This window comes from Bos indicus x Bos taurus, chromosome 3, assembly GCF_003369695.1.
Source record: "Bos indicus x Bos taurus breed Angus x Brahman F1 hybrid chromosome 3, Bos_hybrid_MaternalHap_v2.0, whole genome shotgun sequence".
Classification (NCBI taxonomy): Eukaryota; Metazoa; Chordata; class Mammalia; order Artiodactyla; family Bovidae; genus Bos; species Bos indicus x Bos taurus.
In genome coordinates this window covers 85,806,267-85,950,445 of record NC_040078.1, presented here as the reverse complement: position 1 = coordinate 85,950,445, position 144,179 = coordinate 85,806,267, and the positions used below count along the sequence as shown (strand labels likewise).

At 40.4% G+C, this 144,179-nt stretch overlaps 1 protein-coding gene across 3 annotated transcripts; it reads right to left on the bottom strand.

Annotated features, from left to right (window-relative positions):
- Positions 1–35,363: 35,363 nt before the first annotated feature.
- On the bottom strand, positions 35,364–117,149 carry C3H1orf87 (chromosome 3 C1orf87 homolog). Of its 3 annotated transcripts, none has more exons than XM_027537076.1 (12): positions 117,040–117,149; positions 115,710–115,839; positions 94,069–94,303; positions 90,240–90,380; positions 89,414–89,677; positions 85,802–85,917; positions 82,229–82,418; positions 74,378–74,475; positions 58,067–58,131; positions 48,018–48,097; positions 43,550–43,757; positions 35,364–36,280 (listed from the first exon to the last, which is right to left on the bottom strand). In XM_027537076.1, exons 2-12 carry the CDS (start codon positions 115,814–115,816, stop codon positions 36,120–36,122), a joined length of 1,665 nt encoding a protein of 554 aa, XP_027392877.1. In that variant the 5' UTR covers positions 115,817–115,839; positions 117,040–117,149; the 3' UTR covers positions 35,364–36,119. The 3 variants fall into 3 exon arrangements, with proteins under 3 accessions (XP_027392877.1, XP_027392878.1, XP_027392879.1); XM_027537077.1 differs by having other exon boundaries at positions 35,698–36,280; positions 82,229–82,397; XM_027537078.1 differs by having other exon boundaries at positions 35,698–36,280; positions 82,229–82,394; positions 117,040–117,147.
- Between the last annotated feature and the right edge of the window lie 27,030 nt (positions 117,150–144,179).

The window sequence follows — 144,179 nt, the reverse complement described above, 5'->3', positions numbered from 1 at the left end:
TGTTATAATGAAGTGCTATGGGGCTGCTTTTGTATTAGGCAGGAGGATGAGGGCAGGCTGCATCAGAAGAGCTTCCCGTGAACCAATAAGCTGAGCCATCTCGAGTGAAGCATGCTTAACATGGCCATAACGAACCTGGTGTCAGAGGGGCCAACTGGCTGCCAATTCTCTATGCATATGTTGATCTATTTTTGTTGAACTTCCCCGGAGCTCCTTTGCTTATTTAACTTTCCTTAATAACCAGCAGATGGCTTCTGTCTGGGCAATCATCAGCTGGTGCTTAGCAGTGGCAGATTCAAGAGGAGGCATGGGACTTGTTAGGGGTGGGGGAATCCAGATGTCAACATGTAGGATGCCAGGTGAAGTTATCAGGCGTTGTTTAATTGGTGTTGGAGACAGTGAGGCCAGCTGAGAGGGGTATTAGGAAGAACCCTTTCTGGGAGCGGGGAGACTGCTGCTCAGAGAGCCAGGCACAGCCAGAGAGGACAATGGCAATGGAAACCAGGAGCAACTCCAGAAGACGGACTAGTTCTTTTCTGAGTACTCATTATGTAGCAGCATGTGTTATGCATAGAGGTATGCAAGCAATATATAGGGATATACACTGGGACCCACCATTTACTCACATATTCATTCATCCAACAAATAGGTGTTGAGGTCCTAAGGGTCCATTAGGCCCCAGCCAGTGCCCCCAGGCCCTAGAGTTAAAGCAGTGAACCAGATATAGTCCCTCTTGTATCTGTCCTTGGTTTTCGTGAAAATGATTATGTGCATTCAGGTGATACAGTAAGCAAACAAATGGTTCACTTTGCTTTAGAGGAAGAGGTTCAGGCAGACAGAACCATGACAGGGAAAGTGGATTCAGCAACTGGAAGAGACTCAACTTTTGTGTAGTCAGAGAAGTGAGAGGAATAAGCAAGGTCATCACGTTGGAGAAAAATCCTAGGGAAGTCCAGGAAAAGCTCTCCACTGGTTGGTCCTAGATACTCTTCCTGGATGTGAGAGTACAAATGAAGAATAGGTCATACGTGAACAAACCAAATTATTTACAACAGTGGGTGGCTGGCTGTCCTCTGTATCAGAGTCCAGGAGCCTTTGCTACCTGATGCTCACTAAGCACGTCCATCTCTACGTGTGTACTGTCTTTATTCTTATGACTCTTCTTTAGGCTTGAAATTATTTCCAAATAAAAAGCATGCTGCTGCTGCTGCTAGCTAAGTCGCTTCAGTCGTGTCCGACTCTGTGCGACCCCATAGACGGCAGCCCACCAGGCTCCCCCGTCCCTGGGATTCTCCAGGCAAGAACACTGGAGTGGTTGCCATTTTCTTCTCCAATGCATGAAAGTGAAAAGTGAAAGTGAAGTCACTCAGTCGTGTCTGACTCTTAGCGACCCCATGGACTGCGGCCTACTAGGCTCCTCCGTCCCTGGGATTCTCCAGGCAAGAGTACTGGAGTGGGGTGCCATTGGCTTCTCCGAATAAAAAGCATAAAAGGAAATAAAAATAGGAGAAAAACTCCCAAATTCCTGCAGAGTCATTGTATGGGTCAGCACTGGACATGGTCATATGCAATTTTATATTGAACGTCCCACATGAATCTGAAATTATTGTGTGTTACTGAACTCAATAATGCAGGCATGTTTTTCACCTATGTTACATTTGAATTTACACAGATGAGTTTAGTATTTAAAAAAAAGAGTAGGAAACTTTTTTTTTCAATTTTTTGCTTCAAAATTTTGGCTACGCTTTTGTCTTTTTATTTAAACTAATTTTAATAGGTGATAAAATTTTCAAGGAACAACATGCATTTCCTTTGCATTGGTGTGACACTCTGCACAGGTTTTCTAAATGCTAATTAATTCCAATTTCACATTACCTGCTGTTTCAAAGGCTGGCAGCTTGTCGTCACTGTCTGAATGACAGCTGTTTCTGATCTCCTCTTTTTGAAAAGAAATAAGAAAATAAAAACACGTTTCAAAGGAACGTAGCAGTTCTGTGAATTCTCTAATCTTTCTCCATTAAGGGGTTTAGTTCAGTTCAGTCACTCAGTCGTGTCCAACTCTTTGTGACCCTGTGGACTGCAGCATGCCAGGTTTCCCTGTCCATCACCAACACACTACTTTCCCTTATTTTATTTTCTCCCAGTGTTTTTAAGGGCCAAGCATGCTGAAAGCACCCAGGTTAGGGTCTCTCTATTTCCCTTCTTGAATCTGGTAACTGGTGGAACCATAGTGGGAACTAAAGTAGCCCTTGGTGACTTCTGAAGCTGGGTTGTAAGAGGCAATGCAGCTTCTGCTTGGCTCTCAGGACATTTGTCCTTCAGCCCTGAGCCACCAGGTAGGAAGTCCTATCACGTTCAGGCCCCAAAGTGACCCATGTAGGGAGACCAGAGGGAGAAGCCCTAAGACTATTTGTGGAGAGATGCCTGGACTACCCACAGCTGCTCCAGACCCCCATCATTCTTGTTCAAACACTGTTTGACTCATTGCATGAGCAAACCCAAGCCAGAAGACCCTAACTCAGGTGCTTTCAGCGTGCTTGGCCCTTAAAAATGCTGGGAGAAAATAAAATAAGGGAAAATAGTGGGTTAAAACCAAAACAATGATTTAAAATTGTTTCTTAGGGCCAAGCATGCTGAAAGTACCCAGGTTAGGGGCTCTGGCTTTCCAGGTGGTTCAGTGGGTAAAGAATCCTGCCTGCAATGGAGGAGGTGCAGGAGACACGTGTTCATTCCCTGGGTTGGGAAGATCCCCTGGTGGAGGGCATGGCAACCCACTCTAGTATTCTTGCCTGGAGACTCCCATGGACAGAGGAGCCTAGCAGGCTGTAGTCCATAGGGTCACAAAGAGTCGGACATGACTGAAACGACTGAGCACACACACAAGCCACTAAGGGAAAGACGGTGGAGGTATTAGCAGAGAGAAGAGAGCAGAACACCAGGGAAATGACAGCAAAAAGCAAATTCAACTCACATTGCAGAATCTTGGAAAGCTCTAAAAATGGAATGACCAGGAACCAAGAAAGGTGAGGGTGGTGCATGAAGTTAGAAAGAATTTTGTATTCTTTCTATTTGTATATTGTAATAAAATCCTATTATCCATTGCATGTAGGCCTTTATTTACCCCTTCTTTATCCTGGAAAGTTTCAGGATGTTTGCTCTGTGGAGAAACTGAACCAGAACACTTCCAAACTTGATAATATCAGGCATTAACAGACCATGAAGGAGAGGCTCGATACTGAAACTGGAGGATTTGATAGAAGTCTACAGAGAAATCTAGAGTTCCCTTCCCCTCTTGCACACAGATCCTGTAATCAGTTTTCAAAAGCATCCTTCTTAACCATGATGAATAAATAAGGAAAATTCCATTGTGAGAGGGATTACACACACACACACTCGCATGTGTACACACACGAGCGTGCACACGCACGTTTTCCCAGATTATAGGACATTAGTCTCCAGACCAAAGACTTACTGAGTATCCAACACAACACATGGAAAAGAGCCATATGATTGTATGTGATCTTAAAATTTCAGAGCACCAAGTAAGGAATGACCCTACAATATTTCACAGGATGAGAATTAAGTACTACTCAGAGAATCCAACAGAATAATGGCAACTGGACTTCAACCAAATTAAAAACTTTGTGTTTCAAATGATGCTATCAAGAAAGTGATATGACAGTCTACAGAATAGGAGAAAATATTTATCCCTATACTTGATAAAGGATTCCGATTCATAAAGGATTCATTGTTCAATAATAAAAAGGCAAATAATCCAATTAGAAATACATACCTAGGAGTGGAATTGCTGGGTTATGTGACCACTTTGTGTTTAAGACTTTGAGGAACTTTCAGATTGTTTACCAAAATTGCTGCAGCATTATTCATTCCCACCAGCGATGTATGAGGATTTCGCTTTGTCCACATTTTCAGCAATACTTCAATGGTATGTCTTTTTAAAATTACAGCTATTCTTGTAGATGTATAGTAATCTCACTGTGATTTTGATCTGTATTTCCCTAATGACGCTGAAGAGACCCTGATGGTGGGAAAGAATGAGGGAAGGAGAAGAAGGGGACGACAGAGGATGAGATGGTTGGATGGCATCACCGGCTCAATGGACATGAGTGGGCTCCGGGTGGGCTCCAGGAGTTGGTGTTGGACAGGGAGGCCTAGCGTGCTGCAGCTCATGGGGTTGCAAAGAGTCGGACACGGCTGAGCAACTGAACTGAACTGAATGACTTTGAATGGGCTTTCATGTGCTTATCAGCCATTCATGTATCTTCTTTGGAGAAATAACTAAACCATTACATATGGGCTTCCCTGGTGGTCAGATGGTAAAGAATCTGCCTGCAATGCAGGAGACCTGGGTTTGATCCCTGGGCTGGGAAGATCCTCTGGAGAAGGGAATGGCTACCCACTCCAGTATTCTTGCCTGGAGAATCTCATGAACAGAGGAGCCTGGTGGGCTACAGTCCATGGGGTCACACAGAGTTGGACACGACTGGAGTGAATAACACGTTTATCCCTGAGAAATGAAAACATAGGTCTGCACAAAAACCAGTACATGAATGTTTCTAGAGGCATTATTCATAATGATCAAAAAGTAGAAATGAAGTACTGATACAGGCTATAAAATGGATAAATCTCAAAAATGTTACACTTTCTGAAGGAAGCTAGAGAAAAGATCACATAGTGTATGACCATTGTACATGAAATGTCCAGAATACTAAAATTCTTAGAAATTGGGCAGGATGAGGTGGAGAATAGGAAGTGATGCTAACGGGTATGAGGTTTCTTTTTGCAGCACCGTATTCACAAGTTAAAAAGTGAATTTGGTTTCACTTTGGGGTGTTTAAACAGACCAATTATCCCATCAATCTCTGAGAAAAGCCCGTTTCAGCGCTTTACAACTATTCAGTTTTTGAAGACTTTGTTTTTCCCAATGAACTCAAAAGTGGCTCTAATAAGGGAGATCTGATGAGACACTATCTTTTTATTAAAATATTTCAATGATTTAAAGATTGTTCTATTTTATCCAGGACATTTTAAAACAGCTTTGTTGAGATATAATTAACTTACCTATGTATGTATGGGCTTCCCTGGTGGCTTAGATTGTAAACAATTTGCCTGCAATGCAGGAGACCCAAGTTCAATCCCTGGGTCAGGAAGATCCCCTGGAGAAGGGAATGGCTACCCAACTCTAGTATTCTTGCCTGAGAAATTCTATGGATAGATGAAGCTGGTGGGCTGCAGTCCACGGGATTGCAAAGAGTTGGACACAACAGAGCACCACACACACATATATATAATCTCGCATTGAGATATACATCCCCTATTTAAAGCATACAATTCAGTGGTTTTTGTTATTACGTTATCACACTTTTAAAGTTGTAGGTTATATATATATATATATAACACATATGTATATATAACATAAAACTTGCCATTTAACTATTAAGTATACAATTCAGTGGCATTAGCAAACAGAAACTCTGTTGACATGATTTGGCCTACATTTTAAAAGAATAACTCTTTATGCTATATGAAAAAAAGATTTATACCTGGAGAGGGCACAATTGAAATATGGGACCTGTTAAGAGTCTATTGCAACAATCTAGGTGAGAGATGGTGGGAGTTTTGGCCAGAATAATATCTGAAAGCTCACAGGAATATGTCAGACTGAGGATATATTTTGAAATCAGAGATTGTAGGATTTGCTGATAGTATGAGTATGGAGTACATTAAAAATCGAGGCATTAAGAATGATTCTAAGGTTTTGGCTTGATCAATTGAGTTGTCATTTTCTGAAAGAGGACAAAGCAGATTTGGAGTTGTGATGGTGGTGAGGAGGAAGGAATTCATTTTTGGAACTGTTAAATTTGAGATAACTTAGATATCCAAATAAAGATATGTGTAGTAAGTTAGATATCTGTAGTCCAGAGGAGCAGAGAAGGCAATGGCAACCCACTCCAGTATTCTTGCCTGGAAAATCTCATGGACAGAGGAGCCTGGTAGGCTGCAGTCCATGGGGTTACAAAGAGTTGGACATGACTGAGCGACTTCACTTTCACTTCTCACTTTCATGCATTGGAGAAGGAAATGGCAACCCACTCCAGTGTTCTTGCCTGGAGAATCCCAGGGATGGGGGAGCCTGGTGGGCTGCCATCTATGGGGTAGCACAGAGTCGGACAAAACTGAAGCGACTTAGCAGCAGCAGCAGTCCAGAGGAGAGGGTCAAGCTGGAAATATACATTAGAAATATTGAATGTAGATGGTATATTAAACTGTGGGTTGGCTGAAATCAACTAGAGTGTGTTGATAGAGAAGAGCGGAGTTCAGAGGACTGAGGGGGGCTACTCCAATTCTGTGCCTCCAACACAAGAAGTGACTTATTACATTTTCAAGAAAAGACAGAATGTAAGAGAAACTATGAGTGGTGACCCGCTGTCAGAGTGGTCCAGTTCCTTTGTGCACTGTGGTTGTCATGGGATCAGCATCTCAGTGGGATGATGGCAGTGAGCTGTGGTGATCGCGTATTACGGCATTACTCTGGTATTACAGTATTACTCTGATGGTCACAAGGTATTAAGATTTTGTGTTGGTTGGGATAAGCTGTAAAATCATGGGTAATCACCCATGCCTTGGGGGTGTGGTAGGGTTATTTTGGAAGAGCTCTAATGTTCTGATGCTACTTTCTGACATGTATTGTGGATCCTTAGCTGTCTTGTCATTAGTGGCCCAGAAGCAAGATGGTAGCAGATAGAAATAATATTGATTAAGCTTGACTCTCCACCATGTAGTAAGGTAAGCTCAGTCCAGCCTTCTTATGGTGCCTCAACCTTCACGACAGTACTCTTCTTCTTCCTCATCTTTACCTGCGTCTAGAGCCTTCCAGGGCAGTCTTTACTTACAGTCCTTCATGCATACATTTATGGAAGGCATGCTACATCCAGAACACCTTAAAGATATTTATTGTTTCATTTAATTGAATCACAACAGCAGCCCTATGATATGGATTTTTTTTTTTATCCCTTCCATCCCATTACAGATGAGGAAACTGAGGCTCAGGTAGGTCACGTAGATGGTGAGTCGCAAGACAGAGAACCAGACACAGGCCTGCTGGACTCCCAAGGCCATGTTCTTCTTGCTTTACACACTAATGACATATCTAATGCATGAAGCACAAACACAGAACTCCTCATGGTTGCTGGTGAGGACTAAACAGACTTTCCTGGGAAAACATGCAGGTGAGGCTGATAAAAAATAACATAAAAACAACAGCTGAATTTCTTCGGTAGAAACATCTTTGCCAAAGGGTGAGTGGCAACGAAAGCAGACCAAGGCTTCAGTTGTGACTGTCTTCACATACCATTAAGTTGGCTGAATTTATTTTGGAGTAAATTTGGAAGGAAGTAGATATTAGTGTACATGTTCATCCATATCACCAAAGCTAACACCTCTGATTGAATGTTTTACTTTCTGGGTGGTTGTTTACTTGTTGTAAGTCATGGTATTTATGTCTCAGACAGTGTTGGTGGTGGGTGGTGGAAAGGGACAAGGTATTTAGATCAGGGAAATCTAAGTGCTTCAGGCAACACTACTCAACAAACCATCATTTTGCATTTACAATGTATATCTGAGCTTCCCTTTTTTTTTTCCTCCCATCGAAATGTGACCTTGGCCTCTGTCTCTGAACCAGCCAGCCTTTGAGCGGATGTAGTTTTATGGTTTAGGTTGAAAACTCCAGATACAAAAGCTTACATGAATGAGCTGAGATAACTGAGAGAGAAAGCTTTTGCTGGAGGAGCTAACAGAGCCAGGAACAAATCTCCAGGCCATGTAATCACAGGGGTTTATGCAAACCTCTTAAAGGAGGTTTATACAAATATACATCCAATTTCCTCTTTAGAAAGGGCCGTTCCTTTCCAATGAGTCAGTGTTTAACAGAGCTTGGCAAAGCATGAGCCTGTCGGCTGGAAGAAGACGTGGTTTTAAAACTCGACCTATTCTTTAAAGAAGAAAATAACCCTTAAGCTGCATTAACATGGCCTCCCATGAGCAGCAGGCATGGGGATTCTGTTATCACGACATCCTCTGGGCTGGCGTTTCCTTTCCAGGCTTCAGCAGCTCCTGCTTGCCTGCACCTGCCTTGTTATCTGCCTCCTGCAGACGAGACTTGCCTTTGTGTGTGCCATCTCTGAGCATGTATCTGTGAGCAAGCCTCAGCTTTCTGAGCCTTTAATTTTGAATGAGATGGAAAACACACTCAGCATAGCCTCTGCTTCCTATGTCTAAGTCTTGGGGCAAAGTTCATTTCATCTTCCTATTGCATGGGAAGAACCGGACTGCGTTGGGTGCAGACATGGTGGGATTATGCTGTAACGTGCTGTTTCTAAGGACTGACCTACTGGCCCCATTTTGGGTAGTATAATACTGTTTTCCTAGTATTTTTATGAATCTGAAATCAGAATCATTGTGTCTGGATCTCAAGGTCAAAGACCCAACTTTTTAATGCATGGCGAAAGACAAACTGCTGGATAGTCCTCTAGCCTGGCCAGGGCTATGGGTCTCACGTTCTCAGTAAGTCCCCATTTCATGTCTATGCTTAGTTGCTCAGTGTGTCTGACTCTTTGTGACCCCATGGACTATATCACACCAGGCTCCTCTGTCCATGGGAGTCTCCAGGCAAGAATACTGGAGTGGGTTGCCATTCCCTTCTCCAGAGGATCTTCCCAACCCAGGGATCGAACCTGGGTCTCCTGCATTGCAGGCAGATTCTTTACCATCTGAACCACCAAGGAAACCCAAGTCCCCAGTTCACAGAGCTTCTATTACTAGAATAATTCTTCTCTGCTCTCTTTAAGGTGGAGAAGGAAATGGCAACCCACTCTGGTACTCTTTCCTGGAGAATCCCATGGACAGAGGAGCCTTGGTAGGCTGTAGTCCATGGGGTCACGAAGAGTTGGACACGACTGAGCGACTTCACTTTCACTTTTCACTTTCCTGCATTGGAGAAGGAAATGGCAACCCACTCCAGTGTTCTTGCCTGGAGAATCCCAGGGACAGAGGAGACTGTGGGCTGACGTCTATGGGGTTGCACAGAGTGGGACACGACTGAAGCGACTTAGCAGCAGCAGCAGCAGCAGTAGCTCTCTTTAAGGAGTGGAATGTGACCTGAAAGCGATGCAGATAACTCCTTCATTGCTGGGATCTCTATCTGTTGAAGATAATGTTTCAGCTTTGCTAAAGACACAAGAAGAAGGACATGAAGCCACACCTGGGCACAGGCATCTGCAGTGGAGAGACTCTCCCACCCCTCGCCCCCTGCAAATGTATATTTGGAAAAGATCTCCCTTACTAAGCAAGACATGGGATTATTTAAGGGGGGGGGTCAGATGAAAATATTTGGAATTTGTTTTATAACACAGTTTCATTATTCTTCCTCCTTTTCCTTGTTGCTTCTCTCTCTCTCCCTTGTCTTATTTTTTTGGTCTTGCCACCCATACTTTACTCCTTTCCCTCCTTGGTTCCAATTGCTTGCCTCCCCGCCCCCCACCCACAAATAAGTGATAGGACCCTCCTAGGAGAAGGCAATGGCACCCACTCCAGTACTCTTGCCTGGAAAATCCCATGGGTGGAGAAGCCTGGTAGGCTGCAGTCCATGAGATCGCTACGAGTTGGACACAACTGAGCGACTTCACTTTCACTTTTCACTTTCATGCATTGGAGAAGGAAATGGCAACCCATTCCAGTGTTCTTGCCTGGAGGATTCCAGGGACGAGGGAGCCTGGTGGGCTGCCATCTATGGGGTTGCAGAGAGTCGGACACGACTGAAGCAACTTAGCAGCAGTAGCAGCAGCAGAGGATAGCTGCTGGGGTTTTAGGAAAGACCAGAATCCCAGGGAGGAGACATGCGGGAGGGGACCCAGCTAGAACAGGGCAGCTGGTGGCTGGCTCTCACTCCAGAGGTCTTCTCAGGCAGAGGTCATGACCTCCGGCAGAGCCAGAGGGTGCCCTGGTTCTGTTCATTGCCTCTGGCTTCATGGCCAAGGACAGTGTGTGTGATTCCAGGGACAGTGATAACACCAGAGAATGAAGCTGTGGGGCCAGTGGGCACCGGGGGGGACCAGAGCATGCAGATGACTAAAACAGCAGTTCTGAGTCATCTTTCTGATGGGCTTGTGCCTCTCCCAGCTGCTCCGTCCAAAATTGTCACTCAGTGGTTCACACTACGTTCATAAAGGTTTGAAATCACTGAAGAGTTTTAATCAGAAAAAGCTGATGTTCTTTAACATTGTATGAGAGATAAGACAACTGTAATTGCTGTTTGATTTTTGCACATAAGCAATTAAAAAAACCCTAATTTTTTTTTTTTTTTTAATTCTCGGCTTGTTGGAGACTGACCTGTTACTGTGAAGGAAGAAAAAATCATGGCATCAACACTATATCTATTGAGTAGTTTAGATGCTGTACAAAGATTTGATGATAGTTCTTGTTCTTTGGAAATGTGTTCTGTAGAAGCCCAGAAATCTTGGGGCCCAGTTCCTCTGGAGTCTGCTAGTTGGCTGAAATGGATTGGATCTGGGGATGACCCTATGTTCGAGCTCATTGATTATGATGGTGGAAATGTTAGGTAGTTAGAATAGGGAAAAGGAGTCCAAAATGGCGGTGGCTAAAACACAAGGAAGGGAAAAGCCTGCGAAAATAGAACAAAGGAAGGTCAAAGGAAGGTCCGAGGACCGGAGTGAGGACTTCAGGTAGAACAACACTCCTGGCTGAGCCCAATTTGTATAGGGCAGGCCCAGGGGGAAGAAAAAACATATAAAAGGAGGAGCCACGCGCTCTCTCTTGCTCTCTCTCCCGCTGCGTAGCTCTTTCTCTCTCCCTCTCTCTACCTGCCCCCCCCACACAACCTCCCACTCACGCTGGTGCACTCCTCCACGCTCTTCTCTTCTTCGAGGATGGATTCTCCTGCTATCTTCTAAATAAAATAGAGCTGTAACGCTGATTTGTCTAAGAGCTATGACACAGTTTGTTCAAGACCCGAGAGCTGTAACGCGCAGAGGGCTTTAATGTCCATCGCTCCAAATCATTGTTGTGATGAGACAAAGAACCGAGAAGCATACACTCGCCTGACAGAAGGAAGCTCTGACACCACCCTGCCCAGAGGATGAGAGGCGACTTGCCCAACAACCCCCAAGTGAATTTTTGGTAGAGAAAAGAATGGTTGCTTGCTTTACTGGACAAACCCTCCCAGATAATATTTTCCCAGCTGGAAAGTGGGACCAGCAGTGAATATTTCAGCAGCCCTGAGAGCCAACTCAAGGAGCCCTCTGACCTCAGGTTGATCTTGGCGCGGCAGCAGCGAGAGAGGTGGCGTGAAGTGAGATCTTAATTCCCTGCCCAGGAATTGAACCTGGGTAGCCTGGATGAAAACCAGGAATCTGAGTCACTAGATCAGCAAGGGTTAGGGGCTAGCAGCTACTTTTCCCTGGATCTTTGCCCCCAGAGAAATATGCATTTATCACAGAGGCAGAAACTGCAAATGCAGGTACAAAGTTTATTATTAGAGATGTAGCACAACGAATGGGAGAACACACAGAGAAACAGTTTGTTTAGACGAGATGGAAGCAAGGCAGAGGTGCACACCTGGAGAGAGAGGGAGAGAGGGTTGTGGGCAGCTTCCTGGTGAGGAGGAGTGCAGTAAAGAAGTGGTTAAGTCTTTTATATAGCTCAGCTCTTCTGGGTCTTTGTCTACCTTTAGCCAATGATCTGGTTTCTTTTTCCACACCTGACCTATCCTGGGACACTCCCCTGGGTATGTACACACCCTTTAGCCAATATGGATATCAAAATGAAGGCTTCTGGGAGGAACAAACTCATTATGGCCTGGCATTATCCCTTGACTTTTGACCCACAGGAGCCTTTCTGCACATCTATAGTGTCTCCCTTGTCCCCAAAGAGGAGGGAGTGGAGATCTCTTAATCCTTTACTCAAATATGGTTTTGCCCCTCTTCGTCCTTGCCCTGACTCTTATCTTGACTATTGTCATGACTATTACCTTGATGAGTTTCAAGAGATAGACACTAGATATTTACCCTGTTTCTATTGTTACTTCCATTTCAGAGGGCAAACAGGAGGCTGATTGTAAATGCCTGAACTAGAGCCCATCTATCTCTTGCCTCAAGAAATGCTAACAGTTTTAAGTATCCAGCCGGAAGCCCACTTCTTCGTGTTGCATGAAATGTAATCAAGAGGCTAGTTGTAAATGTCTAACCTGGAGCTCACCTATATCCTACATCAAGATATGTCCTAATTATCCTCCAGTTACTGCCTTGGATCTATCCTTTTTTTCCCAGATCCCTTACTCTGTCACCTTCCTGGCCCTCTAGGGCAAAGGTGGGAGGGTCTCTCCACTGCAGATGCTTGTGCCCAGCTGTGGCTTCACGTCCTTCTCCTTGTCTTTAGCAAAGCTGAAAGAACGCTGGGGGTGGGCGCTCAAATGAGATATTACTAAAGGTGAAGGTGTGGGGACACTCTTGCCTCTTTCCTGATAGACTGAAATCATCAGAGGAGTCAGGCTTGCCTGCAGGGTCACCCCCCAACCAAGCCAGTGTGCATGCTCAGTCATGTCTGGCTGTGACCCTATGAACTGTGGCATGCCAGGCTCCTCTATCCATGGGTTTTTTCCATGGGATGTTTTCCTCTATCCATGGAAAGAGTTGCTGTTTCCTCCTCCAGGGGATCTTCCCCACGCAGGGATTGATCTCCTGCATCTGCTGTGTAGTATGCAGATTCTTTACCTCCTGAACCATCAGGGAATACACAGGGTTATCCCCCATCTCACAACACATCGTGGGATACTCAAGCCAGAGATGCAGACTTACAGCAGCTTCAGGTGAGGGCTGGATGGGCTTCATTTCCTTTCTCCTCAGGTGGATCTTCCACTCCGCTCCTGTGTTCGTGTCCTGAAAATTTCTCTTCCTTAACACAAGAGGGCGCTGGAGCCCACGGTTCCGTACTCTAGGTTGGAGAAGATCCAGGGAAAGGCAGAAAACCCGTCTGAGAGTGTTCCAGGCGCTAACACTAAGCACTGCCAGCTGGAGGTTCAGGTACTGTGCATGTACCCCGAGATGCAGTGACTCGCAGCACTGGGAGGGAGGGTGGAAACCTCACCCAGGCATCCAAGAGCAAGGGTTCTGGGCACTCCTCTGAGAGAGGCTTTGGCTGTCTTGGAGGGTATCCTGCAGAAAGTGACTGTATGTAAATCAGGCTTAGGACCTTTTAGTTCAGAGAAAGGAAGATTGGGGGGTGGGGGTGGGGAGTGGGAGCTGGCTCTGCATTCCTAAAAAGCTTATGTTTGGAAGCGAGACCAGGCTTATTTTCTGTGGCTCTAGCCACAGAACTGGGACCTATGTATAATCTTTATCAAGAAACAGATTTCAGCTCAACATCTGTAGAGTTTTGTTCATGTGGAAGGCAGCATGGTTTAAGCAGGGAGAGAGTGGCTGTAGAGGAAGTCTGAGTTCACCTTCTGACCTGCCATGACCAGTTCTCTGACTTGTCACCTAACCTCTCTTAGCCTCAGTCCTCTTGTCTGTAAATTGGGTATCATGTTGTCTACCTTACAGGCTGGTTGTGGTGAGTCAATAATTTGAATAAATTGCACAGCATAGTGCCTAGCTTATTATTATTTTTTTTTTAAAGAGAGGCTTCCCTGGTGAAGAGAGGCTTTTTTGGGGGGTTGGGGCGGGGGTAGAGGCTTGGTGGTAAAGACTCTGCCTGCAATGCAGGAGATGCCGGAGACACTGGTTCGACCCCTGGGTTGGGAACCCCTGGAGGAGGGCATGCAACTCACTCCAGTGTTCTTACTGGAGAATCCCATGGACAGAGGAGCTTGGCAGGCTACAGTCCCTGGGGTTGCAAAGAGTAGGACACGACTGAAGCTTCTGAGCACACAGCACAATTGAAAAAAAAGATCATAGTAGCTAAGGTTGAATTCTTATTCTGTGAAAGTCTCTGTACCATCTCCCAAGCATTGTCTTATAGCCCTCCAACAACCCTATGCTGTAAGTGGTCCTACTTGGATTTTACAAAAGAGGCAGGTGGGTTCAGAGAGGGTAAGAGATTTGCCCAAGGTCTCAAGCCTGTGAACTTGCGTGTTGAAATCCTAAGCTGGGTCTTTCTGCAGCACTGCGCTCCTGCCAGGACACCGCTGCTGGCCTGTGTCAATGTGGGGTCTTCACCCGGAGGGCCCCTGGGTCTGGGAGCTCTTGGCGGGTTTATCTATCACACACAATGATGCAGGGGCACATATGTTGTTCTGGCAAAGGCAAAGCACATTTTCCAGTGTCGGTTGAAGCAGTGGATGAATAATACAGGGAGAGGGATCAACAGAAGGGGCGAGAGCAGGCCAGAGCCGCATCAATTCCCCTGCCTCCAACAGGGGCAGCAGAAGGTGCAGCTGGCGGGGCCTCAGAGCAGAGCCGCCAGCCCAACCATCCCACCGCTGGGTTTTGCACAGCTTTCCTTCTCCATTCTTTCTCGTTTTTGACACTTGTGATTATTACCAATCCTGGTGGCGCTGACGCGCGGGAGTGCAATGGTTACCATGGCATGCTTAATAGCGAGAGCAGATGTTTGGCAGGCTAGCTCCTTGCATTCTAAATACACGAGGCGAAAGTCGGTGGAGGGCGTAATTGATTTGCTGACTGCGATGGGAATCCAGCCCGTGCTCGCGCTGGGCCCGGGTGACTTCCCACCTCCTCTCTTACACAGCACGCGGCCTCATCCTGAGCTGACCTCTCGTGGGCCCCTCTGGCCTCACGTGTTATCAATTCCCACCTGCTCTCCTCGCTTCTGCTCAACACCTGTAGCCTCCCAAACAGGCTCGGGTCTGTCTCCTGCCCGGGTCTCAGCAGCTGTTGCCTCCATATAGACTCTCAAGTCATCGTGTGGGCAATGCCCACCCCTGCCTCAGCGCTCGGCTTGGCCATCACTCTCCAGCACGCCCTTCTGAAGGCTGAGTTGGCATGGTCACCCTGTGCCTACCCTTTCCTAGGACTTACTGCTGTGCTGTATTTGCTTGTTTAATTGTTTATCCTCAATAGAAGGCAAGGTTTTTGACTGAAGGCACCGTGATGTTGACTGGAATAATTTTGACTATATATAAAAATCTCATGAAATAAAATTTCTTTTACCATTAGTATCCCATTTCTTGCAAGACCAGCTCACAATTGGTCATGACAGCAAGTGCCCATGTCCTTTTCCTAAGCAGGATTATTTGTATTATCTGCATATGAGATATACTTTCCTGCCTCTAAACCTGTTTGCAGTGTTGTTTCCATCCAGGAATCTGATTTTTTACTTAGTCATCTTGCCCCTCAGTCAAGACAGCTTTCAACTGCCATGTAATCTTCTCTGATTTACCACTTTCCTAAGAAAATATGATCACTTCTCAACCGTAGACCGCCTTCCCCATCACCCTACTTCCACTGCATTCTTAACCTCACAGCGTTCTGTTTGTGTTTCTTTTGGTAACTTTGACTTTCCAAAATAGACTCAACTGCAGTGGAGAGCCCAGACTTTGGTCTCAGGCCCAAGTTCATGTCCTGAGTCTGTCATTTTCTTGTTATGTATAACTTTGGACATATTAAGTGACCTCCCAGTGGCATGCCACCCCCTTTATTGGAATGGGTATAATCATACCCACTCCACTGGGGAGCCATGAGGATTGAATGGAATACTGAAGAGGAAATGTGTAGCTCAGGGCATGAAAACAGTAAGAGGTCATTGAATGGTTGCTTTTATTAAGCTACTGTTTACATATATGGCTGATGCCCCCAAGGAGACTGGCTCTTATTATGGTCAGGTGCCATGACACCTGCCATCTAAAATGGTTTTATGTAGACTGTTGGCAAAAGTGAACATTAGTGAAGGGTGGGTGAGTGGAGGTACACTTGCCCACCCTGCTGAGCTCCACTTTCTGGGTCTGTAAATTGTGGTTACAAGACAATCAAGAGCATTACATATCTGAGTTGCTTTTAAACTGTACGCTCCAAAAATCCTAGGTCAACTTAGAAGGGCCAGGATGTGAGAAAATGCAGGGAGCAAAGGCACATCTAATTTCTGCTTCACTTGAAGACACTGAGGCTGGGGCTGGTTTGCAGTCAGTTATGGCTCTGGTGACACACATGGTTTCTCTTCACCTCGCCCACAAGTTCTGAACCAGGCAAAGGAAGAGGCAGAGAAGAGAGTGCTTGTGTGTGTGTGCAGGGAAGAGAGTGGTGTATGTGTGTGTGCACGCATGTGTGTGTGTATGTGTGTGTTGGGGAGGGAAATGGAGGACAGAGGATTTTCCTGTGTGTTTGTGTACATGTGTGTGTTGGTAAGGCAGAGAGTGATGTGTGTGTGTGTGTGTGTGTGTTGGGGAGGGACATGAAGGATGGAGAGAGGGTTTTCCAGAGACAGAACCTCAGAGAAATTGCCTGGGGAAGAAAGTGATACTTTGGTTTCATTTTATTTTCCAATCATCACAACTAAGAGTAAAGAAACATGAGGTGATTGTGACCAAGATCTTAAATTTATAAAGAAGAAAAAGAAAGCTTTTACCAAAATGGTTTGATGTAGACTGTTGGCGAAAGTGAACATTAGGGAAGGTCACTGAGCTGAGCTCCAGCTGCGTGGTAGCATTGAGGCGTCTCTGTCATTTCAGTTACACCAATGAGTTCATAGCCTATTCCCCCCATCTTCATGAACATTCTGTGATTTTTTTTAAGACCTTATTTCAAAAGAGCTATAGCTGTGGCTCATCTCTCTCAAATTGTGAAGTGGATTTTTTTATGTATATATCATGTTTTCAACAGTTGCAAATTCCACTTCACTGGGAAAGTTACAGGAAGTGCATAATCTTTCCCCACCAATCCAGTGCTCCCTTGATTCTAATGCTTATGAACTAGAACTCAGGTATTTTCTAGCATGGAGTGGGCTGGAGTTAGCGTGTTCTCACTCTCTTGCTTCAGCTGCGTGTGAGAGCTGAGTCTCTGGCTTATTGCCTCTCTATGCTTCAAAGACTTCTTTGGCCCCCAGCATCGGATGACAAATCCACACAGTTCTCAGGTCTGGAGAGCTAGATTCTAAATCTGGATTTGTCAGTAATTTATGACACTGAGAATGCATTTCCTCCATTCTGGGACTCAAGCTTCTCACCTGGAAAACACCAGGATTAGATGCCATCATTTTCTGTGTCTATTCAGGTGATCATATGGTTTTTCTTCTTTGATCTGTTGATAAGGTGAACTACATTGATTGGTTTTTGATTATTCAACCTTGCATTTTTAAGGAGCATCCTGGTGGCTCAGATGGTAAAGAATCTGCCTGCAGTGCAGGAGACCTGGATTTGATCCCTGGGTCAGGAAGATCCCCGGGAGAACAAAATGCTACCCACTCCAGTATTCTCGCCTGGAGAATTTCACAGAAAAAGGAACCTGGTGAGCTACAGTCCATGGGGTTGCAAAGAGTCAGACACAACTGAGTGATTACCACTTAACACACTTTCACTGGGTACTTAACTTTTCATGTATTGTTGGATTTGACTGGCCAGTATTTTGTTAAGTATTTTTGAGTCCATGCTCAAGAGAGAGATGGATCCACAGATTTCTTTGCTTGCGTCGTCTTTGGTTTTGGTATCCGAGTATCCCAAATGAACTGGATGATGTTCCCTCCTCTTCTGTATTTTGGAAGAGTTTGTGTAGAATTGATATTATTTCTTTCTTAAGTGTTTGGTAGAATTTTCCAGTAGAATCCATCATTTGAAAGGATTTTCATATTCTAGGCAGCTCCAGGATAACTAAGGGTCCTCCCTGAAGAAGGTTTAGAAGGGTATCTCAACTCAGGCCCGTGAGAGGAGTAGGGGAATCCCTTTCTCCAAATTGCACATGGACGGTTCCTTTCCCTGGTCACTTCTGGTGTTATCTTACCAACTTGCAGGCCAGTTTTCCCAAAATTACTTGGAGCCTTTGGGAGACAGTATGAATAGCAGTAGATAAAGCTCAGATCTTTGGCTCTAGTACTGACTGGTCATGCAGTCTTGCAACCACATTCCCGAACCTCTCAGAGCTGTGGGCCTGCATCTATAATTAGGCAAGGTAAAATTTAGCTCCCAAGACTGTTATGAAGATTGAAGGAGATAATACTAAACCTGTCTGGCATAGTAGGCTTCTGTGGGCACTAGCCTTCTTCCTGGGAAATAGGAATACTCTGTCCTATTTCACTCAGGCCGTGGCACCCATCTGGGTATAAAGCCTGTTTGCTCACCTCTGAATCTGGGATACAGTCTTTCTGAAGGGAGTCAGAAATGCAAAGACAGAGCACTTTTTTTTTTTTTTTTGCCATCTGTTCAACAAGACAAATGAGTTTATGTTGAAAACAGTCACATTACAAAGTGATTGCTGGATGGGAACAATTTGTTATAATGCTCCAATTCTGCTGCTTCTTTCCCAGTGGGGAGAGTGCCCTCTTCAGTTACCAAGGCTCCTGAGCATCGCTTCCTAATGGAAACTGGAGAACAGGCAGCTATTCACATTCTAACTAGAGCCTAGAAAGATGGTTCTTTTCGATGGAAAAAAAAATCATGAGTCAGCTGTTTAGGAAAATGCCTCACTGATGATATTAGTATATAGAAGCAATTTCATCAGTCTGGGAAGCGCGTTTTCAAGATTGGCAGGGCAGAGAGGACAGAATATTAACGAAGCTGTTAGAGAGGATAGTGCCGTTTCAGTTCTGGGCAGCAGAGGGAGCTCTTGTCTCCTAGTCCTGAAAGATTTGGCAGGATTTGAACCCCCTTGATGGGCTTCTCTGGTAGCTCAGACGATCAATGATCTGCCTGCAACACAGGAACCTCAGTTCCATCCCTGGGTTGGGAGTTTGGGGAAAGTTTGGCCTCTTCTCGGTGGCCATTGTAGAGTTCCCTGAGTTACTTAGGACTATTGCATGTGGATAGCTCTTAGACTTCACTAGGAGCAACCAGATGGGCAAAGGATGGTCATTTACAATATTAGCTAACACTCTGCATGAAACTTGTTATAAGCCAAACACTGTTCTAAGTACTTGATGTGTATAAACTCAGTAAGTCCTCGCAACAGCAGTATGGGGTAGGTAACAATATTAATATGTGCATTTTGGAGATGAGGAAGCTGAGGCAGTGTGAGGTTAAGTGACTTTTCTAAAGTCACACAGTTGATCTGTCCTCTTAACCATTAATAACATCTTGCATTTGCACTGTTCATGCCACTGAATCTTACAACAACTCTATGTGGTAAGTACATTTTATTATAATACATCATCTTACTAGTGGAGAATGGGGGAGAGAGAAAGAAAGAGGGAGAAGAGAGAGAGAATGAATGAGGGAAGATGAATTTTGAAAACTTGGACCTAAAGTGTTCAAAAGATACTTTAAGTGCTAATAGTCTAGGCTTTATATGGTTGACCAATAACAGAGAAAATGTTGGAGCAGAACTCAGTCTCAAGTCCAAGTCCAGTGCCTTGTACTACTATTCTATTTCCTGCCCATCTCTACCTTCTGGACCAGGGTCTCTTGGGGAGACAGGAATCTAGTCTCTGATCTGGAGAAGGAAATGGCAACCTACTCCAGTGTTCTTGCCTGGAGAATCCCAGGGATGGGGGAGCCTGGTGCGCTGCTGTCTATGGGGTCGCACAGAGTCGGATACTACTGAAGCGACTTAGCAGCAGCAGCAGCAGTCTCTGAGCTACAGGTGCCCTGGGCTGCACTAACCTCTCCCCTACTTGAGCTTCTCAATCACTGGATCTGGAAACATGGGGTGCAATTTTAGCTCTCTTGCTTGGTAGCCTGACAACACTGACCTTGGGTCTCTCTCATCAGTCTGAGGAAGTACGCTTTTAGGAGGCAAGACTGAAGGACAGGATAAACAAAAGTATCATTTTCACCACTAGATGAGAGAGGAAGATGGCAAGTCCTTGCCCCTCTGAGGTTTGCTTTCAATAAAACAGGTAGTTGGACCACACAGTGGTGCATTTTAGGGTCAAAGATCTCTTTTAAGGCTGACATTCCATGAAAGCACATGCTTAGATAAAGCTTCAGCTCTGTTATTAGATCTTTATTGGATAACAGGAGAGCTCAACCCCGAGGAATGTCTCTACTGCAAGAATCTCAGCTTCAGCACTACTGACTTTGTGTGTTGAATGAGTTCTTGTTGTGGGGGGCTGCCCTGTGCACTGTAGGATGTTTAGCAGAATCCCTGGCCTCTGCTCACTGGATGCTGGTGGCATCACAAACTGCCTGAGTTGTAACAACCAAGCTACAACCCATCTAATGTTGGGAACAGTCACATTGTGGTAGACCAGGAGGACAGATGCTTTGGGTTGATGATGATGATGATGATAAATAACATTTTTTTTTTTTTTTTTTTACTATGTCCGAGGTCCTGTTCTACCCAGTCATGTGTATTCTCATCCCATCTTCACAGCTATGCTGAGTTTGGTAGTAACCCCACTTTACAGAAGAGTAAACTGAAGTACAGAAAGATTAAATAAACTGGCCAAGGTAAGCTTGTAAGCAGGGAGCTGAGACTGTATACTTCAATGTTTATACCATCTGCTTCCCTCAGGGTAGTCTAGATAGCAAGACTCAATGTGCAGGCCATGGTCTGATGTCTGTCCATAGTCTGTGATGAAGGAAATCAACTGTGTCACTAAGCACACCATTTTGTTCACCTAATATTTTTTTTTTGTAGACAGAGTTTTTCAATGAAGAAAGCATTGCATAGATTTGTACACTGGCACAAACTCCTCATCTTGTTGCAGGCAAGCATTTTGTTGCAAGCAGACATAGAAATGGAAATGGCATCTAATATTTGCTCAGAACTTTTCAGGATTCTTGCCTGGAGAATTCCAAGGACAGAGGAGCCTGGTGAGCTACAGTCCATGGGGTTGCGAAGAGTCAGACACGATTGAGTGACTAACACTTTCACTTTTCTTTCACTTTCCCATTGACAAATTGTGCTCCCATCTACATTCTTACATGCTCCTTATAGATATGCCTTCCAGATGCTGTGAGGTTACTGAAGAGGCAGCATAAGATAGATTGTCACTTTCCAGTTGAAGAGATCAGGCTCAGGCAATTAAGTGATTTGTTCTTAAGAAAATAGGTTGGGGATCCAAAATAAGTCCAAGGTTTCTAACTTACAGCCTACTGTTCTTTCTAAGACAGTACTAGATTCTGATCATATCAAAAAGTGGCTCTCTCCTTCTGTACAGTTGCATGCCGTTTTAAGGACTTGAAAATGAATTACCTTTACTTCATAGGATGCTCTTCTATTAGAACATGACCTGCTTATTGAAAGAAACAGCAGCACAATTCTTTGATCAACATATACATTTTTTGGTCCGTTCAAAAAGCACAGTGCTCTTTTGAACCTCTGGTATTTTAGAGAAAGCCTGAGTTTTGGAATCAGTTCTAGCTCCCTTAATTACAAATTATGTGATTTTAGGCAAGCTTTTAAGGCCCTTTGATCCTCCATTCCCTCTTCTATCAGACGGACATAATCACATCTACCCACTGGGTTGTTATAATGGTCAAATTACCTATAGATGGTGTGTGTAGTACCTAGAAGAATGTCAAGTATATGATGGGAGCTAAGTCAATGTGACTTTTCTCTCCTTCCTCCTGTCTAGCATATACTTTTTGATCCACTTCCAGATCTCTAAAGCTGTCTTTTAACATAGTAACTAATAACAGTGGAAACTAATCTTTAGCACTAATGCACAATCCATCTGGGAGAAAGACATTTCTTCTTAAATCAGGACTAATCAACGGGGCCTGAAGACCCAGATCCATCCTACTACGAGCTTGTAGAACAGATGGAAAATGGGCTGTGCAGATGGGAAAACTCCATTTTCCAACAGGAATTATTTATTTGTGAAGTTGGAACCACTTGGAATGAATATTTTGAATCAGGATGATGAAATATTGTAAGATTCAAAACAGGGCCATGAAATTAACTAATGCACTGCGACTCACAGCATCACTGTGAGGCAGGGAGTAGGAATAATAATGGGCCTTTTAAAAAATGGTCCACACACATAAATTATTTACTTGTGTGTGCATCAGTGTCAATGACTCCCTGAAGCTGTTCCGCTGATAGCATTATCCCTCATGCCCTTCCCAAGAAAGGCTGTTCTCAGTGCAAGGTCCTTTGTTTTTGCAATCAGGTCATTACAGAACATGAAAGTTATAAATACATAGCTGCCATTTGATGAGACCTGTGTAGTGTTAGGCACTGTATGTCACGTGCTTTTCATACCAGATATCTAGCCCTTTTGATGGTCCTGCAAGGTAGGTACTTAAAAACCTACTTTACAGATGAAAAAACTGAAATTTAATGATGTTAAGTGACATGGCATGACCCAAGTCACTCAATAATATGGAAGAGGTTTTGCCTGCTTCTATTCTAATGTGTCAGAGCTTTCCTCCAAATGACCCCCTGAGGAAGCAAAACACTCACCTGGTCTCATCATACCCCGTACCCTCTGTCTGGAGTCTTAGCTGGGCACCAAGGGTCTTCAGGATCTGATCCTACCTTCTCCAGCTTTGCCTCCTTCACTTTCACTGGGGCATGATGCTTCAAGTGTATGTAACCACAGTTTCCAGTTCCAAGAACAGAGGGTTCATATCTCAAGTGTGTATATGTGTGTGTGTGTGTGTGTGCGTATGCGTGTGCGCTTGCACATGTGCTCAGTCACTCAGTCGTGTCTGACTCTTTTGCAACATTATGGACTATAGCTTCCCAAGCTCCTCTGTCCATAGGACTATCTCGGCAACAATACTGGAGTGGATGGCCATTTCAGGGGCTTTGCTCATTTTGTTTGGCCTACCTGGGAAAACTCATCCTTGCCACCCAAGGGCCTCACTTCTGTCCATATTTTGGCAGTTGCTTCTCCTCTGCCAGGACTTGGCTCACTTACAAATGTTCTCAGAGGCCTTTCCTGATGACAGTGACACTCCTATCACTGGGCTGAGCTGAACGACCCACTTTTGTGGGGAGGGACTCCTGGCTTTCCTTTCACCCAGCACTTAACTCCACTGTACTTACAGTTCTAACGTCTGCACTGACAGATGATGAATCCTGCCTTACTCATCACTGTATGTCTGGTACCCAACACAGCTCAAGTATAGTGGGGTATTTGTTGAACTGATGAGTAAATAAATGAATGGAGGGATGGATAAGAATGAGAAAACTGAAAGTGAAAGTTGCTCAGTGTGTCCTACTCTTTGTAACCCCATGGACTATACAATTCAAAGAATTCTGGCCTGGAGTGGGTAGCCTTTCCCTTCTCCAGGGGATCTTTCCAAACCAGGGATCAAACCCAGGTCTCCCGCATTGCAGGCAGATTCTTTACCAGCTGAGCCACAGGGAGGCCCAAGAATAGTGGAATGGGTAACCTATCCCTTCTCCAGCGGATCTTCCCAACCCAGGAATTGAACCGGGGTCTCCTGCATTGCAGGCGGATTCTTTACCAACTGAGATATGAGGGAGAAAGAAATATCCCTGCTAATTCATCCATATAGTATGTCTGTGGTATTCATAATGGCCTTGGATCAACAAATAACTAAGTTATCCGTAAAGGAGTAAGTCACCAGTGCCTCATTTTCCTTCAGAGGGGGCTGAAGAAAATCATAGTATCACCTAAGTGCTATTCTCTGAATGGGAAGGAGTGAGCTCGGGGACAGGTAGATGAGGGAGGACATGCATTTCCTGACCTGCTAAGCGCCAGGAAGAGAAGCTCCCAACAGACCAATTTCAGACTAGAGTGAGTATTGGAAGGAAGGAAACCCAAGTTAGTCAGTGGTATCTGGGCATCTCTCAGACGCTTCATCACCCAACTGTTCTGTCATTCTAGAATAGGGAGGACCCATTCATCTTTCCCTTTACTGACAGGTTTCTATCCTTCTTGAAAGCTTCTGGAGGACAGAAAAATACCTGCCTTATAGAGCAGTCTGCTTCGCTTCCCACCAGTTCTGATTGTTAGTGTGTCTCTTCTCTCAAGTTGAACCAAAATCTCCTTAATAACTTTCTTAATTTCTCATCCCACTCTTAGAACTGAAAGGAAACAATACTTCTACCTGTCTTTCTGTTTCTTTGCTCTCTCTCCCACAAGCTGACTGTGCGGGTAGGTGGTGCCATGGTTGAGCAGGGAGTAGGAAGTATCCTTAACCAAGGTCAGCCCTGGTAGAAGTATTCTCAGCTTGAGACGGCTTATTTGGGATGGGCTGTATACTCAGAGGTGTACACATATGGAAGTTAAAAGTGGAGGATGTAAGTCAGGATTTGAGTTTTGGAAAGTTTTACACAGTGAGGGACATACGATTTTGATCTTACAGGATAAAAAGGCATTCAGCAATTTAAAGTAGGGACTTCCCTGGTGGTCTAGTAGTTAAGACTGCCTTCCAATGCAGGTGGTGAGGGTTCAATCCCTGGACAGGGAACTAAGATCCCGCATGTCTGGCAGCCAAAGAAAACCAAAACATAAAACAGAGACAATTTTGTAACAAATTCAATGAAGACCTAAAAAAGAATTAAAAGAAAGTTTGAAAAGGATATTGCAGGAGTAGAAAATTGTATATGCAGAGGCAAGAAATCACTAACATGCTTGCTAGTTTTAGGAACGAATTTAGGAATGGTTTTAGGAATGAATGGTTTAGCAGTGAATGGTTCATGTTGCTGAAATAAAAATGGGGAATGAGTGGTAAATGAGACAGGAGAGATAGGCAGTGGTGAGACAGGAATGCAGTGAAATGTTTATTTCTAGCAATATTTTAGCCAAGCTATAGTTGGTCTTATTTGGTAGGTAATCAACAACTGTATGGTTAATATGTGGTTTTGTGACCATTTTTTGTTTATTAATATTTATTTGATAGCCTTTATGGCCAGACCCTATTCAGGGCCCTGAAACATTGGCAGTGCAACGTCTTGGATATAATATGTGGTTTATATGTATTTTCTGAATAAATGTAGCAGCTAGAACTTTACTTTGAACAGAATTTCTTGGTATCTTGCATAGAACACTAGTTTTAAGGAATCTTAAAATATTAATTAAAAATAAAAAGTTCTTTGGTCAAATGAGTTTAGATTAAATAAGGGTGAGATAATTTGTCTTGTTTTGTTTTGCTTCAATTGCCTGTGCAGTAGGCATTTAGATTCACCAAGGGGGAAGAGAGATAGTCTAGGGTACTTCCTGAACTTGAACACAGAATTCCTGTTTGGAGGGGTACTGCTTGGTCTTAGTGTTCCAGGAAGCATAGTCTGAGAAACTAAACACAGACCGATAGGTATCAGAAAGCAAGTACAGAAGAAGAATGTTAATTTTTTTTTTTTTATTGAAGTGTAGTAGATTACATTATCTTGTTAGTTTCAGGTGTACAGCAAAGTGATTCACATACACACACACACATACACACACACACACATATACACACACACACATATTTCAGATTATTTTCCATTATAGGTTTTTATGAAATATTGAATATAGTTCCCTGTGAAACATAGTAAATCCTTGTTGCTTATCTATTATATGGATAGTAGTTTGTATCTGTTTAATCCCGGACTCCTAATTTATCCCTCCCCCCAGTCCTTTCCCTTTTGGTAACCATAAGTTTATTTTCTATGTAAGTCCATTTCTGTTTTGGACATAGATTCATTTGTATTATTTTTTAGGTTTCATATATAAATGATATCGTATAACGTTGTCTTTTTTCTGTCTGCCTTACTTCATTTAGTATGATATCTTTAGGCCCACTCTTGTTGCTGCAAATGGAAATATTTCATTCTTTTTTATGACTGAGTAGTATTCCATCTTTTTTTCCCCACGAAAAAGCCCTCTTATTTATTTGATTAAGCAAAAAAGAAAATAAGCTGCATAGGAACTATTTTAAAGTCATAAAGAGACCAACTTTATTTTAGGCTGCAGGAGCTGATATAGTGTCCCCTTACTGCCTTGCCTAGCCTCCTCTGTGAACCACAGTGATATGTTCAGAAGCCTGTTAGCTACTACAGGGGTTCTTAGATACTTTTCCATTGGTTCTTTACCTGTTCATTGGTTCTTTACCTGTCACACCTGAGGCCTGGAATATCATTTAAAATTTACAAGTAAAAATCCAGAGGTGGGGAGGTCATCTTAAATCAATAGCCTGTTGATGGATGCTTGGGTAGTTTCCATATCTTGACTATTGTAGATAGTGCTGCTATGAACATTGGAGGGCATGTATCTTTTTGAATTAGAATTTTCACCTTTTGGGGGATATGAGCCCAGGAGTGGGGTTGCTGGATCATGTAGTAACTCTATTTTTATTTTTTTAAGGACAGACACCTCCCCGCCATATTATTTTTCTGTAGTGGCTGAATCAATTTACATCCCTACCAACAGTGTAGGAGGGAACCCTTTTCTCCATACCCTCTCCAGCATTTATTATTTGTAGATATTTTGATGATGACCATTCTGACCAGTGTGAAGTGATACCTCATTGTGATTTTGATTAAGAAGTAGAATGGTTTTAATCATTAAGAGCATATGGGTGGAAGGAGAAACTGGAGAAGGCCAGCTGTTTCTTAAAATACTTGGTTGAGAAGGATCACATATGACATCAGTTCACGTTCCATGAGGTCATGCCTCAATGCCAGGCATGCTGGGAAATGTAATCTCTGTTGGACAGCTACTTTTATATATATATATATATACATACCTTCAAATGCCCATTACAGAAGAGGGAGTAAAATTTTGGGTGGACAGTTAGCTATCTCTGCCACAGAGTCTGAGAAAGACTCCATGACTGATTTAAAGAAACCTGAGTCTGAATGTGCAGCTTTACATGCAGAGTTCCAAGAACTACTGATGGGATCATGTCCCCTGTTCTTTGACTGTCAAAGGCATTGTTGTTGTTGTTCAGTCGCTCAGTTGTGTCCGACTCTTTGCAAGCCCATGGACTGCAGCATGCCAGGTTTCTCTGTCCTTCACCATCTCCCAGAGTTTGCTCAAATAAAGGCGTATCAGCAAGCTTACCCAAGTTTTGCCTTAATAACAGACAATCCCAAATTTGTAGTGGGTTAATTCCTTTTCCTCTTCCTCTCTTCTTCCCCTCTTCTCCTCCCTGCTTTCCTTTACCTTCCCGCTCCACTCCCTCTTTTTCCTCTTCTTCTTTTCCTTCCTCTTTCCCCTCCTCTTCCTCCTCCTCTTCCTTTGGCCCCAAGGGAGGGTAGAAAGGGGATTGCAAGGGTAACCAACTTTAGAAGAACAAATTGGAGTTGTCTGGAGAGAAAAAGATGACAAGTAGTGAGATCCACATCTCTGAAGGTATTCAAACACAGGGAGGCTGAAGGAAATTCGTTTGGCTTTATGAGCATGCTGAGAAATAGCTCTGCCGCTTGGAATCTCTCAGGGACTCATCTATTGATCAATATTTTGGAATTCTTGTGAGACAGAACCTCACGGAACTGTCAAAGATTGTATGGGAGAGCGGGATTGGTATAAGGCGCCAATTGCTCTCCACCAGATAAGTCTTAGTCGGAGCTCAATCTGCTTGTGAATTTGTCTGGAATCCATTCCCAGCAGCACCATCTGTTCATGATTGTCCTACCATCTGACCATTTACCCTCTGTCAAGCCCCCTTCCCTGGGCACTCCCACCACCAGTTAGAGCCCACCCATTGTTCGACCTGGATAGACTGAGTCTGAGGAGAGACCTGTCAGCACAGAGCGGGAGGAGGAGGGAGACCTTCCAACGCACTGGTGCTCAGGGCCAGAATGTGTCTGGGGAGCGCCCACCACGTCTGCACACAGAACTTGGGGGAGAGCGTGTGGCTGAGCCAGAGCCATATTGTGCCCCAGGCAGGCTGATGGCTCCACAAATAATATTGATGCCTTTTGTTTGGAAACTCTTTGTAGAGGCTTCCCATGTCCCAATGAGCCATGCTAAATGCTGGGCCTCCCCCAAGCCGCTCTGCCTTTTACACAGACCCCTGTCCAACTGTGCAGGCAGATGAGGGGCCCCGAATGCTAATGAGGGGAACGGCTGGCATTCCAGAGGCACTGTCTCCGGAACCCTCCCCCCCAGCCTTTGTCACTAAGGAGCCTTGGAAATGGAGTTGAAAGGCACTTAGGAGAGGGGGGTGGGGAGGAAATGGGGAGCAGAAAGGCAAGGGTTTTTTTTTTTGAGTCACACAGTTCTCCAGTCAGCTCCAAAGCTGTCCAGTTTCTGGTCTCAATTAGAATATCAAACCCTGTTATTGTTTCTCTTAATGATCTTGGGAAATTCCTCTGAAGAGTCAGTGGGCACTTAGCAAACTCTTTGGATGGCATGATCTGCCCAGTTGTGCTTCTGCTTGTGTGAACCTGTCATGCCCAGAGTCCTGAAAACACCCTTTATTCTGTCCCCAGAAGGTGGTGATGAGCTGGGGGAACTAGAAGACGGCAAAAGGCTGCTGGGTTTTCCAAACGCTCATGTGGACGTGCCATTCCATCCCGAGTGGCTCAGTGGTAAAGAACCTGCCTGCCAATGCAGGAGATGTGGGTTTGATCCCTGGGTCAGGAAGATCACCTGGAGAGTATATGGCAACTCACTCACTCCAGTATTCTTGCCTGGAGAATCTCATGGAGAGAGGAGCCTGGTGGGCTACAGTCCATGAGGTTGTAAAAAAGTTGAACATGAATGAGTGACTGAGCATGCACGCATGCCATTCTACAGATGTGTTCTAGGTGCCTGCTCTGTGCTGGAGACACAGACCAGGAAAACCTTGGCTCTGGCTTGGCATGTCTGCTAGACTTTCTGGGGAGCCAGGCCACTCACACTAAAGGGAATTCTGTGGGTTATTTGCTCTGTGAGCTGTAGGGCACTGTTGGCCTTGAAGTTACGTTTTGCGTTCTGGTCCTGACTGAGTCACTCACTAGCTTTTAGTTTTTAGGTAGCTCCTCAGTGTCTCATCTGTGCAGTAGGCATAGGGATGGCAACCTGGTTGGGTTACAGTGAGGAGTAAGGACAGGCGACAGAATGAGGAATAGAAAGTTGGATGATATGGTCTGTCTTCTCTGGGACCACACAATAAGTGAGCCAAATGTTGACTTACCAGGTGTCGGTATTTGGAAAGGGCACATCATGGCATGGCCCATTGAACAGGGTAAAAGGGAACACTGTTTAAGAATAAAACAGAAAGCTGGTCCCCCCTTATCAAGCACATCTGTGTGCCAAGTGTATTGTCAGGCAATGTGCGCACACTATCCGATTCAGTATGAATGGGGACCTAGTGGATTGCTGGAGGTCACACGTCTGGGAAAGAGTCTGCCCAGACCATGAGATCCAGCCTCTGCTATGTCTTCAGTGCTCCTTCCATGTGTAGAGGCTGCGGTTTTTGGACAGTCAGGGCAGGTGCAGTTGACACCAAGTCTCTCTGGGGTATCCTGGAGGTGAACCTATCCACCGCACACAGACACCCAGAAAGATCCTGCTAGAGAAAGTGGTCAGGATCACAGACACCAGACTCCCTCTGCACATGTGCTGTTTCTTCATTCGTGTCCAACTCTTTGCTACCCCACGGACTGTAGTCTGCCAGGCTCCTCTGTCCATGGGACTTCCCAGGCAAGAATACTGGAGTGGGTTGCAATGCCCTCATCCAGGGATCAAGCTGGTGTCTCTTATTTCTCCTGTATTGGCAGGTGGGTTCTTTACCACTAGTGCCACTTGGGAAGCCCAGATTCCCTCTCAATGTTTACTAGAAGTTCACAATGACACAGTCACAGGGTGTATATGAAATACCTCTGGTCTGAAAAAGAAAAGAAGAGAGAAGGGTAACAGATATTCTGTAAGCAAATCATGGAGAAATCCTAGCATCAGTTCAGTTCAGTTCAGTCGCTCAGTCGTGTCTGACTCTTTGCGACCCCATGAATCCCAGCACGCCAGGCCTCCCTGTCCATCACCAACTCCCGGAGTTCACTCAGACTCACGTCCATCGAGTCTGTGATGCCATCCAGCCATCTCATCTTCTGTCATCCCCTTCTCCTCCTGCCCCCAATCTTTCCCAGCATCAGGGTCTTTTCCAATGAGTCAACTCTTTGCAACAGTGTCAGACTTTATTTTTTGGGGCTCCAAAATCACTGCAGATGGTGACTGAAGCCATGAAATTAAAAGACGCTTACTCCTTGGAAGGAAAGTTATGTCCAACCTAGACAGCATATTCAAAAGCAAAGACATTACTTTGCCAACAAAGGTCCATCTAGTCAAAGCTATGGTTTTTCCTGTGGTCATGTATGGATGTGAGAGTTGGACTGTGAAAAAGGCTGAGCGCCGAAGAATTGATGCTTTTAAACTGTGGTGTTGGAGAAGACTCTTGAGAGTCCCTTGGACTGCGAGGAGATCCAACCGGTCCATTCTGAAGGAGATCAGCCCTGGGATTTCTTTGGAAGGAATGATGCTAAAGCTGAAACTCCAGTCCTAGCATAGAGGTCATTAAAAATATTCCAAAGCATAATGACCTCATGGCATTTTGCTGTTTGTGTCCAGTGTGGTTTGCTCCACAGCCTGGCCTCATTTAACCTCTGCCGTCACTTTATATCTAAGCTGTTTCTGTGACTTAGGTTGAATTTCTGTTTTCTAATGCTTACTCAGAGAAAATCTAATGAGTATTCACTTTTGCAAGTGCCAGTCTTGTAAATATCACCCCCTGACACACACATATCACACATACCCGGGAGTAGAGCAGTGGAGAATTCCAGTCAGGAAATGACCCAAGAGCACCTGGCACTGGGCTCTAGAGGGCAGATGTATCTTAAAATTTGTTTGTGATGTAGCAGTAGCCTTACTGCTCTGTGTCATTTCACACAGACTGTTGTTCAAACTTCCTGAGGGTCAGCAGCTAAGGGGAGAGACTTAAGAAAGTTCCATCTCTACTACATGTCCAAATGGAATGGCTTTCAGCGTTTAAAAAACTTCCCCCCAAAGTACAATTATTGCCATTTTGCACATGAAGGAACTGAAGCTCAGGGAGATGTTAGCATTTGCCAAGACCTCCACCTACTAAGTGCCAGAGCGGGATTTGGCTGTTCTTCTTCTATTTTTTTTTTTTTTAAGGATAGCCTTTTACTTTGTTTATTTGGCTGCACCGGGTCTTAGTTGTAGCACGTAGCATCTTCCATCTTTGCTGTGGCATGCAGGCTCTTTAGTTGTGACATGAGAATTCTTAGTCACAGCGTGTGAGATCTAGTTCCCTGACCAGGGATTGAACCTGGCCCCCCTGCGTTAAGAGTGTGGAGTCTTAGCCACTGGACCATTAGGGAAATCCTCTAGACTGGCTTTAAAGTTTCTTCTTTTTTTTTGCTCTCTTGGAGGGTGGGTAGTGGTTAGGTGACTGTGGATCCAGATCTGGCCGTGGCCAGCCCGCTTCTAGAAGCACCCACCCACCACTGCTGCAGGGTGTGCATGACCCGTGTCACGTGGCTGTGGAAGCACTCTCATGCTTCATTCTGTGTCAGTGCAGTCCCCTCCGGCTGTGTAAGCTGGGTGCTGAGGCTGTTTGTCACGTGTTGGACAAGATGTTAGATGCAGAGAACTGGGCAAGGTGAAATCTTTGCCCTTCAGGACATTATGACTAAGTCTAGCAACTCCAGCTTCATGTATAGGGCCTCCCTTCACCCTAAGGACCTCTCCAGGCCCCTTTTCCACAGAGATGTAGGATATACCAGGGCTTTCTTATAAGCACAGCAGTTTTCATCAAAAATGTGTTCAGTTCAGTTCATTCTGGACTTTTGAGAGTCTACATTAAAGCAAGTGGCAAGGCCTAATGGTATATCTGGTATAGGCAGAAATTCCTTTTATCTTTACTTTTAAAAATTATTTATTTTTAATTGGAGAATAATTGATTTACAATATTGTGTTGGTTTCTGCCATACATCAACATGAATCAGCCATAGGTATACATACGTCCCCCTCCCTCATGAACTTCCCTCCCACCTTCCTTTTATCTTTATATATATTTTATTTATAAGCATTACCAGGGCATTCTAAAGTATCATGTGCCCAGTGCTTTCCAGAAGATCCTATCCCTCCAACCAGTTATCCATGGGTACAACTCAGTAGCTTTCTTCTGCTTCACTTCTCTGAGCCTCTGTTTCCTAATCTGTAAAACGGAGCCATGAAATGTTCCACATCTAGCTGTCACAGTTGGATGAAACAAAATATATCAAGTTCTTGGCAAACAGTAGTTGCCCAATGCATAGTGAATGTCTGGTCAAATATTCTAATTTTCCTCATTTGGCACTTTGGTAACATGTGAAAGCCAGGCTTGTTTGCCTTCTTCTTTGCCCTCAAAGGAGAAAAGGAAAGATATACCCATTTGAATGCAGAGTTCCAAAGAATAGCAAGGAGAGATAAGAAAGGCTTCCTTAGTGATCAGTGCAAAGAAACAGAGGAAAACAATAGAATGGGAAACACTAGAGATCTCTTCAAGAAAATTAGAGATACCAAGGGAACATTTCATGCAAAGATGGGCACAATAAAGGACAGAAATGCTATGCACCTAACAGAAGCAGAAGATATTAAGAAGAGGTTGCAAGAATACACAGAAGAACTATATAAAAAAGATCTTCATGACCCAGATAACCATGATGGTGTGATCACTGACTTAGAGCCAGACATCTTGGAATGTGAAATCAAGTGGGCCTTAGGAAGCATCACTATGAACAAAACTAGTGGAGGTGATGGAATTCCAGTTGCGCTATTTCAAATCCTGAAAGATGATGCTGTGAAAGTGCTGAACTCAATATGCCAGGGAATCTGGAAAACTCAGCAGTGGCCACAGGGCTGGAAAAGGTCAGTTTTCATTCCAATCCTTAAGAAAGGCAATGTCAAAGAATGTTTAAACTACTGTACAATTGCACTCATCTCACATGCTAGCAAACTAATGTTCAAAATCCTCCAAGCCAGGCTTCAACAGTACGTGAACTGTGAACTTCCAGATGTTCAAGCTGGATTTAGAAAAGGTAGAGGAACCAGAGATCAAATTGCCAGCATCTGTTGGATATCGAAAAAAGAAACAAGAGAGTTCCCCCCAAAAAACATCTACTTCTGCTTTATTGACTATGCCAAAGCCTTTGACTGTGTGGATCACAACAAATTGTGGAAAATTCTTAAAGAAATGGGAATGCCAGGTCACCTGACCTGCCTCCTGAGAAATCTGTGTGCAGGTCAGGAAGCAACAGTGAGAATTGGACTTGGAACAACAGACTGGTTCCAAATCAGGAAAGGGTTATGTAAAAGCTGTATATTGTCACCCTACTTATTGAACTTATATGCAGGGTACATCATGTGAAATGCCGGACTGGATGAAGCACAAGCTGGAATCAAGATTGCCGGGAGACATATCAATAACCTTAGATACGCAGATGACATTACCCTTATGGCAGCAAGTGAAGAAGAACTAACGAGTGATCAAAATGAAAGAGGAGAGTGAAAAAGCTGGCTTAAAGCTCAACATTCAGAAAACTAAAACTATGGCATCTGGTCCCATCACTTCATGGCAAATAGATGGGGAAACAATGGAAACAGTGAGAGACTTTATTTTGGGGGGCTCCAAAATCACTGCAGATGGTGACTGCAGCTGTGAAACTAAAAGACACTTGCTCCTTGGAAGAAAAGCTATGACCAGCCTAGATAGCATGTTAAAAACCAGAGACATTACTTTACCAACAAAGGTCTGTCTAGTCAAAGCTATGGTTTATCCTATAGTCATGTATGGATATGAGAGTTGGGTTATAAAGAAAGCTGAGCACTGAAGAATCGATGCTTTTGAACTGCAGTGCTGGAGAAGACTTTTTTAAAAATTTATTTTAATTAGAGGCCAATTATTTTACAATATTGTATTGGTTTTGCCATACATAAACATGAATCCGCCACGGGTGTACACACGTGTTCCCAATCCTGAACCTCCCTCCCACCTCCCTCCTCATACCATCCCTCCCTTGGACTGCAAGGAGATCCAACCAATCCATCCTACAGGAAATCAGTCCTGAATATTCATTGGAAGGACTGATGCTGAAGTTGAAACTACAATACTTTGGGCAACTGATGTGAAGAACCGACTCATTGGTAAAGACCCTGATGCTGGGAAAGATTGAAGGCGGGAGGAGAATGGGACGAGAGAGAATAAAATGGTTGGATGGCATCACCGATGCAATGGACATTAGTTTGGGTAGGCTCCAGGAGTTTGTGATGGACGGGGAAGCCTGGCGTGCTGCAGTCCATGGAGCCACAAAGAGTTGGATGTGACTGAACGACTGAACTGAACTGAACTTGCCCTAAAAGGCAGCCTGCAAGCCTGAGGGTTCTCGAATGTTAGAGGAGTAGTTGGTCTGCGTCAAGAGGCATTTCTCTGGGCAACTGAAGGATTATAAAAACTAGAGCATGTCAGAATAGAAGGCCCTCAGAGATCATTTATGTTAATGAATCCAAACTATTTGGTTCTTAAGGTTTAATTCATAAGACTTTATGAGATACCCCATAATATACAGTGTATTAAAGGGGATACTCAGAGACTTTCAGGGGCTTCCCTGGTGGCTAGGTGGTAAAGAATCTGCCTGCAAATGCATGAGACGTGGGTTTGATCCCTTGGTTGGGAAGATCCCTTGGAGAAGGAAGTGGCAACCCACTCCAGTCTTTCCTGGGAAATCCCATGGACAGAGGGGCCTGGTGGGCTACAGTCCATGGGGTCACAGAGTCAGACAGGAGTTAGAGACGAAACAAAAACAGAGGTCTTGGATTTATTTTTTCCCTTGACCTAACTCCTTCATCCTGTCTCCCACACAGAGATTTGAAAATCAGGATCCAGGTCCCTCAGCATTAATAATAGTACTAGGAATACTTCTTTCTCCGAAGTCCTAGATTTCCTTCAATGAACTCATGCCACCAGTGTGTGTGATGTGAATGTAAATGTGTATTATGCAGGGAGTGCAAATTGGGGGAGGGGGAGAACTATGGGTACGACTGGAAAGTTGTGCTAGATTTTGCTACCAGAGGAAACAAAGAAGAAGTTACCTATTTACAGAATCCTTTGTCCCAGAAGTCCCTCCTAAAAACTTGTATCCTCTACTCTGTGGAAACATCCCTGGGGACAGTGTAATGCTGTCTAGTTTTGTACTAGAGAAAATATTAGACTTGTTTGGAAAACCTCACTTGAAATTCTGCTTCTGCTGCTTAGTATTAAGACAATTCATTGTTAATACTTTTATTTTTCTTATAGTGTGGAAATCCTAGTGATAGTGACTAGAGGAAAGATTGACTTATTATTATTTTTTTAAATTAATTTTATTTTATTTTTAAACTTTACATAATTGTATTAGTTTTGCCAAATATCAAAATGAATCTGCCACAGGTATACCATTTTTGGAAGTTGACAACATTTAGCATTTTTTTTTTTTTTTCCGGAGAAGGCAATGGCAACCCACTCCAGTACTCTTGCCTGGAAATTCCCATGGATGGAGGAGCCTAGTGGGCTGCAGTCCATGGGGTCTCTAGGAGTCGGACATGACTGAGCGACTTCACTTTCACTTTCATGCATTGGAGAAGGAAATGGCAACCCACTCCAGTGTTCTTGCTTGGAGAATCCCAGGGACAGGGGAGCCTGGTGGGCTGCCGTCTATGGGGTTCAAAGAGTCGGACACGACTGAAGTGACTTAGCAGCAGCAGCATATTTTTTTACTATATGGAACTGCAGAGTTTGCAAAAAATACTGTTTGATCAGCAATATAGAAAAAAAATCTTTGAATATTCATCATCAGCTTTATAAGATTAGAAGAGGATTTTAAGAAATTGGGCTTTTGCCACCTCAGAAGAGAAAAACCTGGTTTTCTCAGATCACTTGGAGCTGCTTATGAGCAAGCATCCTAGCCAGAAACCAAGTCCAAGTTCAAAGTGTCTACAATAGCTGCGCCGGCCTCAATTCTGACAGTGCCTCCACCACTGCACTCGGGCTGGGGAGAAACACGTGTCTGGGTAAAAAGGGAGATAAAGCGAACATCTGTTCTCACAATATGGGCTTGTTATCATAGCTCCTTTAAGTACCGAAGCGCTGGCTCCAAGAGCATATTTTCTCCAGCACAGAAACTCCGCAAGGCTTGGTCAATTTTCCGAGGGCTCAGGGACAGGTTGTAAATGAGATTGTAGTTGTGAATGAGGCGTCTGGCTCGTTCCTTCTCTAGGACTCCTGTCATTAGGTCGGGTGAGTGAGAGGTTTTTAAAAAAGAATGGAGAAAACACAAAAGAGGAAAATGCATTAGTTTGAATGACTTCTGAGCAAAAATTAAATGCTAATATTTTGAAACTTTAAGCTTTAAAAAAAAAAACATATGATATCCTAAAAAGATACAGTCCTGACCATGTGTCATAGATGCTGAGAAGAATTTGACAGTGATCTGGGGGAGAGGGGATGGGGTCCAATAAAATCCATAGGTAGACTCTAAAACAATTTTAGCTTGTTCTTTGTAGCCATAAAACTTTAAAAGACCAATTTTTGAAAATGGTGGGGTGCCTGCTAAAAACACTTCATAATTGCTCTGGTTTTATGTTTATCTTATTGAAATATCCAAACACATTCCTAAACATGCAGGATTTAAATAGCTCACTTTTATGCATTTCTGGAAATGTATTTACTGTGACTCCCTCGAGCTTGCTGTGTGATTACAGGTAAATCATCTAACTTCTTGTGGCTTAGAGTCTAAATCTGTGGAATAGAGATGGTGGTACTTATCATCACAAGATACACTCTAGTACCCACATGTTATGTGTAGCAATGCTGATGTGCTTTTCATGCTAAGGGTAAGCAGATTTTGATAGTTGCAGAGAGGAGTGCAAGTGTAGAACACGATAACAGCAAAAATCAATAACTCATTGATAAGCCTTGATTTGTGAGTTTATAAATGTCACATACTGTGCCTGGGAATAGACAGGATATTGAGAAGGGGTTTGTTACCTTAGAAAGATCTCCAACCAGTCAGGATGATAACAGAAGCAGAAAATTAACTAGAGTGCAACAACAACAATATTGATTGATACTCATATACAGCATTCACCATGTTGCAGGCATCCCTCCAAACAACTTAACCAATATTGACTCACTTAATCCTCACAACAACTCATTTTGCAAAGAGAGGGAAACTGAGACATGGAGATGAGAATTCTCTTGCCCAAGGTTGTGCTTAGTCCTTGCATTTAATCATCACATTGTATTATAGAATGAAGGGAAAGAGATTGTTTCAAGCAGGGCTCAGATACTTTTCTAAATATTTTCCATGAATTGTGAACATCTACACTACAGGTATCATATCATGTTATAGGGGTAAAGGATATATCCTTTGCATGTTGTTCTTCTAGTCTCCTGTATTTGCATAAGTTGTCATAATGATTGTGACATTTTTTCCTCAAAGAATCCATAGGGAGTGGTCCCCTGGTCATTTTGTAGAAAACCATGGCCAGTCAATTAGTGTTGGGCTCTAGTGACACCTGTCATCTCTGTTTAAGCTCTGTTTTTGTTCAAACGTGCAACGATAGTTGAGTGTCATGTTCTCCTCTGAACTACTCTCTAATGAGTGTTTCTAACAGTGGACTGCAGACTGGGTCTAGACAGCTGGGGTCCTAGTATGACTTATTCCATCCAGTTTTATTCAGTTCTGTCTTGTCCCTTCCCATCCCATTCTATCCTATTCCATATCATCCTATCCCATCTCACCCCATCCCATTCTGTCCAGTTAGCTGTTTCTTTTCAGGTTTATTTGTGGTCTCTTTCTCCTATGATAATGTTCATCCTTTCTTCTGCAGAAATATCTTTCTTTGAGTTGGTCAGTTGCATCTTTGCAATTTTCTGGATGGGGCGGCTGCTCTTGACCTGGTCTAGGCTGGACCCCTCAAGACATTTCCTCATACACTACCTCTGGAAATATAAGTCCTGAGCTTTGGAGTACGCCTGACTGAGAAAGACATTTTAACTTTTTGAGCCTCAGTTTCCTTGACTCTAAAATACTAATAATTAAATTGGATGAAAATGAATAAAATTATAAGTGCTTACCACAGTGTTAGGACTATAAAGCACTCATTAGTGTAGATACTATGATAGGATGGTTATAATAGTTATATCACCAACATTATTTAAAACACATGGGAATATATTTTAACTAGAATAGATTATTTGTGTATAATTTATATTTTAATTAAAAATTAGAATTAATGCTAAGAAATACATATAAGAATCACCAGTGGTGGTGTTGGGGGCCTTTTCTTTTATCTTCTAAGCTTTACCATTAGTAGAGGATTTTGTAGTATTAGACAAAAGTCCATTGGCTGAAATTTATCTGTCTGATTTGCTGTCATTAGGGAATGCCCAAAACAACTGCATAAAATAACCTTTACAATCCATCTTAGTGTTGTCAAAGCCTGTCCCTATCCCACCAGAACCAAAAAGAAATCAGCAAGAACCTCTTTACTATGCATTTCATTTTACAGTTTGTAAAGAACTTTAAAATCTCCCTGGATCCTTTCTCAAATCTGGGAGGTATGTTTTATTTTTATCAGTTTTACTATTTTACAGATGAGGAAACAGACTTGGTGAATAAAAGTGACAGCAGTTGGTGAAGTCTGAACTTGAATCTGGTTAAAAACACACAAAGAAACAAACCAACAGAGCAACAAGCCGAATCTCATGCTCTTTCCAGTATGTCATGGGAGTCTGGTATAGAGGGAAGTTCAGTAGAACTGGGGTTAGAATTTTGCCTCAACTGCTCACTGGCTGATATTTTATCACTTTGAGTTTGGCTTCCTTCTCTCTAAATAAGAACATTAATCCTTTCAGCAAGTGGTTGATGTGAGGAATTAGTGATGCCATGTATACAAAGTCCAGACCCATGCAGAGAATATCCTTGAGGGCTCTCTTTGCACTCTGCCTCTTTGAACTCTAAAATATTTTCTATTTAGCCTTTAGTTCACTGGGAAAATTCCAAATCCACCAGTCACTCAGACATTTATCCCAACCACCCATCTTTCTTTAGAAAGCATGACCAGCTATTCATAGTCCTTCCTTATTCTTTCTCCTCGAGGATATTTTCTTGACAACCCCCATTAAAGAATAAGCACAGAGTAGGTTCCCAGAAATGCTAATTTAATGATGGATGTTCTGCCTTCAGCCTGGATAAAGAACACCCTGCCCTACATATTTCCTTGCACATAATAAAGATCACTGATTCATCATTGGGCAGAGTAGGGATCATCTACTCAGTGTCTAGAGGAAGGCTGTGGTGGTCTGCTAAATACTGTGGCTAATAAACCAAGAAGATGACCTCAGTTAATCCTCTTTCCTCATTAAAGATAGTCATAGATGTTTCCAGATCTGGCTGACACATTCCTTGGCTATTGAAGAACTAATGAATTTCATAGAAACAGAGAAAACAGGCATAAATAGTGAAAAGGCCATGAGAAAGTCATTTTAAATCTGCCAGAATCTGCCCCAAAGTCAACAAAACTGCGTTTTTCCCCCAGAACAGTTCAGAAGTATGAGAAAGGTCCCAGTCTTTGGGGAGTCTCTTAGCAACTAAGTTTATGATCTGTCATCCATCATCAAAACTCAGCGTTTGTTTCTTTAGAAACATCTTTTCTCTCTGCTTGAGTTTTGGTTTTGTTTGTAACCCCATTACCACTCTTGCAGTTTTGCTATGTATACCTAGACTGATGACTATTTCAGTAACCTTTTGATCTCCTTTTCTCCAGTATCTTCCCTAAATGATCCATTTCAGCTTTCACAGTGTTCTCCTCTAGTTGAAACTTGGTGAACACTGAGTAGAGAATTAAGCTCATCCCAGCCCACAGGATTCACAACACGGTATCAGCTTCACCATCTGGTTCAACATGACCTTCAGTCCTATCTTTCTTACTCTCTTCCCCACCATACTCATTCTCACCTTCTAACCTTTGCAGAAGATGGTTTCAAAGTCTTCCGTACCTCTCCTTCCAAGTTCAGCTCAAGTTCTTCCAATGAGCCCTCTCTGAGTACCTGCCCACATTACATAGTGTGCTTTAAAAAAAAAAATCTTCTGTCTTTTCTTTGAATTCTTTAGCTCTAGTTTGTGTCTTCAATTATAATGCTTTACTATAATCTGTCTTTAAAATTTTTGTTTTACTGGCATTGAACTATTGCCAGCCTTTAGGTAAGCCTTTACCTAAAAGTTCATGTCTCATCCTTTCTGGTTTTCCTCTTGGTCTAGCCTCTAGCACAGTGCCAGGCTTATAACAGAAGTTTAATAAATGAGTTTCTAATTCAGCTAGATGAATTTTTCATCTAAAATTTTCATTTCCCCCTCTCTTTGGTATAGTTATTAGAAGTCCTTGGGTATTGTATGATATTTATATTTTATGTGATCTAGAATTCAAAGCAAGATGAAACAAAAACATTACAGAGAATGAAAAAGTATTAGTATTGTTATATGATCACTTCTAGAAAGTACTAATGTGCACATTAACTCTTTTTTGAGATGTAATTGATATTAATATATCACATTGTATATGTTTAAGGTGTACAATGTGATGATTGATACACATGTATATTAGAAAATGTTTATTAAAATAAGGTTGGTTAACAAATCCTCTACCTCCCATAATGACCATTCTGTTGTTGTTGTTATGGTGAGTCTATTAAAGCTCTACTCTAATAGTAGCTTTCAAGTACACAACACAATATTGTTAATGAGAGTCACCATGATGTATGTTAAATCCTTGTAATTTATCTTCTAGCTGAAAGTCTGTACCCTTTGACCAACATTTCTCTGTTTTTCCTGGCAACCACCATTGGTGGTATGGAACTAGAATGTTCCCGATTTTTAGACTCCATGTATAATGCTAATTCTTCATGAACACAGTATGTAATTAAGCACAACAATTTCAGTGCATATGTTTTTGTATCTGCTCCCTCTTTTCCATTCCATGGGTCTCTGACCTAGTTCTGAATTTCATTCTCTCTCACTTAGATATTGCAATAACATCCTTTACTCTTTTTATGCTTTAAATTTCTCCTTCATTCTCCACATAGCCATCAAGGACCTTTATGAAATACAACTTCACCATATCAATCCCTGCTTAGAAACTCAACATGCTACTCACTGTCTTTGAATTAAATCCAAATTCCTTGGTCTGTTATCTGACATCTTCCTAGATCTGATCCCATCCTATAGTTTCACCTTTTTCAATTAATAGTCTTCTTAATGGCACTTATATTCTATTCAAACCAAATTCCTTGTATTGAGCTTCATACATAATGCTTTGCTTGGCTAACTTGCACCTTTACCAGAAAGGGCCCTCTATTTCATTCCTTTGTATATAACAGTACTTTATCTTTAATGAGCAATTTCAAACTAATATAACCTTTCCTGATCACCTCACTATGAAGGAATTCTCCTTTCTCCGAATGCCCGCGTAGCACCACCCTCTAATGGCATTTATTACCTTCTATTTTGGGTTTAGTTATTTATGAACATTCACTCATTTGTTTGTTCACTCAAAAAAAGGTCAAACAGAACTGTGCAATGTGCCAGGATAAAAAAGGAATGTAGTCTACTGGGTGGATAGTAGGAAGTCCCAAATAGAAAGATACAATATAGAAATATGATAATGGGTGTTAAAGAACTCTGAGAGGCCGATAAAGGTTGGCCTAGATCTGTCTGGGGAAATCGTGAAAGTCTCAGAGGAGTAGAGCTTGAGTTCCAACCTAAAAGATGTTTAGACACTAATTAGCCAGGTAGACAAGGTGAAGAGCTGGCAGGGGGTGGGGTAGTTAGAGAGGCAGATAGCTCAGGTGGAGGGTGTAGGTTTAGAAAAGGCATAGCCACAGGAGAAAGCAAGGCACGTTTGAGGAAGGCAAATTAATCATTATAATGGGGAATACAAACTCCTGTTAAAGAGTTTAGAGGTCAGCCTGTTAGCAGGTATCCTGAAGATTTCAATCAGGGGAGTTAATGATTGGATTGTGGGTTAGACTCAGAAACTGTCAGCAACCTGGTAGGGGATTCATGTCTGATTTATCTTTTTTTCCTGATTGTGCTCAGCACAGTGCCAGGCACATGGTTTATGTACAAATTATATTTATTAAGAAGTGAAAGAAAGGGAGGTGTCCACTTACAGATTGCAACACAAATAGAAAGGTATATGATTGCTTCTATGTCCTGGCTATTGTAAATAGTGCTACAGTGAATACTGGGGTGTATGCATCCTTTCAAATTATGGTTTTCTTTGGTATATGACTAGAAGTGGGATTGTAGGAACATACGGTAGCTCTGTTTTTAGTTTTTTAAGGAAACTCCATACTGTTCTTCATTCCTATCAGCTGTGTTGGAAGGTCCCTTTTATCCATACCCTCTCCAGCATTTATTATTTGTAGATTTTTTGACAATGATGGCCAACCATTGTGGTTTTGGCTTACATATCTCTAATAATTAGTGATGTTGAGAATCTTTCCATGTGTTTTTTTTTGTCAACGTGTATGTCTTCTTTGGAGAAATGTCTATTTAGATCTTCCACTCATTTTTTGATTGGGCTATTTTATTTCATATTGAGTTGCATTTGCTGTTTGTATATTCTGGAGATTAATCCCTTGTTAGTTGCTTTGTTTGCAAATATTTTCTCCCATTCTGAGGGTTGTCTTGAATGGATAAAGAAGATGTGGTACATATATACAATGGAATATTATTCAACCGTAAAAAGAAATGAAATAATGCCATTTACAGTGATATGGATCAACCTAGAGATTGCTATACAGCCAGAAGTAAGTCAGAAAGTAAAAGACAAATACTGCGTAATATTGATTATATGTGGAATCTAGAAAAATAATACAGATGAACTTATTTACAAAGCAAAAGTAGAGTTGCAGATACAGAAAACAAATTTATGACTACCAAGGGGAGAAGAGGGGATGGGATAAATTGGGAGATTGGGATTAACGTATATGAAAGTGTGGAAGTGTTAGTTGCTCAGTTGTATCCAACTCTTTGTGACCCCATGAACTGTAGGCTCTCTTTCAGTGGAATTCTCCAGGCAAGAATACTGGAGTGGGTAGCCATTCCCTTCTCCAGGGTATCTTCCTGATCCAGGGATTGAACCCAGGTTTTCTACATTTCAGGCAGATTCTCTACAGTCTGAGCCACCAGGGAAACCCTTAACATAAATATACATGTATATATAAAATAGGTAACTAATAAAAATCTGCTGTATAACACAGGAAACTGTATTCAGTGTTCTGTGGTGACCTAAATGGGAAAGGAATCTAAAAAAGAACGGATATATGTATAACTGATTTACTTTGCTGTACAGCAAAAACTAATACAATGTTGTAAAGCAACTATACTCCAACAAAAATAAAAAAAATAAAATTTGTGGATCTCAGTGTAAAATGAAAAAGAAAAAAAAAAAGAAAGGTGTATGAGCTGTAAGCTGCACACTTCACCTGTATTACTCAGATCACACAGATAGAGGGCATTTTCTAGCTTCCTGAACCTGTCGATCCATGTCTCACATTCTTCAGCTGCGTTTTTCATCACAGGACTGACAGAAGGCTGTGAGATTGGCCTGATCTTCAAGGCATTCAGGATATCTTTGGGGGCTGAAGTCTCAGCAGGTGGATTTTCTGGTTTCAAATCTTTTTCTGGAGTTTTCTACAAAACAACACAAACATCTCACTGGTAATGCATTCACCACCCAGAGCTCCCCCAGTTTCTTGGCCAATGACAAGGCTACACAACTAGCAATATTTATTGTAGGTCTGTCTTGTAAATCTGGAGGATGGATTTCAAGTCCTGTGCTATAGGACCATATCTGCCAAGTCTTACTGGACACAGACTACTATGCTGAGTATTTTCTTTTTTCTTTAAAGGAAAGGTAAAATTGTGACTTTTATTCAGCTTGCATTTCTAGTTTACACAGAGGTTTTGTAACTAGCTAAGATTTTTCATCATGTTCTACTCTGCCTTATACTATGGGGATGCATAGACAATGCTTATAATTTCTTGGTGGGAAAACTTCTGAATCCTTGAGTGTAAGATTCTTGACAAAAATGATCTAAGCAATAATGTGATGTTACCTTGGATGTGTGGGCTCACTGTAATGAATCAAGGTGCCTCTAGTTTTGCCTGTCCTGTTCATTTAACAAAGGAAGCTGAGGCCCAGCGTGGGGAATAGACTTACTGAGATTGTACGGTTAATGGTAGACAGAAAACTAGATCAAGGGTATAGAGATTATATCAGTCTCATCTTTGTATCCTAAACTCATGTCCAGTACAGAATAGAGATGTTTTTAGAATAAATAGACAAATGAGTTTCAGTAGATCCATGAAGGACATTCTGTCACCTGCCATGTAAAGAGAGTGGGCATTTATTGACCTGCCCAACCCCACTTTTCCAGGAATTACCCCTCCTGTTGATCCATATGGTTGTAGAGAGAAACATCATGTGTCTAAGCACATAGTGCGGGACTGGACATCTAATGCAAAATGACCAATAAATACAATATCCAGTGATTTTGGAACCACTTGTGAGAGTTAAAGGCAGAGATAGGAAAAGAGAGATTATTTTGGGTGAGAAGTGAGAAGAGAGAGAGAGAGAAGGGATATGAAACTGACATCAGAGAAGAGAGAGGATATGAGAAATTGTGATGATGTTCAAAATTCAAGTCTCTGATTTTAATGTTATGTTTCTATTGTTGGATATAATTATATATATTATAATATATATGATTGTTTATATATTAAATATAAATTATATACACAATTTGTTTTGTAAATAATTATATATGTAAAATATGCTCCAATTTGTATGCAGGTCAGGAAGCAACAGTTAGAACTGGACATGGAACAACAGACTGGTTCCAAATAGGAAAAGGAGTATGTCAAGGCTGTATATTGTCACCCTGTTTATTTAACTTATAGGCAGAGTACATCATGAGAAACGCTGGACTGGAAGAAACACAAACTGGAATCAAGATTGCCAGGAGAAATATCAATAACCTCAGATATGCAGATGACACCACCCTTATGGCAGAAAGTGAAGAGGAACTAAAAAGCCTCTTGATGAAAGTGAAAGTGGAAAGTGAAAAAGTTGGCTTAAAGCTCAACATTCAGAAAACGAAGATCATGACATCTGGTCCCATCACTTCATGGGAAATAGATGGGGAAACAGTGGAAACAGTGTCAGACTTTATTTTTCTGGGCTCCAAAATCACTGCAGATGGTGACTGCAGCCATGAAATTAGAAGACGCTTACTCCTTGGAAGGAAAGTTATGACCAATCTATATAGCATATTCAAAAGCAGAGACATTACTTTGCCAACAAAGGTTCGTCTAGTCAAGGCTATGGTTTTTCCGGTGGTCATGTATGGATGTGAGAGTTGGACTGTGAAGAAGGCTGAGCGCTGAAGAATTGATGCCTTTGAACTGTGGTGTTGGAGAAGACTCTTGAGAGTCCCTTGGACTGCAAGGAGATCCAACCAGTCCATTCTGAAGGAGATCAGCCCTGGGATTTCTTTGGAAGGAATGATGCTAAAGCTGAAACTCCAGTACTTTGGCCACCTCATGTGAAGAATTGACTCATTGGAAAAGACTCTGATGCTGGGAGGGATTAGGGGCAAGAGGAGAAGGGGACGACAGAGGATGAGATGGCTGGATGGCATCACCGACTTGATGGATGCGAGTCTGAGTGAACTCCAGGAGTTGGTGATGGACAGGGAGGCCTGGCGTGCTGCGATTCATAGGGTCGCAGAGTTGGACACCACTGAGTGACTGATCTGATCTGATCTGATCCATCTAATAAATTAAGGTGGTTGAGTTGGTTATGTTAGTTGCAATCCAAATGTTCTTAACTAATTTGTCACAGAGTTAGGCCTCCCACTTTGTATACCATCTTTGCTTCTCCCAACTTTCAAATACCTGGATTTCTCCATCCTTGTCTCAAACTTCTCACATATAAGCTGTGGAGATCCTACTGTTCTAAAGAATAGTAATTTCAATAAGAGGCCAAGTTAACAACAAACATGAATTCAGTAGATCCATGTAGATCCATGCTGGGGGATATGAAGAATCATCTTGTTTGAAATAATATAATGCTATACAAAATTGTATCCATACGGATGACCAGTGACCAGGACATTTTAAGAGATTAATGTATAAGAGTTCTACTTTTATAAAATCAATTTTGAGAGGAGCTGAAAGTTTTTATAAAGTAAATACCGTAGGGATTCTTATACTTTTTAGAGCTTTGGACTACTTTAGAAATCCAATGAAAGCTTCAGATAATCTACTCAGATAAATGCACATTTGCATAGGATTTGTATGATTTTAGAAAGTTCAAAGAGGTCCTTGGAGTTGGGGAACTGACTTTAAATAATTATATATTTCTTCAGATATTTCCACACTCTCTTTGACCACTAAAGACATGGAATGGGGAAATTTGTATGGGCCTGAAATGACAGGCTCAACCTAGTAGGTAAGTAAGTAACTGACTAACACACCCTATACTGTTTTGGTCCCACTGTGCCAGGATGAAGTCCAAATTCCTTTCTTGGCCCTTGAAATCATTTAAGTTCTTATTCTTGCTTCTTTTTTGATGTATGCATCTTTTTCTCCAGCCACATAAAATGGAAAAAAATAAAGCTGCTTGATGCTCTTATGCCTTTTACATGCTGTTTCCTCTGCTGTAAAAGTCCTTCTTGCCTTTCTATGCCTCCATGCATTGGGCTCCTACTCATCCTTCAAGGCCCAACTCATATTTCACTCCTTGTGGGAGGCCTTCCTTGACAGCCTCAGGCTAGGAGAGGGGCAATTTTTTGTAGCCCTTTTATCCATCATAGCACTTATTATGGGATAGTGTCTGTTAGAGTATCTCTCCCCTCCCCCAGAGATCCAGAGGCTGGGCCTGTGAGATAGTCATTTATGTATCTACAAGTTTTGGTTAGTGACTGTCACACAGTAGGTTCTCAGGATATGTTTACTGAATGAATAAGTGAATACATAAATGAAAAACTTTCTCTGGGATAATCAGAAAGCCGCTTTACCAAACCTTTGCTTCCGTTTCCCTTTCTAAAAAGTGAGACAATGAATGCTGCTTATATAGGAATGTGAGAAGAATCGATTATTGCAGAGATGCAGTAAAATCTTCAAACAAGGCAAGAAAAAGAGCAAACTATATATTTTTGATAATATTACACACAACAGACTTAACACTCAAGGAGAAAAGCATTTGCTGTTGTTTCTTGCATGGCAGAGGCATGCCAAAATGGATACTATTTTCTAAAATATTTCAAAGTGTGAAGTGTATGAAGAGGCCTCCCGTCATTTGAAGATGAATTATGTTCTAATCCAGGCATTTAAAAAAACAACAACAACAGAGAAACTCAGGCTGTTTTTCAATTTTGTCTGCATCTTCTGGCTAAGTGCTGAGAATATTAAAAAGAATTTTAACTGCTTGCCAGATTTTCTTTTTTTAAATCAAAGAGCCCATTACATTTTAAAATGTGATGTCTGGGGAAAAGGTCACCCTGCTTCTGGAAGCTGGATTTAAGATGTTAAAATAGGCCTCACAACCACCCTTTATTTTGATGGCAGTTGATGACTGGTCACAGGCTTTGGAAGGACACTCTTTCACATGCTACAGGTTCAATGTTTGGGGGCCAATGGCAAGTCGGTCACTGAGTGGTGATGAGAAGTTTCTGCAAGCGTACACGCTCAGACAGAAATCAACCATACTCTTGGAGTTCTTCTGTTTCCCTTCTCTGCTTGAGTAGAGTCTCAAAGTCAGAGATGGTCTGATATTGAGGTACTGGGTGGAAATCAAAAATTCAGAGGGGAAGGCCTAACTCAGCATCAGAGAATAGAAGGCAAAGGATTGGTGAAGCCCATCCCCAAGTTCTATACTAGGCTGCATACCATTTGTTCAGTTTCTCCTTGAGATATCTCAGGACCTTCAGGATGCCCTGGAGTAGCAGAAATTTCCTTTCCTTTATTTCCTGGACAAGAAAGAAAAAAATGGTTTTAACTTGGCCTCTTCGTTTTAACATATACACATATACAGCCAGGCAAAGAAAACATTAAGACTCTGCTATGTGGTTGGCATTGTATGGGGTGATGGGGATATACTGGTGGATAAGAAGGATCTAATTACTGCCCTGATGAAGCTCACAAAGGGGAGGTAAGTGCTAAATAATCACTCAAGATTATTATTTAATTACAAACTACCATAAACACAACAAAGGAAAATGTGAAACTAAATTTCTTTTGGGCTAGGGGTAGGAGTGGTGGAGGATCAGAGAAGGTTTCTTGGAGGAAGTGACACTTAAACTGGGGACCTGAGGGTGAATAGGAGTTTCCAGGCAAAAGTGATGGTGGCATTGCAACAAAAAGAATAAAGTGCTTAGGAATAAATTTACCTAAAGAAACAAAAGACCTATATATAGAAAACTATAAAACACTGGTGAAAGAAAGCAAAGATGACACAAATAGATGGAGAAATATATCATGTTCATGGATTGGAAGAATCAATATAGTGAAAATGAGTATACTACCCCAAACAATCTATAGATTCAATGCAATCCCTATTAAGTTGTCAATGGTATTTTTCACAATACTAGAACAAATAATTTCACAATTTTTATGGAGACACAAAAAACCTCAAATAGCCAAAGCAATCTTGGGAAAGAAGAATGGAACTGGAGGAATCAACCTGCCTGATTTCAGACTATACTACAAAGCTACAGTCATCCAGACAGTATGCTACTGGCACAAAGACAGAAATACACATCAGTGGGACAAAATGGAAAGCCCAGAGATGAATCCACAGACCTATGGACACCTTATCTTTGACAAAGGAGGCAAAAATATACAATGGAAAAAAGACAATCTCTTTAACAAGTAGTGCTGGGAAAACTGGTCAACCACCTGTAAAAGAATGAAACTAGAACACTTTCTAACACCATACACAAAAATAAACTCAAAATGGATTAAAGATCTAAATGTAAGACCAGAAACTATAAAACTCCTAGAGGAAAACATAGGCAGAACACTCTTTGATATAAATCACAGCAAGATCCTCTATGACCCACCTCCCAGAGTAATGGAAATAAAAGCAAAAATAAACAAATGGAACCTAATAAAACTTAAAACCTTTTGCACAATGAAGGAAACTATAAGCAAGGTGAAAAGACAGTCCTCAGAATGGGAGAAAATAATAGCAAACAAAAAAACTGATGAAGAATTAATCTCAAAAATATACAAGCAGCTCATGCAGCTCAATACCAGAAAAATAAGCGACCCAATAAAAAAACGGGCCAAAGAACTAAACAGACATTTCTCCAAAGAAGACATACAGATGGCTAACAAACACATGAAAAGATGCTCAACATCACTCATTATCAGAGAAATGCAATTTGAGAAATGCAAATGCATTTGCAAATGCATTATTTGAGAAATGCAAATCAAAACCACAACGAGGTACCATCTCACGCTGGTCAGAATGGCTGCCATCAAAATATCTATAAACGATAAATGCTGGAGAGGGTGTGGAGAAAAGGGAACCTTCTAACACTGTTGGTGGGAATGCAAACTAGTACAGCAACTATGGAGAACAGTGTGGAGATTCCTTAAAAAGCTGGAAATAGAACTGCCATACGACCCAGCAAACGCACTGCTGGGCATACACACTGAGGAAACCAGAATTGAAAGAGACATGTGTACCCCAGTGTTCATTGCAGCACTGTTTACAATAGCTAGGACATGGAAGCAACCTAGATGTCCATCGGCAGACAAATGGATAAGAAAGCTGTGGTACATATACACAATGGAATATTAAAAAGAACACATTTGAGTCAGATCTAATGAGGTAGATGAAACTGGAGCCTATTATACAGAGTGAAGTAAGTCAGAAAGAAAAACACCAATACAGTATATTAACACATTTATATGGAATTTAGAAAGATGGTAACAATGACCCTATGTGCAAGACAGCAAAAGAGACACAGATATAAAGAACAGACTTTTGGACTCTGTGGGAAAAGGCGAGGGTGGGATGATTTGAGAGAATAGCATTGAAACATGTATATTACCATATGTGTAATAGATGGGAAAGAAGAATGGAAGTTCAGTCCAAGTTCAATGCATGAAACAGGGAACTCAAAGCTGGTGCACTGGGACAACCCAGAGGGATGGGATGAGGTGGGGAGGGAGGAGGGAGGGGGATTTGGGATGGGGGACACATGTACACCCGTGGCTGATTCATGTCAATGTATGGCAAAACCCTCCATAATATTGTATATTGTAAATCAGCCTCCAATTAAAATATATTAATTTTAAAAAATTAAAAAAACAAAACAAAACAAAACATGGTGGGCATGTGCATAGAGCAGAGAGTTCCAGATAAACAGAGATAACAGCCTGTTGAACTTCCCTGAATGAAAAGGGCTTTTCCAGTTTGGGGAGTGGCAAGGGGCCTTTTCCTGTGGTCTTGCCTCTTAGAGAATGAAGCACTTCCACCTTCCTTTCCATTCGAGTTTGCACTTGAGGGATCAGGTAAAACTTTTGTCTTCCCCTTTCTTGTTCCTTTCTATGGTCAGAGGTCCTATATGGGAAGAGTATGGCATCCCTACCCCAGGGGATTTTATGACCCACATACTACTTGCTCTGGCTGCTGCCTTCATGAATAGAAGAAATTTCCTTAGGAAGTAGGAAAAAGACATAAAGACCTTCAGTTTAAGTCCACTAAGGCTTATTGTGGGCATCATTCATTCATCACTCAACATCTGTCATCAGACTTGGCAACTTCTTTACTGTACAAATTCATATGACAGCTACACAGCACAGATTTCTGGGAGCTTCAGCTTCAATATTTACTGCATAATTCAAATATGCCATTGTGTGTGTGCTTAGTCACTTCAGTTGTACCTGACTCTTTGCAACTCTATGGACTATAGTTCACCAGGCTTCTCTCTCCATGGGGTTCTCCAGGCACAAATACTGGAGGTGGTTGCCTCTATCTTCCCAATCCCAAGGGATCAAACCCACGTCTCCTGTGGCTCCTGCATTGCAGGTGGATTCTTTACTGCTGAGACACCAGGGAAGCCCCAAATATGCCATTAGCAAATACATATTGTTTCTGAGTTGGCTGTTGCTATTTTCAATAAAACGATTCAATCAATGAATTTTTTAAAAAGGTAGAAGTTGATAGTATAACATAATGGTGGGGGAATAGAGGATTTGAAGCCAGATCCCTTGGGTTTGAGTCCTGGCTTGACTCTTTTCTCTATTAGCTGCATGATCTGGGGCAAGGAACTTGTCCTCTTGGTGTCTGTTTCCACTTCTGTAAAATGGGGATAATGCCATCTATAGGTTACCGTGAAGATTAAATGGACTAGAAAATGTAAAGCAAATACTTGGAGCATAGCAAGTACTCAGTAAACATTAACTAGGAGCTATCTATGTAAGCATGCTTATAAAATAAACAAATTGGATTAAAAAGCCTTTTGTTAGACTCTTAACATTGCACTTACAAATCATTATGAATCTTCTCCCATAGTCTCTTGATGGAGAGGGCAATGTGATTTCATAATCTCTGAAGGCCCAGAACCCAGCATGAGAATAAGTACTCAATGCATGTAAAATGGACGATCATGTGACCTTAATTTGAAGTTTGGAAAATAAAACCACTGATTGTGTATTTCTGTGTCTCCCATTCCTTTGCAGGCCCTATAGGAGGAAGGATTTTTCTCTGTTCTTCCATATCTAACCCAGATGCTATAGGTGAACTTTGGTGTCAGGTACGAATGCTATTAATATAATCCAGATGTTTCCCTTTACCAGCTGCAAGCTTTCAGATCCTAGTCTTGTCAGTTGTGAAAAGGGAATGATAATTGCATTTTGAAATTATGATCTGTGTAGGTAATTAAAAATTACCTACATAAAAATGCTTAACACAGGGAAGATGCCCAATGCAATGTAGTATTGTTTGTCATTGTGTTACTATTATGTGATCTTAAGCAATCTAGTTTTTCCAGAAAAGAGAACTTTACATTATGTGTCAGGAATTTTTCACATGCATTATTCTTTTTAATATAAGATCTAGAACATAGAGTTTGTCCCAGTCCAGTTTCTCTATTGTTGGCATTTCTAAAAGTCCCATAAGGAGAAAATGCAGGCTTGTTTCCTTGGTTTCTTTTAAGCTTTCCTTTCCCCTTCCTAATGCCTATAAGCATATTTTAAAAGGTAATGGTTTTCACATGTGGAAATTGAGAAATCCAAGATAGGGATGATTTTTTTTTCTTTCTAACACAGCAGGAAGGACAAATAATAACCATCTGTCTAGTCTGCCTTGAAGATTTGCATTGGAGGAAATAGGCCAAGCTGGCTTCTAGAGATCTCCAGGTGTTGCAAGGGCCAGGTTTTACAGGGCTTCCAGTGGATTCTGAGAGTTACACAGCCAGCCCTACCATCTCTCCCCACACCACCCACTAATAACTTGAAATCAGTGGTCTTCAGCACTAGTGCTAAAATGCTCCCACTTGGAGAGCTTTAAAAATTACCAGTGCCTAGGTGTCACACCAGACCAATTATATCAGAATTTCTATGGGGTGAGAACCCAGTTTGGGACTTCTAGAAAATTCCCAGGTAAACCTAAAATAAAGTCATAGATAAAAACAGGTTAAAAAATTAAATAATATCATTTTCAGCAACGTGAATGGACCCAGAGACTATCATACTAAGTGAAGTAAGTAAAAAAGAGAAAGACAAAATACATGTGGAATCTAAAAATGTGATACAAATGAATTTATAAAACAGAAAGTGATACAAATGAACTTTTATAAAATAGAACTTATAAAACTTATAAAAACTCACAGACATAGAAAATAAATCTAAGGTTATCAAAGGGGAAAGGGTGGGGAGGAATAAATTGGTTATTTGAGATTGGTAGATAAACAGTAAGGACCTGCTGTATAGCACAGGGAACTATATTGAATACCCTGTAACAACTTAGAGTGTAAAGGCATCTGAAAAGCCATAGTGGTGGTTTAGTTGCTAAGATGTGTCTGACTCTCTGTGACTCCATGGACTGTAGCCTTCCAGGCTCCTCTCTCCATGGGATTTCCCAGGCAAGAATACTGGAGTGGGTTGCCATTTCTTTCTCGAGGGGATCTTCCCAACCCAGGGGTCAAACCCATGTCTCCTGCATTGCAGGTGGATTCTTTACCACTGAGCTACTATGGAAGCCCTGTGTGTGTGTGTGTGTGCGTGTGCGCGCGTGCGTGTATGAAATTAAAAGATGCTTGCTCCTTGTAAGGAAAGCTATGGCAAACCTAGGCAGTGTATTCAAAAGCAAAGGCATCACTTTGCTGACAAAGGTCTGTCTAGTCAAAGCTATGGTTTTTCCAGTAGTCGTGTATGGATATGAGAGTTGGCCATAAAGAAGGTTGAGTGTTGAAGAACTGATGCTTTCAAATTGTGATGCTGGAGAAGACTCTTGAGAGTCCCTTGGACTGCAAGAAAATCAAACTTGTCAATCCTGAAGGAAATCAACCCTGAATATTCATTAGAAGGACTGATGCTGAAGCTCCAATACTTTGGCCATCTGATGTGAAGAGCTGGCTCACTGAATGCTGGGAAAGACTGAAGGTAAAAGGAGAAGAGGGCAACAGAAGATGAGATGGTTGGATAGCATCACCAACTCAATGGACATGAATTTGAACAAACTCAGGGAGATAGTGAAGGACAGAGAAGCCTTGTGTTCTGCAGTCCATGGGGGTCGCAAAGAGTCAGACACAGCTAAGCAACTGAACAACAATCTGCTATAGTTTCTTAGTAAAGTTCTCTCCTTCTTGGCAGGACCTCCCAAAAGAAAGTGCTGTGGAGGGATGATAAGCCTAGCTCCCAGAGCTATTCTGCTATTACAGGGGTGCCCAGTGCAGTTGGACACCAACAGTTAGAGCCTGAAGATGATGCTAACACCAGATTAAGAAGGCAGAGAGCCAGAGAGCAGATTCTTGATCTGACACTTGAAGTGAAAGTCGCTCAGTCATATCAGACTCTTTTCAACACCATGGGCTTAGGAATTCTCCAGGCTAAAATACTGGAATGGGCAGCTTTTCCCTTTTCTAGGGGATCTTCCCAGCCCAGGGATCGAACCCAGGTCTCCCACATTGAAGGCAGATTCTTTACCAGCTGAGCCACAAGGGAAGCCCAATGGCTAGATAAAACCATTTTAGCTCTTGCTGCTGCCAGAGTTTTCAGTTACATAAACCAAAAATCTGGCTTTTCTGTTCCTTCAGTATAAGTAGTTCTAAGTAGAAATTACTATGGATTTTTTTTTTTACCCTTAATAAGAGGGAGGTTAAACTCAGCCATTTTTCTATGTTATCTTGAGTAATGGGCCCTCAATAAATGTTTTGGGGGATCAATGAGTCTCCAAGGCGACCATCATTCCCTTCTAATTTCCCATCTGCAGTCATGCGATAGCCCTGTTCCTTGCTTCCTGCTTCCCCTCTTCTTCTCCCTCACTTCACCAGCTCCATTGTGAAGAGATTCAAAGTTGAGTCGTACTTCATTTTTGTAAAATACTACTTTAGATATTATAACATATGTATCTGGAGGGTCTAAGCTCTTTTGTATTTGTCTTTATGGGAGTTTTCAGCATCTCTTGGATCTATGGCTTGAGATATTTTATCACTGTTGGCAATTTTCAGTCATAATTTTCTTCAATATTGCTTCAGCTCTACTCTCGTCCTCCTCATTACATGTATGTTGGATATTGTCACCATTTCCTATATATCTTTTATATACTCTTTTTCTCATTCATACTTCAATGTGAATATTTCTGAATTATTGAATTTCTGAATTACTGAATCATATTCTAGTTCAATAATTCTCTCTTCAGATATGCCCAGTCTTTTGTTAAACCCATCTATTGAGTTTTTAAATTTAGTTATTTTTAAATTTTTTTGTCCTATATATTTTTTATAGATTCAAATTATTTGCTGAAAATTCTCCATCTTATTAATTTTCTCAAATGTATTAATTACAGTTATTTGAAAATCCATATCCTCTCTTATACCATTGCTGATGGTTTCTAATTGAATGCTGGAAACATTTTGTATGGATAATTTTAGAGATTTTATGAGATGTTAACTTCTTATACAGAGGGGATTTTCCTCTTTTCTATCTGGTTGTTCAATTTGAATTCCAAATAATAGCCTTCAAAGAAATATTATTTTGTATTTTATCTTGTCTTCTGGTTGACCTTGCCAAGATTCTAGTCCTTAGTCTAAGTTACAGACATTAAGTATTTATGTGATATGCAAATATCATATGCACATTAAAAGCAAGTTCATAGAATTTTTGTGATTCTAGATGTGATCAAGTTTATAATATGAGGCAGTATATATGAAAATGAATCATTTTAATCAGGTTATCATAGAATCTTCTAATGAAAATGGGAATGAGAAAATTCACAGTTCTACACACTCCAAATGCATAGCTGTCTTTAGTTTCTTATAATATCCCTTCTTTCCTTTTATGACACTTACCTGTTGAGCTAAAGAACCAGCAAACAAAATGGCCCACCCGGTGCCTAACAGCATTTAATAATCATAGCTCCAGCAGTATAGGAATGGGAAGAAACCAAGACTTTTGTTTCTCAGTAAGCCACAGGCTGTCACAACAATGCAGCAACAGCACCACTGCACTCCTGTTGCTCTAGAGTGTAACACTGACCAGCATTTTTTGTTTGTTAGACTTACAATCACCCTATGAGATTCTTGGTTCTGCTAATAGTACACCTTTCTTTATGTTCCTTCAGCCCTAAGGATGATAGCTGCTTTCTATAGTTACTAATATCTGGGTTATCTCATGGTCATGGGTTGAAATATATCCTTTAAACAGGTACCACTGAAACCTGTTAATAAGGCCCTGTTTGAAAACAACTTAAGATGTAATCAAGTTAAGATGACATCATTATGGATTTGGGTGGGCCCGAACTTGAATGAACAGTAGTGTCTTTGTACAAGGAAAGAGAGGGAGGATTTAGACACGGGTACAAAAGAGAGGCAGAGAGGGAAGAAGGCCATAGGAAGACAGAGGCAGAGATTGTAGTTGTAACCATAAGCCAAGAACAGCCTGGGGCCACCAGAAGCTGGAAGAGGCAAGGAAACACTCTGTCCTAGAGCCTTGAGAGGGAGCATGGCCCTCCTGACACCCTGATTTCTCACTCTAGTGCCCAGAACCATGAGAGAAGAAGTTCTGTTGTTTTAGGCCACTCAGTTTCTGACTTTGTTATGACAAATGCCCTAGGGAAATGAATACACTCATTATTCTCATTTTGTGCTTTCAGTCTTCTAATTATGGGTAATGACCAATCCCTCAACCACGGGCTATACATTCCCTTTGTTTGAAATACCTAGTGAGGTTTCTGTTTTTCACTGGAATGCAAACTGATACACTACACTTCCCACCAAACTCTCAGTACCTTGTATTTTGATCCAAAGGGTAACCAGTAAATGGTTGATGGATGTACTAAATAGAGAATTGCAACAACAGATTAGTATCAATGCATATTTTTTCACCTGTCATATTTAACACTTGTTAATTGCTAAATATTTTGCTCAATTCATCTTCGTCATTTCACTTAATAATATATCTTGGAAATCTTCCTGTATTAGATCAGCCATGTGATTTTACAGCTGCATAGTTATATTAATTGGATATACTGTAATTTAATAAAATGGTCCTTGAAGGATCTTGGCTGCCCTGGTGGCTCAGATGGTAAAGAATCCTCCTTCAATGTGGAGACCTGGGTTTGATCTCTGGATTGGGAAGATTTCCTGGAGAAGGAAATGGCTCTCTGCTCCAGTATTCTTGCCTGGAGAATCCTCATGGACAGAGGATCCTGGCAGGTTATAGTCCATGGGGTTGCAAAGAGTCAGACATGACTAAGTGACTAAGTACACAGCACACACAAAAATTACACCACTGTATATAAATCTTGGAGAGCTTTCTGGTGAGATATTAGTAGGGAAAGTATCTAGCTATAGGATTCCCAGATCTAAGGGACTATACAACTGAAATTCTAATAAGTTATATCAACTTCTTTTATAAATGAACTACATCCATATTAAAGGACTATTTCTAGATAATGCTTCATGATATACTACATGAATGAATGGATAAAGAAGCTGTGGTACATGTATGTTATAGAATATTACTCAGCCATAAAAAGGAACACATTTGAGTCAGTCCTAATGAGGTGGATGAACCTAGAGCCTATTATACAGAGTGAAGTAAGTCAGAGAGAGAAAAACAAATATCGTATACTGATGCATAGATATGGAATTTAGAAAGATGGTACTGGTAAACCTATTTGCAGAGCAGCAGTGGAGACACAGATACTGAGAACAGACATATGGACACTGCTGGGGTGGGGGAGGAAGGGAGAGTGGGATGTATGGAGAGAGTAACATGGAAACATAAAAACAGCTGTTTTACCATGTGTAAAATAGATAGCCAATAGGAATTTGCTGTATGACTCAAGGAACCAAACCAGGGCCCAGTAACAACCTAGAGAGGCTGGGATGGGGAGGGATGTGGGAGGGATGTTCAAGTGGGAGGGGACATGGGTAAACTTATGGCTGGTTCATATTGATGTTTGGTAGATACCAACACAATATTGAAAAGCAATTAACCTTCAATTAAAAATAAATAAATAAATAAACTCTTTAATTAAAAAAAAAAACAAACCTGGGAATTATGCCTTTTATGATCTAACTGACCTTAAAAAATAGCCATTAATGCAAACTTCACTCTTAATTTTCATCACTGGTAAGCCATTTACATTTCTCGGAGCAATGAGGTGAAATCCAATGAACAGACCATTGGAGCTAAGTCACAGCATCAACAAGACCTCTGGGAATGGGAGGTCTCTTAAGGAACAAAATAACCAGACTCACCTGGAGGAAAATCAGATGACAAATCAGAGGAAGCTCTGCCCAACCACTCAACAAAATTCTCCCATCTATGCAAGAAAAGGAAACATAGTATCTGTGAGCAAAGTAGGAAGCTCTGAAAGAATGTACAGAAAAGCTTAAAAGTTATATAGACTGTGATATCATAGGAATTTTTAGATGCCTCTATCATTAGGGGTGCAGTGAAGGAAATGGAAGCTACTTTATGTGTCTCAGGGATTCCCTGGTGGCTCAGACGGTAAAGAGTCTGCCTGCAATGCAGGAGACCTGAGTTTGATCCCTGAGTCGGGAAGATCTCCTGGAGAAAGAAATGGCAACCCACTCCAGTATTCTTGCCTGGAAAATTCTATGGACAGAGGAGCCTGGCGGGCTACAATCCATGTGGTGAAAATGAGCCGGACAACTGAGAGACTTCATTTTCTTTCTTTCTTTTCTTCTTAGATGTTTCTTCTAGAAATGGAAATTAAATGCCCATAAAATGATTTCAGGGGCTAGTAGAATGGAGGTTGGTTTCTGCCCATGGGCTAAGGGTTAGGTCTCAGTAGATGTAGTCCAGAGTCCAGGGAACTGCAGGAAATTCTAGCTGATGTCTCAGTTGCCCTTGACCATGAGTTTGGTGACTAGACAGTATAGATGGCATTCTGGCCACTGCAAAAACTGAGGGTCTGGAGTTGCTACTACTGCAGGAAAGTAATATATACTATAACGTCCCTGCCCCTCTCGCCACTCTTTCTGCCTTTCAAATCTCATGCAGTGGCATCCCAGTGATGGAACTTAAATCAATTCCAGAACCTCAATGTCAAGGGAGCTTTGGAAATGTTCTTTATAGGCTTCTCAAGTATGGGAAGTATTACAACATGGGAAAGAACATAGAAGGGGATAGAAATGGGTGCTAAGTGCAAATAGACAATATTTAGTGAAATCCCCAAGCAGAAATTGCATTGAGCAATGTGTGGGCATGTGATAATCAGGGAGTCATTTAAAACTTACAAGTAATTTAGGAACACTTTGGTAGGAAAAATAACTTACATTTGCTTGCCCAGCGTCCATTCTCAATTTATATAAAAATATGCTTCTCTAGGATATTGGGCTACAATCAATGTCCTATACCCTTCTCTAGCCAATGTTGTGATCCAAACTGTCTAATTAATCTCTATCTATCACTTTTCCCATCCTTCCCTCCCTTCTTTCCTCTCTCCCACTCTCTGTCTCTGTGTTTCTCCTTATTTTTTGGTTTCAACGCTTCCCAGAGTTTCATTATTCCCTAATTTTGTGTGTGACTTTGTATCTTTTTGAAGTATTTTTTTTGTTTGTTTATGCTAGCAAGACAGTTCTGTTGGTAGCAACTGAACTTTAAGTGAAAAGAATTTTTAGCACCTCTTTGCCCATCAGAAGCCAAGCAAATATAAACAGCCAGTTGTGAGAATATGTCCTAGGTTGTCTAGAAGAGTTTTAATGTCATGTGATTTTATTCTCTTTATTTTTAATTGAAGTATAGTTGATTTATAAATACACACACACACACACATACACACATATATGTATATATATTTAGGCTTCCCAGGTGGTGGTATGGTAAGGAACTTATATACCAGTGCAGGAGACGGAAGAGACGTGGGTTTGATCCCTCAGTCGAGGAGATCCCCTGGAGGAGGACATGGCAACCCGCTCTAGTATTCTTGTTTGGGGAATCCTGATGGGCAGAGGAGCCTGGTGGGCTATGGTCCACAGCGTCACATAGAGCTGGACACAACTGAAGCAACTTAGCATGCATGCATGGATGTACATGTACAAACACTTTTTCTGATTTTTTTCCCTTACAGGTTATTACTATATAATTCCTGTCTAGTATAGTATAGTTCCCTGTGCTATATAGTAGTCTTGTTGGTTATCTATGTCATATACTGTTGTTGTTCAGTTGCTCAGTCATGTCTGACTCTTTGCCACCCCGTGGACGTCAGCACTTCCGGTTTCCCTGTCCTTCACCATCTCCCAGAACTTGCTCAAGCTCATGTTCATCTAGTCAGTGATACCATTCAACCATCTCATCCTCTGTTGTCCCCTTCTCCTCCTGCTTTCAATCTTTCCCAGCATCAGGGTCTCTTCTAATGAGTCAGCTCTTCACATCAAGTGGCCAAAGTATTGGTGCTTCAGCATCAATCCTTCCAATGAATATTCAGGACTGATTTCCTTTAGGAATGACTGGTTTGATCTCCTTGCAGTCCAAGGGAATCTCAAGAGTCTTCTCCAACATCACGTTCAAAAGCATCCATTATTCAGTGCTCAGCTTTCATTATGGTCCAACTCTCACATCCACACATGACTACTGGAAAAACCATAACTTTGACTATATGGACCTTGGTTGGCAAAGTAATGTCTCTGCTTTTCAACATGCTGTCTAGGTTGGTCATAGCTTTTCTTCCAAGGAGCAAGTGACTTTTAATTTCTTGGCTGCAGTCACCATCGCAGTGATTTTGGAGCCCAAGAATTTAGTCTGTTACTGTTTTCATTGTTTCCCCATCTATTTGCCATGAAGTGATGGGACCAGATACCATAATCTTAGTTTTTTGAATGTTGAGAGTTGTAAGCCAGCTTTTTCACTCTTCTTTTTCACCTTCATCAAGAGGCTCTTTAGTTCTTCTTTGCTTTATATATAACAGTGTGCATATATTAATCCCAAATTCCTGATTTATTCCTCCATTCCTTTCCCCTTTGGTAATCATAAATTTGTTTTCTGTGTCTATGGATCTACTTCTGTTTTGTATAAGTTCACTTGTATCTTCCCCCCGCCTCAGATTCCACACATAAGCAATATCATATACTGTTTCTTTTTCTCTTTTTGGCATGGTTCACTTAGTATGATGATCTCTGGGTTCATCCACGTTGTTGCAAATGGCATTACTTCATTCTTTTTATAGCTGAGTAATATTACTTTGTAACATCTTCTTTATCCATTCATCTATTGATGGACATTTAGGTTGCTTCTGTTTCGTGGCTACTGTAAATAGTGCTGCAATGAACAATGGGGTGCATGGATCTTTTCAAACTCTGACTTTCTCTAGATACATGCCCAGGAGTAGGACTGCTGGGTTTATGCTAGCTTTTTAATATTTATGCTTTATGGTAGCTTTTTAATACTTAAGCTTTATGGTAGCTTTTTAATATTTTAAGGAACCTCCATGAATTCATTAGATATGTAACTAGTTCATTTTGCTTATACTTAATAAAACTTTTCTATACCTGGCATCACAAATCAGAAAAGTTCTTTGTCAGTGTAGAAAATATAACCTCCAGAGCTTCATGTCACTTTGGGTACAAGAACAGACAAGGCATAGGTAAGCAGAACCACCAGCCAGATAAGCTGATGATTACATCAGCGGCTACAAGGGCTAGGCATGGAAAAGAAGGTTGGAAAAGTAGCACTCTCTAGGAATTTTAATTAACATACAAAGATCTGATATTAGCACAGATCTGGAAATAAACTTAAGGAGAAGCGTCTCCTGTCTGCTACACTTCTTGAAATTCCTTTCTCTTAGGAGGGCCAGGCTTAAGGCTACATCTTCTGACCTGCTGAACAACAACACAACAACAAAAACCCAGATCTATTGATATTTCCACATTGCATAACATTTATTTTTTAGAGCTGTTAGAAGTTAGCAAATATTTGGCAAGGTTTCTGGACAAAATGGCACCAGACACTCTCATGCCCCTTCTTTAATATTTGCTGATAGAAGGGGAAGGAAATCACAGGACATATTTTCTAAGTACTGAACTTGGACACTGCCTGATTTAAGTGATATATGACCAATGAAATCCTTAAGGTCCTCTAATAAAATATATTCTTTATCCCATATTCTTTACATTACTCTAGGACCTCCAAAGAGCCCTTGACATCTTAAACATAGCAATGGGTTTTTGCTGCCACAAAAGGCAATATAATTCTAATCACAGTAGCAGGTGCCAGATGCCCCATGTTGAGTCAGAGAGGTCAGGATTGAAGCACAAGGTCTGTGAACCTGATTCTAGATTCAGGCAGATCCGAGTTCAAATTCTAATGTCATTCAAACTTTAAAAATGGCCTTTCATGAGCATTCTGAGTCTCTTGTGTGCATTCTCTCATTTAATTGAGACAACCATCTCATGAGACATGTAAATGACTTGGCTGTGGACATGCTGATTAATGGGGCAGCCAGGATTTAAACTCTGACTCCAAAATCCTGCACCCTTAACTCTATGGCCTTACACATGAAATGTAATATAACTTGGTTTCAGTTATATTTCCCCCCCTTTAGAATTCCATGAACATGGTTCCAGGGTCTTCTGATGTTTATTACTGTAGCTTTTATTTTTTAACTTTAAACTTTATTATGGTGTTTAAATGCCAGATTGAAAGAAGCAAACTACAGTTGACCCTTGAACAGTGTGATGAGGGGTGGGGTGTGTTAGGGGTGCTAACTCTCTGCCCAGTTAAAAATTCAGGTATAATTTATAGTTGGTCCTCCATATTAGAGGTTCCTCCTTTCCACTGGTACACTTTGCAGAAGTATGAGGTCAGTCTTATTTAGATATATTTATAATTATTTTTAAATTTATTTGCTTTGATTTAGTTTAATTTTGTTTTGGCTACATCCTTAAATAATTCACGTTGTCTCAGTAGCACAAAAGTTTTGTCAGCAGAAACATGGATGCTTTTTTTTTTTCTTAATTTAGTTTATATCTTAATGAATTCATTGTCTGTACACAGGGTTTTTCTTTTTTCTTACTTATGCAAAGTTTTTTTAGCTGTGACCTTTTGTTTAACGTCTTGTCTTTAATGTCTTGTCAGTTCTTCTAGTTTCTTATTCCACAATATCAAGCATCTTAGTTCAGTCTCTATTCTTATTCTTTTATCTCTACTATTCTTTTTCATTTTTTCCTCTAGATACTGTGTAAACTTATCAATTCTGATGTTCTGAATTAGATTTATTTTAGTGTTAATTTTGCTAATCATTAATTTCTGGTTATCACATTTTCTTTTGTAAGTAATATTTGATTAAAATACAGTCCTGGCTATTTGTTATGTATTGTTTTTGGCTGCTTTCAGGCTACAATGACATAGTTGAATAGTTACAACAGACTATACACCCACAAAGCCTATACACTTTACTATGTGACCCTTTATAAAAAAGGTTTGTTGACCTAAACATTTAAATAAGTGTCTTAATATCATAGAATATCTAGCAATATTCAGCTTTCCTTGATTGTATTATACTTTTTAAATTGAGATATAATTGACATATAAAATATTAGCTTCGAGTGTACAACATAATGATTCAATATGTGTGGATTGCAAAATGGTCACAATAAGTCTAGGTAACATCCATCACCAAACATAGTTATAATCCCAGCTACCTCTTCATTATGCTGCAGAAGTTTCAGTTTCCTTGAACCTAGCCACATTTCACCAAGTTCAGTTTAATTTCTTCTTTTCACTTTAGTGCTTTTTGCATTTCATTTTAATAGTCTTCTAATCTCATTATGCTTATTACTTTCCAATTCATTTCAACAGAGACATGGCTCTTTATATCCTATACAGAATACCAATGTCTTTCTAAATGTTTTCTAGTTTCTAGAGTAAATCATTTTCAGAAGTTTGCTGTTATTTGGAGTCTGCAGGATCATGGTTACTTTCCTTGTTCTACAGTATTTTTAAAAATTAGGCCTCATACGTTGGGGTTTTCTCTTTATTTGGTGTCAAATGAGAAACTGTTCACATTCAGTACAGCACAGTAGGAGAATTTAATAGGTTTCCTTTGGCCCTACTCACTGCTCATCCAGCCCCTCAGTCAAGGGGCGGTGACAACTCCTACCATTTGGTGCTCCTTAGACATTTTCCTGGTGCCTCTCCGTTGGGACCACTTCAGAGGTGGGATCTTCCCATCACAACTGTTGGATATGAGACACTGTGTCGGTATAGTCCGTCATAATGGGTACACTTGTTGACCTGAAACAGACTGCCAGATATTTCTCCAGCATAGGCAGGTTTATTCAGGATCAGTAAAGTACTCTTGCCTGGAAAATCCCATGGACGGAGGAGCCTGGAAAGCTGCGGTCTGTGGGGTTGCTGAGGATCAGACACAACTGAGCAATTTCACTTTCACTTTTCACTTTCATGCACTGGAGAAGGAAATGGCAACCCACTCCAGTGTTCTTGCCTGGAGAATCCCAGGGACGGGGGAGCCTGGTGGGCTGGTGTCTATGGGGTCACACGGAGTCAAACACGACTGGAGCAACTTAGCAGCAGCAGCAGAAATTTGTAATTTGTGGTCTCCAATCATGGTGAGCCCTGCTCAAGTGCCCCAGACAGCAAGGGAAAGAGAACACATTTTTTAGAGAAAGGAAAGAGGGGTTGGGAGGGCTTCTTACCAAGAAAGAGGAATCTTCCTTACTGTTGAGTTCTAGTATCGTGGGGCATGAGAGCGCCCCTCTTCTGGACTCTCAACTCTGACATTTCTGTATATTCATTTTTCACACACTTCCCAACATACACAACTACCAGGGAGCACCTCTTTCTGCTCCCACCTACATGATGTTACATTTCTAGGATGACATTTCACCAGATACAAATACCACAGCCGAGCTTAGCCATTTCTGCCTTCCTCACACCAGCTTTATGCTCTGTTATTCCTAGGAGTTGTGATCTCTGCACAGATACAGAGAAGTAGTATGAGGGTAAGTGTTCAGTTCAGTTCAGTTCAGTTCAGTCGCTCAGTCGTGTCCAACTCTTTGCAACCCCATGAATCGCAGCATGCCAGGCCTCCCTGTCCATCACCAACTTCCGGAGTTCACTCAGACTCACGTCCATTGAGTCAGTGATGCCATCCAGCCATCTCATCCTCTGTCGTCCCCTTCTCCTCCTGCCCCCAATCCTTCCCAGCATCAGATTCTTTTCCAATGATTCAACTCTTTGCATGAGGTGGCCAAAGTACTGGAGTTTCAGCTTCAGCATCATTCCTTCCAAAGTGTACTGGTATATAAACTTGGATGAGAGAAGGAGAGGAAGAACTGTACTCAAACAGATACAGAAAGTAGTACCTATGTACTTTTCTGGTTGCTTAAGACTTGGGGCCTCCAAGTCAAGGAGAAGACTGTGGTGAAGGGACAAAAATATCTTCTGTTCTTGGCACTTTCCATAAGTAGGCAGGACAAAGCTTGGGGCACCAAGATTTTCCCAGATTCCATTGTTCTTAGCCAGTGGAGATTCTTTCTAGATTCTGACATTAGAGTGGCTATTAGTTTTTGCTTCTGGTATTTTTTTTTCTTGCCACTTCATTTGTTCGTTGGAATTTTAATAAAATTAAAATGTCATCTCTGAAGGAGATGACATTTTACACAAAACTCCTATATATTAACACAAAACCCAAAAGTCTAACCATAGTAACAACTCAAAATGGGGGCTATTTTATAGAAACACCCTTATAATCTTGATGATGTTTCATACAGGATTCACTCAAGCATGTGTGGTACTTCCTTCTGAAACTCATCACCTTTCTTTACCTTGTGAAATGTATACTCTGGACAAAATGGACAGTCTGTGGTTCTCCAAACTTGTTATGTTCTTGCCTGCTTTTTTATCTTGGCACATACTGCTCCTTCTGTCTCTGAGATACTCCTTTCCATCTCTCATCTGATTGGCTCCTACAAGTCCCACCAAGTTCCGCTGAGTGTTTAGTAGTACCGAAGAGCCACCTCTGTTCAGACTGGTAGAATTATAGGTTAAGTCCCATGATTTGAAAAGTTAAATCACTGAAGCCATTCCCTTGAGAATCCTGCAATCTACTATTCCAACTGAGGGGCACAACATATTCTAGGAAAAGGAGGTGGGTAGAAAGAAGACCGTGGAAGAGACTGTTAGCCTGCAGGGGGCTGTATAGTCTGCTAGGGTTGCTATTTAAAAAAGAAAAAAAAAAGGTGGGAGGGGGGGCTTCCCTGGTGGCTCATTTGGTAAAGAATCCGCCTGCAATGTGGGAGACCTAGGTTTGATCCCTGGGTTGGGAAGATCCCCTGGAGGAGGGCATGGCAACCCACTCCAGTATTCTTGCCTAGAGAATCCCCATGGACAGAGGAGCTTGGTGGGTTGCAGTCCATGGAGTCACAGAGTCAGACACGACTGAGCAGCTGAACTGAACTGAACACAGGGTCTTTTCTCTGTAAGAGCCCATCCTTGGAGTCTGTCTATGTGTCTACATTTCCTCCTTATAAAGACACCAGTCAGATTGGATGGAGGCTTACTCTAATGACCTTATCTTAGTCATCTCTTTAAAGATCTTATCTTCAAATACATGGTCTACAGGCTGGGAGTTAGGGATTCAACATATGAATTTAGGGGGATACAATTCAACCCACAATAGGAAGAAAGGTTTAAAGAGTCCCAACTTTGGGGACAATTTACTTAAGGACTCCAAAAGTGAAAGTTGCTCAATCATGTCTGACTCTTTGCGACCCCATGGACTATACAGTCCATGGAATTCTCCAGGCCAGAATACTGGAGTGGGTAGCCTTTCCCTAGACTCTGAGCCTCATTTTATTCATCTGTGAGGTGGGTATAAAAACATTAATTTGTAGGACTGTTGGAAATATAAAATGAGATAAGCCATGTAGAGCATGTAGCCCTATTTGTGAACATAGTAGGTGGAGATACATCAATCCTTCTGAGTCAGGGGGTTATCTTGGTTCTTATTTAACTCAGCTGCTGGAAAATCTCATCCAACTGCAGCATCTTTCTCTGCTTTCATCTTCCTAATCATGTAACCTAAATTGTATTCTTCTCACCTTCCATTTACCCGTGAGAAGCTCAGTCTTTACTTGGTAGACAGGCAATAAACTCTCAAATCTAGACAAAACGATTTGTCTTTTTTCATTTAACAGGTGAAAATGTAATGTTCAGAGAAATCAGTGACTTGTCCATGTTCTCAAAGCCAGTGCATATGACTGTTGGGATTTCCATCTAGGCCTGTGTGATTACAGAGCTCATGTTGCCTTTCTGCATAGATGGGGGCTGAAGGGGCAGTGGAGGTGCTCTACCAGTGAGGAGATGCTACGTGCAAGCCCTGGGGTTCCTTGGATCATACCTGATCCCGGAACTAAAGCCTCTTCACTTTTGTATTCATAACCTACACCTCCTACACGTCCTAGGGCAGGAAGATACTGAGTTCCTCAAAATCCAAACCCGTGTTCAGCACCAAGCCCAAGGTTAGAGCTGACCGTGAAATGCAGGCAGATTGCCTAAAGCCCCTGTGCCTGGGCACCATCGTATAGGCCTTTAAATTTCATAGGAGTTGTAGGAGAGTTGTTTTGGTGTATTAAAAGCCAAGAACCTGAAGCTAGAGAGCCTGTATTGACTTAGTCTTACTGATGAATTCATTTATCAGTTACATACTAGTTTTAGCTTCTCAGTGCTCCAGCTTCCTCATTTGAAAAGTAATAGTACCTATTTCATGAAGTATGTGCAAGGATTAAAAGAGTTAATATTTATAAAGCACTTAGAACATTGCCTGAGAATATAGTAAGCACTATATAAATGTTGGCTACTACTACTACTAACTTTATTAGCAATATTACTATTAGAATTCTTACCCCATAGGAATTACAGGCTCTGGAAGAGAAGATTGTAATTAATGAACTCTTAAAAGCCAGATCTGGTTTCCAAGACCCAACCAATGGGCGGTTTCATACCATACCTCTAATAGCTCACAATTTTCCTATTCCCTTACAATCTTCCTATTCCCATTAAAAAATAATTGCTGAATTGGACACCTCATGTTTCCTTTATCTCTTAAAATCCTCTGGTTGTTCCTGGGATTATCAGACCAGTCCTTCTCAACCTAATTGCACTCCCAATAATGGGCCAGATGTGTACGATAAGGTCTACTTGGGGCTGTGTCAATTGTGCCGCTCTATTTATGAAGCCACCCATAGCAGCTTCATTATTTATCCCCTCCCCCAACACAATTTGGCTTGAGTGCCTATGTTTTAAACTGGGTTTGAAGCATTTAATTTTGCCAATACAATTTTAGAGTATTAGTTTGCCTCCTGTTCTCTCTCTGCTCTCCTTAATTACCATTTATTGCAAAGTCACACAGAAACATTAAATGCTAATTCTGACTTACACGTTCCTGGCCAAGAACTGGGATAATAATTTTCATCCAACACAACCTGAATTCATTTTACATAAGGGTGATTCAGAATAGAGATTTGAAATCGTAATCAAGTCTTTCTCAAAATCGCCTTACTCTGGCAGTCATTCACTAATGTCTTTGCTAATTGGTAGGCAAATGGCAAAAAACAAAATCTCAATGTTAAAACACACACACACACACACACACACACACACACTCAGACATACAAAACAACAACTTTGCTGCAGCATGCTCGAAATTGTTCCTCTCATCAGCTCTTGCAATGTGACAGTTTAAGAAAAGAACACAACTCATTTTATTTGGTTAGATGGGGCTAATCCCACATCACCATAATCCCTCCTGATGTTTTATTGATTTTAAAGGACATTTAATCAGGAAGCAGCTCAGCACTAGAATCCTGCTAATTAGTAAGCAGCCACATTCCAAATGGGTTCCCAATAGAACAGCAGATTAATGGACAATATGTACTAAAATAATGATTCATGCATTCAGCTTCTAAAATGTATGTCTAAATTGCATCTTTAATCTCTTAAGGATATAGGTTTGCATACAAAGCCCTTAACGGAATGGATTTAATTCAACAGAAGAGCTTTAGCCAATGACTGTTTAATGAAACAGGTTTATCACTTATAAACGCAATTCTTCATTGGCCTCATGGTTTTGATGTCCTTGAACATTCAGAGGTCAAAGATAGGTGAATAAAAAATCAATGTGCTTCTCTGATAATACACATAAAATGGTAGGAAGCTGAGAATTTTCATATAATTATAAGTAGCCTAACCTCATTTGTTCTCTTTCACTCTTATCCTCATACTTCTATTTCCTGGAATCTTGGTTCTGGACCCGAACTTCTATCAAGTGTACCAAGTATAACATGAACTTTGACACTTGCATTTTTGCCTTTTATACCAGTGCCTGTGGGGGTCTCAGTTTTAGCTTATTGATTTTCTACTCAGCTCTTAGTCCACTTGTTTGCTTTTCCTGCTTAACTGCCTCCCTCACCTTCACCCAACTACCTCCAACATTTTACAGAAGGAAAACTCCCATGTCCAAAACTGGTCTAGTGGAAATTCACTGGCTAGGCTCAACGTGCCATTTACCACTTGGTGTTCTCATGACCTTTATCACCATGTGATATGTCACATAGCTATTTATAGTTTCTCTTCCCCTTTAGAATAGAAGCTTCATAAGGGAAGGGACTTTGTTTTATTCATATCTATATTCCCAATGATTAGAATAGTAATTGGTACACAGTAGGCACTCCATAATATTTGTTAGATGAATGAATAAATGGATTAATCAAATATTTACCCTGTGTCTATCATGTACCAAATACTGGCCTACAAGAAGATGGAATATAATGTGTCATGATCCTTGCCAGCAAGGAGATCACTATCGAGTCATTAAATTAACAAGTCATACAAATAAATACATAATTACAAATAGTAATAAGTGATAGGAAAGAATATTACTGAATGCTAAGAGAGAGTATAGCACAAAGAACATTATTTTGATGAGATGGTTAGGGAAAGCCTGCTTCAATTTGACCATGAGCTAAGGACTAGGGAAAATTTATGTATCTGCATTCCTCAGCATTTTGAAACTTTATTCTTCCCCTAGTTCAGTTCAATTCCATACATATTTGTCAAATACTTACTAGGTGCCAGGCACTGCTCTATATACTTGGGATATATCAATAAATAAAGTTTCTGCCTGCCCTGTGGCACTACAGTCTGTAGTCTATCAGAGATTAATTTATAACAACAATAAACATCATACATCAATAAGTTACCTAATACATTAATTGTTTGTAAGTGTATAGAAGGAAGCAAAAGGAATATAGGTTAAGGGGAAGAAAGGATGGGGGGACTACAACTTTAAATAATGTTTAGTATAAGCCTATAAACAAGGTAACACTGGGCAAAAACTTATGGGAGGTGAAGGAGTTAGCATGAAGATATTTGGGGAAAGAATATTCTAGGTTGAGGAATCATCCAGAAGATAGGTACTAAGGTGGATGTGTGCCTGGTGTGTTTGAGGAAGAAGAGGAGAACAGTGTGACTGGAACAGAATGAGCAAATGAAATTATAGGTGGAGCCAGAGAAGTTGGAGAGGGAGATTATGTAGAGCCCTTTATGAGGACTTCAATTTTCTTTTTCCTTTGAGTGAAATAACATCCTCTTGCAGTGTAATAAGCAGAGCAGTGACATTAACTGTTTTAGGTTTCAATAGACCACTGTAGCTTCTGTATTGAGGATAAACTAGGAACAAGGGAAAAGCAGAATTCAGTTACGAGGCCATTATAGTAATCCAAGAGAAACATAATGGTAGCTTGGATGGGGTGTAGTTAAGTAATAATAGAGGTGGTGAGAAAGGAGCAGGATCTTGACATACTCTCAAGATAGGGTTGATTTATTCATGAATTACTGATGGATTAGATATAAAATGCAAGGAAAAGAAAAAAAGACAGGTTACTGGCATGTTGTGTTTTCATTTGAATTCAGTTTAAAATATTGTTAATTTCCCTTGTGATTTCTTCTTTGACCTTTGGTTATTTATAAAGTATATTGTTTAGTTTTATAATGTTGGGAGAATTATGGGATTTTATTTTGCTTTATTTTTGGTTTTGTTTAATTTTTGCTTTTTGATTTCTAATTTATTTCTTTTGTCGTCAGGAAACATATTTTATATGATTTATTCCTTTTAAATTTACTAAGAGTTGTTTTGTGGCTCAGGATAGGGTTTATCTTTTAAATATTTCATGAACACTTAAAAAGAATCTGTATTCTGCTGTTGTGTGGGGTATAATTGCCACTTACATCAAGTTAGTTGATAATATAGTCCAAGTTTTCTATCAGTTCAGTTCAGTCACTCAGTTGTGTCTGACTCTTTGTGACCCCATGAACTGTAGCATGCCAGGCCTCTCTGTCCATCACCAACTCCCAGAGTTTACCCAAACTCATGTCCATTGAGTTGGTGATGCCATCTAACCATCTCATCCCCTGTCATCCCCTTCTCCTCCTGCCCTCAATCTTTCCCAGCATCAGGGTCTTTTCAAATGAGTCCGCTCTTCACATCAGCTGGCCAAAATACTGGAGTTTCAGTTTTAACATCAGTCCTTCCAATGAACACCCAGGACCAATTTCCCTTAGGATGGACTGGTTGGATCTCCCTGCAGTCCAAGGGACTCTCAAGAGTCTTCTCCAACACCACACTTCAAAAGCATCAATTCTTCTGCGCTCAGCCCTCTTTATAGTCCAACTCTCACATCCATACATGAACACTGGAAAAACCAAATTTTCTATAGTCTTACTGATTTTCTGTCTACTTGTTTTTGTCAGTTACTGACAGAAATATGTTCAATTCTCTAAATAAAATTGTGAATTTGTCTATTCCACCTTCCGATTTATGTTTTTAATTTATTAACTTGAAACTATGTTATTGAGGGCATGAACATTTAGGTCTGTATATCCTTTTGATGAACTGAATTTCTGGCAATACCCCTTGATGTAGAATCTACTTTGTCTGACTTTAGTGTAACCATCCCAGCTTATTTTTCATTCATACCAATTAGTATGGTATATCACTTTCCATCCTTTTACTTTTACTGGGTCTGCCTTTATATTATAAAAGGGTTCATTTCAGACAGCATTTAGTTGGGTTTTGCTTTTTAAATGAAATCTGAAAATTGCTGCCTGTTAATTGGTGCATTTGAACCATTAATACTTACTGTAATTATTGATATGATTGGATTTAAATCTAGCATCATTGTTTGCATTTATTTTCTACTTGTCCTATTTGTTTCTTGTTTGCTTTTCCTCCTTTTTTTGGTTTATTCTTAGTATTTATATGTGATTATTCAATTTAAACTTCTCTATTAGTATTTTTGGGCCTGCCAGGTGGCTAAGGGGGAAAAGAATCCACTTCCCAATGCAGGAGACTGCCTGCAATGCAGGAGACCTGGGTTTAATCCCTGGGTCAGGAAGAGCCCCTGCAGAAGGAAATGGCAACACCCTTCAGTATTCTTGCCTGGAAAATCCCTTGGACAGAGGAGCCTGGTGGGCTATAATCCACAGGGTCACAAAAGAGTTGAACATGACTTAGTGACTAAACAACAACAATTCATATTTTTAACTGAATACTCTTCCTTCAACCAAAATTATACTACTTAGCTGAGAGTATACAGGTGTATACTTTTTTTTATTTCCCCTCGCAGTATTTTATGCTATTGTCAAATGCTGCCCTCTATTATGTTACAAACTCCACAGTACATTGTTATTATTGTTATCTTAAACAATTGATTATCATTTAGAGAGATTTTTTTTAAATAAGGAAATTGTATTTTTATTCATTGACATATTATGTCCAATACTTTTCATTTCTTTGTGCAGATTAAAAATGATTATTTTCCTTCTGCCCAAGGCCTTCTTTTACTATTTCTTGCAGTACTGCTCTGATGGTTATGAATTCTCTCATCTTTTGTGTGTAGTCTCCTGCATTGGAGGTAGACTCTTTACCATTAGCACAACCTAGGAAGTCCTTGTATGTGTAAAAAACATCTTAATTTCTATTAGTTTTTGAAACAGTTTTGCTGGATGTAGGATTTCAGGATGATCATTTTTCCTTCAATACTTTAAGGATGTTATTCTACAGTCTTATTGTTTATGTGTCTAATGATAAATCTGTCATAATTCTTATCTTTGATAAATCTGTCATAATTCTTATCTTTGTTGCTCTTTATGTAATTTGTCATTTTCTCTTGTGCATTTAAGATTTTTAATTTACTACTAGTTTAAGCAATCTGATTATAAGGAGCCTTGGTATGGTTTACTTCAAATTACTTATATTTGAAGTTCATTAAACTTCTTAGGTCCATGTCTTTATAGTTTTTTTCAATTTTGGAAAATTACAGCCATTATTTTTTTCAACATTTTTTTCTTTCCCTATATTTGTCTTATCTCCTTCTGAGACTCCAGTTTCTAATGCATTGCTGCTGCTGCTGCTAAGTCGCTTCAGTCGTGTCCAACTCTGTGTGACCCCATAGACGGCAGCCCACGAGGCTCCCCCGTCCCTGGGATTCTCCAGGCAAGAACACTGGAGTGGGTTGCCATTTCCTTCTCCAATGCATGAAAGTGAAAAGTGAAAGTGAAGTCGCTGAGTCTTGTCCGACTCCTAGCGACCCCATGGACTGCGACCCACCAGGCTCCTCCGTCCATGGGATTTTCCAGGCAAGAGTACTGGAGTGGGGTGCCATTGCCTTCTCCGTCTAATGCATTAGGTTTCACTATAGCATAATACCATTTTGAGGACTCTAATCCATCCCACATGTGTTCCTCTCTGGTATAAATTTGAACTATTCCCAACTCTGTGTGACCCACTCCAGTGTTCTTGCCTGGAGAATCCCAGGGGCGGGGGAGCCTGGTGGGCTGCCGTCTATGGGGTCGCACAGAGTCAGACATGACTGAAGTGACTTAGCAGCAGCAGCAGCAGCAACTCTGTGTGAGATCTAAAATTTTCTCCTCTTTTTTCTCTTGATGTTTCTTTTGCTGGCCTTGGGTAGTTTCCTCAAATGCATACATTAGCTAAGTTTGCACGTGAAGACTTCAGGGTAACTCTTTGGAAGTCTCTAGAAAGGCCTCTAAGGGTATCTCGCCTCATTGCTATGTTGTACCAACTTTCTAGACTTCTTGGCCTTCCTGAACTTCATACTCTATTCCTTTGGCTCAAGGAGAATGGTGGGGCTAAGTTTGGAGTCCTCTTTCTTGTTCAGTAAACTGAGCTTACCTCATTTCCTTCTCTCAGGAATCACTGTTGTGTGCTTCCTGATGTCCAAAGTAGTCCAGAAAGTATCACTTCATATATTTTGTCCTATATTTTAGTTGTTTAGAATGACATGGTAAATCTGACTTGCCATTTACCAGCAAACTGGAAGTGGAAGTTTATGGCTTTCATTTTTCTATGGCCAAAAAGATTCTGTGATCTTAATATAAACAAACATCTATTAACTCTGTCTTTAGGTAATAAACTGATCATTTCACATATAAAATTTTAGCCTAGAGACAAACTTATGTATTTGGTATTCTAATAAAGGACTGTGTAAATAAAAAAATCAACTTACTTTATTTCATTTTGGTAACCCAAATCTTGATGGTTAAGCAATGTTTCCAAAAGACTCAAAGTCAGATATAATCCATGTTTCCCACATATAGCTCTGACCTGAAAATAAGAAAAAGATTTGAAATTTCAGTATAATTAAGTTGATTTGAATTTCCTTCCCATTATTAGAACTTACATAATTTGGACAAAAAATGAATAACCAGGAGTGGACTATACCACTAGAATAATATTTAGGACAAGAATGTTCAATGGACTGCTCATCAACAGCAAATTTTTTTATGCTTGACACAGAGGCATAGTTCATTACTCAGAAGCCACTGTACTTTGAAATGCTGATATTACATTTTTGACAGCTATGGAATGAGTGGCCAAGGCCCAGAAATTATATACACTTATTATATAGGTGAGTTACAAAGTGTTTTTTAATATTGACTTTGATTTACAAAAGAATCTTGTTTTATTTTGTATATGAGGAAACCAAGAGTTAGATTGACTTTCTCTATGTCACATGGTTAATAAATGATGGAACTTAGTCTAGAAACCAGATATTCAATTAATATTTGTTGGATGAATGAATGAAGAGTCACTGCAACTTCCTGAGGACTTAATATTTTCTGAGTCTAGCCAACAATCCAGTTCAGTTCTCAAGTTGGTAGGTGTGCGATACTTAGATTCAAACACACCAAACTTTTAGGTCGTGATACTCTTTCTTGTGTGTTCAGCATACTGTTTAAACACAGAGTCTTAAGAATAAGGCATGATTTATTTTGAACACTGGAAATGCTGTCTGTGATTTGTGTGACCTCAGGACGTTCCTAAATCTTTTTATGCCCAATTACTTCACCCACTAAATAAGATTAGTATTTTCTACTTCTCAGAAGACAGTAAGCAGTTAGAATAATGCCTGGATTTTAGGAGGCATTTGACTAACATGTGTTGAAGAAAAGACGGAAAGGAGGGAAGAGGAAGAAAAAGGGAGACAGAGGAGAGAGAGAAGAGGGGAGAGGGAAGAAAAGAGGAGAAGGGGGCACAAAAGTACAAAAAGAGAGTGGGAGAGAGAGAGAAATGGGAGAAGGAAGGAAGGGGCAAAGAAAGAGAAAAAGAAATGTTTTATGTAGTGTTTAGACTAACTGTAGCTACTGTTGTTATTTTGAGAGGAAGTTCCACATAGAGACTGTATTACGCATGTCTTTTAAATCTGATGCTTGGCCATCATGGGGCCCTGCTGACCCTGGACAAACTGCCTCTTCCAGGGCTAGCCAACTACTAGAGATAGTAAAGGACTTACCTGAAAGTATGTCTTTCATCTGCAAACCAACTACCTCTTTTATTGAGGTTTTCATACTTGGGCCACTATTTCCAGGTCCTGATTATGGCCCCTGTGCCCCAGAGCCCACTGAAATTATTCAAACTAGCCAATCCTAAGCCTTCTTATCCTGCTTCATCCACCCACAATAAATGCTCTTGCCACACTTTGCCCCCATCCCCTCTGCCTCCTGACCAACTCTGGTGTTTCATCATGTGGCCCGTGTGGTGTCTGTGCCCCTCCTCTTGGGAACTGTGAGTAAAAGACTATCTTTCCAACGGCAATCGCCTCCTGATCTGTTGGTCTGACCATACTTGAATAATATAACCTATATTTTGATACAGTGACAAAAGCCTAATCTTCATTTGTCTTTTTGGAAGGAAACAACCAATCTGGGTTAGAAACATGTTACTTACTAGCTGTAGAGGAGTATTTTAGGGAAGGGAAAAGACAGATATAAAACATGAAAAAAAGGAATAATAATGTGCCAGAAAAATAAGGAGTTGAGGATAATTCCAGGCAGAAGAAATGCATGTGTAAATAACGGGTGAGAAAGAGCATTGTGCTTTTTAGAAACTAAACGTATTTTGGCATAATTCACTCTACTATAGTTTTATAATCCTTTTCACTGGGCAGTAAATATCTGTTCATTATAGCATCTCTAAAAGACTGGTTTATTGAGGGTTGGACTGTGTTTCCTTCATTTTCCTATCACCATTGCCAAGCACAGTGTTGAAAATTACTTATTGAATAAATGAATATATAGATGAATTAGGAATGAATGAATTAGTGAAAAGTACTGAAGGTAAAGGCATAGGTTTGCAAAAATAGAGTGATAGAAATTAGTTATGTTATGCCATTTTACAAAATAAATAAAAATCAACTTATCCTCATGATTAGAGCATATTAATGTATTTTTAAACATCAGTATTAACAGGGTATTCTAAAAACAGTTTATTTACTTCTGGCAACATTGAGTTTTGCTCTAGGCTAAATGAACAGCAGATTAGAAATAGTACATCAGGGTTCCTAGAAGTAGATTGATTGATAGCTGCTATGAACTGACAGTTGTGGAAGAGCAATAGAAACATCTACCAGAAAATCCTGGCAATTTAGTGTTATCTAGGATTATTTTTAAAATCCATGAATATTCATTATGATGTCTTTATTCAATAAGAAAATGTTTGGTTGTATATGGTTTCTTCAGTTCAATAAGGGCATTTAAAAAATCAAATGTAAATAAAATACCTATGTTATTTAGAAAGTGACAAGTAAAATAAATACATTTCCTCAAAATGCTCCTGGAGAGACTGATGCACAGATGCTCTCTCTACTTCCTTCCCATTTGTGGCTTCATTTGCATTTTACCCCGTCACTCTACTTAAATTGTATTTACCAAGTCACTAGTAACCTCTGAAGTTTTCCATTTAATGAATATTTTTCACTCCCAATTACAGATGATCTCTTTGCAGCCTGTGGCATGGCTGATCGTGCCATCCTTTCCTAGATCTCTTCTCTTGGCTTTCTTGATCACTCCCATGTCTCTTTTGATTATTTTTGGTCTCCTTTCTTGGCTTGTCTTCATCTACCTGCTCCTTAACAACAGGTGTCCTCCTCAACCTTCGCTTCTTACCTTCTTTTATGTCCTTTAATAATTCTAATTATTCACAAAGCTTCAACTCCATATTGAAGACCCTTATGTCATTATTTAGCTTTACTCTCTCAAGCTACATCAACACGCTCAAAAGTGAACTCAGCATTCTTTCCTTTGCCTCCCCAAACTCCTTTTCTGTTTCCTGTCTTAGAGAATGGTACCACCATCTAGTCAAAGTCAGAACCTTGGGAGTCATTTTTCATTCCTCCTAATTCAGGATCTATGTCTAATTAGGTCACCAAGACCTACTTTTCTACCTCCTTGATATCTCCATCCCTCCTGCTACTTTCCTGGTTTAAATTCTCATAATTTCTTGCTTGAATTACTGGAATAGCCTTTTAAAGTTTCTCAATGTCTCTAATTCTCCATATCTATTAGAGTGCTCTTTTCAAATTTCAAATTTGATCATATCATTCACTTATTTATTATTCTTCAATGATTCCACTCGAGTTCAGGATAAAGTCACATTCCTTAGAAAGACCCTTCAAAAACTTGTTCCTCCAACCATTCTAACATCAACTTGAGCAGCATCTCCCACTGACCCCAGTCACCATGCACTCACTGTGTTCTGCCTATATGAGTAGTTTAGCATTCCCTGAACTAGCCATGCTCTCTTCCATCTCAGTAACATTTCACATTGCACCTTTTACCTAGAAAACCTTTCCTGTCCTTTCTTCTGCCCTACCAAAATTCTTTGTCAAATTCACATGTCCTCTAAGATGCAGTATTTGCTTTATTTCCTCTGGAGTTTTTGGGTGAGGCTAGGTTGTTATTCCTTCTCTGTGTTCAAAGTTACTGCCACCAATGTGTTTGTCATACAAAATTGTAACATGTTTAAAATACTACCTTTTCCCTGAACTCCTGGAGAACTCTGAAACTGAAATCATAATCGTGTGTTGTCCTCAATGCCTTATCACACTGCCCAGAGCACACTGTGTGATTAGTATGTTGAATGCAAGAATAAACATGCCATATTGATCGGAAAGATGGTGACTGGTTTGGAAGTAGGGAACGATTTGAGGCTAGTATAAATCATTTATATTTTAGGGCAGAGTGTACTGATGGAGAAACAACTAAACACAAAAAAGGAGTCTGGCCAACTGCAGAAGAATGTATTACAGTTTTGGTCACTTGGTAAACTAGTGTCATAGCTGTAGTCTTGCCAAGGGAACAAATTTCACATTCGTAAGCCCCTGTTCACTCAGTAATGGGATTCCCTCCTGATGATACTGAGGAGGTTGCATGAACATCAGGCAAAGAGTAGTTAGAGGTAGAGTAACCTGTGTTCTAGGAGTTCCTCCTGGCAGGAAGGTCTGGGAGTAGTTTGGAAGGGCTGTGCATTATAGAGCAGAAAGGAGTTCAGAAGGTAAAGAATATGGATTATGTATAAAAGTGTTAAACTGAACCTCTATGCTTGGAAACTTCTTAGGTTCCACAGCCTATTCAATCCATGGACAAGAAAGTGCAAGTGTTGATCATCCAACTCTTTTGTGACCCCGTGGACTGTATGCGCCAGGCTCCTCTGTCCATGGAATTCTCCAGGTAAGAATACTGGAGAGGGTAGCCATTCCCTGCTCCAGGGAATCTTCCTGACCCAAGGATCAAACCCAGGTCTCCTGCATTGCAGGCAGATTCTTTACCATCATACCTGATATGAATAATGGTCAGGGAAGTTAACAAATAAATGTATGTGGGTCCACATTGCCCTCAGGAGTCCTTCCTGAGCCATCATTGAATGAAGGATGTGACAGGGACAGAATGAGCGAGTCCACAGAACGAGGATGACAGATATCAGATATGTTTTTATACTGTTCTTTGAGGTTGGTGACAGTGCCATTGATTGGAGTGATAGGACCCATAGATCATCCTTCAGAACAACTTTAAGTTATCTGAGGAGGTACAGGTGATCCGTGAACCCTCTGAAATACTGGCTGTGGGGATGTGCTCCTCTCCCCCTCTGAATACAGCGTGCATAGGTTTCATGAGAAACTCAAGGAGGTCTGAGATCCTCTCCCTTGTGCCCTTTACAACTATTGATCAAAAAGAGAAACAATTCATATGGCCTTTCCCAGTTGCCTCTGAAGTCCTGTGTCCAGCAACAAGGATGTTGGGGTGCAGCTGCTGCTGCGTGTCATATCCAGTGTCCATTGGGCCTCAATTTATCTCACATTCTGGGGAATCACAGTTCTATTTGCCATGCCTCCCGGAACTGTAATATACTTTGAGTGAGTTCCAGATGTCTTAAGAGATGCCAGATGGCTCATGAGAGGCAGACCAGCTTCAAGGAAAATGTGCCCCATTTTCTTCAATATGAACCACAAATTTAAGCTTTCAGGGCCAGCTGTTGGAGGAAGACATTCAGAGCCTGCTCTGACAGCCAGCACTCCATGTGGCCATCACTTGACCCTGGGAAAGAGCCTCCTTCCTTAGACTATTTTGCAGTGACAATTTCACCAAACACTGATTAAAAAAAAAAAAAAAAATATATATATATATATATGGAAGGGAAACCTATTTCCTGAGTGCCTCACATATCAAACAGTATACTGAGTGCTTTCACATACTTATCTTACTTAATCCTCACAATAGACACAGGAGGTAGATATTTGGAGCCCACTTTTTTCCAGATGGAAAATCAGAGACTCAAAGAGCTTAAGCAAATTTATTTTGATTTTCAAGTCATTCATATTCCATTCTATGAGTGTCATCTGAGAACATTCAAGCTTCACTGATACTGGTATGTATTTTCTAATCTGACAAAGAGTGGTTCCTGCTTAGTCAATTTCTGCTGATCTTCTCAAAAACACAATAAAGGCCATTTATGATGTGTGGAATCTCCTGTAATGTTCTCTCCTCCAGTGAAACATGTTTGAATGTTTAATATTCATGTATACAGCACACATGCACACTATCATGTGACTTTGCCTTTGCATGGTTAGTTGACTATATAAATGAAAAAGAAAGAAAGCTACTTCTGTCATAGAATAAGAATCCACTTTCAATATATTGTGTCCTTGGTTTCTTAGTAAATATCACTTGCTTTTTTGAATCCTCTCTCAATTCTTAACTCCTGTTTACCTGGATGAAAGGCTTTTTCCAATCTTTGTTTCAGAACCTTTTTTCCCCTATAAATTACAATCCTTTTTGTTCCTCTGGATTTTTAATTCCTGTATCCTAGACTCAGTAAAATCTTCCAGCTATCATCTGCCTATTGGAGTTCCAATTCTGTCTCTCAGTGTCCAGTATTCTTCTGTATTTGAATCCTGGCTCTGCCTCTTGCTAGCTGTGGTTCTTGAGAGATTCAGTTGTCTTCTCTGAGAATCAGTTGTTGTTTATTTCATTTATTAAATGGGTATTATAACATCTACCTAGGTCTTCCATTTACCTGTAAATGTTCAATGAGTAAATATAAGTAAAGCATTTAATGCAGTGTTTGGCAGTTTAGGAAGAACTCAGCAAAGCCTGGTAGTGCAAGTTGTTGTGAATGGAATTGCAGTCAATGTGGTCACTATTATTTTGCCTGTATGCAAGGTAATCTCATGACTGGAGTTTGTTTGGGTGAATACAACACATGAGTTAATATGGTTCTGGATCCTTTTTTATGAAACATATCTATCCAGTTAATTAATGCTCCAAAACAGCATTGCTAATCTCTATCAGCAATAAACCACATCAGTTCCTACAATTTGGTGTCCCTAAAGAACAGAGTACTGCCTGGTGACCTCACTGGAAGCTGGTAGAGGATGTGATACATGAACACTTAGCTTTGGAAAAAATATTTGTTTTCCACTGTGAAATGTTATTTAGATATTGTCATACTGTCTATTGTTAGCATAAAACATAGCCCAGTGTAAGTAATTCCTGGACCAATTCAGCATATTTCACAATTCTTTACTCTTGTTTTTTTTTCTCTTGAGCGCAGAAAATAAGTTAATTGTGAAATGTAATCCACAGGCAGAACACAGATCAAAACTGGGCTTTTTTTTTAATTTGAATTTTTATTTCAGTGTCTTTTAATCACTTTAAACTTTATTTTAAATATAACTGTATTGATTTATTTTTGGCTGTGCTTGGTCTTCATTGCTTTTGCGTGGGCTTTCTTAGCTGTGGTGAGGGCGGGCCACTCTTCACTGTGCTGTGCAGGCTCCTCATCACGGTGGCTTCTCTTGTTGCAGGGCACAGGCTCTAGGGCATGGGGCTTCAGTAGTTGCTGGACGTTGGCTCAGTAGTGGCGGCTCTTGGGCTCTAAAGCACAGGCTCAGTCGTTGTGGTACATGGGCTTGGGGATGTGGGATCCTCCTGGACCAGGGATCAAGCTCAGGTCTTCTGCATTGGCTGAAGGTAGATTCTTTACCACTGAGCCCCCAGGGAAGCCCTCATTTTAAAGTTTCTATTAAACAAGAAATGGCTTGATTTCCAAAGAAAGAAAGAAAGTGAAGTCGCTCAGTCATGCCCGACTGTTTGCAACCCCATGGACAGTAGCCTGCACCAAGCTCCTCTGTCCATGGCATTTTCAAGGCAAGAGTACTGGAGTGGGTTGCCATTTCCTTCTCGAAAGAGATGGCCAATTTATTACATAAGAAATTAGAAGTAAAAACAGGAAATGGAAATCTTTACCGTAAACATTCTGTTTTCTTTAGCTTATTATTTTCCTCTTAGTTGATTAAAATTTGGGAAGTGATTATTAGGCTTACATAATAAATACTGAACTTACATAGTTTAAATTTTCCTAGGACCTACATAATTAGTATATATGCACTCCTACTTTCAAAGCTAGCCAGTTATGGATCTCAGTATGTTTATTCTTAGTGAACTGCGCCTTCTTACTATAGACCCAGTGCCCCAAGATAGCCTTCTGGAGATGAATGAATCTGAAATCTAATTTAGGTTACCTTGGGTGGGGGCAGGCAGCCAGAGAATGAGCGATCTTCTTTTCGAAAACTCAGGTTGAGTTTCTCTATGTTGAGTTTGGCCTTGGTTGCCCTCAGTGCCATCTTCAGGACTTCCAACAGGCTCTCGTTCACTTCTGACTGTGAGTTGTAGTCTTGAGGGGCGATACTGCTTGGAGAAGCAGGAGAAAGGCTGTGAAAAGACAATTTACTCAAAGCTGCTGTGTGTTTTCATACCTGATCTTTTACCCCTGCCATACACTGTGGAACCAGAGAACCCACCCAGCAAGGCCTTCTAAATCTGGGTAACCTCATCACGGGACTGCATGAGGAGACTGCACAGGTCAACTAAAGTTTGTTCTATTCTAGTGAGTCCCACAGTCTCTTCTCTCAGAGGTACGAATCCATTCAACTAGATCATAGACTACAACTTGTAATCCACTAATTTTTTTCCAGATGAGGGAAACTTAGAATTGACCATAGCAGTTTACTTACCTATTCAATCTTATTAACACTTTTCTTAAGTCCAGATAACTATTGATAGCAAATATCAATAGCAATTTGATAGCAAATTCCCAAACTGTCCATTGCCACAAGCAAAGCAGATCCTACCAGATCCCTGTAGTCAGGGAAGCTATCTAGAAGGAAATCTTGAACCAGGTAAACTTCCTTCATTATCCTTGACTCTGCTCTTTGAGTCTGGAAAACCCAGAAAAGTTTTGGGAACAATTATTTATTTACTGTCTGGCATCCAAATGTATGTAGTTACTAAGATGGTGTATCTGTTTGTTGTTTCTTTAAATGATTGGTGAAAACAAGGTGATAAAGTGTTATAGTCATTTATTTTATGAAACTACTTTGGGGTGTTTATTCATTTAACATTCCAGTGTATATGTTCTTCCAGATCCAAGCTGTGCTATCTCCTTCAGAGTGAAGCTTTTCCTGTTTCCTCTGTTTCAACTTAAGTTCCACTTCTCTAGACAGACATTCTATGATATCCCCCAAACTCCATTCATGTAAATCAGTTTCCTTTCAGTGGTATGCTGGTAAATCATTAATGACCAGCTCTCTAAGATAAAGCTGTAATCTGCAGCCTTACTAAATTTTATGGTGCAAAAACTCCCACCGTGGTCAGTTTCCAGTTGCCAATATGATGTCCCTGAGTGAGGCACTGGGAACTGAGGTTCACAGTCAGCCCCCCTAGTGCTCCTGAACCCCCTGCTTGAGAAACTCTTTCAAATTTATTTGTTCTTTTCCTGTAATAAGTTTCCCTCAAGTTGCGATTGCTTCCTGATTCTTTTAGCTGTTGTTTTCTGTCTGACCTCCCTTGTAAACTGTACCGTAAGATGTGGGCCGAGTCTGTTTTGCACATATATCTGTGGATCTTGTACAGATTGGCAAATCTGTTCCAGATTTGAATCAGGTTTCCTTCCTCTTTCCTTTTCTTGTAACACCAGTTTCTGCAGGAAGGAATTCATAAGAAAGACTTTGGCCCTCGGCTCAGTACACGGAGTACTGAATGGGAGGTTTTATATGGAGCCCATTTACTGCAGCTGGTGGATTTCATAGAAAAACCTTCTGCAGGAGTTTACTTCATCTGGTCCCACTTAGGTGATGAAAGCTGTTGCCACTGGTGATGCTGGAGGCATTTTAAACATCATAGAGCTGTCCCACATAAAGCTCTACCTGACAGAACATGGGAGGGACTTTTTCTGAGCTGTACATTAATTAGTAAAGAGCCTGGATTCATTGCAGGCCATCAGTCCTGCACTTCCGCAAACACACTGTCTGGTTTATATAGAGCAGCACCTTCTCTGATGAATTCAAAATGATATCTTTATGGACCTTTTTTATATAGTAGATATCCAAATGTTCCTGCAAGTGAAATAATGCAAGCTCTTTGGATAATTGGAGGTGCCGATGACATTCCACAGATATTTATTGAGCATCTCCCGTGTGCCAGGAACTATGCTAGAACTATGCTGGACACTGAGTTGGCCAGGAAAGACACTATTCCTCACCTCAAATGTCAAAGAAGTAATTACAAGCACAACGACTACTATAAAAAGAAAGGGCTATGAGGTTATACAGCAAAGAGATATAACCTAGTCTAGGGCTCAGGAAAGACTTCCTGTCTAGGATTCATGAGACCCATATCTGCCAGTAAGTGGCCATTTGTTCTGATGCATCATCTCCTACTTCTCAGGTTGCAAATCTCACTATCTCTACTATATGAAGTATGGCTGCTGATTATTAAATATTGCTAGGGATTTATGGTTCTCAGCAGGGAAGTTGCTCCAAGTGATAGTTGACTGGTGTACCCATATGGCAGCATCACTTTCTTTGGACTGTTAGCCCTTGAGGGAGAGATTGAGCCTTGCCAATCTCTGAATTCACTGTGCTCAGCAAAGTGTGCCTGGCAAACAGCTGGCATTCGATGGATGCATGTAGAATGAAGTAATGCAATCAAAAAGGCCACATTGCACATTGTAGAAAGGAATTAAGTCTGTCACTTGGTCCAAGGACAATTTTATAGGAAACCCTGCCTTTTTCCTAGAGTGAAGTGACATACTTCAGTGCCATGGCTCACTATGTCACATTATTTGGAACTGGAAAGGATGTTTTCTGGAAGTAGTAATAGTAGTATTAGTTGCTCAGTTATATTTGACTCTTTGCAACCCCATGGGCTGTAGCCTGCCAGGCTCCTCTGTCCATGGAATTCTCCCGGCAAGAATACTGGAGTGGGTAGCCATTCCCTTCTCCAGGGGATCTTTCTGACCCAGGGATCTAACCTAGGTCTCTAGCAGTGTAGGTAGGTTCTTTACCATCTGAACCTCCAGGGACAGTTTCAAAATAGTAACAAGCCCTATCATGTACCATTTTTAAGAACTATGCAATGACTAACTCAGTTCCTCTTACAAATCTATAAAGTGAAGGGAAATCTATCATTGTTTGCATTTAACAGCTGGAGAATGGAAGCACAGAGAGGGTAAGTGAACAGCCCAAGTTTACAGAGTCACTAATGGGCAGAAACAGGAATTGAGTCTAGGTTTCTGTCAATAGAAGTTAAGCTCCTAACCACTGCATTTTGTCATTTTTTGTGGAGAATACAGACTATCATGCTTTACTGTGTCTCATCTCTAATGCTGTTCCTCACGTCCTATATTTATGTTGGGTTCTTTCTTTCCTTTGAGATTATATGAAGGAATTACTGATTTCTGTACCTCAAACCTTTTTCTGCTAGTGCCCGTAACCCAGGAGTTCACTGTCTGAACATATTTCTGGAATAACACCATGTGGACAGGAACTCTGCCTGGTACACATTCATTTATTATTTCAAAACGAGGTTTTTCATTTTCACATGGCAATCTCATAAAAAAAGACGCATTGTTGCAAATAACTTTGTATGCATGCCTGCACAGGAGGGAGAAAAGAAAACTATAAGCAAAAGGCAAAGCATTGGTAAAGAGTAAAGTGATTTTGCACTGGGTGAAGTTTTCAAATGTATTACTTCCAAGATCCCTGTCAGCTCTTGAAGTCTATACACACTATGCCCATAAATAGGGAAAAAAGTACCTTTGATGGCTACTACTCTGAGTTTCTTTTACGTTGCTGTCCTCAACTCCTTTGTTTTGCTCTGTATCTTCTGAAGCTGCAACTTTTAAAAACCAGAGTAGCTTTTCATAATTCACCTGAAAATTAAATATCAAAGAGAATATCCTCATTTAATTTACACTTAGGGGAAAGAAGATACCTGCTGAGATAAAATGTCAGTTCAGTTCAGTTGCTCAGTTGTGTCCGACTCTTTGTGACCCCATGAATCACAGTACGCCAGGCCTCCCTGTCCATCACCAACTCCTGGAGTTCACCCAAACTCATGTGCATCAAGTCGGTTATGCCTTCCAGCCATCTCATCCTCTGTTATCTCCTTCTCCTCCTACCCTCAATCCCTCCCAGCATCAGGGTCTTTTCCAATGAGTCAACTCTTGGCATTAGGTGGCCAAAGTATTGGAGTTTCAGCTTTAGCATCAGTCCTTCCAATGAACACCCAGGACTGATCTCCTTTAGGATGGACTGATTGGATCTCCTTGCAGTCCAAGGGACTCTCAAGAGTCTTCTCCAACACCACAGTTCAAAAGCATCAATTCTTCGGTGCTCAGCTTTCTTCACAGTCCAACTCTCACATCCATACATGACCACTGGAAAAACCATAGCCTTGACTAGATGGACCTTTGTTGAGATAAAATGTATTTGGAAAAATTTTTAGCATTGAAAAATTTAAAAACATTTTAAAATATATTATAGTAATTACTAGTGCTTTTTTTTTTTTTTTTGTCCAACAATTCCTTTTATTTTCCCTTCTGGACATGTGGTAAAATGATACTTGCTGGTTGTTTCATGGTTGAGTAGGGTCATGATCAGTTCTGGCCAATGAGTGAGAGCATAAGTGACCTGCACTACTTCTGGGCTGAGGATTAAACTGCTGACATGAACCCCACCCCCCACCCAAATATCTCTTTATCCCCTCTGCTATCATATCCACTAATACTCCAGAGTGGATGCTTCACCAGCCTGGATTTGGAGCTAAGATGATGATGGTACTGAGAAGAGCCTAGGCAGGACTCATTATGAAAAATAAGCTTTCATTCTTTTAAGCCACTGAGACTTTGGGGCTCTTTGTTACAACAGCATGACCTAGCCTCTACCTTCTCTCTCTCTCACAAGTCTCATATATTTATTATATATATTATATACTTATATTGAGATATATTCAAAAGATAAAGTCAGATTACTTGGGGGCAAGGCTTTATTTACCTAAGTGAAAAACTTAAGACTTTCTTTTTCTTTTACATAGGAAAAGACTAAAAGAATGTCATCCATTTCCATTGCTTGACTGGATGATTATTCTAGGGACTCTGATGGGCAGACAACTCCAGCATAGTGGAGGTGGGTAGCAGTGGGGAAGGGAAGCCAGATAAGGTCCTGACAGAAACTAGGACTCAGGCGGGAGAATCGACTTGAATTAAAGATTCATAAAGGTTGCACTAATAGATTGACATTGTATTGCTAAATACTTTTCATAAATATAAAATTAATTCTATTTTTGCAGGTTAGGAGTGGGCAAGAGATAGAACCTACTAAATGTTAAACATGAGGCCAGGTCATTTGCATTTATTATATTACTAAATCTTCACGTTAGCCTTATGAAATTGGTTTTGGCCTGATTTTCCATCAACACATGCTCATTTATGATTTTTCCATTGCTATTATTTCTTCCTATTTTAGGATATTGTCTTCTCACTCCCAGAATTCTGTTACACTTGGACTATGCTGTGTATTCACTTACAGTGTGAACTTAGGAAGTGCAATGCTCAGAAAAAGAACCCTGGCCTTATCTTTGGGGAACCTTTATATCTGCCCTGGGTCTGCCATTAATTCTCTGAGTGTCCTGAGGAAATTCCTTGATCCTCTGGGTTTCAGTTTCCTAATTAGTAAAATGATGGTGATGAGCCATATTTCAAAGATGCCTCCTATCTCTAAATCTCTAGGAACTGTCATGATACATCTTTATCAAGTTCTCCATTCTAACCTCAGAGCTTATAGACCAATCAGCTTGTAAACAGACCTGTTATCTTGAATCTCTAACTATTCCAATGGTGTTAAGAGCAGACAATGAAATCTGGGACAGGGAACCTTTTAAAGAGAAATTAAACAGGGCTAACCCCGCTGGTGGTACATGGTGGTACTGTCTTGGATGCTAGGCTTCAGCATTATGTGAACCAAGAACTTCCAGATGTCCAAGCTGGGTTTAGAAAAGGAAGAGGAACTAGAGATCAAATTGCTAAAATTCACTGGATTATACAGAAAGCAAGGGAATTTCAGAAAAAACATCTATCTCTGTTTCATCAACTATGCTAAAGCCTTTAACTCTGTGGATCATGACAAACTGTGGAAAGCTCTTAGAGAGATGGGAATACCAGACCATCTTACCTGTCTCCTGAGAAACCTGTATGAGGGTCAAGAAGTTAGAACCCTGTATGGAACAACTGGTTCAAGATCAAGAAAGGAGTATGACAGGGCTGTCTGTTGTTACCCTGTTTGTTTAACCTATATGCTGAGCACATCATGAGAAATGCCAGACTGGATAAATTACAAGATGGAATCAAGATAGGCAGGAGAAACATCAACAATCTCAGATATGCAGATGATACCACTCTTATGGCAGAAAGTGAAGAGGAACTAAAGAGCCTCTTGATGAGGGTGAAGGAGAAGAGTGAAAGAGCTAGCTTAAGACTAAATATTAGGGGAAAAAACAAACAAACAAACTAAGATCATGGCATCCAGCCCCATTACTGCATGGCAAATAGAAGGGGAAAAAGTGGAAGTTGTGACAGATTTTCTCTTCTTGGGCTCCAAAATCACTGCAGAGAGTGACTGAAGCCATGAAATCAGAAGATGATTGCTTTCTGACAGGAAAGCAATGACACACCTAGACAGTGTGTTGAAAAGCAGAGACACTGCTCTGCCGACAAAGGTCCTTATAGTCAAGGCTATGGTCTTCCCAGTGGTCATGTGCAGTTGTGAGAGTTGGACCATAAAGAAGGCAGAATGCCAAAGAATTGATGCCTTTGAACTGTGGTGTTGAATTCCTGAAAGTCAAGGCAGCAAGGAGATCACACCAGTCGATCTTAAGGGAGTTCAACCCTGAATTTTCACTGGAAGGACTGATGTTGAAGCTGAAGCTCCAGTATCATGGTCATCTGATGTGAACAGATGACTCATTGGAAAAGTCCCTGATGCTGGGCAAGATTGAGGGCAGAAGGAGAAGAGGGCGTTAGAGGATGAGATGGCTGGACTGCATTACTGATGCAATGAAATGAACTTGGGCCAACTCCGGGAGATGGTGGGGGACAGGGAGGCCTAGTGTGCTGCAGTCCATGGGGTCACAAAGAGTCGGACATGACTGGGCAACTGAGCACCACCAACAACAAAGGACCTAAATCTATTTTCTATTTGGGTCTTATCTGACTAGAGATTTCTACATATGACTATAAATAGGCTTTGTAGCTTAGGGGTCAATGGCAAAGGTTATTTTCAAGAAAGAAACTTACCTTTTGATTCTATTACTCTGGTGGGTACAAGTCAAATAAACAAAGGGAACTCAATAAAGTAGCAAGATGGTCCTACCATTTCAGGAGAGCTCCCCCTAGAAAATCTCTGGCAAAGGATCTTGACTGTTGGCAACTGCAGAGGGACTTCAAGCCTTAAGAAGAGGTGGCTCAGCTGAGATTGGAGAAGAAATCCTGAAGAGACAGGATCCAATACCTTCAGCTCTTTCTGAAGTTTGTCTAATAAGCCAGAACTCAAAGGAAGAGACTTGAGTTCTCTTCTGACCAGGGCAAGAAGAAAAGTGTCTTCTTTTTTTGTTCCACTTGGTCTCTGGCCAATATCCTGAAACAACAACAACAACAAATTAACAGGGCTCTAAACCAAAGTGACTGAAGACCAACACAAGGAAGCAGAAGAGTACTTGAGTTGGTATTAGAGCCTCCACATTCAGGCCTTGTCCCGAATAGGAAGAATACTTACACTTGAAAGTAAGTATTCAATATGGATGTATTCATTAGTTTGTAACGTCTCAAGATCTTTTCCTTCAGGTGAAGAAAAGAAGCAAATCATTTCAGAGTACATGCTCTGATAGAAGGTTCTTTAAGGTATATCATTTGTCTTTTACAAAATATATATTTTTTATTATATGAGATTTTAGAATGATAAATCTTAAAGACCGGGATCTGGGAGGAGGAAGAGGGAAGGAAGATGTGATGGTCATGCGGAACATTTGAGGTTTGCCTGTGGGCTCCCAGGGAAGTTTCCTGGAAAGCTGATGAGACATATCGGGTGTGGTATCCACCAGTCTATCTTAGACCATCTTATTATCTGTTCCACATCAAAATACACAGTTGACAAATAATATCCCTTCATCTACAATAGAAAACAGCTCAACAGCTCCCACCTTGGGTTGGTCAGAGCTGCTCCTTGCCATCTGTTCTAAGGACCAGTCTCTAAAGTTTCTCCTGGGGAGGCCATGGATATAGGACAGGGACTGGTCTCCAGTTGGTTGAGAGATGCAGTAGACATTTGCCTGGTTGGAAACCTTAAAGAAGCAAAGATAAATGGATCAGAAGGGATGGGGAAGAGAAAGAGGGAAAAAAATGGAAAATATGAGTGAGCCAACTAATTCTTAAAACATGGTCCCATTCCAAAAGACTTCAAGCCCCGAGGTCATTGAGTCATTTAATCCCCCAAGAAGAGAGCTTATCTCAACATTAATTTCAGCATTATGCAGTTAACACAAGTTTGATAAATAAATGGGCAATTAGACATGTTTTCTTTTGTGCCTGATAAAAGGTGTTTGTGACAAAGAAAAAGTAAGCCTGTAAACACATCTTTCATATGCAAACCAATCAACCTAAATCTATGTCTCTAACCACCTCCCTTATCTAACTCACATACCAACTCAGTATTTCCCCTGTCCCAAATGAACCTAGGTCCACATATCAGACTGGGGATAGCCCCTCTACCCAAAGCCCACTCACTGGAGTTGTTCAAGCCAGCCAGTTCTAATCTGCTAACCCTGCCCGCATTACCTTTCCCATGGAAACCCCAATAAAGGCCGTGGCCTGTGCTTTTCCCTTATTCTTCTGCCTCCTGATCTTGGTGCTTCCACATGCGGCCCTGCACAGTGTGGCATACCCGCTTCCCCTGGGAAATCTAAGTCACAAGTTCTTTCAAAGGCAGTTGTCTCTTTATCTGTCACCTCACCATACCTGATTCAAAGGAAATCCTGGGTACAAATTTAACCACATGGCCATATTTAATATCAGGTCATTGAAAGGAGGCATTATGAGAGGGATTCACTAAAAACTGAATGTCCATACTCATTTGATAGTTTATACTGAATAACCTATCAGTATAAATAGCAACCTGAAGGGTTTATAGTCATTAAACATTTTAAAGAAAAATCAAAGTCTCTCTAGAGTGAGCTGAGTGAGCAGGAGTGGCAGAGTTCTAGAACAGGCAGTTGTGGAGGAAAAGCAAGACAAAACAAGCAAAATGGCTTTGAAAGGAACGTACTACCAATCAACTGTGATAATTATTAAAATTAAAGCACTAACACTTTCATTCTCATGCTGCCAGATGCAAAAAGCACACTTTAATTTTATTTTTGAAACTGTGCTACTGAGTTTGCCGCTAGTCACAGATTCTTTTTTATTTTCTGAGAGAAAGCAGAGCTGATACTTCTGAGAAACAGTGTAAACAGCATATATGTATTTTTAAAAATGTATAAGGAGAGAATTTAAGAGACAAAAGATCCTAGGGCTGGCAGTGAGAAGAGCCAGGCTCTGTCTGTGAGATCTTGAAACATCATTTAAGCTCTCTGGGTCTCTTATTATTCATTTGTGAAATGAGAGTTTGTATTTGCTGATTTATAAGATATCTTACTATTGCTTCTCTTAACATTTTCAGCTTTACTTACCTCTTCCTAGGGTTATCTTTGAGTTTACCTGTAATTTAGAACAGAGTTTCACACTTGCCAGTCCTTAACCCACGTTTACTTTTCTTTTAGAGCAAATTCAGCCGGTCCAGACTGCCTGCTACATCCCAGACAGGAAAGCTTATTTTCATCTATATGTGAAGAACAGGAATCTAGAAGGAGCTCTGATTGGTTTACTTCTTTCACTGTGGCAGGATTCCACTTACCACTTAGTCAAGGTGGTAATGAGTGTCTCTGTACCAGGCAGCCATGGCTGCCATCTGGCCAGCCAGGATCCTACACTCGGCAGACAGAACCAATTAGTCAGGCCCCACACTTCCCACGAGGTCTTGCTGTGTTTGATGGGTGGGTGTTAGCCCTGCTGAGCCTCCCATAAGAAACCCCTTGAATCCTGGGAGGGGAGGGACAAATTGTCTCCCTCTGGCACTGCAGAGCTAGTAAAGAATCCAGACCGTGGAGGTCCAAGAACAACTTACCTAGTGAACACTCTGCCTGTCACAGTGGCTAATGCAGACCCTGTATCCCAGATGGGTAGAGAGAGGGTCAAACAAACTTTCATTTATAAAAGAAAAACTAGAAATGACTTAAACGCCCATCAATAGGGATTAAATGAGACATGTTATATCCATATAAACGAATGAATATAGTTTGGGGATTAAGGCCCTAGAATCTGGACCTCAACTGTGGCTCTGCCACTTCTCAGCCTTATGACCTGGGCAAAGCACTTGATGTCTTTGTTTTTCAGTTCCTTCTTCTATGATCTGAAGATAATAGAAGTTCCTACCTCACTGAGTGCTTGGGAGTAGTAGGTTAGTTAATATATATAAACAGCTTAGAATAGTGCCTCTGGGTGTGAGTCACTCAGCCGTGTCCGACTCTTTGTGACCCCATGGACCGGAGCCCACTCCTCTGTCCATGGAATTCTCCAAGCAAGAATACTGGAGTGGGTTGCCATTCCCTTCTCCAGGGGATCTTCCCGACCCAGGAATTGAACTGGGATCTTCTGTACCGAGGGCAGACTCCTTACTGTCTGAGCCGCCAGGGAAGCTAGAATAGTGCCTGGCATGTAGCAAATTCTAAGTGTTAGTTCTGAGTATGACTCTCACAGGGACATTAAACATAATGCTTAGGATGAATTTTTTGAAGCTGTGGGAGAATTCTGGATATGAAGTGAATAGACCAGGATGACAAAGAACATATATGTGATGATTCGTATTTGGTATCTATGCATGAAAAAAGATGAGAAAGAAATAAACTATTATTTTTCTTTGCATTTTATTTTTTCTTATTTATATTCTTCCATTTTCCAAAATTTCTACATGAGTATATAATATGGTACAGTTAGAAGGATCAATAAAAATTTTAGGAGAAAAATGAGAAGTCCCCAGTGTTTGAGACCTTGCAGAACATGGTCTGAGGTCTGAGGTCCATTGGTGAACTGGTAGCCACTCCATATTGTAATTTTTGCAGAGTTCTAATGAATAAAAGATCACAAATCCACAGGCTTTTATATTCTCATGACTGAAAACTAGTGAGCATCTGAGTGATTTAGAAAGGGCTATTAAAATTATAAACTAAAGATAGTTATGTTAGAGTTTACTGCAGACTCTAATTCAGTATTCTACTAAAATATCCGACTGTCACTTCATTCTTGGCGGTGCTACAAAACTCCTCCTCTATATATTTGTTTAATTGCAATTTCAGCAATTTTTTGAAATGGTACTTTGTTACCAATGAATCATTAGTTGGTCTTAATTGGGTCCAATTTTCTATTGCTGCTACTCTTGCTTTTTAATTACAAATTAATAATCATTTAGATTCAGCATTATCAAGTTAATCTGTTGTGGATTGTTTGGTTGATTCTTAGCAGAGGGCAGTGATAATGTATTAATATTTCTATGAAGATAGTTTAGGGCTGATAATTCTTTGATATCTAGACATGATTTCATTGGGTTTTGAAAATAAATTATCTTTTCCTATAACATTAAAGCAGACAAACCCTCCTCCTCCAACACACCCCAAATTTGCACAAGTGATGATGCATCACTGTATAACGATCATTTAGTCACAGAGTAGGTTGACCAATTCAGTTAGCGGTCAGTGAAGATGCAATATACAGAATGATCTCAAAATTCATTTTCAGATTTAAAAAATGATTTTGATTCTATTTGATGCAAAATGTATTAATTACCATTAGAACAAGCATGTGTTGATGTGAGTGTATGTTTCCAACCCAACTGAATTTCCTAGCCAATTACCAAGGAAAGTTTAAGAATTTGTTACTCACTTTGCCATCCAGAAATCTACAACTGAGTGCTCCTGTTAGGAGCTTCCCGTTGTCCTCTGGTTTCTGGTTGTTCTCTTGGTGCTTGCTCTCTTTCACATCATCTGGGTCGTGATTGATTTGATGATCTGTGGGATCAGTCAGAGCTGGTGGGTCTCCACCGATGGGCTTTGCATCACCAGTCACTGATTTCTGGAGCACTGTTTGAGTTTCTGCCTTCAAGTTCTGGTTCTCCTTGCTGCAAAGAAACAAGTTTTGTGCTTTGTTACTCAGGGCACACTCCACCTGCACTAAGCTGGCATAAGAAAAGGCAGGTGTTAGTCTGGTGGTGGGAATATTGGTAATTTAGCATGACGGAATGAAGAAGTAAACATTATTATTTGTCTAGGGATCATTTACCATAGAGAAACCATGTTATTTTCTCAGGCTTTACCTTCCTTATAATCTATCCATCTGCTCTAAAATCCTTACTGTAAGAAATGGCAGTTTCAAAGATGAACCCTAAAGGTTATTACTTATCTTTCTTCCTTAAAAGTCTAACAGGTATTTTCAGTGTTTACAACTAGAAAAAGAAGAAAGTCAAGGCATTTTGCCAGCTCCAGTTCTGCTCTGTGTCTCCCCTTAATTGTCTCACCAGAAGGCTTCTTTTTCTCTCAGTAGTCCTCCATTTAATTTTAATATTAAATAGAGGGGGAAAAATTGTAGGAATGGCTCAAAGAAATTTATATAAAAACAAAAATCTACAAATTATGCAACTTTGTTTAGTAACTAAAAGACATAAGTCACAATTACATGGTATTGTTTTAAATATAGAAAACTTCTTCGGAAATAAAGAATACAAATGCTCATGGTCACATAAATAAATAGAATTCTTACAGTGGGTGACTGGACTAAATATATTAAAGAGTCAGGAAGCTAAAATTTTTGACCTAGTAAATCAATTTTTAAGAATTCATATTAAGTAAAAAATGTGGAAAAAGAAAAATTTTAAACTATTTATTAATAGGTGGATGTGTTGAGTGTTTCATTCTATGTTCGTTTGAGATAATGTATGGTGCTATTAAAATAGTTACAAATAATTTTAATGAAAAAATATCTTGTTATACAAATAAATGAAAAAGATAATTATCTCAACTATATAAACTCATATATAAATACATGTGTCTTTGTGTGAGAGTGCATAATATATGTAGAAGGAAATATGTCAGAAGTAAACAGTAAGAACCTCCTAACAGAAGCCAGGATATTACATTATACTACAGGCAGTGTACTGTTGTTAGTCATTCAGTCATGTTCAACTCTTTGTGACCCAGACTATAGCCCACCAGGCTCCTCGGTCCATGGAGTTCTCCAGGCAAGAACACTGGAATAGGTAGTCATTCCCTTCTCCAGGGGATTTTCTTGACCCAGGGGTTGAACCAGCATCTCCTGCATTGGAAGGTGGATTCTTTACCACTGAGCTACTTGGGAAGCCCACATTATACTATATTATATACTATACTATATACCATATTATACTATATAATAAAACTATTATTCTAAATTTCTAACATGAAGAAATATTATTTTATTATCAATAAAAATAATTTAAAAAAATAGCTATGCATTATGCCTAGAAGGTTGTATAAATTTTAGCTGTTATTATTGATGCAGTGGAAAGGACCCATGTTAAAGTGTGTCATGTAATCTGAGCATAAAACAATGGCTACAACACTTGTTGATTTGAATAAGGCCAAGATTGACATATGTATATTTTTTACATTAATTCTCTTAAGTCATGGCAGCATGAGAAGCAAAGAAGGCTTAGGAAAGAGCTGAGAGGAACACCTACATTTACAGAGCGAAGAGCCCTAAAAGGAGACTTGGAAGAAATTCTAAGTAAGGTAGAAGAAAAACCAGAAGAGTGTGGTCTTAGCAATAAAGTGAAGAGAATGTTGCCAGAGAGATGGCATAATCAACACCTCACATGCTGTTGAGAAAAGTGAGTTCTGAAAAGTGTCCATTGAGTTAAGCCAAAAGGACGTCATCAGGAAACCTGACATGAGGAATTTCCCTGAGGTAATAGAGGTAGACGCTAGACTGAAGGGGGTTGACAAAAGAGGAGGGATCAGAAACCAAAGGTAGGAAGTATAAAGACCTCTGTGAAGAATTTTGGCTTCAGGAGAGGAGAGAAATGGGGTGACTGGAGTACAATGTTGGTTTCAGATAGGGCTTTGTTATCGTCATATTTATCTTCAAAATATACAAATAGCTCATACAACTCGACAAAAAAAATAAATAAGCCAATCAAAAAATGGGTAGAAGACCTTAATAGACATTCCTCCAAAGAAGACATATGATAGTCAATAGGCACATGAAAAGGTGCTCAACATTGCTCTTTATTAGAGAAATGCAAATCAAAACTACAAGGAGATACCACCTCACACCCATGAGAATGGTCATCATTAAATAAATCTCAAATAACAAATGCTGGAGAGGGTGTGTAGAAAAAGGAAACCTCTTATGCTGCTTGTGGGGATGCAAACTGGTACAGTCACTATGGAAAACATTGTAGAGGCTTCCTAAAAAACTAAAAATAGAGTTACCGTATGACCGAGCAATTCTACTCCCAGGCATGTACCTGGAGAGAACTGTAATTTAAGAATATACATGCACACCTATGTTTATAGCAGCAGTATTCGTAATAGCCAAAACATGGAAACAAACTAGATGTCCATTGACAGAGGAATGGATAAAGATGTGGTAATATACATATACTATGGAATACTACTCAGACTTAAGAAAGAGTAAAATAATGCCATTTGCAACACATGGATATAAGTAGAAATTATCATAAGTGAAGTAAGTCAGGCAGAGAAAAACAAATACCATATTATATCACTTATATGTGGAATCTAAAATATGGCACAAATGAGCTTATCTACAAAACAGAAATAAACATAGAGGTCAGACTTATGGCTACTAGAGGGGAGGGGGTAAAGGAGGGAAGGACTGGGAGTGTGGGATTAGCAGATATAAACTATTATATATAGAAAGAATAAGCAACAAGAGCCTACAATATAGCACAGAGAACTGTATTTAACATCCTGTGATAAACCATTATGGAAAAGAACAGAAAAGAATGGAAAAGAAATTAAAAACATGTCTATATTATATAGCTGAGTCATTCTCTAGACAGCAAAGATTGGAGCAACATTATAAATCAACTATACTCCAATAAAAAAAAATTAAATAAAAGAAACTAAAGACAGTAGGGACTTTAACACATTTAAATGAAGAGCCAACTGACCAAGGAAAAGGAGAGGATATCATTGATGACATAAGATGAATCCTGACAAAATGAGATGGAATGTCACTGAGAAGACAGAGACAGAAATGAAACCTCAGGGTCAGGTAGCAGGAAAATGGGTGAGGATGTAGGCAAATTTTAACATTTGGTGACAGGAGACTGGCCAAATTGCTGACAGCTTAAATTTTCTCTTTGACATACAAGGTTTCCTGACTACCTGTTGGGTCTCAAAAAAGGAAATGTTGGGGTAGCAGGTCTGAATTTAAGGGAATATGGCTTGAAATAGCTGCTATAAAGATAGCCGATCAGACAAAGAAGGAAGGTTGGCTGGACACAACCGAGTGGTCACTCGAAGGCTGGAGACCACGGATTTTGTGGCACCAGTTGGAGAGGATGCATGCTCTGCAGTCCTCGTGGAGATACAAGGCAGGCAGACAGTTTCATCCAGGGCTGGAGACTTGTCAGATAGGATGTAGCTGGATGACAATAGAGTAAACTGGGAATGTTGGGGGAGTGTATATTTAATATATAGTTCTTCAATGAGAGAAGACATATAATATACAGTCCCTGATCTTAAGAAATTTAATTTCATTTGGCTATCCAAAAATATAGGAGTAATAAAGTTAACAACTGATATAAACATGTTTCTAGAAGTCAGGATAGTGGTTACCTTTGCAGGGAGGTATAAAGTCCAGAAGGGAACCTCAGGGGTGTTTCTAGGAATGTGGTACCAATTCATTTCTTGATCTGGATGTCTGTTGCAAGCATATTTCATGTTTGTGAAAATTCAGTGAGTGAGTGGTATACTTATGATGTGTACTTTATGTATTATATAGGTATATTTCTACAAAGTGTTAAAAGAAATTGGCATAAGATTTACATAAATAATATGAAATATACCTAAGTGAAGTGAAGTAAAAGTCACTCAGTTGTGCCCAACTCTTTGCGACGCCATGGACTATACAGTCCATGGAATTCTCTAGGCTAGAATCCTGGAGTGGGAAGCCTTTCCCTTCTCCAGGGGATCTTCCCAACCCAGGGATCGAACCCAGGTCTCCCTCATTGCAGGCGGATTCTTAACCAGCTGAGCCACAGGGGAAGACCACAAGAAGTATACCTATTTGGTATATAAATAAATGTCAATAGAATGCTACAAAGAATCAGTGCTATTTGAAGTTCTTAAGAAAAATAAGTAATTATACTTTGCAGGGGTTTCAAAAATAATAGTATTACTGAGTAAGTATATGACAGCCACATTATAGCCATTTACAAACATTCATTTATTTAATCTTTAGATCAGCCCTATAGGTAGGTGCTCATATTATTCTCATTTTAGGATGAAAAATTTAGGTTCAGAGGGTTTATATCATTGTCTAATTCTACCTGGCTTTGCAATGGTACAGCCAGGATTTAAATCTAAATCTTCCTGGTTGCATCTTGATTGTTCCAGGTGCCAGTAGAGTCAGGAAAAAAAGTCTGTGGAAATTAGGGAATATATGAGAAACAGAAATTAGAGAAGGCACCAAGCAGGAAGTGCAGGATTTAAAAGCAAAAATGGTAATGGGGCAAACAGTTAACTCTTCTGGATGAAGGCAAGGACAGTTAAATCATTTTTGCTTTCATGACCTTTAAAATCCTTTTGTGGGCAGTCTTAGGATAAAATTGCCTGAGAACTATGAAATATAACTGCCTGTCTGTTAAAACAGCCATAGTGTATGTAAAAGTAAAAATAATCTGTTAAATCTGTTTAAAGTAAAAGCTGCTTTAAAAAAACAACAACATGCATAACACTTTCAATTTATCATGAAAAAGACTCCCCAGCTGAGAAATGGCATGTGTCTGCTGTTAGCACAATTTGTCAACACGCGTTGGTTGATATGTTGTTCACAAACCCACAGTTCTTTATTCTAGGCTTGTGTGCTATCTACCTGCACTGTTGAAAATAGAAATTTGCCATTTCAGAAAAAGGGAAAAACAATGCCATCAATACTATCTTGGAAACAAGACACAGCTAGCTTCCTCATATGTACTTCTAACCTCAGCTGCTGCTCTCAGGGGTGCTGTGAAGAGTTTAGTGTCATCTGGGAACTACAGCAATTAGGGAGAATGACAGTATGGCTGGATGATAAATAAATGAGGAGAAAATTGTCCAATTGTTCCCTTTCACGTTGGGCTCTTCCTACAAACCAGTCTTTTATTAGAGCTCAGAGTCTCAGGATTAGACTTTAGTGCTACCCTCTATTAGAGTTCAGACTCTCAGGATTAGAAAGAAACATGGCAAGGGTATCTAGCAGCATCCTCTGCCCAAAGCAATGTACAGATCCCACACTGGCCCCACCTCCCCTGCAACCCCATCTCACCAGATCTCACATTTGATTTGGATTACACCCCTGCTGAGAACATCAAATCGCAAATGGAGGACCCAGGGGGCTCAGCAAAAAGGTCACCAGATGCCACGTTAAAGGTCTGCCAGCCTTGGCAGAGACTCAGTGCTGCCAGTTTCCAACTGAGTACCATCTAACAGGCCTCCAGCCCTCTGGAGGAGACAGCCCAGAGTATGCCAACATAGTGAATGGGGATCTAATTTCAGTAAATGAAAGCATGTTCTTATTTGGAAGTAATAACAGATAATCGTCACAACCAGACTTTTCTCTTTTAAAAAGACAACAACAAAATAAAAAATAAAATGCGACGGGAGGGGAGTGCAGCTGAAAATCTCACTAAACTCCATGGGGAAGCTGAAATGTAAAGCTAGTGCTAACTTAGAAGATGTTGTTGTAATGGAGTATGAGGGTTTTTTGACTCTTTAACACCATGGAGCCATCCATATATTATCATCATTGATGTTTAGTCTTCAGAAAGATTTTTAAAGTACATTAATTCCCAACCTATGCCCAAATCCTTTCTTCATCATTTAATTATGCTAGCTAACATGCCCTAAATTCTTATTTCATGTGTCAACCACTGTGTATAAATTCATATACATTTTTCATGTTTTACTAATAATCTTGAAAGGCAGGTGTTATGATCGTCATTGCACAGATGTGAAAACAAATCACCAGAGAAGTTAAGTAAATTGCTCATTGATAAACTGATAATAGGTAGAGATCTAGAAATCAGACCTGAGTCTGCATGCCTCCAAAGTGTATACTCCTTCCTTCACATCTCTCCTCAATTTCACACCCATAATAAATAAACTGGCTACTGCTAAACAACAGAATGTTGATTCTCTTTTAAAATGTTAATAAAAAACAGCACATATAAAAGTACCTAGTCCATCTTCCAACCTAAGCATCGAGTCCCTTTCAGAACACCTAAGTAGCCATCCTTCAGCTTTGATTTGTACCTTTCCAGGAACGAGAGGTTCATCACTCCCAAAGTTATTTATAAAGTATCCCATTCATAGCACTGAGCCACATTCTGACATCAATGAAAATAACTGAACTGTATTTTTCATGGCATTTACTCTATACTGATTTATGGAATAAAAATAGTGTCTCAAATTGGGGTCATTTTGGCTGCAAAATTAGTAGCCAGTTCAATCACCAATTATTCTTTGGTATGATTTACTTTTTTTTTTTAACCTCTTTTTCTTTTCTTTTTTAAATTGAAGTATAATTGACTTACAATGTGATATTAGTTTCTGACATTGTGAATGCTCAGTTGACCAGTTGTGTCTGACTCTTTGTGACCCCATGGACGGTAGCCACCAGGCTCCTCTGTCCATGGAATTTTCCCAGCAAGAATACTGGAGTGGTTGCCATTTCCTCCTCCAGGGCATCTTCCTGACCCAGGGATCAAGCCAATGTCTCTTGCATCTCCTGCATTGGCAGACAGACTCTTTACCACTGTAGTAATTTATTATCATTATAAAACTTACTCCATATAAAACTATTATAAAATGTTGGCTATATGTCCTGTGCTGTACATTTTATACATACTTCATACCTATCAGTTTGTACCTCTTAGTGCCCTTTACCTATTTGCTCCTCCTGCAACCCTTCTGCCCTTCGGCAACCACTAGTGTGTTCTTTGTACCTGTGAGTCCTTTATGTCTTGCTATATTTGTTCATTTGTTTCACTCTTTAGCTTCCACATATAAGTGAAAACATACAGTATTTGTTTTTCTCTGACTTATTTCACTAAGCATAATATCCTCCAGTTCTATCCATGCTGTCACAAATGGTAAAATTTCATTCTTTTCTGCAGCTAAGTAATATTCCATTGCCTATATACCACATCTTCTTTATCCATTCATCTGTTGATGGACACTTAAGTTGCTTTCATTTCTCAGTTAATGTAAACAATGCTACTATAAACATTGGAATACACATATATTTTCAAATAGTGTTTTCATTTTCTTTGGATAAATTAACTCATAGAGATGATATCCCAATATACCTACTCTTCTGAAACCTTCTTTTTACACTTAATCCAATTCTACAGCATTAGACATATTTATGCCATGAAGGTTTTCTTCTGTTTTGTTTTTTAGCTCTACATTACTACATTCTTTGGGTTGCAGTGAGAATCTAACCCACTCACTGTCTTTAGACTGTGTTGTCTTCACAGATCTCATAGTTAGTTGGAGAAAGCAGACATTTAAACAAAGTTATGATATAAAATGATAATCAAAAATATAGAGTATGTAAAAGAGATAATCACAGAGGGCTGTCAAACTGAATCTGCTTAAGAGGAATAGAAATGAATCCATGAAGGAAGTTATTTTTATGAGAGAAGCTGAAAGAAGGGCTTGTTCTTAGAGAAAAAGACAGTGATTGAACTTCAGACCACCTGTAGGGTGCTGGATAATAAGACAGAAACTTGGGTCACTCTGAACTTATTAAATCATAATTTCTGAAAGCTGGACAAGAAAATTCTTATCAAACATCACTGATGATTCTTATTTTTATTATATTTTATTTTTTACCTTTACAATATTGTATTCGTTTTGCCATATATTTGAATCAGTTCTAATGAGGTGGATGAAACTGGAGCCTATTATACAGAGTGAAGTAAGCCAGAAAGAAAAACACCAATACAGTATACTAACGCATATATATGGAATTTAGAAAGATGGTAACAATAACCCTGTATATGAGATAGAAAACATCACTGATGATTCTTATGTACACTAAAGTTTGATAAACAATGGCATAGAAAATGAAAAAGGAAAGTCTTTTCCATAGTTGTGAAAAATATACACATAATTTCAGGCAATGTTTAAGGATGCGAGCTATATGTCCAAGAGACCTGGTTTTGAGTCCTAGCCCCAAACATAACTTGTGTGACTTCTGGTAAGTTATTTCACGTCTCTGATTTTCAGTTTCTCATCTGTGAGATTAGGAAAATAATACTTATTAAGATAAGATGTATTGAATATTTAGCACTGAACCTAGTTCCCAGTTAGCCCAAGACAAATGGTAAGTTTTAGTCCTAAATCAAAGTGCTATCTCCTTTATCAACACCTTTCTAATTCCGAGTACAGAAGGGATGAACTTTCCTTTGGATCCCCAAACTTTCTTTGTTGATAGGTAAAACTAAAGTTCATAGGATCAACATTTCATAGTTCACAGGAACCGAGGAATACTACTTAAATGGATAAAAAGAGAGAGTTAATGTAATCTCTCCAGCTGCCTTGTTTATTTACTAATAATTGTAAATACAAGTTATAGAAGTCACCTACCTTTAAAAACAGATTAATTTGTATTTAAAATCTCTGATAACGCACAATTCTTTGGAATCATTTTCCTTAATTTTACAAAAACAAAAAAAAACCAATACCTACAACATTGTTCTATCAAAATGTCCTCAGGTGACTTATTCCTAGGAGCTGTGCAAACTGTGTTGTTTTAAAATCTTTGTGTTGACAGTTTGAACTGTTTGTTGTTGTTCAGTCGCTAAGTCATGCCTGACTCTTTGTGACACCATGGACTGCAGCATGTCAGGCTTCCCTGTCCTTCACTATCTCCCAGAGTTTCTCAGATTCATGTCCACTGAGTTGGAGATGCTATCTAACCATCTCATCCTCTGCCACCCTCTTCTCCAGAATTAGGGTCTTTTCCAGTGAGCTGGTTCTTTGCATCAGGTGGCCAAAGTGTTGGAGCTTCAGTATTAGTCCTTCCAATGAATATTCAGGGTTGATTTCCTTTAGGATTGACTGGTTTGATCTCCTTGCTATCCAAGGGACTTTCAAGCGTCTTCACCACAATTTGAAGGCATCAATTCTTCAGCGCTCAGCCTTCTCTATGGTCCTGTTCTTATATCCATACATGACTACTGGAAAAACCATAGCTTTGATTATACAGATCTTTGCTGGCAAAGGGATGTCTTTGCTCTTTAACATGCTGTCTATAGGCTTGAAATTTAAAGTCCTTACATTTCTAAACAAGATGACTGTGAAACTGCCTGGCCTCTATATCAATTATCTCTGTGCTTTAAGGCACAGTTCTGAGGCAGGGCTTCTATCCACCCTCAGAGGATGAAGTGCAAACCATTCTCCTTTCTGCAAATACCTTCTGGAGACATCCACAGGGTCTATGGGAATGAGGAGCAATAATGATTAATATGTGATTTTGTTTAATTATGTTGAACTAAACAGGGGTATGTAAAAAGACCATGTATTTGAAAACTGTACTTTAGGAAAGGAGGGGAAGGTGAATAGGCAGAGCACCAGATTTTTAGGGCAATAGTACTCTGTATGATACTATAACGATGAACATGTCATTATACATTTGTGCAAACCCATAGAATATACAACACCAAAAGTGAAATTTAAGGTAAGCCACGGAATTTTTGTGATTAAGATGTGGTAGTGTAGGTTCATGAATTGTAACAAATGCGCCACTCTGGTAAGGGATGTTGATAATGGGGAAAGCTACATGTGTGTGAGGGCAGGAGATATATGGGATATCTCTGCATCTTCCTTTCAATTTTGTCATGAACTTTAAACTGCTCTGGAAAATAAAGTTCAAAAAGAAGTATTACATTAACACAAATCTGTGCTTTCTCAAAATATAAGTAGTTACACTATACGCAGTAAGATATATGTGTACACGTACACACACGAGCTTAAGTTTTGTTTTACTCTCAAACCAAACTGTGGTTATACAATTTTGTGATCTTTTAAAATCTGCTCCAGTTGACAATATCACATGGATACCTTATCCATCAATGTTTATATCTCCACAAGAACATTTGAAGTATCTAGATAGTTTTTAATTGTATGGATATACACAAGTTTATTTAACTCGTCCTATATTATTTGAGAATGTTTACTGTTCCCAGGTTTTTACTAGTTTAAATATTGCTTATCTGCTGGACGTTTTCCTCTGCTCCTACTTCCTTGCCTCCTCTTCCACTCTGAGAAGCTGACTGCTATGGACTGATTAGCCGGTCAGCTCTCATGTCCTCTGATTCTGACTGGTTTGGCCCTGGCTCTCCTGGGAGAGATGGCTCTCCCTGTAAGAGTGCTTCAAACTACTTGTGTCTCTTGCTAGAAGGTCACTATTTTTCTCTAGCTCAAGAATGTTGTTCCCTCCTCATTAACATTCCCCTCTTTCCATCTTGGCTTCCTGGTGGCTCAGTGGCAAAGAATCTGCCTGCCAATGCAGAAGATGTGGGTTCCATCCTTGGGTCAGGAAGATTCCCTGAGGAGGAAATGGCAGTCTACCCCAGTATTCTTGCCTAGAAAATTCCATGGACAGAGGAGCGTAGTAGGCTATGGGGCTGCAAAAGTCTGACATAACTGAGAACACTTGCTTCCCATCTCTGCAGACCCATGGTTGTGATAACCTTGCAGCTGCTAGCCCATGATTCCTGTGCCCTGTCTTGCAACTCTCTTACTCTTGTAACCAAATCCTCCTTGAATTATCTTAATTTATATAATCTGTTTCCTACTGGACACAGACTAGTATATATCTTGATATTTGATATCAAACCATTACATCCACCAATAATTGTTTCCACAGAATTGATTCTTAGAAGAAGACTTTATGCCACAGAAATACACTTTTAAAGCTTTTGATAAGTATACTTAAAAACCGAGCAGCATATGAGTACTCTTTTTCCTAAACCCTTGTCAACCCTGGATATTTCCATTATAAAAAGATCAGTTTGATTGGTAGAAAATAATATTTCATTGTTGTTTAAATTTCTTTTATTACCACTCAGGTTAATTCCCCACCCCAGTCCCTCAACCATACATATATCTAATGTTCTTTCTTTTCTTCTTTTATGACTTGCCAATTTTTTAAACTGGGCAGCTCATATTTTTCCTATTGATTTGTAAGAGCTCTTTATACATAAGAGGAATAATTTTTTCCTGTCATATATATTTTAAATAGCATTTTGTTTTTGCCTTTTACTACTTATCATATTTTTGGAAATGTAGAATTTTAAATGGTAAAGTACCAACCTTTACTGCACAGTCTCAAGATTTAAGATCAATGGCCACCTATTTTTTATAACATTGATATGACATTCACTCACACAAAGCCATATACTCTTATTTAAAGATCTATGCCTATGTTTTGGGCTGGAGGCATATGTCCAAAACAATATCTCATGCTTCTTTATACTTCTCATAGTGCTAGAATAATGATAATAACTTAAAACCTATTGTAGGAGATTAATTAAAAAAAAAAAAAACACAGCGGAAAGGTCATAGGAGAAGTATGATTTTAGCATATTATTTTATTTCTTTGAACTTGTGAAAATAAAAGCAATAGTTTGTTCTCTGATATTGTTCTGTTTTAGGGAGAGACTGAGTTCATGGAGAGTAAGGTAATATGTAGATTATATAGAATGAAATGCAATAAACAAAGATAAGATATTACAAGTAGTTATTACTTTTTAAAAATAGGATGAGTAGGTATGTGAATTTTTAAATCACAAAGTTTATCCAGGTTTTATATAGGGAATATAATTGATTATTGCTACTGTTAGGTAGTTAGAATAGGAAACAGGAGTCCAAAATGGCAGTGGCTAAAAGACGAGGAAGGGAAAAGCCAGTGAAAATAGAACAAAGGAAGGCCCGAGGACCGGAGTGAGGACCTCAGGTAGAACAAACAGCACTCCTGGCTAGCCCAATTTACATAGGGCAGGGCCGGGGGGAGGAAAAGACATATAAAACGAGGAGCCAAAGGGCCAGGTTTCTCTCTCTCTTCTGCGTGCTCACATGCTCCCCCACTTTCTTCTCTTCGCATCTTTGGGTTGGCATGCCCTCACACCTCGAGGATGGATTTTCCTTCTATTTTCTAAATAAAATAGAGCTGTAACATGGAGCTGTAACACTGATCTGTCTAAAAGCTATAACACAGTCTGTTCGATACCTGAGAGCTATAACACGGTCTGTCCAAGACCCAAGAGCTGTGGTGTGCCGAGGGCTTTAATGTCCATCACTTCAAATCTTTGTTATGATGAGAATACACTCGCCTGACACTACCATTTCCTGCCTGGATTACCATAATGACTCCCTAAGTGGTCTCTCTCATTTTAATATTCCTGTCTCTTCTAGTTTATCCTCCACATAGCAGCCAGAACCATTATTTAGAAAGTGTAAATTTGATTGTGTCCTCCACTGCTCTCAATTTTCCATGTCTTCCCATTGTACACAGAACAAATCCAGTTTCTAACGTGGACCACGTGGCCCATGATCTGAGTCCAGCAGGCCTCCCTGACCTCATTTCCTCCCCTTCTTCACTACCTCCACCCGCACTGACTTCCTTGCTCCTCTTTAAGCATGCCAAAAGGCTTTTCATTGCCTGTCCCTGCTGCCCAGAATGATGTCTTCAGCTATTTGCTGAAGTAGAACTGTGTAGAACTGTGGAGGCTAGCAGATAATGATGAACACCTGTGGTGTTGCTGGGTACAGACTGGATCTCATGGGTGAAAAATCAGCAGCTATATGATTGCCCTGATCTCTGAGAGCTGTGTTCCTGGAAAGTGATGTGGTACTTTTTTTTGAGGCAGGCAAAAGGTGGCCGTGTACCAAAAAAGATCTACGTGGGCTCCAGGTGCTGCTCATCTTAGGTGCTATTTGTAGCAGTTGTTGGGAAAGAGAAATATCTGGAGAACCTGGGGCCCATGGGAAGCTGCAGCCTCTTCTTCTAGGGCAGGAGAAGGAAGAAGAAACTATGAGTTTTATGGAAGATTGAAATATGGAAAGCCTCATGCACTGGGACAAAGCTATGCCAGTCTTAGCCAGCTCACTGCTAGCTAACCATGGATAAATCTCATTGGATAATTCCCACTCATCTTTACATAGTTAAGTGTCACTTGCTTAGAGAGGCCTTCTGAGAGCACCCCTGTGACTTCATATACCCTCTGGGCCTACTGTATTTTCCCTCATTGCGCTATCTTCATTTGAATGCTTACTGTTATATGTTTGTTGTGTGTCTTCTGTCACTAGAATTTTGGGTACTCTGCTGGGTCCCCAAGGCTAGGCACTCAGCAGATACTCAATTAATATTTGTTAATTGAAAAGATGCTGATTCCATACATACATTACTTTCTAAAACTATTAATACTTTAAAAGATTTCAAGAAACTCAGAAATACTGGCCTTCCCCGGTGATCCAGTGGTTAGGAGTCTATCTGCCAATATAGGGATCACAGGTTAGATCCCTCGTCCTGGAAGATTCCTTATGTCCTGGGGCAACTGAACCCATTTGCTACAACTACTGAAGCCCGCACACCCTAGAGCATGTGCTCTTCAACAAAAGAAGTCACCTCAATGAGAAAGCCATGCATCATAGGGAATAGCTCCTGCTCACCTCAACTAGGAAGCCCATGCACAGCAGCAAAGAGCAGCCAAAATAAATAACTCATTAAAAAAAAGAAACTCAAAATATTGTATTAATATGAAGGACTTTGAGGGATTAAAAAATGACAGAATATGGGCTCCAGGAGAGTCATGTGGAAAAACATCAGAATTTTGTATTTATTGACTCTAAATATCAATATATGTGATACACAGTTGCAAGTATTTATTGCTTCCCTCAGAGCTCAGTCAGTAAAGAATCTGCCTGCAATGCAGGAGATCCAAGTTCAATTCCTGGGTCAGGAAGATCCCATGGAGAAGGAAATGGCAACCCGCTCTCGTATTCTTGCCTGGAGAATCCCATGGACAGAGGAGCCTGGCAGGCTACAGTCCATGGGGTCTCAAGAGTCAAATATGACTTAGTGACTAAACCACCCATAAAGGAGTCAGCTTCCCTTGTGCTTAACAATTCTATACCAACAGCAGTGTAACTATGGAATAAAATGCTCTGGGTCACTGATTCTTGGCACTGGAAGGAACTATAGAGGCCAACTGTATTCATTGGAAGCATCTCTACTCACAGGAGTTTCTTGAAAGGAACTCAATTCCTGTTTTATTTAACAACTCAATTCCCAGGTTCTATAAATGTTCTCCTAGGCCAAACCTCACACCCTGGAGATTCCATAATGCTACCCTTTTAGTGCCTGCACCTTCAGTGTGCCAGGATGAAGCACAGTATCCCCTGGTGACAGATCTAGTTCTGAGTATGATGCCCACCCCCTCACCCCCACATTCCTCTATCTGGACACCTTTGGTTCATGCTGAGCTTATTAAACACAAGTGTACTGGGGGAGCCTTCCATTTTATCTTCCACTCTACTTCTGGTCATGAAATATATGTGGGTTTTCCCCAAACCAAGCAATTCTTTGACATTACTTGAGTGTCCTACAATTCCATTCTGACACTATCTACCTGGAATTGGCAAAGACCCCACAGGTTAAGGTCTCAGTCACACAAGACTGCCCTACTTCCTTCAGGTGTCAGGCACAAGTCCAGGCTGTTACCTGTATCTCTGACAGGCTAGCTATAAATCAGAGTTCCCACAATTTCCTTCTCAGGCTTGATTAATTTACAAGAGTGTCTCACCGAACTTAGGCAAACCATTTACTCATTATATGATGTTGTTGTTCAGCTGCTAAGTTGTGTCCAACTCTTTGCAATTTCATGGACTGCAACACCCAGGCTTCCCTGTCTTTGACTATTTCCCGGATAGTTTGCTCAAACTCATGTCCATTGAGTCAGTGATGCCATCCTCTGTTGTCCTCTTCTCCTCCTGTTCTCAATCTTTCCCAGCATTGTTTTTTTGTTTTTTTTTTTCAGTGAGTTTGCTCTTTGCATCAGGTGGCCAAAGTATTGGAGCTTCAGCTTCAGCATAAGTTCCTCCAATGAATATTTAGGGTTGATTTCCTTTAGGATGGATTGTTTTGATCTCCTTGCTATCCAGGGGATTCTCAAGAGTCTTCTCCAGTACCGCAATTTGAAACTATCAGTTCTTCAGCTCTCAGTCTTCTTTATGGTCCGATTCTCACATTCACATATGACTACTGGATAAACCATAGGTTTGACTATATGGACCTCTGTTGGCAAAGTGATGTCTCTGCTTTTTAATACACTGTCTAGATTTGTTACAGCTTTTCTTCCAAGGAGTAAGCATCTTTTAATTATGTGGCTGGAGTCACTAGTTTACTGTTAAAGAATACAACTAAGTGACAGCCGGATGGAAGAGATGCAGAGAGCAAAGTATGTGGGAAAGAGAATGGAACTCCCATGGCTTCTGCAGACATAACACCTCCCAGCACATAGGTGTGTTTAGCAGCCCAGAAGCTCTCTGAACCCCATACTTTTGGGATTTTTAGGAAGTTTCAACATGTAGTTGGGATAAATCTTTCACTCAGCACCCAGCTTCTCTTCCCTTTGGGAGGATAGGGAGCAAGTTTGGGCTGAAAGTTTCTAAGCTTTTAGTCAATGTGTGGTCTTTCTGGTCACAACCTCCATCCTGAAGCCATCCAGGAGCCCACCGAGTGTATCCTCATTAGAACAAAAGACACCTGATCACTCAGGAAATTCTAAGGACTTTACAAGTTTTGTGTCAGGAAACAGAATCAAAGACCAAATAGTAAAACAAATGATACTTCTAGTGTTCTTATCTCATAGAAAATTGAGAGAGTTTTAGGAGCTTCCATGCCAGGAACTGGGTGGGATCAGAGACCAGTATGTATTCTTTCTTTAAGAAAATTATCATTATTTTTGGTCATGCCACAAGGCTTGCGGCATCTTAGTTCCCCAACCACAGATTGAACCCAGGCCGCTGGCATTGAAAGAATGGAGTCCTGACCACTGGACAACCAGGGAATTCCCAGAGCCCAGCATATATTCTATTACTTTGTAGCAAGTAAATCCCAAGCATTTATTGTATATAATTATGTATGTGTGCCCTCATCTACAGACTTTGTGTATATTTCTGTAGATGTCATCTTGTTGGTTTGAGCTCATTTTCCTGCTATATTTTCCAAGCATTCTACTATTTACCTGCTTACTGAAGTGATTTATCTGTCTTCCTTTAGTTGAGGATTAAAAAATGTTGACTAATAACTGAGTCACACACAAATCCTGCCAACCTCTCCACCTCCAGAACATTGTGTTTAAATCCATTGTTCAATCACTACCAGGTTGGTTTGTCATCTATCTTAATACTATCCAGTCTAGAACTCTCTACCTATTTCAAAACTTTGTGAGAAACGTGTTCCTAGTAACTCACTGAAATCAACAAAGACTATGCTTTATGACTCCCTTCATTTGCACCACAGTAACTTCATCAATAAAGAGAATGGGGCCAGTTTGGCATGTTCTGTTCTTGGTCAAAATGGACTAACTCTCAGTGGTGAAGGCCTTTGTGTTTTGTAGTCACATCTAATATATTTAATTCTTTGGCCTGTGATTTTGCCAGGGATTGTCTATAAGCTTCAAGTTCCATGATTTCACTACCAATGTTTATCTCTTTTAAGAAAATGAGAATATTTGTCTCCTATCATCTGGCGTATTTTCTCCTGGATCAGCTGTCCCATTAATCATCAGGGTTCCATAGTAACAACTTCATGCTATTTTAGCAACATGTGCCTTTAGATATAGATTTAAAGCACTCAGTATTGTCTTTCTGGGCTCCCCAGTTGGTGCTAGTGGTAAAGAATCCTCCTGCATTGCAGGAGCTACAAGAGACTCGGGTTAGGTCCCTGGGTTGGGAAGATATCCTGTAGTAGGAAATGGCAACCCACTCCAGTATTCTTGCCTGGAGAATCCCACGGACAGAGGAGCCTGGCAGGCTACAGTACATGGGGTCGCAAGAGTTGGACATGACTTAGCGACTAAACCACCATTGTATTCTAACTCATTAAGCTTTCAATATGTACAAGACTTTACACTCAGTACTGAGGGTAAGGTTGTGCACACAGAATTTACAGTTAAATGGGGGACACATAAATGCATAGAAAATTGTCATTGAGCACGGCGATCCCTAAGGATGCTATGGGGGTCACGGGAGAGGGAAGCAGGCAAATCCAGGGCTGGTGGTGGTGACACCTGATTAGATTTGCATTTTAAAAAAGATTGTTGTTCAGTTGCTAAATCGTGTCCAACTCTTTGGAACTCCATGGACTACAGCATGCCAGATTTCCCTGTCCTTCACTATCTCCCGGAATTTACTCAAACTCATGTCCATTGAGTCGGTGATGCCATCCAACCATCTCATCCTCTGTCACCCCCTTTTCCTCCTGCCCTCAGTCTTTTGCAGCATCAGGATCTTTTCAATGAGTTGGCTCTTCGCATCATGTGGCTAAAGTTTTGGTGCTTCAGCTTCAGCATCAGTCCTTCTGATGAATATTCAGGCTTGATTTCCTTGGTTTGATCTCCTTTCAATCCAAGGGACTCTATGTGGTTGCTAGCCATACTTAAGAACTAGTCTTCTCGATCTGTAATTCAATCTGTAATGATGCAAAGGCCTCACCTGGGAATTGACAACAAAGCAGATTCTGACTCAATATGTCTGGAAAGGGGCCTGAGAGTCTGCATTTCTAGCAAGCTCTCAGGTGAGGTTGATGCTGATGGTCCATAGACTACACTTTGAAGAGCATGGATCCAGAGAATGAATCAGAGAATGAGATGAAAGGTGGGGATCAGGATTGGAAGGCTGGTGTAGGGGTCTATGAGGAAAATAATGATGCCACAAACTGAGGGACACTTAAACCTATATATTGATCTCCTTGATGAAAAATATGTGTTCTAAGTAGGCACTGATCATTTTCTGTTTATCTCCTGTTAATCACTGTACAGGCTAAACTAAAAAATGAGAGGAGTAAATTCCAGGCTTAGTTCTTAATAAGTGGCCTCACTTTAAGTTCACTGAGACCTCAGTTGTCTCACCTCATCTGTAAAATGGGACATTGGTTGTTATGGTTTAAGTTCTATCCCCTTACCCCAGTTCATATTTTTAAGTCCTAATTTCCAGTATCTCAGAATGTGATCTTATTTGGAAATAGGGTAACTGCAGAAGTAATTAGTTTAGATGAGGCCATGCTAGAATAGTAGAGCTGTCAGCCAACTGACTGGTGTCCTTATGAAAGGAGGAAACCTGTACACAGACACATATTATTTCTCCAATAAGGAGAGAGACTTGGAACAGCAGGATTCTTCCTGGGAGTGTCAGAATGAGCAAGGCTCTGCAGACACCTTGGCTTCAGCTGTCTAGTCCCCAGAAGTGAGAGGCAATACATTTCTGTTAGTCTAAGCCACCCGTTTTTGGTGTGGTCATACAGCGGTCCTAGAAAACTAACAGACTGATTTTGGTTTGTACTTTGAAGATCACATTTATGTCTGACATGCTATCCATCTTTCCACACAACCTGTAAGACATCTGAACTAAATGTGGTTACACATTTGTAAAGCAACTATACTCCAATAAAATTAATTCAAATAAATTAATAAATGTCATTACACAAGAAGATTTCTGTTTTTCCATCCAATATTAATTTGTAATTTTTCTTTTTAATCCAGACTTTTCTTTTAGAGATTTCTTTCTCTTTTGGCTTTTATTTATTTTTCTATGTAGATTTTTTTTACTAATAGGGTCAGTTGATTCAACTCAAAGAAAATACCATCTTGAGACCCGGGCTGAAGGGTGTAGATGTAGCATGATTTAAATGTTTTTTAGAGACAGACTCTGGAACGTGCAAAGCATGCTTGTGGTGGGTCTGTCCTTACCTCGGCAACGAGAAGCCTCTTGAGAGTTATTTACTTTTGAACCATACAAGAATATTTTAGGAAAGCTTGTTAACTGTCCTATGTCATTCCAGCAACAGTAACATCAAGTCCATAGAAACAAACAACAAAACTTATCTTAATATTAAAAAATAACAATTATCTTATTGTCTGTCACAGAAGAAACAGAACTGTGTTTTTTATTTCCCAATTAATGTAACTGATGTACTGTACTCTTATTTCCAGAATCTAAAATTTAAAGAATAAAGAGAAATAAGGGCACCTTCTTATAAGAAAGATGGAATTTTTCTCTAATTTAAAAGGAAAAGGACCCTTCCTCTCCTCACCACCCGATTAGGAACACATTAGACTCTGATACCATTGGAAAAAGGAAGGAGTTGGGCATGTTGGGGTTAAACAAACAACCTCAAAGAGGAATGGAATTAGTAGATTAACAATGTCTTCCAGGTAGAAGGAGAATTGAGCAAAGCATTCCTAGTGATCTTATTTACTTTTCTGGATAATGACGAATTTGTCAAGATCTTGAAGTAATTACTTACTCATCAGTGTCTCAGTTTCTTCATCTACAAAACGGAGATAAACTGGCATAGAATATAAAAGGGATGGCAAGTGTTTCATAGAAAGATATTTGATTTTTTAATTAATGTCATATCTATGGAAACATTTGCTTCAATAATAATAGCAGATCCATTTATTAAGCATGTGGAATATGATTTCCCTGTAGCTCAAACAGTAAAGAATCTGCCTGTGATACAGGAGACCTGGGTTCTATCCCTGGGTTGGGAAATTCCTCTGGAGAAGGGAATGGCAATCCACTCCAGTATTCTTGCCTGGAGAGTTCCATGGACAGAGGAGCCTGATGGGCTACAGTCCATGGGGTCACAAATAGTCGGACACAACTGAGCAACTGACACACACACTATATATACTTCTAGGCACTGGAAAGATGTTTTGCATACTTTTCTCATTTTTTTTTCTCATAACAACCCTACTAGGTAGATGAGCTTTATCTTCAGTTGATAGCTGTAGAATCTGAGGCTTGAGATGTTAACTCACTTTTTCAATGTCAAAAGGCTAGAAAGGCACTGAGGCAGGATTCAAACTCACATCTCTTAAGTCTGTAAGGATTCCAAATACATGACTCCTGCTGCAAAGCTCACTTCCTGTGCCATGGCAGACATTACTAGTTGACTACAGTACTGACTTTGACACGACTGAAGCAACTTAGCAGCAGCAGCAGCAGCACAGTAGTCACTTTGGAATCTCTTGGGGCCCTCACTTTACAATCTCTTAGTACTGATGGTAGGGAGGTAAAGCCCATTTCCTCTCTAAAGCCCATACTCCATAACAGTAGTCCTAATAGTCTCATCTTCAGGGATTCTGACTTAATAGGTCTTGAACCCCACATCTTTATTTTTAAGGATTCTCCAGGTGATGATAAGGATTCTCCACCTGATGATAGCCAGGTTTGGTGTCCACTGCTTTCTGAACCTATGTTCATTGAGGCTAGATCTTACAGTTTGTCTATTTGTTTGGTCTGTGGGTTTCTGAAAGAGAAGAAAGAGCTAAGGAAATGATTTTAGGAGGGAAAGGCACTTATTGACTACTATTTATGGAATGTCTACTAGAAGAAAGGCAGGTCTAGTATCGTCTTTTTCTTATGTGAACTATCAAAACTCCACAAGGAAGAATTGGTCAAAAAATGAGTGAATTTTAGAGATATGTGAGTGTCCCCCTTCAAATGTGACTGTGATGAGTTTGGAGGAAGAAAGCCCTCTTAGTTATGTTCTTAGAAGCCCCTGCTTACAGGAGTATGGAATTCAAGCAAAAGTAAGTGAAACTCTTAAATTTATGATTAATTACTAATCCCACTCCTTTAATTCATAACAAATTGACTAACAACCTTCCTCCCTCCCTCTCCCCACCCCCAAAAAATTACTACATGTGGTAGATTACAAACTTGATAAGGAGAAGCAGCAATGGCCCATTAATATGTATAAATGGCTCAATGCTTATATTTCCCATCTATCTGGAAAATCAGCTCAAGTAATTAAAGAGCATGGGGAAAGAGCATCTTTGTAAGATGAAAAATTCAGGTAAACACTGTGCATAGAAGTTATCAACACTATTTTACTTTTACGGTTGCATCTTAATGACTTAATTTTCCACAGAGAGCATTTTTAAAATGTAAATTTCTAGATTAAAAAAAGCCTAAACTTCATTATCACCCAAGCAAAACATATTTTTCAAAGAGTAAACTTACATTTTTGGCTTCTCCACAAGGTATCGAAAGTGTTTACTTCCAATGATTTTTACCATCATCTCAGGCATCGCATTTGATCCACGGGGAGTCTTCCAAACTGAAGACATAATTCTCCAAACCTCTTCAAGTCCTTGGGGGTGGAAAATAAATAAAACTATTCCTCTGGGTTTTCCACTAGGCAACTGTAACATCCTTGTCAATAATAACAACAATAATAATAGCGACGCCAAGTCTATTACCTATATTATAATCTCACTTAATCGTTCCAAAAAAAGCATGAGAAAGATATTCTTAATTACTATTATCATTCTTGTCTCACAGTTGAGGGAACAGGCATAATGTAGCTAAGTAACTTTTCCAATATCACATAACAGTAATTAGCAGAATTGGAAATCCCATCTAAGAGGTTTGCAAAACTGGTTGACTGAGCCATTCGGTGATTGTCTTCCTATTCTACAAGTCACCAGATGGGTTCTAATGAGGTCAGAGAGGAAAGTAGGGCTTTACAAGGACATGTGAGGAACTCAAATTCAGTTCTGATGCTCAGTATCTCCATTTATGAAACCAGAAGAATTCCAGTGCTGCCCTCTGGATTTAGTAACAATCCAATGACATCATGCATCTGAAGGAGCAATGTGCATAGAAAAGAGGGATTTTTTGCTGATCTGATTTTTCTACAATGCAGTGAATCTAAAATTGAGACCCTCCACTAATATTCACTGGGAGTTTAATCAGGTCTGCTGCCAGGGCAAACAGAAGTTCTATAAACCTGGTCCCAGACTAACCATTCCCTGTTAGAGCCTCTTAGAAATGGAAAGATCTTTAGAAATCATTTCTTTTTTTTAAATGAAGGTTTTTAAACATTAAATTTTGTATTTAATTTGGGGTATAGATAATTAACAGTGTGATAGTTTCAGGTGAACAGCTGAGGGACTCAACCATACATACACATGTATCCATTCTCCCCACAATTCCCCTCCCATCCAGGCTGCCACGCAACAGAGAATAGCCTCCAAAGGCTCTCTTTACAGATTGGGAAACCAAGGCCCAGAGAGGGTGTTAATTGACCAAGGTCACACGGTGATTGACGGCAGGCCTGGCTCCAGTACTTCGGTCTGATAGCTAAAGCAGGGTTCTTCCCAAGACCCCAGTTTCACTTAGTGTGTGGTCAGCAATTGGATCTGCTCTGCGAGGTTAGCCCCCCAGATAGATTCTTTGAATCTGTCTGGAAGCTTCAAGGACCAGAAGTGATTGTGGAGTCCCCTCCACCCAGGAGCTGCGTGTCACTCATGAGTCCTTTCCCCGGGGCGCTGAGACCCGGCTGCCTTACCGCTCCGGAGGCTCAGGGGTGCGCCTTCAGTGCTTGTCCCCAGGATTAAGACCTGCGGAGGCCTGTGGGGACCAAGGTGGGGCGGGGGCGCCCCCTCAGGAGTCGGGCCAATCACAGGCCCCGCTGCCGGGCGGAGGCAGCTCCCGCCCCAGGTAGTTAGGACGCAGAGGGCTGTTGCTGGGCGGGGACCAGAGCTTCTACCTGCCCGAGGCTGTGTGTTCCCAGGGTGTGGCTGTTGACTGGCGAACAGTTTGGATATTCTTTTCAAATCTGAGCTTCCTTCTTGAAGTCCATCTCTTTCACCTGTGCGGTCGCGTCTATCCTGCTCTTTCCCTTAAGCTTCATTTCCCTTTATGAGGTGTGCATACAGCCAAAAATCTTCCTCTTGTCTCTTTAAGTCCAAGCTCCTTCATTGTCTGGCTAAATCCCTTCTTTTTCCTGAGGTTCAGTGTCAAATAACTGCAAAATGGGGGGAAAGTACTAAAAGGGACATAAATGTAAGTTGGTGATTCAATTAAATAAGAATATTTTTAAAAACTAATTTGTAGTCATAATTTGCCACATTCCTCATTTGAGACAGATGACTATTACCTTATACGGTTTTTGTTCAGCTGCCTCATCGTGTCCAACTCTTCGAGACCCGATGGACTGCAGTACACCAGGCCTCTGTCCCTCACCATCTCCCAGAGTTTGCCCAAGTTCATGTTCATTGCATCGGTGATGCTGTCCCACTGTCTCATCCTTGATCGCCCTCTTCTTCTGCCTTGAATCTGCCTTGAATCAAGCTCTTTTCCAGTGAGTAAGCTGTTCACATCAAGTGACGAAATTCTTGGATTCAGCTTCAGCATCAATACTTTTAATGAGTAGTCAGGGTTGATTTCCTTTAAGACTGACTGGTTTGATCTCCTTGCTGTCCAAGGGACTCTTCTCAAGAATCTTCTCCAGCACCACAATTTAAAAGTGTCAATTCTTCTGGTGCTCTGCCTTCTTTATGGTCCAGCTCTCACAACAGTACATGACCACTGGAAAGACCAAGTGCTGTGGTTAGTTGCTCAGTCGTGTCCGGCTCTTTGCGACCCCAACTGCAGCCCACCAGGTTCCTCTGTCCATGGGGATCTCCAGGCAGGAATACTGGAGTGGGTTGCCATGCCCTCCTCCAGGGGATCTTCTCAACCCAAGGATAGAACCCAGGTCTCCTGTGTTGCAGGCAGATTCTTTACTGTCTGAGCCACCTGAGAAGTCCAATAGCCTTGACTATATGGATCTTTGTTGGCAAAGTGATGTCTTTGTTTTTTTAACACACTGTCTTGGTTTGTCATAGCTTTCCTGCCAAGAAACAATCGTCTTCTAATTTCATGGTTGCAGTTATCATCCGAAGTGATTTTAAAGCACAAGAAGAGGAAATCTATCACTGCTTCCACCTTTTCCCCTTCTACATGCCATGAAGTGATGGGATCAGATGCCATGATATTAGTTTTATATATATATATATATATATATATTAGTTTCAAGCCAGCTTTTTCACTCTCCTTCACCCTCAAGAGGTGCTTTAGTTCCTTTTAGTAACATTATAATTTAGCAATTACCAATAAAGTTTTTTTTTTTTCCTGTCTTAAAGATTAAGACTACAAGGCTTGAGATATCTAGAAATTACCCAAGACCCCACAGAGGCAATTGATGGAGGCAAGATTTGAATATAAACCTACATATTCCAAGATTTCTAGGCATTTTTAATTATGTTAAAAGCCTTCAACAAATGTGGATAAAGGCTCTTCAAATTGACTACAGAATGATGTTATTTTCATCAGAAGCAGCAGCAGCCCCAGCATGCACACCCCCTGCCCCCTCCCCTCTAGCTATATTGTGTTTTGTGCTTGACTGTATCAGCTATTGGCACATGCTGCCAGAGATGGATGATACACTGGTCTCCCTTTTAGGGCTCACTCTCTAGTGGGCAAGACATATAGGCATGTTCTATTATGTACAAAGTGCCAGGCGAGTAGAGGAGAAGGGGAAGCTCCCTTCCCACTTGTCCAATCCAGCCTTCACATAGTCACCAGATCAGTCTTCCCAAGGCACAACTCTAGTCCAGTGTCTCAAAGGGCTCCCATCAGCCATGGAGATGGCCCATGGTTTCAGAGTCTTCTAAGCCCTGGAAGTCTTCTAGCTGTAGCTTGCTGTCCCACGACTTCTCTCAGATTCTCTAACCTCCATCAGACCTTGTGTACTCACTGGCCTGAATCTGCCTTTCATTTCTCTGCCTCTGGGACTTTGTTCATTCTCTTCCCTCTGTCTCAGGTCAGTTCAGTTCAGCTCAGTTCAGTTGCTCAGTTGTGTCCAACTCTTTGCAACCCCATGGACTGCAGCACACCAGGCCTCCCTGTCCATCACCAACTCCCAGAGCTTGCTCAAACTCATGTCCATCAAGTTGGTGATGCCATCCAACCATCTCATCCTCTGTCATCCCCTGCTCCTCCTGCCTTCAATCTTTCCCAGCATCAGGGTCTTTTTCAACGAGTCAGTTCTTTGCACCAGGACCAAAGTGTTGGAGCTTCAGCTTCAGCACAGTCCTTCCAATGAATATTCAGGACTGATTTCCTTTAGGATTGACTGGTTGGGTCTCCTTGCAGTCCAAGGGACTCTCAAGAGTCTTCTCCAACATCACAGTTAAAAGGCATCAATTGTTTGGCACTTAGCTTTCTCTATGGTCTAACTCTCACATCCATACATGATTAATGGAAAAACCATAGCTTTGACTAGACAGACCTTTGTCAGCAAAGTAATGTCTCTGATTTTCAATATGCTGTCTAGGTTGGTCATAGATTTTCTTCCAAAGAGCATATTTTAATTTCTTGGCTTCAGTCACCATCTGAAGTGATTTTGGACCCCAAGAAAATAATGTCTGTCCCTGTTTCCATTGTTTCCCCATCTATTTGCCATGAAGTAATGGGAACAGATGCTATGATCTTCATTTTTTTGAATGTTGAATTTTAAGCCACCTTTTTTACTCTCCTCTTTCACTTTTGTCAAGAGGCTCCTTAGTTCCTCTTCCATTTCTGCCGTAAGGGTGGTATCATCTGCATTTCTGAGGTTATTGATATTTCTCCCGGCAATCTTGAGTCCAGATTGTGCTTCAGCCAACCCGGCATTTTGCATGATGTACTCTGCATATAAGTTAAATAAGCAGGGTGACAATATACAACCTTCATGTACTCCTTTCCCAATTTGGAACCAGTCCATTTTTCCATGTCCAGTTCTAACTGTTACTACTTGACCTGCATACAGATTTACCAAGAGGCAGGTCAGGTGGTCTGGTATTCCTGTCTCTTTAAGAATTTTCCACAGTTTTTTGTGACCCACATAGTCAAAGGCTTTGACGTAATCAGTAAAGCAGAAATAGATGTTTTTCTGGAACTCTTTTGCTTTTTCTATGATCCAGCAGATGTTGGACATTTGATATGTGGTTCCTCTGCTTTTTCTAAATCCATCTTGAACATCTGGAAGTTCTCATTCCACATACTGTGGAAGCCTGGCTTGAAGAGTTTTGAGCGTTACTTTGCTAACGTGTGAGATGAGTGCAATTGTGCGGTAGTTTGAGCTTTCTTTGGCATTGCCTTTCTTTGGGACTGGAAAGAAAACTGACATTTTCCAGTCCTGTGGCCACTGCTGAGTTTTCCAAATGTGCTGGCATATTGAGTGCAGTACTTTCACAGCATCATCTTTGAGGATTTGAAATAGCTCAACTGGAATTCCAGCACCTCCACTAGCTTTGTTCATAGTGATACTTCCTAAGGCCCATTTGACTTTGCATTCCAGGGTGTCAGGTTCTAGGTGAGTGATCACACCATCATGGTTATCTGGGTCATGAAGATCTTTTTTGTATAGTTCTTCTGTGTATTCTTGCCACCTCTTCTTAATATCTTCTGCTTCTGTCAGGTCCATACCATTTTGGTCCTTTATCGAGCCCATCTTTGCATGAAATGTTCTCTTGGTATCTCTAATTTTCTTGAAGAGATCTCTGGCCTTTCCCATTCTATTGTTTTCCTCTTTTCTTTGCATTGGTCACTGAGGAAAGCTTTCTTAGCTCTCCTTGCTATTCTTGGGAACTCTGCATTCAAATGGGTATATCTTTCCTTTTCTCCTGTGCTTTAGCTTCTCTTCTTTTCTCAGCTATTTGTAAGGCCTCCTGAGACAACCATTTTGCCTTTTGAATTTTTTTTTTCCCTTGGGTCTGGCTTTGTACTGCCTCTTGTACAATGTCATGAACCTCCGACCATAGTTCTTCAGGCACTTGTCTATCACATCTAATCCCTTGAATCTGTTTGTTACTTCTACTGTGTAAGGGATTTGATAGGCCATACCTGAATGGTCTAGTGGTTTTCCCTATTTTTTTCTATTTAAGTCTGAATTTTGCAATAATGAGTTCATGATCTGAGCTGTCTACAGTACTCATGTTTCCCATTGTGTCAGCCTGCTCTCCTTCCATCTCAAATTGTCAAAAGTATGTACCTGGAATCAGATACCTTGGGTTCAAATTCTGGCTCTGATACTTCAGTGTGATTTGGGGTGAGTCATTTAATGTCTTTGTACTTTGGTTTCATCTTCTATAAAATGAGTACAGTGTTTTATAAAGATTAATTGAGTAGTATAAATAAGGCATTTAGAACAATGCCTGACACATAAGGAGCAATATAAATGTTGGCTTGCATCATTATTATAATTATCTGTCAAGAAGCCAAACCAAATCCCAGAAGCTGAAAAGGATTTCTCCATTCTCTGAATAATTTGATTTCTCTCTTATAAAATGTGTCTTTCTTTGCCTGTTTGGGTAGTTATCATACCTTCCTGGTCTATGCTGGTGGCTGAATAATGGCCCCCAGATGTTCACATTCTAATCTCTGGAACCTATTAGTGTTGCCTTCTCAGGCAAAAGGGACTTTGCAGATGTGATTAAGTTAAGGATCTTGAGATGGAGAGATTATCCTGGATTAGCCAAGTGGGTTCAAATATAATCACAAATGTCCTTTAAAGAGGGAGGCAGTAGGAGATTTTTACTGTAGAAGAGGAAGTATGAGATATGACCATGAAAGCAAGAGATTAGAATCATTTTAAGAAGATGTCTTGAGCCAAAGAATCCAGGTGGCCTCCAGAAACTAGGATAGGCAAGGAATTGGATTCTGCTTTAGGGACTCCTCAAAGAGGACTTCCTTGGTGTCTCAGTCAGTAAAGCGTCTGCCTACAATGCGGGAGACCCAGGTTCAATCTCCCTGGGTCAGGAAGATCCCTTGAAGAAAATGGCAACCCATTCCAGTACTCTTGCCTGGAAAATCCCATGGATGGAGGAGCCTGGTAGGCTACAGTCCATGGGGTCTCAAAGAGTCGGACATGACTGAGTGACTTCACTCACTTAGGGACTCCAGAAGGAACCATACCCTGCTGATCCTTTGACTTTAGACCAGTAAAAATGCTTTTGGGTATCTGGGCTCCAATTTGTGCTGCTATAAACCATCAAGTTTGTGATAATGTATTATATCAGCCATAAGAAATTAATGCAATGCCCGATCAGTCCTCCAAGGCACAACTCTGTGCCTTTATAGATCTGATCACACTCTGTGGCTTCAGTAGGCCGAACAGTTCTTATCAATGACCAGTACACAGATATCAGAAGATAAACAAGTTTTCTAACTGCTCACAGTTTAGTAACCTGTGAGGATAAGGTTTGTAGTGATGCTTCCTAAGGCCCACTTGACTTCACATTCCAGGATGTCTGGCTCTAGGTGAGTGATCATACCATCGTGATTATCTGGGTTATGATCTTTTTTGTATAGTTCTTCTGTGTATTCTTGCCATCTCTTCTTAATATCTTCTGCTTCTGTTAGGTCCATACCATTTCTGTCCCTTATTGAGCCCATCTGTGCATTAAATGTTCCCTTGGTATCTCTAATTTTCTTGAAGAGAACTCTAGTCTTTCCCATTCTATTGTTTTCCTCTATTTCTTTGCACTGATCACTGAGGAAGGCTTTCTTATCTCTCCTTGCTATTCTTTGGAACTCTGCATTCAAATGGGTATATCTTTTCTTTTCTCCTTTAATTTTGGCTTCTCTTCTTTTCACAGCTATTTGTAAGTCCTCCTCAGACAGCCATTTTGCTTCTTTGCATTTCTTATTCTTGGGGAGGGTCTTGATCCCTGTCTCCTGTACAGTGTTGCGAACCCCTGTCTGTAGTTCATCAGGCACTTTATCTATCAGATCTAGTCCCTCAAATCCATTTGTCATTTCCACTTCATAATCATTAAGAATTTGATTTAGGTCATACCTGAATGGTCTAGTGATTTTCCCTACTTTCTTCAGTTTAAGTCTGAATTTGGCAATAAGGAATTAAGATGCTTACTCCTTGGAAGGAAAGTTATGACCAACCTAGATAGCATATTCAAAAGCAGAGACATTACTTTGCCAACAAAGGTTCATCTAGTCAAGGCTATGGTTTTTCCTGTGGTCATGTATGGATGTGAGAGTTGGACTGTGAAGAAGGCTGAGCACCGAAGAATTGATGCTTTTGAACTGTGGTGTTGGAGAAGACTCTTGAGAGTCCCTTGGACTGCAAGGAGATCCAACCAGTCCATTCTGAAGGAGATCAGCCCTGGGATTTCTTTGGAAGGAATGATGCTAAAGCTGAAACTCCAGTACTTTGGCCACCTCATGTGAAGAGTTGACTCATTGGAAAAGACTCTGATGCTGGGAGGGATTGGGGGCAGGAGGAGAAGGGGACGATAGAGGATGAGATGGCTGGATGGCATCACTGACTTGATGGATGTGAGTCTGGGTGAACTCCGGGATTTGGTGATGGACAGGGAGGCCTGGCGTGCTGTGATTCACGGGGTCGCAAAGAGTCGGACACGACTGAGCGACTGAACTGACTGAACTGAATTCATGATCTGAGGGCCTTAGGAAGTATCACTACAAACAAAGCTAGTGGAGGTGATGGAATTTCAGTTGAACTATTTGAAATCCTAAAAGATGATGCTGTGAAAGTGCTGCACTCAATATGCCAGCAAATTTGGAAAACTCAGCAGTGGCCACAGGACTGGAAAAAGTCAGTTTTCATTGCAATCCCAAAGAAAGGCAATGCCAAAGAATGTTCAAACTACCACACAATTGTACTCATCTCACACACTAGCAAAGTAATGTTCAAAATTCTTCAAGCCAGGCTTCAACAATACGTGAACTGTGAACTTCCAGATGTTCAAGCTGGTTTTAGAAAAGGCAGAGGAACCAGAGATCAAATTGCCAACGTCCGCTGGATCATCAAAAAAGCAAGAGTTCCAGAAAAACATCTATTTCTACTTTATTGACTATGCCAAAGCCTTTGACTGTGTGGATCATAATAAACTGTGGAAAATTCTGAAAGAGATGGGAATACCAAACCACCTGACCTGCCTCTTGAGAAATCTGTATGCAGGTCAGGAAGCAACAGTAACTGGACATGGAACAACAGACTGGTTCCAAATAGGTGGAGGAGTACATCAAGGCTGTATATTGTCACCATGCTTATTTAACTTATATGCAGAATGCATCATGAAAAATGCTGGGCTGGATGAAGCAAAGCTGGAATCAAGATTGCTGGGAGAAATATCAATAACCTCAGATATGCAGATGACACCACCCTTATGGCAGAAAGTGAAGAAGAACTAAAGAGCCTCTTGTTGAAAGTGAAAGAGGAGAGTGAAAAACTTGGCTTAAAACTCAACATTCAGAAAACTAAGATCATGGCATCTGGTCCCAGAGCTTCGTGGGAAATAGATGGGGAAACAGTGGAAACAGTGTCAGACTTTATTTTTTGGGGCTCCAAAATCACTGCAGATCATGATTGCAGCCATGAAATTAAAAGACGCTTGCTCCTTGGAAGGAAAGTTATGACCAACCTAGCTAGCATATTAAAAAGCAGAGACATTACTTTGCCAACAAAGGTCCGTCTAGTCAAGGCTATGGTTTTTCCAGTGGTTATGTATGGATGTGAGAGTTGAACTGTGAAGAAAGCTGAGCACCGAAGAATTGATGCTTTTGAACTGTGGTGTTGGAGAAGACTCTTGAGAGTCCCTTGGACTGCAAGGAGATCCAATCAGCCCTTCCTAAAGGAGATCAGTCCTGGGTGTTCATTGAAAGGACTGATGTTGAAGCTGAAACTCCAATACTTTGGCCACCTGATGCCAAGATCTGACTCATTTGAAAAGACCCTGATGCTGGGAAAGATTAAGGGCAGTAGGAGAAGGGGACGACAGAGGATGAGATGTCTGGATGGCATCACCAACCCAATGGACGTGAGTTTGAGTAAAGTCTGGGAGTTGGTGGTGGACAAGGAGGCCTAGCGTGCTGTAGTCTATGGAGTCACAAGGAGTTGGACATGCCTGAGCGACTGAACTGAACTTAACTGAGGATAGGGTGTTGAGGCTGCTGGCAGAGATCTATATCAATAAATACTGTTTTTTCAGTAGAAGAGGAGGAAACTGGATCAGAACTTACAATGGAGTCAGTGTCTGAAAGGTGACAAGACAAAGAGCCTCGATCCAGCTATACCTGAAGCTAGAGTCTAGACTTCCCAAACAGAGGAGTGATAAATTTCCCTTTTACTTAGGACTTTTTGAGATGGACCTCATTAATCTTTATCCAGAGAGTTCTGACTAATGTAAAGGCTTAAACTTTATGTTGCTAAGATTTATATGTGGGGTGCAGTTAAAAAAATTGAATGGTATTTAAAGTTTCACTATGAATTCTGTGATAAAGCTTGATGGAATAAATTGATCCTGATCAAATCCAATATTCTACCAAAGAGCATCCTTTGACCTTATCTTGGCTTAGAGGTTTTATATATGCTAACTAGAAACATATAACACTGGAAAGAGGCTTTCGATAATGCAGCTCTTTTATCATTTTGGAGGTATTAAGATGAAATTTGATATTTTTTTTTCAGATCCCAGGAAGCCTTTGATTTGCCATTTCCTAGCCAAGTGACCTGGAACAAGCAATGTAACTCTTTTATCTTTAAAGTAGAGACAAACAATGTTTAATCTGAAGATTGCTATCAGGATTAGAGATAACATCCTAAGAGACTTAATATGCAATTTGTTGCTGTTGTTTGGTTGCTCAGTCATGTACAGCTCTTTGCAACCCCATGGACTACAGCTTGCCAGGCATACCTATCCTTTAATATGCAATAGGCTTCCAATAAATGGTATTCTTGTTTATAACAATAGTGGCTAATGTTTAATGAATATTTATTATATGGTAGTCATTGTGGTAAGAGCTTTTCATTCAATATCCATTCAGTCTTCCCGCAAACTTTGTGAAATAAGGACATTATTATCCCCATTTTAGAGATGAGGAACCTGAAGAAGAAAAAAGATTTAAAAACTTAGGGAACATAACTAGGAAGAGTCAGAGCTTCAGTGAAAATCTAGGTGTGTCTGACTCTAGAAGTAGCCTTATAACCACAAGTCTATATCTCCTCTGTGGATGTTAGTTAGCCATGTTATTGTTACCATTAATGCTAATATTCTTATTGGCATTGCTTTAAGGCTCTAAGTCCCTTAGAGAAGCAGATTCTATGACAGAATACTTAAGAAGCAGTGGCCTTTTCTTATCTGGGAATTTTTTACTTTACACCCTGCTTTATGAAATGACATAACCAGGAAACATCTCTCCAGTGGTTTATATTAAACAAGACAAAACAAAAAACTGTGCAATAAATGTCTCCATAAGATTAAATAGTTCAGTTGAAACTGCCTTCCTTGAATTCAACAGCTTTAGATTATGAGTCACCAGAGAAAGATTCCAGAGAAACATCTCCATCCAAGAGAGTCAGCTCCCCACTCCAACCAAAAAAGATGAATAGCTGTAATAAGTGGACCAAAAAATGCCCCCTCCTAAAACTTCATGATTTTTACCTTACTCTGTAAGGATGAGTAAGGATGGGAGTTGGTGGTGGAGTAATTTGAGGAAAAAATTGTCTCCAATGTTTTGTTTTTGCCCATAGAAGTCAGAATAGAATGAATTTATAAATAGGAAGCAAAAAAGCACTGTTCTTTTGAACAGTTTAATCAAAGATTTATAAAACTAGGCATTTTGCATCAAAGTCCCTGTCCAAAAAGAGAAGGGACGAATACTGATGTAAACCGACCTGCGTTGCAAAGAATATGGGCATTATATAATACATTTTTTTTGGCCAAAGAAACATAGAGGACCCAAGCCAATGATCTTTTATGACTAATGGGGGATGTCAGGTAAAAAGATGAGTGAGGGCAGGCTGATTTTAGAACACAACGCAAATATGGCCAAGTTTCTTTTCTCTTTAAAATGCTCTCATGCTCTGGAAAAATAAGGTCATGTATCGTACTGCTTAGATGGGTTGACTTTGGGCCCCATATTAGTTTACTTAGGTTGCCATAACAAGTACTACACAGTGGGTGAATTAAAAACAGAAATTGATTGTTGCACAATTTTAGAGGCCAGAAGTCCAAGAGGGTGTGTCAGCAGGGTTGGTGGCTTCTGAGGGTGACGAGGCAAAATCTCTTCCATGCCTGCGTCCTTACTCCTACTGGTTTATGGACAATATTTGGTGTTCCCTTGGCTTGTAATGTCTGACTTCACGTTCACATGATATTTCACCGTGTGCACATTTGTGCCCAGTCTACTCCGGTATAACCTCATCTTAACTAATTACCTCTGCAGTCATTCTATTTCCATATAAGGTCATATTCTGAGATACTGGGGGTTAGGATTTCAGCGTGTGAATTTGTGGGACTTAAAATTTGCTGTTGGCTGAATGTCTGTGTTCCTCTCCCATTCTTCTGTTGAATCCTTAACCCTCATATGACGATATTTGAGTTGATACTTTGGGAAGTAATTAGGTTTAGATGAGGTCATGGGATTGGCACTCTTATAAGGAAAGGACCAGAGCTCTTTCTCTCCATCCTGTGAGGATACAGCAAGAGAGTGTACCTCTGCAAACCAGGATGAGGGTTCTTTCTGGAAACTGAGTTGGCTGGCACCTTGATTTTGGATTTCTCTGTCTTTAAAACTTTGAGAAATAAATGGTTATTGTTTAAAATCTATGGTATTTTTGTTATTGTAACTTCACCTAACTTAGCCATAATTCAATCCATAAGAAGTCCTAACTGCTTGGATCCAAACTTTGACTCTGTATTCAGTATAGTGTTACTTTAGACAAGCTGCTTTGTGCTTTTTTTTTTTTTTTTTAAACTTAATTTCCTTGTGGATAGTACCAATGCCTACAATCATGTAAGGCTGAAAGGAATTAACAAATGCTTAGGACAGTGTTTGGTGTATGGTGAGGTTTTGTCATTAGCCTTCCTTCTCAGGATGATATACACGTACTTTATTATGCATTCTCAGATTTGGCTGTTACTCACTTCTCCAATCTCATCTCCCTCTTCTTCTCCATCCCACCTAACTGAAGCTGCACCAAATTGTCCGCAGTTCCTTAAAAACCTCCCATGGAGTTTTATCCCTCATGCCTTTGCAGAAGTTGTTGTTTTTGCTTGAGATGTTTTCCTCATGACCCTGTTTCTAACTTTCAAGCTAAGAACAATTGTTACCAATTCTGTGAAGCTATCTATTCCCAATGTCTTTAGGCAGGTAGGTCTGCTATCTTCAGTAAGCTAATAGTATTAATGAACCCATGGGGGTTAAATCTCGTTCACTTGATTTCACTAATCAAGGTCGTTTTAAGACTTGCTTGTCCTTCAGGTAGCTAAATAAGATGTTTGCCTGAGTTATTTTCTAGAAACTTGGAGTCAGCTGTGTCTAGTTTGAGCCTAGCCAGTCAAGACTGGGTAGGACCACTGGCCTTTCAATTGGGCATACGTGAGCATCCACTCAGTGACCTTTTGAACTGGCAAAATGACCTAACCCCTGTGCAGAATGACCAGTACTGCACCTTATTCCAATAACCTCTCCCTGCTCCCCATGCCTCAGACCTGCCATTTCATGATTCGTATCCCATAAATATCCCAAACCCTTGCCTTCTGGGAAAAGTCATGCCTTCTGGAAAAAAGTCACTCACCACAAAATTCATGAGTTTATATTATTTCCATTTAAGAGATAGGTATACCTAGAATTTCCTACTTCTATTTACTAGTTTGGATTATGTCAATTCATCTGAACCAATGAATTATTTCACTGGGGAAAAATAAAAGCAGAAACATGAACGAAATTGTTGGAGGAGTCCTTAGCTGTGAGGAAGAAACAGTATCCAGAAAGTTACAAAGTTCAGGAAACTGGTAGACATTAGTCTTATAGGAGGTTGAATAATTTCCCCAAGGTCTTGCAACAAATTAGTGGAAGGACAATGATTCATATTCACATCTATCTGTAGAATGACTTCTGACTAGGAATTCTAAATCACAGAAAGACCATTCTGGTCACCTCTGCCCTGGATTGTTAGGAGCCTTACCTGATTTTCAAGTTTTCACAACTGTAAATCGCAGAATCTCAAGGTTGAAAGGCGGTCTCAGACGTTGTCTCATGTAATTATCCCTCCACCCATGCATTGATATTCTTTGAAACATTCTTGCCCAATTATTCTGAAGGCCTCAAAGAGGCTATATGGTAGAATTGAGAACACTGTCTCTGAGACCGGAAGATTGAGTTAAATATCAACTCCAACACTACTGTTGCTTATTCTTAGGCAATGGGCTTAGCATTTATGCATTGTTCTAATCTGTAAAAGGATCGTAATAATGTTATTTTTTTTCAAAACAATATTTGTTTTGCATTTATGTGCAGGCCCTCTTCTAAATTTTTTTCTATTTACCAACACATTTAGTCTATTAATAATTCTGTGAGGTAGGGAGTATTGTTTTCAATTAAGGAAACTGAGGCAGAGGAAAATTCAGTACCTTGTCCTAGATTATATAATTACATAGTGATAGGGCTGGGATTCAAACTCTTGCAGTCTGACTTTAGAGTTTATACACCATCCACCATGTTCTACACCTCCTTGCTGCTCTTGTGTGTGTGTGAAAGTCGCTCAGTCATGTCCAACTCTTTGCGATCCTATGGACTGTCCATGGAATTCTCCAGGCCAGAATACTAGAGTGGGTAGTCTTTCCCTTCTCCAGGGGATCTTCCCAACCCAGGGATCGAACCCAGGTCTCCCACATTGCAGGCGGATTCTTTACCAGCTGCCTTGGGAAGAGCAAATGATAAAGTATACATAAAGCAGTTATCACAGGTCCTGGCACACCCTAATTCTTAGTAAATATTAGTGCTGCTGCCATGACTCTCCTCCCACTTCCAGTCTTCTTACTAGTAGCCATGAAGCTCAAGAGCCATAAACTCCTCAATTTATGAATGCTGGGAGAAAAGAGGGAAGCCTGCTCCACTTCCTAATCCTGCTTCATGGTCTAGAAGAGGGACCCTGTACACACGCAGGACTTTTTAGTGCCCAACATCCCACCCGCACCCCCCACACTACTAAAGTGACTTGATTGGGATAAGACTCCCTCTTTTTGGTGGGAAGTAAGAAAGTGATTGAGAGAAAGAACCCTTCTTGATAGAGCAAGTTGAATTTATGATAAAACTTACTGTATTAGTATCACTGATATCTGTATCTTTTAAATATTGGGCATAAATAATGATAATACAAGACTAGAAAGATTAATGTTGTTAAGAGGTCCCTACAGCATAAAGCAATATACAGATCCAATGAAATCCCTATCAAAACCCAATGGTATCTTCCACAAAAATAGAACAAATGATTCTAAAATTTGTATGGAACAACCATCGCAAAAATCTGAGTAACCAAAGCAATCCTAAGAACAAAGCTGAAAGCTTCATGTTTCCTGATTTTAAACTGTGTTACAAAGCTGTAGTAATAAAACCAGTATGGTCTCAGCTGTTTTGAACAGACACATTGATGTCTAGATCAATGGAATAGTATACAGAACCCAGATACAAAATCATGCATAGGTGGTCAATTAATTTATAACAGAGGAGCCAAAATATACAATGAGGAAAAATAGATTCTTCAGTAAATGGTGTTGTGATAATTTTTTTGAACTTGACGCTGAAAGTAAAGGCAACAAAAGCAAAGATAAATAATTGGAACTACATTTAACTAAAAAGCTCTGAAGAGCAAAGAAAACCAAAAAAATGAAAAGGACACCTATTAAGTGAGAGGAAATATTTGAAAATTATATATTGGTAAGGGGTTGGTGCAGTCGCTAGGGAAAATATTATGGAGATTCTTCAAAAACTTAAAAACAGAACTCATGTATGTTTCCAGCAATTCCACTTCTGGATATTTATCTGAAAAAAATGAAAACTCTAACTTGAAAAGATATCTGAACCCCGTGTTCATTGCAGCATTATTGCAATAGCCAAGACATGGAAACAAACGAAGTGTCCATTGATGGATGGACAAAGAAAATGTAATTAATGTATCTCTCTATAGATATAGGAATATTATTCAATCATATAAAAGGATATCTGGTCGTTTGTGGCAAAATGGATGAGGCATTATGCTAAGTGGAAAAAGTTAGATAGAGAAAAATAGTGTATTATATCATATGTGAAATCTAAACAAGAAATAAGCAAACAAACAAAAAGCAAAAGAAAACTAAACTCATAAGTAGAGAAAACAGATTAGTGGCTGCCAGAAGTAGGGGGTGTGTAGCGGGTAAAATAAGTTAAGGGGGTCAAAAGTTACAAACTTACAGTTATAAACAAGTCATGGATATATATGGTATGGTGACTATAGTTTCTAACACCATATTGCATATTTGAAAGTTACTCAGAAAGTATTTTGAAAGTTCTCATACCAAGGGAAAAAAAATTGTACGATGTGTGGTGATAGATGTTAACTAGACTTGCGATGATCACTTATCAATGCATACAAACATCAAATCATTATATTGTATACTTGAAACTAATGTTATGTGTCAGTTATACCCTGATTAAAAAATGACTGTACAAGTGTTCAAAGATGTAGTATGGCGATTTTTTTATTTTAAATAAATCCTGTATTTAAAGTGTTAGATTTCAGATTATAGAAGATTCATCTAACGAACCACAAACCACTTCTATGCCATTAGAAGTGGTGTAGTTAGATATACACATGAAAAGATAATCACAATATATTAAATTAAAAAGCAAGTTAAAATTGGATGTCATAGATCTCACTTAAAAACATACAGTAAAAATAACATACTCTAGTAATAGAAAAAAGTTATGGCAAGACAAATTAAAACTTTATGGTATATAACTCAACAATAAAAATATAATTAATTCAGTTAAAAAATAGGCAAAGGTTTTGACATATATATGAATATTACTCAGCCATAAAAAGGAAGAAAATCTTATCATTCACTATAGCATGGTGGGACCTTGAGGATGTTAAGTGCAAAGAATGACAAGTACTGTCTGATCTCACTTATTTGTGGAATCTAAAAATACAAATAAAAATTTTAAAAACCCAAACCCTGAACTCATAGATATGGAAAACAGGTTGGTGGTTGCCAGAGGTTAGGGGGTAGGGGGTGGTAAAATTGGTAGAGGGTCAAAGGGTACAAACTTCCAGTTATAAATTAAGTCATGGGGATACGATATACAGAATGGTGACTGTAGTTAATAATACTGTGTTGTATATTTGAAAGTTGCTAAGAGAGTAGATCTTAAAAGTTCTCATCACAAGAAAAAAATTTCACTGTGTGTGGTGATGGATATTGAGTAAACTGGGGTAATCATTTCACTATACATCCATATTTCAAATCTTCATGTTGTACACCTGAAACTCACATAGTTATATGCAAAATAATCATACTACAATATACGCAGTTAGAAAAGGAAAGAGATATTACTTCAGAATAGTAGGATTAGGGGAGATTTCATTGAAAGAGTTGGCATATGAGTTGGGCCTTTTTAAAGATAGGTATTAATTTGGTATGTGTGAAAGAAAAAGAATATGCTATGCAAGGGAATAACAGATTTTTTAAAAGAGCAATAAATTGTGTGTTTGTGTGCCAAGTCGCTTCAGTGGTGTCTGACTCTGTGTGAACCTATGGACTATAGCCCGCCAGGCTCCTCTGTCCATGGGATTGTCCAGGCAAGAATACTGGAGTGGGTTGCCATGCTCTCCTTAAGGGGATCTTACCAACCCAGGAACTGAACCTGCATCTCTTATGTCTCCTGCATTGGCAGGAATGTTCTTTATCACTAGCATCACCTGGGAAGCTGTAAGAAATTGTGAGATATGGTAAAAAAAAAAAAAAAAAAAATGGTGTCTAGTTTCATTTGGAGGTGGTAGAAGATAATTTTGGAAGGTAGGTTTGGGCCAGTTTGTAGAAGACCTTGAGTATGAGATTAAATACATCTATTTTTCTGGTTTAGGCCAGAAGGATGTGTATGCTATTTTATGGTATGAAATTGACCTCACCCACAGGGTTAGTCAAGCAAGTCTAAGTCATGTCTCTTATGTTGTTAAGGGACAACGCTTAAGTCTCAGAGGCTTAAGAAAACAAAAGTCAAAAGTTTATTTTTATTTATTTAAATTCTGCTGTGGACTTGGGCAACTCTCCAGGAAAATTATCCTGTGTGTTTGTTGGCTCAGTAATCTGGTCTCTGTGAACCCTATGGCACCTCCATTTCAACACATGTTTCCGTGATGGCTGTTGCAAGAAGAAAGTTCTGTAAGGTTACCCACCTGGAGCTAAGGCACTCTGTACACTGCTTCTGCTTACAACCCATTGGCCAGATGAGTACCATGGCTCTTCCTAATGCAAACAGGGCCTGGGAAGTATGGTCTGGAAATGAGGAGGACATGGATACTGAGGAGCCCAAGTAATGTCTGCCACACCCACACTTGCAGAAAATCACTGTGATTCAGAGCAAGATCATATTTACAAACAAAATAGAGAGATGTAAGGTTTCTAATGTACTATTAACAGAAATTTCCCCATCTGTTGCATTTATCACTTTCAAATGAAGGAAATGTTGTTTATGGTTTATCCACCCAGCACACATAGTGAAAGAAAGATATATACTTATTTCCATAACTTTTATTATCTCTAGAGCAGCACAAATTGGTGTACATTGTGTGGGACATCGGTTGGCTTCAGCTGCAAGTTTCAATGTAACCAGTATAGACCACAGCTTCCACAGGACGTCTCCTCATCAGAATGTGATGAGAAAGAAAGCCACATTTAAGGGAAGAAGAACACTAACATAATGTGTATATATGCAGTTGCCTGAATGTGATATTAACATGTTACATGCTCTTAAAATATCTTTCTCTTATGTAGAACGGAATGTAGAGCTAATATGGTTTTGTCAAAAGTGCCTGAGTCAGAGAGCAATACGCCAGAATCCTGACTTTATGAACTAATTGCTCTTTGAGCCTCAGTTTCTCATCTTTAAAATGGCATTGATAATAGCAAAATTGTGCAAAAATGGTTTAAGGATAACAGCTACATTTAATTAAGAGCCTAGTCTGTCTCAAGCGTTTTACATGTGGTATTTTATCACATCGTATCTATCCTCTATCCGTCTTTCCCTTTCTCTCTTTCTCATCAACATAAGGACATTGATTCAGCTCTTATGCAATTCGAGTGGGTGTTCCAGATTGAGTCTAAACTGGGATTTAATGTATCTGATTAACTGACCTGGTGAATATGGCCTCAGGTGGGTTTGTGCGAGGGATTTTTTCCAGAGGTTGCTGAAGGAAAATAATAAAGTGCTTCCATGTGGATGTCTAGGAATTAGCCTGAAAGAGGATGGACATTATGCTGTTTGAAAATTAGGTGCCCCATCCACGTACTCAAGTCTATACATAGCTAGAAGTAGATGGTAAAGGAGACGACATGGGGAGACTCTGAGACACAGAGACAGAAGCAGCACTTGTTTGGTAAGCAAGTGACAAATAGTAATACAGGAGAGAAAAGAAGAGTATTCCCTTCCACTTTAGTATGAACTCAATGACAATCAGAATGCAGCACTGCTAGAGTCTCTTAAGGGTTGTGATATTTAGAGTGTGCTTGAGGCTGGACCATAGCATGCTTGAAACATAATCAACATCTTCCTGGTAAGCCTCCTCATCTGTGAGTGTGACAAGGCCGCACTGTCTTCATGTGGCTTCCTGGCTAGTTACCATATCCCCAAGGGAGAAAATGAAACTCAACAGAAGTACAGTGTGGGTGAGAATGAATGGAATACTCACTGGGGTCCTTTGAAATTTATGGGAGGTTGTGTCTTTAGTATCAGATCCACAGATTCTAACCCAAGGCCTGACATGAAGGAGCTCAGAAAAGTCTTTATTAAAGAATAAAACAAGTGAAGAATCAACCCCATCCTTGAGTGAATGCTGTTTCTCTGTGGGAGATAGTATTGGCATTCTGGACAGAACATTCTTCATTGTGCAGGACTGTCTAGACCATTGAAGGATATTTAGAACCACCCCCGCCGTCCCCCCAAGTGGCTCAGTGGTAAAGAATCTGCCTGATAATGAGGCAGGAGACAAAGGTTCCATCCCTGGATTGAGAAGATCCCCTGGAGGAGGACATGGCAACTCACTCCGGTATTCTTGCCTGGAGAATCCCATGGACAGAGAAGACTGGTGGGCTACAGGCCATGGGGTCACAAAGAGTCAGATATGACTGAAGAAACAGCCTGCATTTGCGCAACTCATGAGCACTAGTTCCCAGGGACACACTCCATTCATTGTGGCAATCAAAATATAGGCCAACCCTACTTCAAATGCTTATTGTGGGGGTTCTACTTCCTCAGGCTGAAAATCATTGGTCTGATGGGGCTCAACATTGCTATGCAGGCATAGATCCAATATTTCTGTGGGAAGCCTTACAGCTTCTGTAATGTAGGACCTGCCTTTTCTCTGTATGCTTAGTATACATGTGATTGGGGTTCTTTTGCTTCCTTTGGCTGCCCTAGGAATCTCTTAGGAAAGAACTCTGCTTGACATCCTCATCGGGATGTTCTGGTCCTCAGCAATGAGTCTGCCATGGCCAGCCTGGTATCCACCTGAGAAACCAATTCTGGCCCTTCCACACCACCACCTTCTCCGTGCCTGTTGTCAGAAGTCGGCAGGCATATTTGAAAGAGGAGCCAAGTGGGAGTAAAAATATCAGCTTTGTTTATGGTTTGGTAGACATTAAAGATCAGAAAGGTCAGGGCTCTTTGGTCAGGGTTCAGACAGATTTGGGGCTTTTTCTACCTCCTAGGTCATAATCCATACTAAAGCCTAACAGATATTGCCTGGAATATTGTGGTTACGTATGTAAGTGGAGGGGTTATTGGATGGAGAAGGTGGGATGAGTGAGACAGGAAAGAAAGATGCCTGTTAGGATCATTTGTGTCTTTTTTTTTCAATGGCCTGCCTTCTGAAATTCTAGCAGGAATACTGCTGGATCTAATACACATCACGAGGTGGCAGTAAAACAGAAATGTCTGCAAAGAAAGCAGAAATCCCTTCAGAATTACAAGTTTTATAGACCAAGACAACTGCAGTTGTAAAACATTATGGTGTATCAATTGGCATATTTGCTGATCAGATCTTTACAAGGTTCGAATAGGCTCACAAATACTGGGTTCTCTAGTTTGGCCTGTTCATGCTTCATGCTTCTGTTTAAGATATTTTGGAGGTTGGAAATCCAGCAAATGGTTGAAATATCAAAGCAATATGCCACTGACAATTTGTTTTCCTGTGATTGAGAGAAAATATATATGTCTCGATCAGAAGCACTACCCAAACAAGCAGAATTTGCTACATTCGAAGATGAGCTCATTTTTCATGCAAAGCACAGACTAGGCTGGAATGAACCAACAGCTAAAACATTTTGCTACGTGATTTTTATAAGTGAGTTCCAATTCCATTCCCATTCCCACAAGAGTCTTATTATATAGGGATGTTTCCATTTTTTTTAATAAGCAGTAACCAGCTGATGATAAAATCAGGCTTTATGATAAATGCATAAAATCATAGGGCAGGGGTGACATCAAAATACACTTTCTCATTAAAGTGCTGGTTTCTTGTGAGTGTTTGAAAGAAGAATGAATTGATTGAGGACTGTCAACCTTGGGTAATGGGGAAACTGAGGCCTCAGTGTTAAATGACTTGCCCAAAGACACGTGACCGGTGAGTGATTTAATCAGGCTGTGAAACTAGATTTCCTATAAGGCATTGGATGGGCTGAGACCTGTTCAAGAATTTTTGGAAACCAAAAAGCAAGCTGAGCAGCTCAGCTTCTTTCTGTCTTTGCAGATGTGTGCACCGATAATTTTAGAGAAAAAGATAAAATTTCTTGAGAAGGTAGACCTTCATCATATGTTGACTGCTTATTTTATATTCTCAGATAAGGATCTTGTCTCTGGCCAATCCATTTACCATGGATTCTGCCTTAGGGAACATCTCTTGGCTTCCTCCACAGAGCTAAGGCGAACGTGCCCTTTGCTCTATCTAGAATCCTCTGCTTATGCTTTCACCTGGTTAAATGCTGTTGAGGATGAATTTGATGGCCCTTTAATGTGTTCGCCAGATATCCTTCCTAAGTACTTTCTCCAGGGAGGAACAATTCTTTGTCCTCATTGCCTAAACTTTTAGGTGCAGGGTGGAGAACTCATCTGTTTTGCTAGTCATTATATGCATGGAGAGCTTCCCAGGTGGCGCTAGTGGTAAAGAACCCGCCTGAAAATGCACGAGACACAAGAGACGTCGGTTCGATCCCTGGGTCATGAAGATCTCCTGCAGGAGGGCATGGCAACCCACTCCAGTATTCTTGTCTGGAGAATTTCATGGACAGAGTAGTCTGGCAGGCTACTTATAGTCCATAAGGTCACAAAGAGTGGAAACCGACTTATCACGCATACGTGCATATGCGTGGAGCATGCTGCTGCTGCTGCTAAGTCGCTTCAGTCGTGTCCGACTCGGTGCTACCCCATAGACTGCTGCCCACCAGGCGCCCCCGTCTCTGGGATTCTCCAGGCAAGAACACTGGAGTGGGTTGCCATTTCCTTCTCCAATGATGCATGGAGCATAAGGGGTCCTTAAATAATTACTATATGAGAGAAAATAGTGATCCTAATCCTGGCTTGTACACAATTATATTCTTTTTGAAGATGGAATATTTGAGAATTTGAAATAATACAGAGTATAAAATGTTTAGTATATATTGCATATCAATTGTATTGGTAATGATTTAAAATAACTGAAAGTTTTAATTTTATCACAATAATTATATATGAATACAATTAGAGTATCTATCTACCTATGCATATATAGCTATTTATCATATATATGCATAGACTTAATTGTTTGTTTTGCTCTAGGGAAAAAGAAACTAATAATTATTTATCCCTACTATGCAGCAAACGCTGTATTAGGTCTTTGTACATATTGATGGTGTTTAATCTTCAAATAGAAGCAGTTCATGTGATGAAATTAGAGCTCAGATAATGATATAGCATGTTATGCACTCAGAATGTAGGAAAGCTAGATTTACATTCAGACCTACCTTCCTCAGAAGTTCATGATATTTTCACTCTTCAGAAGCAAATGGGGCTTGTGTCCCTTTCCTAAAAGGCAGTCAGTGGCAGAGTTGAGTGTTAGGATCTGGGACTCCCGACCTTTTCCTGGATAAACCTCTTTTCTACACCAGACTTTCTACGATTCATTTTGATATTTGGCAAAACTAATACAATTTTGTAAAGTTTAAAAATAAAAAGAAATAAAAAAAAAAAAGAAAAGAAGGTAAGAACTCATTTTCATGCAGCTGGAGTAATCTGACAGATTTCAAGATTTCACAAGACCCAGACTTTCCATCGGCTCTGTTTACATTGAGAAATGCATTCATTTGGCAATTGTCAGGGCCCCATGTGAACAGCTGCTAACTTGTGGTGTTAGCTAGTTCACAGATTCCTTGGTCCTCCTGACTCCAGCTTCTACAGAAATTCAGGATTGGAAAACACAGTTTTTGTCATTTGTTTATATGTAAAAATTCATTTTCTAGCTCTCCTACTCCTTAGTCTCATCCTAACCTATCTTGCAGTGCATTTGTCAAGGAAATTTGCCATTTTCAATTTGGAGACAACAATTCAAGCCAGAGAAAGCCAAGCACCAGAATTCATGAAACAATATATTAGAAACAGTTTAAAAATGGGTAAGACTATATTTGCTCTATAACAAGCAGAGCATTAAAAAAAATCAATAATAAGAACAACAACTAATGGTGATAATGTCTTCCTTGACTCATAGGGATATTTAAGAGTAAAATGATGTAATTGATGGGAAACACTTTGAAAAATAAAAGCACCATGCAGCGCAAGACATTACGAGGATCATACGATTGTCCTTAAGCACAGCTAAAAGTGAGCCTTATCTCCCTCAGGACCAGATGTCATCATTGAGAAATCATTTGTATAATTCCCAGAGTGCAGAGGATGTCTGCAAGGCTCCAGGCTCTTGTGCTTATTTTTCTGTTTCTCCATGGGGGTGTTCAATGGACATGGCCAAGGGCAAATTAGAACCTCTCTGAGCCTTTGTTCCCAGGTCTTTGAGATGGGAATTAATCTTGTTAGTAATGGCTGCCTTCTATAGAGCAATTCTATGTGCAAGGTCCCAAGCATCTGGGGTTTATTATTCCATTTAATGCTTACAAAGGAAATGCCTTATTTTTTAGATGAGGAAAATGAAGCACAGAGCAGAGAAATATGTAGGCCTAGATCACATAGCTAAGGTATCGTGAAGTATATGTAGAAATCCACAGATCTTAAGTACATTATGTATACTGGATTGTGCAGATCTGACTCTCCAACATGCTTTTCTGTATCCCCTCTTCTTCCTTGGGGAGTCACCCCTCCTTCAGAACAAAGTACACAGTATTCTGATAGAACTGCTAATCCCATGTGCCCTTCTGTGTCACCACAGGGTAAGAGTGTGACCAGGCCTACCCAGTCACAATAATACTCTCACTCTAGTCCTATTAACAATGGCACCCCACTCCAGTACTCTTGCCTGGAAAATCCCATGGACAGAGGATCCTGGTAGGCTGCAGTCCATGGGGTCCCAAAGAGTCGGACACGACTGAACGACTTCACTTTCACTTTTCCCTTTCATGAACTGGAGAAGGAAATGGCAACCCACTCCTATGTTCTTGCCTGGAGAATCCCAGGGACGGGGGAGCCTGGTGGGCTGCCGTCTATGGGGTCGCACAGAGTCGGACATGACTAAGTCGAAGTGACTTAGCAGTAGCAGTCCTATTAACTCAGCAATCCCCAGTGTTTTGGGCACTAGGGCCCAGATTCCTGGAAGACAATTTTACCATGGATGGAAGTGGGATGAGGTGTGGTTTGGGGATGATTCAAGCACATTACATTTATTGTGTACTTTATTTCTATAATGATTATTACATCAGCTCCACCTCAGATCATCAGGCGTTAGGTCCTGGAGGTTGGGGATCCCTGTATTTACTAACTTAAGGGATGGCTACAAGAGAAAAGTTTGGCCAGCCAGGATCCCTAAGATTTATGTAAGAGTGGAAGGAGAGATTGTCTCTCCTGCAGGATTGCCAACCAGGATGGTAAACAGACATAAGAAGACCGCTTACAATAGGAAAGAATGAAGTTAATGGAATAACAAAGGCAAGAGATGGAGAGCATTCTGGTTGCATCCGTTAAGCCCCTACACCCAGCACTGCTGGAGGGGAGATCCACCACAGTAGATCCGCTTTCCAGTCCTCAGAGTCAGTAAGTACCACTAAAAAAAGGGCTGTTTTTTTAAGAACAGGTTTAGGTTCATCACAAGGTTGAGAGGAAGGTACAGAGATTACCCATATCCTCCTGCCCTGACACATGGTTAGCCTCACCCCATCATCCCCACCAGGGCTGAACATTTGTGACAACTGATGAACCTACGCTGACCCATTATAATCACCCAAAGTCCATAATTCGCACTATGGTTCACTCTTGGTGGTGTACATTCTGTGGATTTGGACAAATTTATAATATGCTTCCACCGTTGTAATGGGTTGGCCAGTAAGGTTTTCCCCATAAGCTGTAATGGAAAAAGTGGAACAGATTTTTGGCCAATCCAATAGTATCATGCAGAGTAGTTTCATTGCCCTAAAAGTCCTCTGCGCTCCATTTACCCACATCCTCTCTCCTCCTCCCTGGCAACAACTGATTCTTTCTCTGTCTCCATAGGTTTGCCTTTTTCAGATGTCATATAGTTGGAATCATATAGTATGTAGCCCTTTCAGGTTGGCTTCTTACATGTGGTAATACATTTTTAAGTTTCCTCCATGTTTATTCATAGCTTTGATAGCTCATTTCTTTTTAAAGCTGAATAATAACACTCCACTGTCTGGATGTACCACAGTTTATTTAACCATTCACCTACTGAAGGGCACCTTGGTTGCTACAAGGTCTTGACATTTATGACTAAAGTTCCTATAAGCATATGTGTGCAGCTTTGTGTGTAGACCAAAGTTTTTAACAAATGTAATTTTAAAGCTAGTAGAATTAGACTTTTGGCATTTTCAACTGAAAAATTTTTGAGTAACACATTTTGTTTATATACATTATTTTCCTTGATTCTTATAACTCTGGGCCCAATATTCTTATCAATGAAATGACTTTTTAAATAGGAATAAAAAGGACCAGAAAAAATTAATGACACGCTTGATATTTATGCTCAGTGTTTGTGCCTCCAAAGACCTTCTCTAGACACAGAAGGTAGAACTGGACATGTTAATGAGCTTGGATTTTACTGTAAAACAAGGGCCAATTATCCATCTTATTAGAAAAATCTCTTTATTCTGATTATCTCCCCAAAGTTAACATTTCTTATTAGAAAAATCTCTTTATTCTGATTATCTCCCCAAAGTTAACATTTTTCTAGTTATTAAGGCAAGTACATATAAATGCTCCAGACTTATTTTAATAATATTTTGTTTTATATTCATTTACACCTTTGTGCCTTCTTGACAACAAAACTCTAATCATGATTGCACTTTTTACTTGACCTGGATCATAATTTCCACCGTCATAACAGACAACACACTTTATCATGTTGCTAATGTAATTGTTTAACTTTCTAGTTAGATGGTAAGGTCAGCGAGGGTAGGTAGTTTTCTCTCATTGTCACCATCATCATCATTCCATTTCTTAGCCTAGTACCTGGTATCTACTGTTAACTAAAGGCCTGACTAATGAATGCATGTATAAGTGGACCTGATTCACTGTAAATTGAAGCTGACTAATTCTAGTGCAATTCAATTATGAATGTTTTAGAGGCTACTGAAATAGGCAAGATTGGCCCTTCATTTAGCCCTAGGTCACTAAGGTTTTTGTGTTTGTCTGATTTTTTGTTTCTCATACTCCTCCCTCTTTTTCAAGACATTTTGCTATTCATACGGGTCTCCAACTGCAGGCATTGCATAGGCACATGTAGAAAAAAAAGTCTTGTCTCTAGTATATGATAGATCCTAGCTATGTCCCTTAATATTTGAGTGGTCTTGAACACACCCCTTTACATCTTCTGACCTTCACTCTCCTCCAATTTGAAATGGGAATCTAATAAGCTACCCCAAAGATGTGTAATAAGGATTAATTGTGATGAGGCCATCAGATCACCACTTAGGTGAGCCACAAACATGTTTTAATTAGATTTCCAGAAGAGTAGGACACTGAATGCCAAGGTATTAAAACAAGTCAAGGGAAAGTGCTGTCAGGATGGAAGAAGTGCACAGGGGAATGATGACATCATTCTGAGGGTTTTCAGTGTGGTCTTGACATTGCAGGTGCCACATCAGCCTGAGACCAACGTTAGCTTGCAAGCAAGGAGGCCTTTCTGAGTGATGGAAGGAACATATTTGTTTCCAGAGCACAGGACTGCTTTTCTTTAGTGAGTGATGAAGTCAGTGTACTTGAGTCACATTGTTTGAGAGTCCTGTTGCCTTCACCTGCGTGTGCAAACCACAAACACATCCAGAGATCCATCTCCAAAGAGCTTTGGAGGACGTCAGTGGTTGCTGCGTCATCATTTTTCCTTTCCTGAGCAACATCTTTTCTGTTCATCAAAGATAAAGGAAGATAAATACTTAGGAACACAGTTTGGGATGTGGGAGATCTTTAGACCTTGCTATTAGCCTTTCAGAATCTGTCTCTAGATAACTATTAAAAATTATTTAATTGGAGGAAAACTGCTTTCCAATGTTGGGTTGCTTTCTGCCACACAACAGTGTAAATCGGTTATTATTATATATATCCCCTCCCTCTTGGGCTTCTCTCCCTTTCCCCCATTCCACAATAGATAACTATTGACCGCTGGGTTAGCAGGAGAGGGTGTCAGTTGAGAATATAGTCTGAAAATCACATCGATAGGGATTCATATCCTTGCTTCTGTCTTTCCTAGTTTTGTAACTTTTCATAGGTATCTAATCTCTTGAAGACTCATTATACTCACCCATAAAATGGGTATAAAATACCTACTTGGTGTGATTGAAGAATAGCACAGGGTTTGGTACTTAGCAGTTAAGTGACTGCTGCAGTTGCACAGATTTTTGTATAAATTAGTTCAGTGAATCTGTTTTATTTCTCACATTTAGATCTACATTTCATTGGGAATTAGTTTTTGTTGGTTGCTAAGAAGGAATCAGGATTCACTTTTTCCATAATAATTTCCAGTTGACCCGGAAGCATTTATTGCAAAGTCCATTATTTCCTGAGTGCTGAGACTATCCAAACCAAGTGACCATATACATATAAGCTTAGGTTTTAATACTCCCTTTTTTCTATTGGTATATTTGTCTCTCTGTACACCAATGCTACAATGTCTTAATCAATATACATTTAAACAAGTTTTGATATTTGGTAGGTAAATCTTACAGCATTGTCTTTTTCAAGATTTTCTTGAATATTCTTAGCCTTTTGTAATTCTTTATAAAGTTTAGAATTGATTGGTCATTTTTGTTTACAATAATAACTAGTCCTGCTGCAGATGTTGAATGGGGTATTATTGAACCAATAGTATGAGTTTTCCAATAAATAAGCATGGTATATCACTTCATTTAATTTGGTCTCCTTTTTCTCAGTAATGTCTCATAGTTGTGAGATCTGAAG

Excerpts from the sequence above, each read along its gene's own strand:
- C3H1orf87 (XM_027537076.1), bottom strand. The coding sequence starts at position 115,816 with ATGTCTTCAGTTTGGAAGACTCCCCGTGGATCAAATGCGATGCCTGAG. Across the intron at positions 94,304-115,709 it reads CTTGTGGAGAAGCCAAAAAT|CAAGGAGAACCAGAACTTGA; the intron begins GTAAGTTTACTC and ends GTTTCTTTGCAG. Across the intron at positions 36,281-43,549 it reads GTGTGATCTGAGTAATACAG|GAGTCCTAGAGAAGGAACGA; the intron begins GTGAAGTGTGCA and ends ACCTAATGACAG.